Source organism: Gobio gobio (assembly GCF_949357685.1).
Source record: "Gobio gobio genome assembly, chromosome: 6".
In the NCBI taxonomy this organism is placed as follows: Eukaryota; Metazoa; Chordata; class Actinopteri; order Cypriniformes; family Gobionidae; genus Gobio; species Gobio gobio.
The window spans coordinates 58,386,153-58,518,716 of record NC_137102.1 but is presented as its reverse complement, the minus strand read 5'-3'; the positions used below and the strand labels follow the sequence as shown (position 1 = coordinate 58,518,716).

The following is a 132,564-nucleotide window of genomic DNA, read 5'->3' as shown; positions in this document are numbered from 1 at the left end:
CACACACACACACACACACACACACACACACACACACACACACACACACACTCTGTCTCACACACACTCACACATACACACTTGCTCACACACACTCACTCTCATACTCACTCTCTCACACACACACATACACAATATACAATATATAATTAAATTAAATTAACACATTAATAAATACATTAATACATAAATAATATATATATATATATATATATATATATATATATATAGTAAATAATTTGTTAATAAATATAAATTTGTTAATATATATTATATTGATGGTCGGCCTTAATGTGTGTATGAATGTATTGAACGATGGATGAATGTGTGGATGGATGGAACGATGGATGGATATGTGGATGGATGGAACGATGGATGGATATGTGGATGGATGGAACGATGGATGGATGTGTGGATGGATATGTGGATGGAAGGAACGATGGATGGATGTGTGGATGGATATGTGGATGGCTGGAATGATGGATGGAACGATGGATGGATATGTGGATGGATGGAACGATGGATGGATGTGTGGATGGATATGTGGATGGAAGGAACGATGGATGGATGTGTGGATGGATATGTGGATGGCTGGAATGATGGATGGATGTGTGGATGGATATGTGGATGGAAGGAACGATGGATGGATGTGTGGATGGATATGTGGATGGCTGGAATGATGGATGGATGTGTGGATGGATATGTGGATGGAAGGAACGATGGATGGATGTGTGGATGGATATGTGGATGGATGGAACGATGGATGGATGTGTGGATGGATATGTGGATGGAAGGAACGATGGATGGATGTGTGGATGGATATGTGGATGGATGGAACGATGGATGGATGTGTGGATGGATGGATGTGTGGATGGATATGTGGATGGAAGGAACGATGGATGGATGTGTGGATGGATGGAACGATGGATGGATGTGTGGATGGCTGGAATGATGGATGGATGTGTGGATGGATGGAACGATGGATGGATGTGTGGATGGATGGAACGATGGATGGATGTGTGGATGGATGGATGTGTGGATGGATGGAACGATGGATGGATGTGTGGATGGCTGGAACGATGGATGGATGTGTGGATGGCTGGAACTATGGATGGAACGATGGATGGATGTGTGGATGGATGGAACGATGAATGGATGGAACGATGGATGGATGGAACGATGGATGGATGGATGTGTGGATGGAAGGAACTATGGATGGATGTGTGGATGGCTCGAACGATGGATGGATCGATGGATGGATATGTGGATGGATGGAACGATGAATGGATGTGTGGATGAATGGAACGATGGATGGATGTGTGGAATGGATGTGTGGAATGGATGTGTGGATGGATGTGTGGATGGATATGTGGATGGAAGGACCTATAGATGGAACAATGGATGGATGTGTGGATGGCTGGAACGATGGATGGATGTGTGGAATGGATGTGTGGATGGATATGTGGATGGAAGGACCTATAGATGGAACAATGGATGGATGTGTGGATGGCTGGAACAATGGATGGATGTGTGGATGGATGGAACGATGGATGGATGTGTGGATGGCTGGAACAATGGATGGATGTGTGGATGGATGGAACGATGGATGGATGTGTGGATGGCTGGAACAATGGATGGATGTGTGGATGGATGGAACGATGGATGGATGTGTGGATGGATGGAACAATGGATGGATGTGTGGATGGATGGAACGATGGATGGATGTGTGGATGGATGGAACAATGGATTGATGTGTGGATGGATGGAACAATGGATGGATATGTGGATGGCTGGAACGATGGATGAATGTGTGGATGGATGGAACGATGAATGGATGTGTGGATGGATGGATGTGTGGACAGAAGGAACAATGGATGGATGTGTGGATGGCTGGAACGATGGATGAATGTGTGGATGGATGGAACGATGAATGGATGTGTGGATGGATGGATGTGTGGACAGAAGGAACAATGGATGGATGTGTGGATGGCTGGAACGATGGATGGATGTGTGGATGGCTGGAACGATGGATGAATGTGTGGATGGCTGGAACGATGGATGGATGTGTGGATGGATGGAACAATGGATTGATGTGTGGATGGATGGAACAATGGATGGATATGTGGATGGATGGAACAATGGCTGGATATGTGGATGGATGGAACGATGGATGGATGTGTGGATGGCTGGAACGATGGATGGATGTGTGGATGGATGGAACAATGGATTGATGTGTGGATGGATGGAACAATGGATGGATGTGTGGATGGATGGAATGATGGATGGATGTGTGGATGGCTGGATCGATGGATGAATGTGTGGATGGATGGAACGATGAATGGATGTGTGGATGGCTGGAACGATGGATGGATGTGTGGATGGATGTGTGGATGGATGGATGTGTGGATGGCTCGAACGATGGATGGATGTGTGGATGGATGTGTGGATGGATGGATGGAACGATGGATGGATGTGTGGATGGATGGATGTGTGGATGGCTCGAACGATGGATGGATGTGTGGATGGATGTAACGATTGATGGATGTGTGGATGGCTGGAACGATGGATGGATGGATGCGTGGATGGATGGAACGATGGATGGATGGAACGATGGATGGATGTGTGGATGGATGGATGGAACGATGGACGGACGGATGGATGGATGGATGGATGGATGGAACGATGGATGGATGTGTGGATGGATGGATGGATGGATGGATGGAACGATTGACGGATGGATGGATGGATGCATGGATGGATGGATGGATGGATGGATGGATGGATGGATGGAACGATTGACGGATGGATGGATGGATGCATGGATGGATGGATGGATGGATGGATGGATGGATGGATGGAGAGCTTAATGTTAATATTATTGTAAATATGACAAGATGATATTTTGTAGATGGAATGTTATTTTCTGGCTGTATGTGTGCTTGCATTTGCTCTTCAGTTTCCCAGTTGTCATTTCCTTCATAGTTTCTCCCTGACAAACCATTTCTTTGCGATCTTCTGTGCCACAAAAGCCTCTTCAGTGTGTTTGAGTCTCACACTCGAGCCACAACAGTGCAGTTCTGTTGGACACCTTTAGTGCTGTGTGTGTTCTCCTGCAGGGCCACACTAGAGGGATTCCAGCGCTGGGTTTACTCTACAGGGGACAAATGGAGTATTGAGCGCAAGCCGAGCTCTGAATGAACTCATTCTGTTCATCTCTTCCCCATTTACACACACACACACACCACTTCAAGAAAATAACTCTGTTAATGGCTCTAGACCCCTGCGCACACACACAGCTGGTGTGTTTTAACATGTATTGAATGTTTGACATTTTTGAGAAGCCATTGAATTTCTATAAATATTATTTTAGTTTAAACTGAATGGTTGAAAAGCCTCAGAGCTCTCAGACTATTTAAGGCATGTTTACTACTATTTCCTGTGTGTTCATTTCGACAGCAAATTTTGATTTAGTTTTAGTTTTTGACTAAAATGCAGAGGTGGACAAAGTACACAACTCTATTACTTGAGTAAAAGTAAAAGTACTACTGGTCAAATATTACTCCGTTACAAGTGAAAGTTCTAAAAACAGATTTTTACTTAAGTAAAAGTACAGAAGTATTTGTTTTTAAAAGTACTTAATTATCAAAAGTACATTTCCTTTTTTTTATGTTGATGCATTATTTTATTATTGTTGTATAAATGCATATTATGCCATTATGGTGGTTTAAGCCAGTCAGTGATGCTCCATCCGACATGCTAGCATACGACTACCTTAAACTCATTTCAATACTTGTATAAAAGTTACAAAGCTGCTGTCACTTTAAGGCTGAATGCACGGATCCAATACACTGATACACATCCCATGTTCTCCCAACCGTTTACTCTTCTCTTTCTCCCAGACATTTACATTTTTGAACATTTTATGAGACATGCATCATGTGTATGCCAACTAAACTAATCTTCAATATTTTCATAAAACTGAAACAATTTTAAAAAAAAAATATGGCCATGGGTGCACACACTGTGTCGAGGAACCATCTTCTTTCATTTTGCTGTAAACTGGTCAGTATTCAATGTTGGGAAACTTCACATGACCCTACAAGAGTGATTACTGATAGGCTGTCTGAAAAAACAAAAACACTTTTAAACAAGAAAAAAATCATCCACTGACTTTCAAAGCTGCTACAGAAACGACTTTCGTCTTTGAGGACCTTGATAGAAATGTAGTGGAGTAAAAAGTAAGATATTTGTCTTTCAAATGTAGTGAAGTAAAAGTTATAAGTTTCCAGAAAAAATGATACTCAAGGAAAGTTAGGATACTCAAAAAGTGTACTTAAGTACAGTACTCAAGTAAATGTACTTAGTTACTGTCCACCTCTGCTAAAATGCCATTTAGTTTTAGTCATTTTTTAATCACCTGAATTGTTTTTCGTTTTAGTCTAGTTTTAGTCTCCTAAAATCTAATGAGTTTAGTTAAATTGTAATACATTAAGCATTTAAGCATTACATAACCGACTGTCACTTGAACTGACATTTTGACATCATTTTGTTTTTTAAATTAAAAATACACGAAAGAGCTCAATTCACTTTTGTTTGTTTTTTAAAAACATCTATATCGTTTTTATAACTTTGTATTTCTGTTTTAGTCAGTAGGCCATATCAGGTTAAGCTAAAGCTTAATTTTTTTTAAAAATTAATTTCAGTTAACATTTATTTAATTTCAAGTAATGAAGATTTTTTTATGGTTTTAGTGAACTATTATAACCCTGATACTTTATTGAATATGTGTCAAATACTGGTCTTTCCTCCTGACTATGAATTAAATGGGAATTAAATTAAATGCAGTTTATTGTGTGAGCAAAAATGAATATATAATGCGTGACTTTTAATTATAAACAAGCTCGAAATACACCGGGACTCTTATTTTGAAATGTCTGCGCCTTACTATTGCAGTTGCAGGAGCTCAGATGAGGGAGATAAAATATGCGTGGTTACAACCGTCTAAAACATATCACTATATAAACATGGTAAAGTAAACATTGTCATTATTCATTAGCATTAGTTCATAAACAATTGCCTGGCATAAATGTGTGTTATTCATTGAGCGCTGTAAACATAGATATACATAATAAAGGCTAGATGTCTCGTCCGCTGCTGGCCAATGGAGGTCGACGTCCACACCTGGCGGCCATCTTGTCACAGGCAGCTCGCTCACATTGTGTTTTAATGGTGCATGTACTTTTTAAATAACCATAACTTGCTCAATTTTCTACCGATTTTCAAACTGTTTGGTTTGTTATAAACGTCAGAGATGTAGCTATGACACTGCATACTTATGAATATTTTTTTATAATTTGTTCAAGCATCCAGAATTATAGCCACGTTAATAACGTTTGTAAGAAACCAAACCATTTGTAAATGCGTCAAGATTTCAGTGAGATAAGAGTATTTGTGTTTGTTCAGATCACTCACCTTACATCAGGCACCACAGAGCCCTGCCTGTGACAAGATGGCCGCCGGTGATGACGTTAGAGACTCCGCCATGAGACATCTAGCCATTATTAAGTATATCTATGGTTACAACCGTCTAAAACATATCACTATATAAACATGGTAAAGTAAACATTGTCATTATTCATCAGCATTAGTTCATAAACAATTGCCTGGCATAAATGTGTGTTATTCATTGATTGTGAGCTGCTCTGGAGCGCTGTAAACATAGATATACATAATAAAGGCTAGATGTCTCGTCCGCGCTGGCCAATGGAGGTCAACGTCCACACCTGGCGGCCATCTTGTCACAGGCAGCTCGCTCACATTGTGTTTTAATGGTGCATGTACTTTTTAAATAACCATAACTTGCTCAATTTTCTACCGATTTTCAAACTGTTTGGTTTGTTATAAACGTCAGAGATGTAGTTATGACACTACATACTTATTCATAATTTGTTTAAGCATCCAAAATTATAGCCACGTTAATAACGTTTGTAAGAAACCAAACCATTTGTAAATCCGTCAAGATTTCAGCGAGATAAGAGTATTTGTGTTCAGATCACTCGCCTTACATCAGGTATCACAGAGCCCTGCCTGTGACAAGATGGCCGCCGGTGATGACGTTAGAGACTCCGCTGTAAGACATCTAGCCTTTATTATGTATATCTATGGTTACAACTCAAATGTGCGCATCTGTTACACAGGACATCAGTTCTGACTGGATCTCTTCCCTAATCGACCCTCACTAACATTTTCGTCTCGTTTTTATTTGTTGAGGAAAATGACATTAGGTTTTCGTCATAGTTTTTGTCATCCAACACTAGTTTTTATTTAGTTATCGTCTCGTTTTCGTCAGTGAAAAAAGGTCGATGATGAACATTATTCGTCAATGAACACTGGTTTAATGCAAGTTTAATTTGTAAATCACAATCATCTCGAACGCATGAAAACTGTGCATGAGATATGAGCCTTTGCACATGTTTTCTAGAAGCCTTAGAGCCCTTTCTATTTTAGCTCTTTATATTTAGGCCTCGGCGTACAATCACAAGTGCAGGCCGACAGACCATCATGTTTTAATCATACGATGCCACAAATTTGATCACTTTCCTCCCCTCAAAACACAAACACACACTCACACGCATCACAAAAGCCACGCTCATTTCATCTCATCACACACTGTATAATTACACTGAAAACATTTATTTTGGGATATTTGAGTGAGTGGCCTTGGGAGAATCCGTCCCGACACACACCCGGAGTGAAGGAGAGCAGACTCCAGCTGTTTTCTTGGATTGTGCAGCAGACATTAGGACAGATGCATGCTGTATTTTACACACGTGTGCTGATGCAAACACACACTGCAGGCTTATTGTGCTATTTTAAAGGCTCCTAATGTTGTTTTGGATTCTCCTACAACGGGTTTATATTCATCCAAGGTCAAAAACACTTTCATTTTCTCCTTATATACATTACAGCATTAGATCTTTTCTCTCAGTGTCTGAAACGGTTCAATCAAGGATTCAGTCTCTCCAAACCCCGCCTTTCTGAGACCCTGCTCTTCTCTGATTGGTCAGATGGCCCAGTCTGTTGTGATTGGTCTACTCTTGCTCTGATTGGTCAGATGGTCCAGTCTGTTGTGATTGGTCTACTCTTGCTCTGATTGGTCAGATGGCCCAGTCTGCTGTGATTGGTCTACTCTGCTCTGATTGGTCAGACGGCCCAGTCTGCTGTGATTGGTCTACTCTGCTCTGATTGGTCAGATGGTCCAGTCTGTTGTGATTGGTCTACTCTGCTCTGATTGGTCAGATGGTCCAGTCTGTTGTGATTGGTCTACTCTGCTCTGATTGGTCAGATGGCCCAGTCTGTTGTGATTGGTCTACTCTGCTCTGATTGGTCAGATGGTCCAGTCTGTTGTGATTGGTCTACTCTGCTCTGATTGGTCAGATGGCCCAGTCTGCTGTGATTGGTCTACTCTGCTCTGATTGGTCAGATGGCCCAGTCTGCTGTGATTGGTCTACTCTGCTCTGATTGGTCAGATGGCCCAGTCTGCTGTGATTGGTCTACTCTTGCTCTGATTGGTTAGATGGCCCAGTCTGTTGTGATTGGTCGACTCTTGCTCTGATTGGTCAGACGGCCCAGTCTGTTGTGATTGGTCTACTCTTGCTCTGATTGGTCAGATGGCCCAGTCTGTTGTGATTGGTCTACTCTGCTCTGATTGGTCAGATGGCCCAGTCTGTTGTGATTGGTCTACTCATGCTCTGATTGGTCAGATGGCCCAGTCTGCTGTGATTGGTCTACTCTTGCTCTGATTGGTTAGATGGCCCAGTCTGTTGTGATTGGTCGACTCTTGCTCTGATTGGTCAGACGGCCCAGTCTGTTGTGATTGGTCTACTCTTGCTCTGATTGGTCAGATGGCCCAGTCTGCTGTGATTGGTCTACTCTGCTCTGATTGGTCAGATGGCCCAGTCTGTTGTGATTGGTCTACTCATGCTCTGATTGGTCAGATGGCCCAGTCTGCTGTGATTGGTCTACTCTTGCTCTGATTGGTTAGATGGCCCAGTCTGTTGTGATTGGTCGACTCTTGCTCTGATTGGTCAGACGGCCCAGTCTGTTGTGATTGGTCTACTCTTGCTCTGATTGGTCAGATGGCCCAGTCTGTTGTGATTGGTCTACTCTTGCTCTGATTGGTCAGATGGCCCAGTCTGTTGTGATTGGTCTACTCTTACTCTGATTGGTCAGATGGCCCAGTCTGTTGTGATTGGTCGACTCTTGCTCAGATTAGTCAGATGGTCCAGTCTGCTCTGATTGGTCAGATGGCCCAGTCTGTTGTGATTGGTCTACTCTTGCTCTGATTGGTCAGATGGCCCAGTCTGTTGTGATTGGTCTACTCTTACTCTGATTGGTCAGATGGCCCAGTCTGCTCTGTTTGGTCTACTCTGCTCTGATTGGTCAGACGGCCCAGTCTGCTCTGATTGGTCTACTCTGCTCTGATTGGCCCAGTCGGTAGACCTTTAACTTTGCAGACCTTTAAAGCTCAGAAACAGCTATATTACACAATACATGATAGTTAAGTGTGTAAGTGTGAACCCTTCCTTCAAATGCAGTGCATTGGCCAAGCGTTCACCTCTGTGTTTACAAATGTTTGCCGTCTGTGAACAGGACGAGCTAATCCAGCTTCAGCTTTGAGCGAAATCAATCTGTTAGCGTGTGTTTATAGAGATCAATGTCAGTGTGCATTATGAGGCGTTTTGCCAAAAATGAGAGTGAAATTCCTGTTGCTTTTCAATGAGGAGACAGGCCTTGTCATCCAGGGGAAAATTCAGGCCGACGTGTTTGAGAAAGCCAAATAAATAATCCATCAACATCGAGACAATGATCCGTCATCGTTACTAATGCAAACATGAGTGTGTGCATGCATACAGGATAAATGTGCAGAAACTAATCTATTTCTCACACATGCTGGTTTCTGTTTTGATGAAACAGGTCGGTTGTTGGTAGCAGCAGCTTAGCGCTGGCGAGACGCTGGGACTTGCAGCTCTTCTCTTACTCACTCGGAGACTCACGTGTGTCGAGGGCCCGCGGACACACACCGCATGCAGACATTGTTTCAGATACGGGAATGTGTGTGTGTTTACCGAAGGCACAATAAAGCAATTAGCACATGGACGGACGGCACGGTTCACGTGAGAGAGAACAACACGACACATACACATACACACACACACACACACACACACACACACACACACACACACACACACACACACACACACACACACACACACACACACACACACACACACACACACACACACACACACACTTTAAACCTCAGTCTATTCTGTTCTTACATGCCATCTTAAGTCATTCGAGACAGATAAAAGTCACTTCACTCCACCCACTGCGCTGCAAACAAAACAGTTTCACAACAAAACACTAAACGACATTGTTTGAGACAAAGGCTTGCTACTAATCCATTACAAATGTATACACTGTTTTTTTTTTATTGTTTACCATGTATTTTGTACCATGTTAATACCATGTTTTTGACATTTACCATGGCGTTACCATATTTATTAAATAATTTACCATGGTAATGCCATCCATTTTTTTTAATTTAATATACACTCACCTAAAGGATTATTAGGAACACCTTTTAAATTTCTCATTAATGCAATTATCTAATCAACCAATCACATGGCAGATGCTTCAATGCATTTAGGGGTGTGGTCCTGCTCAAGACAATCTCCTGAACTCCAAACTGAATGTCAGAATGGGAAAGAAAGGGGATTTAAGCAATTTTGAGCGTGGTTGTTGGTGCCAGACGGGCCGGTCTGAGTGTTTCACAATCTGCTCAGTTACTGGGATTTTCACGCACAACCATTTCTAGGGTTTACAAAGAATGGTGTGAAAAGGGAAAAACATCCAGTATGCGGCAGTCCTGTGGGAGAAAATGCCTTGTTGATGCTCGAGGTCAGAGGAGAATGGGCCGACTGATTCAAGCTGATAGAAGAGCAACTTTGACTGAAATAACCACTCGTTACAACCGAGGTCTGCAGCAAAGCATTTGTGAAGCCGAAACACACACAACCTTGAGGCGGATGGGCTACAACAGCAGAAGACCCCACCGGGTACCACTCATCTCCACTACAAATAGGAAAAAGAGGCGACAATTTGCACAAGCTCACCAAAATTGGACAGTTGGAGACTGGAATGTTGCCTGGTCTGATGAGTCTCGATTTCTGTTGAGACATTCAGATGGTAGAGTCAGAATTTGGCGTAAACAGAATGAGAACATGGATCCATCATGCCTTGTTGCCACTGTGCAGGCTGGTGGTGGTGGTGTAATGGTGTGGGGGATGTTTTCTTGGCACACTTTAGGCCCCTTAGTGCCAATTGGGCATCGTTTAAATGCCACGGCCTACCTGAGCATTGTTTCTGACCATGTCCATCCCTTTATGAGCACCATGTCCCCATCCTCTGATGGCTACTTCCAGCAGGATAATGCACCGTCACAAAGCTCCAATCATTTCAAATTGGTTTCTTGAACATGACAATGAGTTCACTGAACTAAAATGGCCCCCACAGTCACCAGATCTCAACCCAATAGAGCATCTTTGGGATGTGGTGGAACGGGAGCTTCGTGCCCTGGATGTGCATCCCACAAATCTCCATCAACTGCAAGATGCTCTCCTATCAATATGGGCCAACATTTCTAAAGAATGATTCCAGCACCTTGTTGAATCAATGCCACGTAGAATTAAGGCAGTTCTGAAGGCGAAAGGGGGTCAAACACAGTATTAGTGTGTGTTCCTAATAATCCTTTATGTGAGTGTAGTATTTTGTACATTTTGCTATGGTAATACCATTATTATTATTTTTTTAACACACCATACCATGGGATTTTGGACAATATGCAGTGCTATTTTAGTATTATTTATAAACTTCTATATTATTTATTAATATTTTGAAATCACTTTTATTTTTATATTTTGAGGTTTCATTTTAGGTTAAGTTTTAGTCATTTTTTATGTGCATTTGTCGTTTTTTTATTTTATTATTATGTTATTTTACTTAAACATTTTACTTCAGTCCAGCACAACTTTATATACTGTGGTACATATTTACAAAAGTACATTATTAACATTGCACATTTTCTAGATTTTTAATAATTTACCATGGTATTTTGTATATGGTACCATAGCAATGTCATCACTTTTTTTTGGTCATTTACCATGGTATTGATAATATTGATTATACTATTATACTATTTATTCATATTTTGAATTAACTTATATTTCTATATATTTTAGTTTTCATTTAAATTTCAGCTTTTGTTCATTTAATATATATTAAATATAAATATATTTGCTGCCAAAACAGCCCTGACCCGTCGAGGCATGGACTCCACTAGACCCCTGAAGGTGTGCTGTGGTATCTGGCACCAAGATGTTAGAAGCAGATCCTTTAAGTCCTGTAAGTTGCGAGGTTGGGCCTCAATTGATCGGACTTGTTTGTTCCGCACATCCCACAGATGCTCGATTGGATTGAGATCTGGGGAATTTGGAGGCCAAGTCAACACCTCAAACTCATTGTTGTGCTCCTCAAACCATTCCTGAAGCATTTGTGCTCTGTGGCGGCGCATTATCTGCTGAAAGAGCCACAGCCAGCAGGGAATACCGTTTCCAAAGGCTGAACATGGGCTCAGCAATGCTTAGGTAGGTGGGACGTGTCAAAGGAACATCCACATGGATGGAGGACCCAAGGTTTCCCAGTAGAACATTGCCCAAAGCATCACTGCCTCCACCGCCACGCCTTCTTCCCATAGTGCACCTGGTGCCATGTGTTCCCCAGGTAAGCCACACACACACACACCCGGCCATCCTCGTGATCATCAGACCAGGCCGCCTTCTTCCATTGCTCCGTAGTCCACTTCTGATGCTCACGTGCCACTGTTGGTGCTTTGGGCGGTGGACAGGGGTCAGCATGGGCACTGGTCAGCGGCTGTGCCGCCCCATACACAACAAACTGAGATGCTCTGTGTATTCTGACCCCTTTCTATCAGAACCAGCATTAACTTCTTGAGCAGTTTGAGCTCCAGTAGCTCGTCTGTTTGATCCAGCCTTCGCTCTCCACGTGCATCAATGAGCCTCGGCCGCCCATGACCCTGTGGCCGGTTCTCCACTGGTCCTCCATGACCCTGTGGCCGGTTCTCCACTGGTCCTCCATGACCCTGTGGCCGGTTCTCCACTGGTCCTCCATGACCCTGTGGCCGGTTCTCCACTGGTCCTCCATGACCCTGTGGCTGGTTCTCCACTGGTCCTTCATGACCCTGTGGCCGGTTCTCCACTGGTCCTTCATGACCCTGTGGCCGGTTCTCCACTGGTCCTCCATGACCCTGTGGCCGGTTCTCCACTGGTCCTTCATGACCCTGTGGCCGGTTCTCCACTGGTCCTTCATGACCCTGTGGCCGGTTCTCCACTCGTCCTTCATGACCCTGTGGCCGGTTCTCCACTGGTCCTCCATGACCCTGCGGCCGGTTCTCCACTGGTCCTCCATGACCCTGTGGCCGGTTCTCCACTGGTCCTTCATGACCCTGTGGCCGGTTCTCCACTGGTCCTCCATGACCCTGTGGCCGGTTCTCCACTGGTCCTTCATGACCCTGTGGCCGGTTCTCCACTGGTCCTCCATGACCCTGCGGCCGGTTCTCCACTGGTCCTCCATGACCCTGTGGCCGGTTCTCCACTGGTCCTTCATGACCCTGTGGCCGGTTCTCCACTGGTCCTCCATGACCCTGTGGCCGGTTCTCCACTGGTCCTTCATGACCCTGTGGCCGGTTCTCCACTGGTCCTTCATGACCCTGTGGCCGGTTCTCCACTGGTCCTCCATGACCCTGTGGCCGGTTCTCCACTGGTCCTCCATGACCCTGTGGCCGGTTCTCCACTGGTCCTTCATGACCCTGTGGCCGGTTCTCCACTGGTCCTCCATGACCCTGTGGCCGGTTCTCCACTGGTCCTTCATGACCCTGTGGCCGGTTCTCCACTGGTCCTTCATGACCCTGTGGCCGGTTCTCCACTGGTCCTTCATGACCCTGTGGCCGGTTCTCCACTGGTCCTCCATGACCCTGTGGCCGGTTCTCCACTGGTCCTTCATGACCCTGTGGCCGGTTCTCCACTGGTCCTTCATGACCCTGTGGCTGGTTCTCCACTGGTCCTTCATGACCCTGTGGCCGGTTCTCCACTGGTCCTTCATGACCCTTATGGCCGGTTCTCCACTGGTCCTTCATGACCCTGTGGCCGGTTCTCCACTGGTCCTTCATGACCCTGTGGCTGGTTCTCCACTGGTCCTTCATGACCCTGTGGCCGGTTCTCCACTGGTCCTTCATGACCCTTATGGCCGGTTCTCCACTGGTCCTTCATGACCCTGTGGCCGGTTCTCCACTGGTCCTTCATGACCCTGTGGCCGGTTCTCCACTGGTCCTCCATGACCCTGTGGCCGGTTCTCCACTGGTCCTCCATGACCCTGTGGCCGGTTCTCCACTGGTCCTCCATGACCCTGTGGCCGGTTCTCCACTGGTCCTTCATGACCCTGTGGCCGGTTCTCCACTGGTCCTTCATGACCCTGTGGCCGGTTCTCCACTGGTCCTCCATGACCCTGTGGCCGGTTCTCCACTGGTCCTTCATGACCCTGTGGCCGGTTCTCCACTGGTCCTTCATGACCCTGTGGCCGGTTCTCCACTGGTCCTCCATGACCCTGTGGCCGGTTCTCCACTGGTCCTCCATGACCCTGTGGCCGGTTCTCCACTGGTCCTTCCTCTGAGCACTTTTGATAGAGACTGACCACTGCAGACCGGGAACACCCCACAAGAGCTGCAGTTTTGGAGATGCTCTGACCCGTCACAATCTGGCCCTTGTCAAACTCACTCAAATCCTTACGCTTGCCCATTTTTCCTGCTTCTAACACATCAACTCTGAGGATGAAATGTTCACTTGCTGCCTAATATATCCCACCCACTAACAGGTGCAGTGAGTGGTCATAATGTTATATATTTCAGATTAATTTGATTTAACAAAAACAAATTTGATTAGTTTTAGTATAAACAATCTCTCTGATTGACATGCCGTCTAATAACAGCCTCATTAGTGATCTGTCATGTGATCTGTGATGTGTCTCAGGGATAGTGTCTCTGTGCAGGCAGAACTTCACCTCAGTGTTGATGGTCACCCTCACAAATGTTGAACTAACCAAAATACGTCACAAAGTGCAATGCAGCGGCACCGCAGCTCGAGTTAAGAGTGTGTTTAGTGCGCTCTCGGTGTGCTCTGGCACAGACTCAAGCGTTTATAGAGAATAAAGTAGACCGACTGAAATGAGTAAACATGTAATTAGCTCTTTTGAAAAACAAGACGGACTTGTTGTACAGTCACAGCTGTAAAGCTCAGCATCAGCATCAGTTCTAGTGCAGCACATCTGATGAAGAGCAGAAGTTTATGAGAGAGAGACTGCGGGTCAGGAGCCGGCCGGCCACAGCATGCGTCACTCACTCGTGTGTTTTACATTAGGCCATAAACACTATATCTGTGCCTCTCACACACACACACACACACACACACACACACACACACAGTGGACGGACATTCGGCACATCTGTATCTCTTTATTAAAGGTCCTGTTCTTCGTGATCCCATTTTTCAAACTTTAGTTAGTGTGTAATGTTGCTGTTAGAGCATTTATAATACCTGTAAAATTATAAAGCTCAAAGTTCAATGCCAAGCGAGATATTTTATTTAACAGAAGTTCCCTTTCAAAGCCTACAGCGAACGGCTGGTTAGGACTACATCCTGGTATTTCCTGCTTTACTGACGTCAGTAGAACAGTTTGTCGACTAAACTCCGCCCACAAGAACACGCGAAAAAGGGGGCGTGGTCTTGTTGCTCCCGCGTGGAGAAGAGGAAGTGTTGCGTTCGGTTGCGTTTGTATAGTTTGTTTGTTGCCATGTCGTCGAGACGCTGTTATTTTCATCCCGGAGTCAAGTCCCCTTTGTTTGGCTTTCCCAGGGACGCTGTACTTAGAGATCATTGAGCGCATGCATCCCCGTTATGGTGAGAGGCGCGACCTTTCCGGTAACGTGCGCTCTGCGTGCGCTAAGCTGCTGTCCAATCACAACACGGGAACCGCTGGCACAATCAGAACTCGTTACGTATTTCTGAAGGATGGACTTCATAGAATAAGGAAATCCTCAAGCCGTTTTGAGGACAGTGGAAACAGCAGTATACAGATAAGTAAATTGTGTGAAAAATACTGTGTTTTTTTACACGCGAAACATGAACACATGTTAAATTGCACACTGTAAACACAATCAAAGCTTCAAAAAAACACGAAAAACGGGACCTTTAAAGCCTCAGTGTCTTTGAATCACTGCAAAAATATGATTTTATTACTCTGTATTATTGTCTTATAGTACAACAATGTTTAATTATCTATGATTGGTCTACTCTGCTCTGATTGGTCAGATGGTCCAGTCTGCTGTGATTGGTCTACTCTACTCTGATTGGTCAGATGGTCCAGCTGTTGTGATTGGTCTACTCTACTCTGATTGGTCAGATGGCCCAGTCTGCTGTGATTGGTCTACTCTACTCTGATTGGTCAGATGGTCCAGTCTGCTGTGATTGGTCTACTCTACTCTGATTGGTCAGATGGTCCAGTCTGTTGTGATTGGTCTACTCTTGCTCAGATTGGTCAGATGCTCCAGTCTGCTGTGATTGGTCTACTCTACTCTGATTGGTCAGATGGTCCAGTCTGCTGTGATTGGTCTACTCTACTCTGATTGGTCAGACGGTCCAGTCTGTTGTGATTGGTCTACTCTGCTCTGATTGGTCAGATGGCCCAGTCTGTTGTGATTGGTCTACTCTGCTCTGATTGGCCAGATGGTCCAGTCTGTTGTGATTGGTCTACTCTGCTCTGATTGGTCAGATGGCCCAGTCTGTTGTGATTGGTCTACTCTGCTCTGAATGGTCAGATGGCCCAGTCTGCTGTGATTGGTCTACTCTACTCTGATTGGTCAGATGGTCCAGCTGTTGTGATTGGTCTACTCTACTCTGATTGGTCAGATGGCCCAGTCTGCTGTGATTGGTCTACTCTACTCTGATTGGTCAGATGGTCCAGCTGTTGTGATTGGTCTACTCTACTCTGATTGGTCAGATGGCCCAGTCTGCTGTGATTGGTCTACTCTACTCTGATTGGTCAGATGGTCCAGTCTGCTGTGATTGGTCTACTCTGCTCTGAATGGTCAGATGGCCCAGTCTGTTGTGATTGGTCGACTCTGCTCTGATTGGTCAGATGGCCCAGTCTGTTGTGATTGGTCTACTCTGCTCTGATTGGTCAGATGGCCCAGTCTGTTGTGATTGGTCTACTCTGCTCTGAATGGTCAGATGGCCCAGTCTGTTGTGATTGGTCGACTCTGCTCTGATTGGTCAGATGGCTCAGTCTGCAGTGATTGGTCTACTCTGCTCTGATTGGTCAGATGGCCCAGTCTGCAGTGATTGGTCTACTCTGCTCTGATTGGTCAGATGGTCCAGTCTGCTGTGATTGGTCTACTCTACTCTGATTGGTCAGATAGTTCAGTCTGTTGTGATTGGTCGACTCTGCTCTGATTGGTCAGATGGCCCAGTCTGCAGTGATTGGTCTACTCTACTCTGATTGGTCAGATGGCCCAGTCTGTTGTGATTGGTCGACTCTGCTCTGATTGGTCAGATGGCCCAGTCTGCAGTGATTGGTCTACTCTACTCTGATTGGTCAGATGGCCCAGTCTGTTGTGATTGGTCGACTCTGCTCAGATTGGTCAGATGGTCCAGTCTGCTGTGATTGGTCTACTCTACTCTGATTGGTCAGATGGCTCAGTCTGTTGTGATTGGTCGACTCTGCTCAGATTGGTCAGATGGTCCAGTCTGCTGTGATTGGTCTACTCTACTCTGATTGGTCAGATGGTCCAGTCTGTTGTGATTGGTCTACTCTGCTCTGATTGGTCAGATGGTCCAGTCTGTTGTGATTGGTCTACTCTTGCTCTGATTGGTCAGATGGTCCAGTCTGCTGTGATTGGTCTACTCTTGCTCAGATTGGGCAGATGGTCCAGTCTGCTGTGATTGGTCTACTCTTGCTCAGATTGGTCAGATGGTCCAGTCTGCTGTGATTGGTCTACTCTACTCTGATTGGTCAGATGGTCCAGTCTGCTGTGATTGGTCTACTCTACTCTGATTGGTCAGATGGTCCAGCTGTTGTGATTGGTCTACTCTACTCTGATTGGTCAGATGGTCCAGCTGTTGTGATTGGTCTACTCTACTCTGATTGGTCAGATGGTCCAGTCTGCTGTGATTGGTCTACTCTACTCTGATTGGTCAGATGGTCCAGTCTGTTGTGATTGGTCTACTCTGCTCTGATTGGTCAGATGGCCCAGTCTGCTGTGATTGGTCGACTCTGCTCTGATTGGTCAGATGGTCCAGTCTGTTGTGATTGGTCTACTCTGCTCAGATTGGTCAGATGGCCCAGTCTGTTGTGATTGGTTTTTGGTATTGTCTTGTTTTATAGTACATCATATAAAAATTTTTTAATCAAGTGATGTTAAGTCTTGTTTTCCCTTTGAATTAAAGTAGCGATTTTTTCCTGACCTCATTGGCAGACATTTTGTTTCTTGTTTTAATGCATAATTCAGAAAACAAAACTTAATATCTCAAGTAATTTTGCTTCTGTTTTGCATTTTTTAGTGTCTGAATGTTTAGTGATTTCTGACTGTTTAATCTAAATGAAATCCCTGTGCTTAACCAAAGTTAGCGTAACACACTTTCAATATAATCCGCTCACAAAAGAGCAAAGACGCTCCATTCAGAAAGTGTTCAGTCGTAATCTCTGTTTGTGACATCACAATAGTGTTGTTATCTCTGCGGTCACATGCTCAGATCTGAACACACAATGCGTTGACATAAGCTGTGTAAAGTTTGTGTTTGTGATCTCAGTTTTGCCAAAAATATCCCAGTGATGTCTGTGGATGATGTGTGTGAATTGCTGAAGAGATTCCGATCACACTCTCTGTGCGTTCCCACGGTCAGAACACGTCTTGCGTGTGTGTCTTCTTCAGTGTTGTCAGGTATGTGTCACTAAACAAGCGATGTCTGTCAACACGACTGCTGTCGTACATGTGTGTTTTGTCTTCAGATGAAGGGATTCTGCATTCCTTCAGTCTCTCGGTTCGGATGATCTCTGTCTGTTATCGCAATGACAGGTTTGGATCAATGGAAATCACAAATAATATCTCTTTATTTCAGCTGTTTCTCCTAGACAGCAATGAGATTAAAAATGGCCTAGTCTGCTGTGATTGGTCAGATGGCCCAGTCTGTTGTGATTGGTCTACTCTGCTCTAATTGGTCAGATGGTCCAGTCTGTTGTGATTGGTCTACTCTGCTCTAATTGGTCAGATGGCCCAGTCTGCTGTGATTGGTCTACTCTGCTCTGATTGGTCAGATGGTCCAGTCTGTTGGGATTGGTCTACTCTTGCTCTGATTGGTCAGATGGTCCAGTCTGTTGTGATTGGTCTACTCTGCTCTGATTAGTCAGATGGTCCAGTCTGCTGTGATTGGTCTACTCTGCTCTGATTGGTCAGATGGTCCAGTCTGCTGTGATTGGTCTACTCTGCTCTGATTGGTCAGATGGTCCAGTCTCTTGCCCTCACGGACCGTTTCCTGGACCGTTCCCACCTGGTGGAATGACCTGCCTATCTCAATTCCCGCAGCCGAGTCTGTAGCCATTTTCAAAAAACATCTAAAGACTAGGGCTGTCAAAAGATTAATCGCGATTAATCGCAACCAAAATAAAAGTTTGTGCTTACATAATATATGTGTGTGTACTCTGTTAATTATTATTTATATATAAATACACACACTTTCATGTATATATTTAAGAAATATTTGCATGTATATACTAGTGGTGTCAACAATAATCGATTCAGCGATGCATCGCAATGCGGGGCATGCACGATTCAGCATCGATGCGGCAAAGTGCCATAATCGATTATATCACCGTTTATTTACTAACTAATAAAGTTGTGAAGTTTCAATTACTTCCAGGGTCATAACAACAACAATCAAGATGACTGAGGCGGAGGGAGATGACCGCGATAGACGGGTAATTAAAAACGCACCCAAAGCTTGGAAAGCGGACATCTGGGCACATTTCGGATTTTGACGCCGGCTTCACACCGCACGCGTTACTACTAACGGCAAAAATAGACTCAGCGCCGAAATGATCCCGGCACTGCTGCTTCTGCTCCTGCGATGCGCTGCCGTGCCGCCTCTGCGTGCGATGTGAATGCTCTGATCTGTTAACATGGGCGCCGAAAAAAATATTCGCTGCTTACGCCCTGCTAACGCGCCTGCCACACTAAAATCAAGCACGAGAATTGACGAGTCCCTAGTGTCAACGTTACTGTGTGTGTTGCACTGAATATTTGTATTGCTGGGTGCCTGGGTGGTGGTTGTTGTTACAATAGTGTGATTGTAATTGCGGATTAATATTTGCACAGGAGTTCATGAAGTGCCCTGTCTTAGAGCTTTTTACTGTGTGTAAAAAAAACCCCACTTATGTTCACTGCTGGAAAAAGTTGGCTTAGTTGGTCATTATTGCTCTATATAATTTCAAATGGTTCTAAAGCAGAGAGAAGAGAAACATTTCTCATTCAAAGCACTGAAAGCAGTGATTTATGTTTTCTTTTTCAGGTTTGAAAATGCCATATCCAATACCCTGTACCACTCAATTTTATTTTATTTAATGACATTTATGTCAAAGATACAGGAGAGTGATAATACACACATAGCAGCCAATACAATCTGTTGTTCAATATCTGACTGCTTGTATTGCCTCATGACTGATTAAAAATTTGCCTTGTTGTGTGCAGTGGAATTTTGATGCATCGCAATGCATCGTAGAATCGAATTGAATCGAATCGTTACCTGGTGAATCGTATTGTGAGGGCAGTGCCAATGCACACCCGTAGTATATACTGTATATACATTTATATAATCTATAATATATATAAATATCAATGCTTTATATATAAAAAATAATATTTTTTTTCTTAAATATATACATGCTTGTGTGTGTATTTATATATAAATAATAATTAACAGAGTACACACACATATATTATGTAAACACAAACTTTTATTTTGGATGCGATTAATCGTGATTAATCTTTTGACAGCCCTACTAAAGGCACATCTTTTCCAGCAGCACCTGACCAATCAAGAATAGCACTTATCACTCTATTCATTTTCTGTGTGTCTATTTATAAAAATATATGTGTTCTGTGCTAGATAAACTGAGACGTGTTACAGCACTTGCATATTGTTGCTCTTGACTGTTTTAGTTGCTTCTATTGCTCTCATTTTGTAAGTCGCTTTGGATAAAAGCGTCTGGTAAATTAGAGCTGGGCGGTATACCGGTTCATACCGAATACCGGTATTTATTTTTGTTATGATATGAATTTAGCTGAATCCGATATCGCCCCCTATACCCTCATTCACTATTCCCTCCGTTATCACTTTATTTGAAGGAGTGTGTTTATTCTGTGATCAATGATCAGTCAGACCACATTAAAGAGCGTCAAAACGGCAATTTATCGTTTGAATTTCGTGATCAAATTAACTGAATACTTCATATGTTCGTGTGGGAACTCAGATTGAAGTGTGATCCGCGCTTAAAACAAGCCGACTGCTAACTCTTAAAGATAGTATTCGGAAACTGTACACACGTGCACCGAACCGAAAGCCCTGTACCGAAACGGTTCAGTACAAATACGTGTACCGTTACACCCCTAGAAGATAGGGGTGGCACGGTACATGGAAAAAAACCGAACCGTTCGGTTCGTTTGTCTCAGTTCGGAGTGTGTGCGTCGCTAATCATCGTCGTTAATAATTTAAACATGCCTTTGAAGTCTGGGCAAAAACTTCTTGCAGTGTTGTGTTTTCGTGTACACACTTCATGGTGAAATTTGTTAAAGGGTAACTAAACCCTAAACCAACTTTTTTTAGTTAATGATCTGTAATACTGGGGCTTTATTAATGCTGTTCATTGATTCGAGTAAATGTTTTGACATTTGAGTATAAAGTGTTTTAATTCTATAAAATATGGTGTAAAACCGCCAAAGTGCTGCCCTCTTAAGTTGAACGGTGGCTACTGCAGTTGAATTTTCCGATTGGACGTTGTGGGTCATCCTGGGTAGGGTAGGTGGGTCATCCTGGGTAGGATGGTACCTCCAACGGCTCACTAGCCACGCCCCTGGCACGAGCTCACCACGCCCTCAGAAATGTTTCCCCCAATCACACGATGAGAACGGCTTCACTCCAGTATGAACTGTCATATTACATGAAGTAGAAACATTATGAATGAAACTGACTTGACACTTGCTTTAACATTGTATTGAAGAAAATGCGGTTAAATAATGCAGTTGTCAGTACACGTCAGGCTTTTCTTGCGATATTATTGCCGCCCGTCATGTGTACAAATAATTTTCATACATGAGACGCGCTTTCAAACCCTGACACGCAAGTGGTTGCCGCGGACGCAGATAGATTAGGTCAGTTCTCTTGCGCGGCTGCTTCACTAGCATCGTCTGCATCGGGAGTTAACGCAGTTTGAGCAGCGGCTCGCATTGATGAGGCTCCGGGTCTGTGTCTACAGACAATCCACCCTCCTCCACTTCAGGTGAAGGTAGGAGAATGACCGCTCTGTTGCAAAGCTGGCGTCACTCCAGTCATTCTCCATCTTTGCGACTCGCGAGTCTGACAGCTGTCAATCAACCCGTCACTGCGGGTCTCAGGTGCGCGCCCTCCGCTCAGCCCCGCCCTCGGTTCATCCCCTCTGTCTCCGCTGGGCTCTGCCCACTTTTCCAGCATTTTTCAAAATTTCCCAGTGGGTGGAGTTAAGCTCTGAGCTGGGGTTTAGTTACCCTTTAATCAGGTCAGCTGAATTAAAGCCACAGTACATTGTTCTGATCAAAATTGATATGATTAACATGAAAAATGTTACGCCAATGTGTCGGTCTCGGTGGACAGTTAGGAAACAACTTGATATAACAATTTTTTAATACTGTATCCTAAATTGTGGATGATTAAGCTATATATCATGCTGAAGTTAATTTCTGGAGTGTTAACGATTAAAAACAACAACAACAAGAACCGTACAGAACCTATAGAATGTAAACAGCCGAACACAGGCACAGCAAGACAAAAGAATATCAAAATAAAAGTCCAAGAACACTAAACACAGGGAATCGTGACAGAATTAATTAGACAGTGCCTCATTTGCATATTTAAACAACATTTCAGAAAACTTTCAATACAAAACAACAGTTGACAGTATTTTCTGATTCATAGAGTGACCTCACAGCCGGTGGGAAAGAATCTGGACAGGACTCGGGCAGAAATCATGTTGATGTGATTATTAACGTTACTGTAGTCTGAAGAAGAGCAGGACGAGTGTTGTGGAGCTGAGGAACCGCTGGAGCGATTGATAATAAGATGAACGCAACACACGCCTCACGAGCAGCGGGACTTTTATTATGACACAGTCGCCGGCGCCACTTCCGCTCCTCCAGTCATGAGTGTGAGGTAACCAGTGTTGGGTGTAACTAGTTACTAAGTAATTAGTTACTGTAATTTAATTACTTTCCCCTTGAAAAAGTAAAGTAAGGGATTACTCTTATTTTTTCTGTAACAGTTACGTCTGATGAAATTGAACTAAATAAGTAGAACAATTATATATAATACAATAGTGGAATTAACATCAACATTTAAAGTCTAACTTTAAAATGCATGTTTTTAATCTATCCTTCTCACATTTGTAATACTTTGGTCAGTTAATAAGAATAATTTATGTAGTTTTATATGTGACCCTGGACCACAAAACATAAGGGTCATAAGAAAGATGATACATCATCTGAAAGATGAATAATTGATGTATGGTTTGTTAGGATAGGACAATAGTTGGCTGAGATACAAAAAAAGTGAGAAAATCACCTTTAAAGTTGTCCAGATGAAGTTCTTAGCAGTGCATATTACTACTACTAATAATACAAAATATATATTATGGTAGGAAATTTACACAATATCTTCATGGAACATGATCTTAATATCCTGATGATTTTTGGCATAAATGAAAAAATCGATAATTTTGACCCTATGCATTGTTGGCTATTGCCACCTGTGCGACTTATGATGTTTTGTGGTGCAGGGTCACATATTTATTTGAATTAATGTCTATCCTTAAATCACTAGTCGAGGTTCATATGGGATTTAGAAAGTAATTAGTAAAAAGTAATTTTGGAGAGAGTAATTTGTACAGTAATCTAATTACACTATTGAAGATGTAATTAGTAACTAGTAATTCATTACTTTTTTAGAGTAACTTACCCAACACTGGAGGTAACGCAGCTCTGTTTATCATATTAGACACAACTGCAGTGAGAGGAAAGCGTTTCTGCAGAATAAAAACACAAACCAAGGGGAACGCAGATATGATGTCATCGACAGGCCACGCCCTCACACGTCCCGGTTCCTCGGGTAAAATAGCAATTTCTCACGATTTACAAATAGTTGGATATTCAACTCAACTGAACAATGTATATAACACTGGCCTAGTGGGCTTTTGGATATTTCACTGCAAAAATGTTACATAGTGCACCTTTAAAGGGTTAGTTCACCCAAAAATGAAAATTCTGTCATTAATTACTTACCCTCATGTCGTTGGACACCCGTCAGACGATTTCAAAACACGGCCTCATGAAGCTTCGAAGGGTTATGAATCAGTGAGTCGAATGATGATTCGGATCGCGTGTCAAACCGCCAAACTGCTGAAATTTGGCGATTCAAACTGCTGAATCGACTCACTGATTCATAACGCTTAGAAGCTTCATGAGGCCGTGTTTTGAAATCGTCATCACTATATAAGTCGTTATTTAGGGTTTTTTTGCGCACAAAAACTATTCTCGTCACTCCATAAAGTTATTGTAGAACCTGCACTGTAGTGAGATGGACTTTGTAACGACGTCTTTAGTGTCTTTTAAGGGTCTTGAGAGTGAACCGTACATTGTGTCAATGGAGGCCTTTCAGAGCCATCAGATTTCAACTAAAATATCTTCATTTGTGTTCTGAAGATGAACGGAGGTCTGACGGGTGTCGAACGACATGAGGGTCAGTAATTAATGACATAATTTTCATTTTTGGGTGAACTAACCCTTTAAGGGATGTAGAATATGATATAAGGCATTAATATATGCTTTATAAGTGCTAATAAACAGACAACATCCTAATATGCATGATGATAAGACACTAGTTAATAGTGAGAATTGGACCCTAAACCAAAGTGTTACCTGGATTTTAAACTTGTCTTAGATAATGCCTCATTTGCAAAACCCATTTGGCAATTCTTACTGTGAGTGCTCAACTGGGGAAGTGTGGTAGTGAGATCGATCATTGATATTTTTACATAGCAATTAACCAAGAAAGTGTTTGCATAGAGAGCTGCACAAACCTTAGCGTTGGCATGGAGAATATATCAGAAAAGCAGCTTGTTTTTCGAGGCATTCTTCACATAGTGACTGAAACTGCCGGCCTCAGCGAGTGTTTCTGCACAACCCCTCGGGTCTGCGTCCTGCAGTGGGTTTCTCTCACTATTGTTTAGGACGTCCATCAACGTCTAAATCATGTTAATTGTAGGGAGGGGTGGGTCTGCATACTGTAATTTAAAAGGAATACGTGCTTTATTTAGAGAAAATGGTGGTTAGGGGGCAAATGTACAGTAATGCGGGACTCTCTCCGCTGATTGGCTGCGTTTGTGCGAAGATCCCGACTCTTCCCGCTGGTGCTGACCAGCTCCTGTGATGTGGCTGACCGCGCGGGGTAATGTGGGCCCAGAACCGGCCCTGATGACGGGTTGTGATGTGTTCCCTGACCCAGACCATAACACACAGCTTTTGCCCGCCGGAAGAAAATTACAGCCCTGCAGGAATGTTGCAAGTGTTATTATTTTTCCGTCTTATAAAACGCTGGAAGATGTTTCCGTCGTGCCCGAAAATGAGACGTTTTTTAATCGTCGGGGTTAAACTCGCCCTGCAGAAATGCTTAGCGAATCAGACATGTTAACACAAAGCCATGCCTTTCTTTTCTTTTTCTTTTTTCCGCTGTCTCTGAACAGCTGAAGTCATAATAACAACATGTAAAATATTGTTGCAATTAGCCATCACAACCTTTGTGCATTAGAATAACTTTCACGGATTGAGATCATTCAAATATCCAAGTCGTGACTTAATACAACCGTTACTAACAGCGAGTAATACATTTTATTGATTTATTATACACTTTTATTTATTTTTGTTAATGTTAGGTAATATAAATACAGTTGTTTGTTCATGTCGAGTATTAATGTTAACAAATACAACTTTTGATGAATTCTAATGCTTATAATTATAAATGCTGTAGAAGTGTCCATTTTAAGTTCATATAACTACTGTAGTTAAGTAATGTTAACTAATTAAACCTTATTGAAAAATGTTACTGTAAAATTTAATATAAATAATAATACAAATAATATTATATTATTTTGTCATTCATATATTTATTTATAAAGTAATTTATTCATTAAAAATGTATAATTTATGAATATTAAAATTAAAATGATACTTAAAAATGTTATAATATTTATTTATATTTACAATTTCAAATAAAGTCAAATAAATTGTATTATAAAAATATATATATATTAAATACAATTTATTTTTAAATTCAATAAAGTCAGATAATAAACTTTTTATTATAAATAAAAAACATCTTAAAAATTATGCTATATTAATAATGTTCTATTATTTATTTTATTTATATTTACAATTTATATTATATTAAAATGTAATATAAATAATAATAAAAATAATATTAAATTATTTTGTAATTAATTTATATATCTTTTTATTTTTATTAAATGTATAATTTTTGAATGTATTTAATATTAAATATTACATTAAAATAATACTTAGAAATGTTATCATATTTATTTATATTTTCAATTTCAAATAAAGTAAAATAATATATATATATATATATATATATATATATATATATATATATATATATATATATATATATATATATATATATATATATATATATATATATATATATATATATATATATATATATATATATATAAAATACAATTTATTTTTAAATTCAATAAAGTCAGATAATTAACTTTTTATTTTAAATAGACAACATATATCTTAAAAATTATGCTATATTAATAATGTTCTTTTATTTATATTTACAATTTATATTATAATATTAAAAAGTGAACATAAATAATGATAAAAATAATATTAAATGATTTTGTTATTTTTTTTTTTTTAAATATTGATAAATATATATATTCATTTATTTATTTATAAATAAATGTATAATTTATGAATGTATTTATATTAAAATTAAAATATTAATTTATTTATATTTACAATTTGAAATAAAGTATTATTAAAGAGTATATATATTAAATACAGTTTATTTTTAAACACAACAAAGTCAGAGAATTAACTTATTAACTAATTAATTTATAAAATATTTTTAAAAATAAATTAATTAATTACAAAATAATGTAATACATTTTTTACAAATAACTGTATAATTTATTAATGCATTTATAAATAAGTTTGTTTATTTATTTATAAATACAATTATAATTTATAAATTCAATTATTTCCCACCGGTTGACACATACTGTACCTTACAGCAAGGTTTCATTTGACAAAATAAAATAATTAATATAATAAAAATAATATTTTCAAATGAACAGAGAGCTCATGGTTTGCTAAAAGAAACTCTGACCTACAGAAACAAGAAGTGTTTGATTCGTCTGAAGATCAGGTCATTCTGTAATAGGACAAGTTTAAATCATCTTCATCCTGTGCGAGCCCAAATGTGCCGGATAATTTTGGAGTGGGAAACACAGGTAAATAAAGTAATGGAGGCTCAGGAGCTAAACGCTCTGAGGTCAGCAGAGACTGGAGAGTGTGGTTTGGCTGTGAAAGACTCGCATCTGGGAACTCTCTCTCTCTCTTAGTTTCATTCACTTTATTTCAGTTCAAAAAGACATGACAAGCTGCATGTAGACACACACACACACACACACACACACACACACACGTTTTTGAATGTTGTCTGTCTCTGTGTGCCAGCAGGTGAAGCTTCTGTCTCCTCGGGCCTTTGACACCTCAGACGGGAGCTCCAGGGGTCTTTAGAGCCACAGATAATCATCCGTATCATCTGAGACGCTAACAGGGCCAGCGGGGGTCCAGCAGAGCAGATAACATCACATCTACAGGATCAAAGCAGGTGAAACACAGCCCGAGGGGATGATAATCACACACACACACACACACACACACTGAAGCCCTGGCATCCTAATGAGGAGGTGAAGGTGCTGATATAAAGTCAGATATCCAGGATGAAGTAGATATTTTTATGCATGGAAACCATCATCACAAACACTTCAAAGAGTACCGTGATTTTTCTGTGGTATTTTTTAAAATAATGTTTGGGTTACTGCCGCATATACTGTCATTATGATCAAAGCTCTGCAGTTTTAAAACATAATGCAATGATTGAGATGAACAAACAAACCTTCCTCAAAAGCCTGAGGATCATATTTCATACTCAAGGTTTTTCCATCAATTGTGCATTTTCCTTTAATAATCACAAAGTTCACCATTTGGAATTGTTTTCTTTATTATTTTTTTAATCATTGTCAGAACATTTTACATTATAACATTATAAAAATAAATCTACAAAAGTTTGCGTATCAGTTATGTTGTTAAGTATCATATTTGATATATTTATGGCTTATATAGTGAGAATATGGAGAGAAAAAACAGCTCAGAAGCTCAAAAATATGCAATTTGATGCATTGAGGCATTTATATGGTCAAAAATTAAGATGAAATTCTGATAATAATGTAAATCAATGAGGTCTTTATATCAAACTACTTGCATATGCATATAAATATCAGTCAATATCTGCCAATAATGTCTTAGTAAGATGATATTTAATGCTTAGCTTTATGATCAAAGCCCTGTAGTTTTAAAACATAATACAATACTATGATGATTGAGAGATTAATAAACAAACCTTCCTCAAAAGCCTGAGGATCATATTTCATACTCAAGATTTTTCCACAGTGAATTTTCCTTTAATAATCACAAAGTTCACCATTTGGAATTTTGTTTTTTATCAACCTTGAAATTATTGTCAGATAATTTATGAAAAGGAGCACTTTATTGAACCTTTAGACAAAATATAAAAATAAAAAGTTTGCATATCAGTTTCGTTGTTAAGTATCATGTTTGATATATTTATGGCTCATATAGTGAGAATATGGATAGAAAAAAACAGCTCAGATTTATTCAGAAGCCCAAAAATATGCAATTTGATGCATTTGCTGATATTTATTTGATCAATGGTTGATGAAATTCTGATAATGTTAATCAATGAGGTCTATATATCAGACTTCTTGCATATGCATATACATATCAGTCAATATCTGCCAATAATGTCTTAGTAAGATGATATTTAATGCTTAGCTTTATGATCAAAGCTCTGTAGTTTTAAAATATAATGCAATACTATGATGATTGAGATATGAACAAACAAACCTGAGGATCATATTTCATACTCAAGATTTTTCCATAGTGAATTTCCCTTTAATAATCACAAAGTTCACCATTTGGAATTTTGTTTTTTATCAACCTTGAAATTATTGTCAGATAATTTATGAAAAGGAGCACTTTATTGAACCTTTAGACAAAATATAAAAATAAAAAGTTTGCATATCAGTTTCGTTGTTAAGTATCATATTTGATATATTTATGGCTTATATAGTGAGAATATGGATAGAAAAAAACAGCTCAAATTTATTCAGAAGCATTTGCTGATATTTATATGATCAGAAGTTGATGAAATTCTGATAATGTAAATCAATGATGTCTTTATAACATTATATCAGATTACATGCATACATATAAATATCTGCCAATACTATGATGATTGAGATGAACAAACAAACCTGAGGATCATATTTCATACTCAAGATTTGTCCATAAAAATATGCGTGCTAAGTTGCTTCAGTCCAGCGAGCGCTCATCTTGAAATATTACTGATAATATCAAAGTTATTCTTACGTTTACTTGATAGAAATCAGTGCAGATTTCACAGCAGAAAGACAGAAAGGAGATTGTGTGCGACAGGTTTATCAGCAACGCTTCGTTCATAAGAAACTCGCATATCTAATATGACGCAATAGGCTTTATAGAGTTAAACGCTGTAATCCAGCAGGTGATGTGTGTTTTCACTCTCTGTTGCTCTGCTCTTTATTACTCCATCTGTTTCCTGTACAAGTCCTCTTCCATCTCCTCACCACAAAACTGCAGAGTTCACCGCCTGAGTGATTCATGTAGTCCCACCATAATTGGAGCGGACCACTTTCCAATACTGCCATGTGCCACCGATCCCAGTAAAAATAACCCAGGGAGAGACGGACACCTCTGATGGGCTGGTCTGTGGGCATGTGACCCCTCACTCCTGACATTATAACAGCCAGAGAGAATCCAGTCATCTCGGCATAATTACGCTCAGAGTGGAGTAATTATAGCAGAGCTGGGTTTGGGTAAAGCCGAGGGGTTTGAGATATTCCTCTGGTTGGAGAAAATTCAAGGGTGAAGTGAAAATAGCCAAATCCAGGCCACATCAGGAGAATCGCTTTAAATAGACCTCCACAAAAAAGAGGGTTTATAATGAGCCCCCTTCATCCGCACGTCTATAAATGTGTCTTTTATGAGGGTTAGGGTACTTCAAGAATACGCTGTATTTATGTTGGTTAGTATAAAGAGTACGGGTGTTTCAGCAGTCGGAGAGCATTCCCTCATCTTCATCAGGGACGCAAATGAGAAATGTCCCTGTGATGAGTGTGTGTTCACACTTGGGGCCCTATCTTGCACCCAGCGCAATTGACTTTGTACACCGACGCATGTGTCATTCCTATTTTGCACCCGCGCAAAGCGCGCTTTTCCCTCCACAGAAGCACGTCGCTAAACTAGTGAATGAACTTGCGCTCCCTGGGCGGTTCAGCGCAAAAAAGGAGGCGTGTTCCGGCGCAAACAATCCCTGGTGCTATTTTGCTGTTCCATTAAACAATTGCGCCACTGACCAGAAAAAACCTAGTCTAAAGTCAGTGGCGCGTTGCGCGTTGTTCATTATGCTATTTTAAGGGCGCATGCTTGACCATAATGTATAGCGTGCACAACGCGCATACACTTTGCTCATGTAATCTACACAGATGCAACAGTTATTTTTGCAAATCATAAATTGTTACACTAAAAAAATATTAACACATGAGATGACGGAAATCATTGTGGTGTGCCACGAAGATGTGAAAAAATAGGCATAAATCTAGCTTACAAATGATTCAGGCTAATTGTAATAATTAAGGATAAGACCTGTTTGCCCAATAGTGGCAAGACATATATGTATATAAGGACATCTGACAAATTGGTTTGTCCGTCAAGAACCAGGAAAAAAAATCGACTGAAAGACTGAAAAAAAAAAGACTGTGAAATCACCTTTACCATAATGTACAACATTACAACTTCACTTCTCTGTCTTTCACTGCTCTTACAAGAACATCAGTCTCCTCGGCTGTGAACCGCTCCTGGCGTGCGCCTGGTAAATACGCCATAATAATAGCAATCCATAATGGAACTTGCGCACCTGCTTTTACAGGGAATGTTGGATGACTCTCTGATTGGTTTATTCACGTTACGCCCAAACCACACCTATGAATAATGAAGCTACTTCAGACCAACCCATTTTAGATTTGCGCCGGGCGCAAGAGCCATTTATCCCGCCGGGAAAATAGCAACAGCGCCGAGACCCGCCCACAAAGTTACTTGCGCTTCGCGCTTTGACACTTGCGTTTCAGATCGTTAAAATAGGGCCCTTGCTCTGTTAGCGCGTCTCATTTGAATAAGTGTGAACGCTGCCCTCTGAACCCTGTGTGCACCAAACAAGTGGAAAACGTGGATCTCTTTCCTCTTCCGCAGCTCCACTGATATATGACATGTGACACTAAGACATGTAAACAAACCAAAAACAGGACATGATGTCACAACCCTAAAATGGACAGAAAGCTCAAGCACACTTGTGTTTTCACGTCATAGTCGTGATCAGTGTTTGGGGGAACGCATTACAAGTAACTTGAGTTACGTAATAATATTACTTTTTCCAAGTAACTAGTAAAGTAACGCATTACTTTTCAAATTTACAACAAAATATCTGAGTTACTATTTCACATTAATCTGACTGACAGCTCTCCTGTCCTCATGTGGAGAAAAATAAGTGCAGAGGCGTGTGTGTGAACATGATGGTTATTGTAGTTCAAGACTAAATGTGAGCATTTATTTATCTCACCTGCACAATAAAGATTCAGTTCTCCTCAAAATGAATAAAATCAGTCAAATGCAAAATCAGAGTACTATGCAAACCTCCAATAATTAAATGTTAAATAAAACAACTATTTTTATGCATAATCTACCTTTATATTTAATTTACCAATGTCTTGCTGCTGACCTTTGATGATGAAAATTACTAGATTTTTTGTTTTTATGGGTTAAACTTTTTTCTCCTGCGTCCTATTCCACCATTATCCAGAGCTGCGCCCTCTACTGTTCATGCGTAAATTTGCATTTTTACCTCAGCCTGCGGCTTATTTCAATTTTGGTATGAAGAGGGCTTTACCGTTGCACAAAAATATAATTTTTTTGTTATAAAAAAACCCGAAACAAAAACAAGCCCAGCCCAGGTGAGAAAAAGTAACGCAAAAGTAACGTAACACATTACTTTTCTTAAAAAGTAACTAAGTAACTCAATTAGTTACTTTTTAAGGGAGTAACGCAATATTGTAATGCATGACTTTTCAGAGTAACTTTCCACAACACTGGTCATGATTTGCCCATCACAGTTCGGTACAGGCGTCAGAACCGCGTCTCCTCACAGCAGATCTTGGTTTGTGTGTGTGACGGAGGGATTCCTAACGCTGTTTTGACTCCTTTACACACTTCATAAGCTCTTCACGAGTTCTCAGCTGGTCAAAATACCATCATATGCAGCTATGCACACACAACGATGTAACTGTGTATGTGACAAATAAAACTCTTTGACTCTTTTGGTTGTTTGGTGAGTTCGCAAAATCAGTTGTCTGGCTATCACCAGACAAACTCAATTTAAGATTGAACATTGGTCTGGGGAGTCTGCTCTGTATTTTCTACTGTACACGCGAACATAAACGCGCATAAATTAAATGACTCCGTATGCATTTGGATAATCCTTCAACCAATCAGACCACAAGAGGTGTGATCAACGGGCAACGACCCATCGCTTCTCTATCCGTCATTGTGATAATCCCTCCAATAGCGCGCCAGGTGGATGAGCCAGTCTGTGATTGGTTCCCGCAAAAGTGTAACAGAAGCAGTAGAAATGAATGTACGGGTTTTCAGACTGAGTTGCCGGGCGAAATCAAATCACTGGTTTACCCAGTCTATGAAATCAGACCAATCAGGTGAACATATCCATATGCCTTTAGGTTCTGTGTTAAAATGCCAATGTGAACACTTTTTTTGGTCTGGCCCAAAGTGAACTGAACTACAAGTGTGAACACACCCATAGTTTGTGGCATTTTATCTTAATGCTAAAAGAGAGAATTTCTGAAGAATTATTATGGAACTCTTTATAAAACAGCACAGATGCATCTGTGAAACTCCAAAATCATCTTGTGTCTCGTGGAGGAAATTAAATAATGCAGGGTTGGAAACAACATGGAGGTTTGTAAATTATGATGATCAGTTTAGGTGAACTTTAAATTCACAGGCCATGGGACATTTTTTTTTGCATACACTCTTAAAAATGAAGGTTCTTTATCGATGTGGAAGAACCTTTAACATCTATGAAGCCTTTACATTACACAAAAGGTTCTTTATAGTGGATATCTTATGAAACAATGTCCTGTTTTTGGTTCGTTCACATGTCTTTGGTCCGTGTTGCATTCATATTTCAGTCGAACCGCACCAGAGTTGGTTTGGAAGAGTCTTTTCAGTGGTTTCTTGTTAGGTGCGCACCAGGGTTCAGACGGCAGCGTTGACACTTTCTCAAATGAACCGCAATCAAATAAAAAATACGTTTATTCAAGTGTTCTATTAGTATACTTTATTAAACTAAAAATAAGAAAATAAACTTTTAGTCTATATACTTCTTTGAAATATACTTAAGTACTTGACTTGAGAAGAGTCAAAGTATATTTGGCCTATACTTGCACTCAGATATACTTAAACGTATAATTAAAGCTGCAATATGCTTTTTTGCAGTAAAATATCCAAAAAAACACTAGGCCAGTGTTATATATTTTGTTCAGTTGAGTACTTACAATCTCCCAAATTTTTCCAACTATTTGTAAATCGTGAGATATTGCTATTTTAACCGAGGAACCGGGACGTGTGAGGGCGTGGCCTGTTGATGACATCATATCTGCGTTCCCCTTGGTTTCTGGTTTTATTCTGCAGAAACGCTTTACTCTCACTGCAGTGTGAACAAGTGTCATAGCAGCCGCTGAGAGAACACACAGAGTAACGTCATCCTATCATCAACACACTCAGATGTGTCTAATATGATCATCAGAGCTGCGTTACCTCACACTCATGAGCGGAGGAGAGGAAGTGGCGCCGGCGACTGTGGCATAATAAAAGTCCCGCTGCTCGCAAGGCGTGTGATGCGTTCATCTTCATCATGTTTTTAAAATGAGTCTCTTCTGCTCACCAAAGCCTGCATTTATAAGATCAAAAATACAGTAAAAACAGTAATATTGTAAAATATTATTACAATTTAAACCATCCGTTTCGTATTTTAATATCTTTTAAAATTTAATTTATTCCTGTGATCAAAGCTGAATTTTCAGCATCATTTCTCCAGTCTTCAGTGTCATTAGATATCATTCTAATATGATGATTTGCTGCTCAAAACATATTTAATATTATTATCAATGTTGTGCAGCTTCATAGTTTCTGCTTCAGGATTCAGGAAATTTAGCATTTATTTGAAATAGAATATTTTGGATCACTATAAATGTCTCACTCCTGATCAATTTAATCTGTCCTTAATAAGGATCATTTCTTTTAAAAACTCGTACTGACCCCATCATTTTGAAAGGTGGTGTATATTGTCAGTCGCACTAAAAACAAGCAGCGCTTCGACCTCGCTATTGAGAAATGTAGTTAGACGAATTGTTGATTGGCATAAAATTGGCATTTTAAGGGATTCTTTAAACAAACACTGCATTAAAACATTGATAACAGCTTCATTTTTTTCTGTCAGATGTCCCACACAATCACTCAACACCTCGTCACGTTGTGTTCACAGGACGGTCGAACTGTCCCTGATGTCAAACACACGTTCCTGCTTTCTCCGCACAAACAAAAACGGGCCTATTTCGAGGGCTGGTTAGTTTGCTGCGTCTCCACATGGCCTGTTTGCAATCTGGAAGCCACAGCGGCTTTTTACATGATCACTAATTCACAAACGCGGTCGGGCAGGAATTCATCTGCTGCCTTACTGTTTTGCTGTTGCCATGCACATGTGCTAAAATATCACTGAGGTTCGTGAAAGAGTCGGCAGGAAAATAAATAAATAAGAAGCCCAGGGAAAATCTGCAGAAAGAAGCTATGCAAGGCCGCTCGCCCTTCCCAAACGGGAGGAGGAAAAACCCGAGTGTTTTCAGTAGCAGCATGTGAAAAGCTTGAACCGTCACAGCGAATCAGGGCCGCTGACAAGTGACTGTGAATCGCAGATGCTGAACTGATCACACTTTCCGCTGGAGGAGGTAACGCTGGGGATTTCTGCCTGGCTGTATATTGCCTACATCCTAATGGAAATGAAACCTCATAAGTGACTGAATTAGGGCTGGTTTGCACTGAATGTGGGATCATACACCCGGCACAATGTGACGCTAGTTCATTTTTTAATTGTTTGACAGCACTGAAGCGAAGTGGTGGGTTTGTGTAAGAAAAATATCAATATTTAAAACTTTATAGAGTACAATAACTAGCTTCCGGCGGTCAGCGGTACGCGAGTCGACTTGCGCTAAAAGAGTAATAACCCTTGAACCCTTGACGCATGTGTATTGACGAACACAGAAGTGCAGAGGATAGAGAAAAACAAAACGTAGTGTCTGGGGTTAAAATCGTATTCAGGACAGCACTAAATAATAGTGATGCACGATCATGATTTTACATGGCCTATTCCGATACCGATTATTTTCAAGAAAACTGGTCGATTCCGATTTCCGATTTCCGTTTTTTTTTTTTTTTTTTACACAATAAAATAATGAAAGTATACATGAACAAGATGTTTATTTGGTATTTAACAGGCTAAATTCGATTTTGGCTAATTAAAAGTCCGCAATCTGAAATTAACAGGAAATTGAATTGGAAATTAAAAGGCTGAAAGGTGAAATTAAAGGCAACAACTGCAGATTCTGCAATCCAAATAAAGATGTTACTTAAATCAGCATTTATTTTTAAATTCAGTGTAAAGGAAAAAAGTCTTTACCAGTGAAATTCAATAAAACCAAAGTATATAATTGTTCCAAAATGTTAAATCAAATAATGTTTAGTGCAACGAAAAAAACTAAGATGCTACAGCAGGTGCTTTTTAAATCAAATTAAGTCAATGTAATTTTAAGGTAAAATAAATGGTAACACTTTAGAATAATGGTCATTAGTTAACATTAGTTAATGTATTAACTAACATGAACTAACCATGAGCAGTACATGAGCATTTGTTACTGTATTTGTTCATCTTTGTTAACGTAAGTTAATATAAATACAGCTGTTCATGGTTTGTTCATGTTAGTTCACACTGCATTAACTAACGTTAACAAGATTTTAATAATGCATTAGTAAATGTTGAAATTAACATTAACAAAGATTAATAAACGCTTTATACGTGCAGTTCATTATTAGTTAATGTTAACTAATGTAGTTAACTAATGTTAACTAATGACCCTTATTCTAAAGTGTTACCAAATAAAAATGATCATCCTATAGGCTACAGAACTGATAGTATTTCATTTCTAAAGTTCATGCATGTTCTTCTTTAGGCTACAAAAATAAGTATTTCGGCTTTGTCACACAGGAGAAGCTGAGCTGAACAAACGCTCACTATCTACACTTGTGCAGGCGGAGAGGTAAGCTCGCGCAACTTCAGCTCACGCAACTTCAGCTCGCGCAGGAAAGCGGCTCTTCATTCCCTTCAGCGTATCTCATCTCTTCCCTCAGTTCTCCAGTTTCCGTTTGTAACACACAAGTGACATGTTCGCGAATGATTGCAATATAGGCGTATGTGCACGCGGGCGCACTTCCGGATAAATCGGCAGAAAAATACAAAGAAAACCGGCCGATTGCCGATCGCGCGCTAGAAGCAAAAACCGGTTGCGGTTTTTGGCCGGTCAACCGGTGCATCCCTACTAAATAAACAACGCATTTTGTATGATCTCTATTTTTTTGTAAAAATGATTCGCAGATTCTGCAAGCGGTTCACACACTTTTTCTTGTAACTGTATTTGGCCATTGAAGGATGCCTTAGATTGATCTGAAGCGGTCATCGTGGTGTTTATTATGCATGAACGGCAGCACTGATGTCAGAGCAGGTTTGTTGTCATGATCAGCTGATTTGGCAGGAAGCAAAACAACACGTCGGCTTTACTGTCTATAAATACCCCAGAGATTTTAGCCAGGCTGTAATTCGAGCGCCTTGATCAGACCGGAAGTGGTCCGTAAACCATGACCTGAGGCCACAGGCATTGTGTCAGGTCTGTACATGCCATCCATCAGTCCATCGCCCCCCGTCTGCTGTTGTTTCAGGTCATGTATAGCGGTGAGAACCTGCGTCTGACTGAAACCTCCCCCCGGCCCTCACGGGTCACAGATAAAGCTGGATATCTCAGATGGATTTCATGGTTTCTGTACATTCATGTTGACTGAGGTTGGCTGAGTTTATTGCATAACAACCGTTATGAGAGGTTTTCCACAGCAGAACATGTTGGTGCACGGCTCTGTTTTGAGAAATTATGCATACAGTAACTCAGACAACACTTTATTGTCTGCATATACTGTACCTGCGGCATGAAATGGAAACTAAAACATTGTCCAGTAACATTTTTAAAGAGCACCTATCATGGAATTTCGAAATGTACCTTTCATGTAGTGTGTAACATAGATCTAAGTGAACAAAAACATCCTGCAAAGTTTGAAATATGACAGTACACCGTATTTATAGTTATTTTCTTTCAAAAGTAAGAGTCGACTCTGAGTCATTTTTAAGAATCGTTAGAAGACCGAAGCTTTTTCTCTGACTAGATGACGTCAACTTGTCAAGTTATTTGAATACGATACGCCCACTTATTGCGCTCCAAGACGCCAGTGAAAACTAGAAAACATCATAGCGAAGAGACGCCAGTGAAAACTAGAAAACATCATGGAGACGAGACGCTGTGTTCTGAAGTGCGACTCAAAAGCAAACTTTTTTTCATCTGCCCAAGGATGAGCATTTGAAGACTAAGTGGCTTGAAGACAAACCATACATCGTCGCAATTGAGTGTTTATTAGTCTTCAAATGTCTCTATTTGCATGTTTCACGATCTCAGGAAGCTTTTATTATGGACTTCTATTATGGCACATGGTATCTTCTTCGTCTGTCTGTACCATATATGGACCACATGTGCACAGAGCGCCCTCCGGCTGCCAGTATGAACTGAAAACAACACATAAGAGACTCAATCGCTCATGATTAGGCTACATCTGCGCATTATGAGGAAGTATTGAATAAAAAATACTCCTCTTTTTAGAAATTTGACACAGACATATGAGAATCTATCAATATGTCTCCTCATCTGCACACTTTTGAACTAAAAGCCCTGAGGAATGTTGATTTGTCGCGAGTCTTCGTGAGGAGAATAGAGGAGTTTTTTTATGAATGAGATCAGCTGAGGCTCATATTACAATCAAACGGTACAGACACGGTTTTCATATTCATAACTCCTGACACATATTAACAGATTACTGTCACTATAAGACTTTGAGAATAAAACAGAGGTTAAAAAATGGAAGCTTGACTCTAAGATCTTTTAAATGATGTATAGATTGACATGGTAATTACTTACATCTGACAGTCATTTGAGCTAATTTAAACAAATAAAGCTTGAGGACGAATGCGCCCTCAATCCAGTTAAAATCATTTATGGTGATGGGCGTTCCGTTTCCAAAAATATCTGCACAGACTATACCAATCACAACTGACTGGGTCATCGGACCAATCACGGCAGATTAGCGTCACGTAAAGGCGGGGTTTTGAAAAGTGAATCACTAAAGGAAGCATTTGAGAATGGCTGTCAAAACAGGTAAAAATAAATGCATATTATAAGATTTTAAACTTTTCTGTCATTGCATGCATGCAAAACTGTTGTTGGGGACTTCTAAAACAATATTTGGAACATTTTAAATGCCATAATAGGTGCTCTTTAACAATGGAAATATGCAAGAAACAACCTTTTTTTCTTAGTCAAGTCACCTTCATTTATATAGCGCTTTCACAATAATGATTGTTTCAAAGCAGCTTTAAAGTAGGTGCGTTTACATGGAGCACTATAATCAGTCCAATCCGAATGAAAATGCTCCATATAAACACGTCAATCGGAATAAAAATGGCCAAAACCGATGAAATTGTAATCGGTTTGAGAGGGGTGGGATAAACCTTTTCATGAACCGATCAAATGAAAAATTCCACCATGTAAACCACCTGATCCGATTACTTTGAGTGCACGTCTTTCTGTGACGTGATATACAGCGCGCACCTCCTCAACTGAAGAGCGCGCGCCGCACTCACACCATCATAATGTTGACCAGAGATTAAAGTTAAAAAACGTTTTATTTCGTAACATGTTATGAACATGATGTTGGAATAATGACACAGACATAGCCAGGCTACAGCATCTCATCTTGACAGCGTTTGTCCTGGGCTTCAACTGCGCCTGACAGAAGAATACATTTTTCTGAGGTGTTTCTACACTTTACAACAAATAATGAATAGCTTTTATAAAACTGTATAAGTCCTGGTGGCCGTTGAGAGTTGCCATGGCAACGGGGAACATTCAAGCTGCTGGAGAGGACGTGTCCACATTTTGTTTCTCGTAAGTTAGATATAAAAAAAGTTAATCAACTGCTTCAAATTGGCTAAGTAACATTACCCAGAGTCTACTTTAATTACTTTTGTTAATATTTATACCTTTGTGATTATGGTATCTTTCCTTAATCATCTGAAATATATATGTTTAGTACTAGTATGCGGAGCATGTCTTGAATGCTTCATTCTTGTTTCACCGTATATCCTATGTTTTTATTAATAATTTGTGCATTTTATAGTTAATTTTGTGTTTTTCAAAATAAATTATTTGAATTAATTTTGATTCCGCATTCATCATTCACAGCTGTTGAAATAGTCACTGTATAGGACATAAATTACTTTAAACTACTGCATGTCCGCCAACAGAAAAATAAATAAACATAAAAATTACCAACACAGAACTATTGATCCACGATACTAACATTACAAGTCTGATGCGGCAGACAAACTGTGTGCGCATGTCACAAAATGAATGAAGTGAGCACATGTAAACACCAGATCGGTTTAGATAACGTCTCATGTAAACAGTCCACCGAATCTTTCAATCGGAATGATTTTAATCGGAATGACAAAAAAGTGCGCATGTAAACGTGGCTAGTGATAATAGGAAATGAATGGAAGAGAGATTTTAAAGTACGTTTTTGATTGATTCATTTCCGTTGTAAATAATCATTAGTTATTTACTTTGAGGCCACAAAACACCATTTTCAACTAAAATAGAAAACTCTCAATGCGCTCCGGCCGCTCATCCGCATGGCAACAGTGTTTGGAGGCTTGAGAAAGCAAACTTTGAAATAGTTTTGACACGATATCGTTATCATCTTCGTGTTAACTTAAAAAAAACTAAACTTGAGAATGGTGACGGCATGCATGTAAGCATTACGTGTTTAGTTTGCAAGCGCGTTTGAATACGCATGTGCGCAGGCACGTAGTTTTCCTTTACAAAATGGCCGCCAAATGACAATCTGCGCTGCATAATACAGCGTTTTTAGTCGTTTCTGATCATTTTGATCACGGGTCCGGCTGACTACAGTAAACCTCGGGATAAACAGAGAGACTAACATTAGCGTAGATGCCATTCTTCTTATGATGTAACGAGCACATCAGGTGTTATGGGAAGTGTTCCTGGTTCAGCCTAACAATCATTGTACTTACTTATTTACTTTATAAAGTAAACTTTCGGCCGACTGCCTTCCCTGTTCAATATATGGAAAAATTGTTGAAAGTTCCCCTGCCGATGGAAAGACTAACGCGACCAGGTCTGCTCGTCCTGACGTCACGTACGCATCTTGAGTTTCACTTTCAACATTTAACACTTTTCCACAGAAGGCGGCCGGCCGAAAGTTTTCTTACACAAACGCGTCGATTGGCTTCAGAAGGCCTTTATTAACACCCCAGAGCCGCGTGGAGCAGTTATATGACGGACAGATGCACTTTTTATGGACTTCAAAAACAGAGCAACTATAAATCCAATTCTAAAACTTGGATTAGCCTTTATCATAGAACTCCGATTGTTCTCGTCTGAAAGAAGAATGTCATACACACCTAGGATGACTTGAGGGTGAGTAAATTATGGGCTAATTTTCATTTTCATTTTCATTTTTTTCACCTTTTAAGACAGTATTCTAGGTTTTATTCTAGGTATTTTTTGTCTTGTTTCCCAGTATAAATATAAAAATAAATGCAAAACTGTATAAGTTTTCTCACCTGATTGAAAACATTTCAAAATAATAATTTGAAATAATTCAAAAAATAATTTCAATCTGCATTATTTTAATACATCAAAATGTACAAAATGTAATATTTATATTCACACACATATATATGCTTAAAACAAAACTTGTATATATATATATATATATATCACCTAAAGGATTATAAGGAACACGTGTTCAATTTCTCATTAATGCAATTCTCTAATCAACCAATCACATGGCAGTTGCTTCAATGCATTTAGGGGTGTGGTCCTGCTCAAGACAATCTCCTGAACTCCAAACTGAATGTCGGAATGGGAAAGAAAGGTGATTTAAGCAATTTTGAACGTGGTTGTTGGTGCCAGACGGGCCGGTCTGAGTATTTCACAATCTGCTCAGTTACTGGGATTTTCACGCACAACTATTTCTAGGGTTTACAAAGAATGGTGTGAAAAGGGAATAACATCCAGTATGCGGCAGTCCTGTGGGAGAAAATGCCTTGTTGATGCTAGAGGTCAGAGGAGAATGGGCCGACTGATTCAAGCTGATAGAAGAGCAACTTTGACTGAAAAAACCACTCGTTACAACCGAGGTATGCAGCAAAGCATTTGTGAAGCCACAACACACACAACCTTGAGGCGGATGGGCTACAACAGCAGAAGACCCCACCGGGTACCACTCATCTCCACTACAAATAGGAAAAAGAGGCGACAATTTGCACAAGCTCACCAAAATTGGACAGTTGAAGACTGGAAAAATGTTGCCTGGTCTGATGAGTCTGGATTTCTGTTGAGACATTCAGATGGTAGAGTCAGAATTTGGCGTAAACAGAATGAGAACATGGATCCATCATGCCTTGTTTCCACAGTGCAGGCTGGTGGTGGTGGTGTAATGGTGTGGGGGATGTTTTCTTGGCACACTTTAGGCCCCTTAGTGCCAATTGGGCATCGTTTAAATGCCACGGCCTACCTGAGCATTGTTTCTGACCATGTCCATCCCTTTATGACCACCATGTCCCCATCCTCTGATGGCTACTTCCAGCAGGATAATGCACCGTCACAAAGCTCCAATCATTTCAAATTGGTTTCTTGAACATGACAATGAGTTCACTGGACTAAAATGGCCCCCACAGTCACCAGATCTCAACCCAATAGAGCATCTTTGGGATGTGGTGGAACGGGAGCTTCGTGCCCTGGATGTGCATCCCACAAATCTCCATCAACTGCAAGATGCTCTCCTATCAATATGGGCCAACATTTCTAAAGAATGATTTCAGCACCTTGTTGAATCAATGCCACGTAGAATTAAGGCAGTTCTGAAGGCGAAAGGGGGTCAAACACAGTATTAGTGTGTGTTCCTAATAATCCTTTAGGTGAGTGTATATATATATATATATATATATATAAAATGTAAAATCTGCATTATTAAATTTTTTACATTTTGATGTATAAATAGGCTACTTTCAGCTAATTTTAAATGTGTTTTTATTCCAACCTTTTTATTTTTGTGTGAAATGTGATCTGGACACGTTTTGACAGGTTTTTTGTATATTATGCTAGTAACATAATAAGTGTTATTTTAATATAATCTTTAGGCCTGGTGAATTTTCTTCCTTCATCTGCTAGAATAGATGAGTGGCAGAAAATCATATTTGGACTGTGTGTGCGTTCGCACTACAATATATTTTCAGGCGTATAACTTTCCAGAACACACTTGATGTCGTGCGGAGAGGTGAGTTTAACCGCCGGAAGTCATGTCGTAAGATGTCATGTTATCAACAGATTGATCTGGGGCAATACCTGCTGTCTCAGCCGTCCTCCTCACACACGTCATCTTTACCTCAGAGACCTTGAGCTGCTTTAAATGACTTTATCACCACAGCAACTGTGTTTCCAAACACACACACACACACACACACACACACACACACACACACACACACTGGAGGAGGTAAATATGGCAACACTGGGCCAAACGTCTACTTTACTGCGCACTTTCACACACTCACAGTAAACCTGGTATTTGTCACCATAAACTTGTGAAATGCTGTTTGACCTGCATGTCAAATGATATAGTTCTGAGAAAATTAGTGGAAAAAGCCATGAATATTACACAACACGTTTCATGTGCCAGCTGCAGTAAATATTTGCATGTTACTAGCCTATCACTATTAAATATATTGCCTGGTGGGCAGCACGCCGACTATCAGGCTAATCGCTATGCTATGCTAGTATATAAGCTAACTAATACAGACATAAATGGACATTATAACATAGTTCAAATAGCATGATTTTGTAGGAACCCAGGCGGTAATGCCTGATCAAAAGTACACACAAACGTCATTAATTTGAAACTATATAGCAAATGTACGCTCGTATTTTGACCTCACTTAGCGGAAGTTATGGCGGAGCTCAGAGATGATCCTGTTCGTCTGATAAGAGGTAAAATAATAGCATAAATACTGCTGGGTTTCTTGCAGAAGCTGATGGTTTGGCTAGATAAGACCCTTATTCATCATCTGGTGTCGTTTAAAGCCCTTTGAAGCTGCACTGAAACTGTCGTTTGGACCTTGAACCGTTTGGAGCCCATTGAAGTCCATTATATGGAGAACAATCCTGGACTGTTTTCATCAAAAACCTTAATTTCTTTTTGACTGCAGAAAGAAAGACATGGACATCTTGGATGACATGGGGGTGAGTAAATTATCAGCAAAAGTTGATTTAAAAGTGAACTAATCCTTTAACCCACTGCGGTTATAGTGAAGGAACAGGCTCCATCAGATTTATCACCTGAGCCAGTCATTTACAGCTTTTAGTTTCAGCTCAACAATTAAAGCGTCATTGTGAGAGGGTAAGTTCACCTGCTTGCTTTTGCGTAATAACATTAAAGGATGGTTTCCTTCCGCTCCCTCTTTATTTCTCTGACTCACTGGCTGCTTATCTATTGCAATGGCATCTCAAAGAATTCCTTGATTTTATCAATGCGCCTCCGCGAGAGCACAGCGTGTGTTTGACGTCACGCGAGCGATTATCCGGTCCTCCCCCCGGGCCATGTGTAACCAGGGCTTCCCTCGCTCACACGCCTGTTGCCTGGCAACAGGAGACCGTGCTAAACAAAACACGGGATTCCGTGAGACGCTCCTTTTGTGTGACCCGGTGAAACGCCACGCTGTCTGACACTGTGCAATGACGCTAATCTCTTCCAGTTTCATAATAGTGTGAAATTACAGGATGCCTTTATTACCCCGTGGGTTTATCATATTCAAACCCGCTGACATGCACTCACTGCACTGACCTGTTTTCATTCCATGCACGGCGGAAATGAAATTTAACTGCAGAAAAGTTAAGCAATACTGATGCACCTGTTTTGAAAACCAAGTGCCATAACAAATGTGAATATAATAATAATAATAATGATGGACCCCGAAAGTCTGAGAGCACTAGTGAAAATACTCAATTCTCAGAGAAAAGTTGAATTATAGTGTTTCTCCTTTGATTTAATGATCATGTAAAAAGGAAAAAGTTGCTGCCTTAAATTAAGTTAAATCAACTTTCAATTAAGTCATTTCAACTTAAATTAAATTAAAATGTAATTAAAAAAGACTTTTCAATGCATATTACACTAAAAATGTTTTTTCAAGGGATATTACACTGTAAAAGATTTTTTAAGAGATTTTTCGCACAGTAAAAAAGATTTTTCAAGGGATATTACATCATAAGGCATATTAAAGCACTGAAAAATAATATGCCTATAATATCCCTTGAAAAAACATTTTTACAGTGTAAAGAATCCCTTGAAAAATCATTTTTACAGTGTAATATGCCTTATAGTGTAATATCCCTTGAAAAATTATTTTTACAGTGTAATATCCCAATCAATTATTTTTACAGTGTAAAAAGTTTTACAGTGTAAAAATAATTTACTTTGTAATATGCCAATCATATTTACAGTAGGCATTTTACACAATTACACTGTAAATATAATTTATTGGCATATTACACTGCAAAAAAAAAATTTTCAAGGCATATTACACTGTAAATATGATTTTTCAAGGCATATTACACTGTAGAAAAATATTTTTTTAAGGGATTTTTTGCACTGTAAATCATTTTTCAAGGGATTCTTTACACTGGAAAAGTGATTTTTCAAGGGATATTACACTATAAGGCATTTTACACTCTAAACAAATATTTTTCAAGGGATATTACACTAAAAAATATTTTTTCAAGGGATTCTTTACACTGGAAAAATTATTTTTCAAGGGATATTACACTATAAGGCATTTTACACTGGAAAAGGGATTTTTACAGTGTAATATCCCTTGAAAAATCATTTTTAGAGTGTAAAAAATCCCTTGAATTTTTTTACAGTGTAATTTCCCTTGAAAAATAATTTTACAGTGTAATATCCTTTGAAAAAATTTTTTTACAGTGTAATATCCCTTGAAAAATCATATTTTACAGTGTAATATCCCTTTAAAAATAATTTTTTACAGTGTAATATCCCTTGAAAAATCTTTTTTTACAGTGTAATATCCCTTGAAAAAAAAATCTTTTTACAGTGTAATATCCCTTGAAAAATCATATTTTACAGTGTAATATCCCTTTAAAAATAATTTTTTACAGTGTAATATCCCTTGAAAAATCTTTTTTTACAGTGTAATATCCCTTGAAAAATCTTTTTTTACAGTGTAATATCCCTTGAAAAAAAAATCTTTTTACAGTGTAATATCCCTTGAATTTTTTTTACAGTGTAATTTCCCTTGAAATTTTTTTTTTACAGTGTAATATCCCTTGAAAAATCTTTTTTTACAGTGCAATATCCCTTGAAAAAAATCTTTTTTTACCGTGTAATATGCCAATCAATCACTTTTACAGTATAGTAACCTTTGAAAAAACTTTTTTTACAGTGTAAAATCCCTTGAATAAATGTTTTATTCAGTGTAATATCCCTTGAAAAAACATTAATATAGTGTAATATGCCAATCAATCATTTTTTCAGTGTAAAATCCCATGAAAAAAGTTTACAGTGTAATATTCCTTGAAAATATTTTTTACAGTGTAATATGCCAATCAATCATTTTTACAGAGTAATAAGTCACTTGAAAAATAATTTACAGTGTAATATGCCAATCATATTTACAGTAGGCATATTACACTAAAAAAAAATTCAAGGCAATTACACAGTAAAAAAATATTTTTGCATAGTAAAATGTTTTTTTCCCATGGGATATTATACTGTAAATATGATTGATTGGCATATTACACTGTAAAAATATTGTTCATTACACTGTAAAAAATATTGTAGGGCATTTTCCTGTAAAATGTTTTGAGTTCCCAGAAAATTGCTATATTATTATTATAAAAAATGATTTTTCAAAGTTGTACAAAAGCAAAGATTATTTGAGCTCTTTCATTCTTTATCTGCAAATTTCACGTTTAATTCTGTAACTTGGCATGTAATAATGTGTGAAATGTACAAGCAGTGTCTGAGTGAAGCTAGTTCTCCTCCAGTGTAGAGTTACTCGATCTCTCTCGTTTCTTCTCCAGATCCCACTGAATGAGCCAAACATCTGGAAGAGTTCCGGTCAGTGCCTCAATCCCCACGGAGACAGCAGGGATCCAGTGGTTTTCCGTGTGCGTGCGCTGAGAGAACCGGCTCTGAGGAATGTGATGGTATGAATGGAGCCTGTAAACGTGTGCAAGGATTTCCTCACCTGCAGAACGAACACAAAAGATCCTGTCCTTTTCTACTCCCACACAAACCTGATGAGCCAGAGGAAGCGCTCCTCAACTGTAACCATGACAAACGCATAATACTATAAAGTACATTTCAACCAACAATCAGGATTAGTCAAACACATTAAATAAGATTATGCAATATTTTCTATTAAAGCTTATCCAACTTCAATTGTATGCAAAATACAGTTTGAGGATGGTAAAATGTTGAAATAAGTCTCATATTCACCAGGGCTCCATTTATTTGATCAAAAATACAGTAAAAATTGTGAAATATTATTACAGTTTAAAATATCTGATTTCTATGTGAATATTGAGTAAAATATAATTTATTTCTGTGATCAAAGCTGCATTTTCAGCATCATTACTCCAGTCTGATCCTTCAGAAATCATTTAAAATGATGATTTGATGCTCAAGAAACATTTATGATTATTAATGTTGAAAACAGTTGTGCTGCTGCATATTGAAATAGTGCATATGGAAATCTTTAATAACATTAAAAATGCGTAAATCTTGAAAAATGGCTTTTTGAGTGTATGGATAGTAAAGGCAAACTTTAAAAAGCAATTTTTCAAGGAATATTACACAAAAAATTTAGCTTTTTTTTTTAAAGATTTAGTTTAATTAATAGTAAAAGTCCATCAAATTGAAAAATCAGTGCAAAAATGAAACAACCCTTAATCAATTATTCAATTAAAACACATAAGGCTTTGAGTGTATGGATAGTAAAGACATATTACACTGTAAAATTATTATTAAACACATTATTAATGTCTCGTTACTTCTGATCATGCATCTTTGCCGAATAAAAGTATGAATTATATTTAAAAAAACTGACCGTGATCAGAATTTCATCATGCTTTTATATTACATTTAACAAGCAATTTCAAAAACGTGATTCTCCACTTTTCCGGACTGACCGAAACTTGATTTTGAGACTTTTTATGACACTATATTTTCCGCCTCCACAGTTGGGAACGTTTTGCAGAACAATAAAACTAAGCCCTGTGCCAGCAGACATTAATGTTAAATGTGGGCGTAATGATCAAACTATCCTCATATAATCTTTCAAAGCTTTTGCTGCTCCATCTTGTACAACACAACTAATACTGAGGGCATCATGGAAAAACCCCACTATTTTAAATAATTCGCATTAGACATGTTGTTTATGCAGGTGGAGTCATGTACATGGAGCATTAGAACAGGGCAATGGCGTTTAATAAAAGGGCAAGTACAGTCACAGGCTTACCTTCCTCTGGCCACAGACTTCTGATTGATTTGAGAGGGAAATGCTGCTTATAACTGCTGGTCTTGGATCAGTTTTCTCTGTAATAATGTCATATTTGTGAAACAGATTTGGCAAATGTTCCAGTGTGTATCTGTGTTTGCATACAGGAGAGCGTCAAAGGTTGAGCACTGTAGCCATTCAAACAGAAGTTTTGTTCCGTTATGCTTCTTGTTGTCATCTGTTTTATTCAGAATGTGGTGGTTTGGCCAGTGTGGTATTTGTCCCGCCCCTCCTCCACTGTGATTGGACGGCTAGGTTAGACGTGACAGTGATGAGCGCTGCGTTTTACTCAAAGTTGAACATTCTTCAACTCTCGCCGACCGGTAAAAAAAAAAACGGTTAACGTGAAATAGTCGCTCAGTGGCGCGTTACGCTCATTCCGTTCTAAAAACGCGACGCTCCCATTGAAAACGATTGGAAAGGTACGCCAGCCGTGTGAAAAAAACACTTTGGTGGACACACGGCCTGTTGATCTGTTGATTTCTTGAACGCAACGGCCAATCAGAGGAGTTTAAGTTACTCAAAGAACTGATGCATTAGAGAATTTCATTCACCAAAACATCCCATGAAACAAGTGACAGGAAACTATGTATGTGTGGGTAGATGGATGGATGTGTAGATGGATGGATGTGTAGATGGATGGATGTGTAGATGGATGGATGTGTAGATGGATGGATGGATGGATGTGTGGATGGATGGATGGATGTGTGGATGGATGGATGTGTAGATGGATGGATGTTTAGATGTGTAGATGGATGGATGTGTAGATGGATGGATGTGTAGATGGGATGGATGGATATGTAGATGGATGTATGTGTAGATGGGATGGATGTGAAGATGGATGGGATGGATGGATGTGTAGATGGATGGATGTGTAGATGGATGGATGGGATGGATGTGTGGAGATGGATGGATGTGTAGATGGATGGATGTGTAGATGGATGGATGGATGGATGTGTGGATGGATGGATGTGTGGATGGATGGATGGATGTGTGGATGGATGGATGTGTAGATGGATGGATGTTTAGATGTGTAGATGGATGGATGTGTAGATGGGATGGATGGATATGTAGATGGATGTATGTGTAGATGGGATGGATGTGAAGATGGATGGGATGGATGGATGTGTAGATGGATGGATGTGTAGATGGATGGATGGGATGGATGTGTGGAGATGGATGGATGTGAAGATGGATGGGTTGGATGTGTGAAGATGGATGGATGGGATGGATGGATGTGTAGATGGATGTTTAGATGGGTAGATGTGTAAATGGGTGGATGTGTAGATGGATGGATGTTTTGATGGATGGATGGATGTTTAGATGGATGGATGTTTAGAGGGGTGGATGTTTAGATGTGTAGATGGATGAATGTTTAGATCAATGGATGAATGTTTAGATGGGTGGATGTGTAGATGGATGGATGTTTAGAAGTGTAGATGGATGGATGTTTAGATCGATGGATGGATGTTTAGATGGATGAATGTTTAGATGGGTGGATGTGTAGATGGATGAATGGATGTTTAGATGGATGGATGGATGTGTAGATGGATGGATGGATGTTTAGATGGATAGATGTTTAGATGGGTGGATGTGTAGATGGATGGATGTTTAGATGTGTAGATGGATGGATGTTTAGATGGATGTGTAGATGGATGGATGTGTAGATGGGATGGATGGATGGATGTGTAGATGGATCTTTAGATGGATGGCTAGATGGATGGATGGATGTGTAGATGGATGTTTAGATGGATGGCTAGATGGATGGATGGATGTGTAGATGGATGGATGGATGTTTAGATGGATAGATGTTTAGATGGGTGGATGTGTAGATGGATGGATGGATGTTTAGATGGATGGATGTTTAGATGGATGGATGGATGTGTAGATGGATGGATGGATGTTTAGATGGATAGATGTTTAGATGGGTGGATGTGTAGATGGATGGATGTTTATATGTGTAGATGGATGGATGTGTAGATGGTATGGATGGATGTGTAGATGGGATGGATGTTTAGATGGATGGCTAGATGGATGGAATGGATGTGTAGATGGATGGATGGATGTGTAGATGGGATGGATGGGATGTGTAGATGGATGGATGTGAAGATTGATGTTTAGATGGATGGATGTTTAGATGGATGGATGTGTAGATGGATGGATGTTTAGATGGATGGATGGATGGATGTTTAGATGGATGGATGGGATGGATGTGTAGATAGATGTTTAGATGGATGGATGTGTAGATGGGATGGATGGGATGTGTAGATAGATGGATGTGTAGATGGATGTTTAGATGGATGGATGGATGTGTAGATTGATGTTTAGATGGATGGATGTGTAGATGGATGGATGGATGTTTAGATGGATGGATGTGTAGATGGATGGATGGGATGTGTAGATGGATGGATGTGTAGATGGGATGGATGGGATGTGTAGATGGATGTTTAGATGGATGGATGTTTAGATGGATGGATGGATGGATGTGTAGATGGATGTTTAGATGGATGGATGTGTAGATGGATGTGTAGATGGATGGATGTGTAGATGGGATGGATGGGATGTGTAGATGGATGGATGTGTAGATGGGATGTGTAGATGGATGGATGGGATGTGTAGATGGATGGATGTGTAGATGGGATGGATGGGATGTGTAGATGGATGGATGTTTAGATGGATGGATGGATGTGTAGATGGATGTTTAGATGGATGGATGTGTAGATGGATGTTTAGATGGATGGATGTGTAGATGGATGTTTAGATGGACGGATGTGTAGATGGATGGATGTTTAGATGGATTGATGTGTAGATGGATGGATGGGATGGATGTGTAGATGGATGTTTGGATGTTTAGATGGATGGATGTGTGGATGGATGTGTAGATGGATGGATGTTTAGATGGATTGATGTGTAGATGGATGGATGGATGGATGTGTAGATGGATGTTTAGATGGATGGATGGATGTTTAGATGGATGGATGTGTAGATGGATGTTTAGATGTATGGATGTGTAGATGGATGGATGGGATGGATGTGTAGATGGATGTTTGGATGTTTAGATGGATGGATGTGTGGATGGATGTGTAGATGGATGGATGTTTAGATGGATTGATGTGTAGATGGATGGATGGATGTGTAGATGGACGGATGTGTAGATGGATGGATGTTTAGATGGATTGATGTGTAGATGGATGGATGTGTAGATGGATGTTTGGATGTTTAGATGGATGGATGTGTGGATGGATGTGTAGATGGATGGATGTTTAGATGGATTGATGTGTAGATGGATGGATGGATGTGTAGATGGATGTTTAGATGGATGGATGGATGTGTAGATGGATGGATGTGTAGATGGATGTTTAGATGGATGGATGTGTAGATGGACGGATGTTTAGATGGATGGATGTTTAGATGGATGGATGTATGGATGTGTAGATGGATGGATGTGTAGATGGATGGATGTGTAGATGGATGGATGGATGGATGGATGTGTAGATGGATGTTTAGATGGATGGATGGATGGATGTGTAGATGGATGTTTAGATGGATGGATGGATGTTTAGATGGATGGATGTGTAGATGGATGTGTAAATGGATGGATGTGTAGATGGATGGATGTGTAGATGGATGGATGTGTAGATGGGATGGATGGATGTGTAGATGGATGATGTGTAGATGGATGTTTAGATGGATTGATGTGTAGATGGATGGATGGGATGGATGTTTAGATGGATGGATGGATGTTTAGATGGATGGATGTGTAGATGGATGGATGGATGTGTAGATGGATGTTTAGATGGATGGATGTGTAGATGGATGGATGTGTAGATGGATGTTTAGATGGATGGATGTTTAGATGGATGGATGTGTAGATGGACGGATGTTTAGATGGATGAATGTGTAGATGGATGGATGTGTAGATGGATGGATGTGTAGATGGATGTTTAGATGGATGGATGTGTAGATGGACGGATGTTTAGATGGATGGATGTTTAGATGGATGGATGTGTAGATGGACGGATGTTTAGATGGATGGATGGATGGATGTGTAGATGGATGGATGTATGGACGGATGTTTAGATGGATGTATGTGTAGATGGACGGATGTTTAGATGGATGTTTAGATGGATGGATGGATGGATGTGTAGATGGATGTTTAGATGGATGGATGGATGTTTAGATGGATGGATGTGTAGATGGATGTGTAAATGGATGGATGTGTAGATGGATGGATGTGTAGATGGATGGATGTGTAGATGGGATGGATGGATGTGTAGATGGATGATGTGTAGATGGATGTTTAGATGGATTGATGTGTAGATGGATGGATGGGATGGATGTTTAGATGGATGGATGGATGTTTAGATGGATGGATGTGTAGATGGATGGATGGATGTGTAGATGGATGTTTAGATGGATGGATGTGTAGATGGATGGATGTGTAGATGGATGTTTAGATGGATGGATGTTTAGATGGATGGATGTGTAGATGGACGGATGTTTAGATGGATGAATGTGTAGATGGATGGATGTGTAGATGGATGGATGTGTAGATGGATGTTTAGATGGATGGATGTGTAGATGGACGGATGTTTAGATGGATGGATGTTTAGATGGATGGATGTGTAGATGGACGGATGTTTAGATGGATGGATGGATGGATGTGTAGATGGATGGATGTATGGACGGATGTTTAGATGGATGTATGTGTAGATGGACGGATGTTTAGATGGATGTTTAGATGGATGTATGAATGGATGGATGTTTAGATGGATGGATGTATGGATTGATGTTTAGATGGATGGATGTATCATCATAAAACAATTTTGTGACCAAAAAACATGAAAATAATTATTTGTTTTTATCCTATTATTTACTATATTAATTTGCTCGGTCAGTGTTGCTGTGTTTTGGTTCTTTTGCTGTTGTCGGTTGTAAAGACCTTTGAAATAACTGAAATCATTTGGCGGAGGGATATGGAACTGTAATGTGGTCAAAACCTGCCTGGAACTACTTTATCATGGAACTACTTGCACACCTTAGAACGTTCGTCAACCAATCAGATTCAAGCGCTCAACAACCCCATAGAATAAGTAAACATTAAAGCATGTATTATCAGTTTGGATCAACTTGGTCTGGATAGTCCATAACATTGTGCATTTAATACACGTTTGAGTGTTAAAGACAGTGTATAAGAAGGCATTTCAAACAGCAGTAAGTATGAGACCGAACAGAAGAGGTATTTTCTAAACAGGTACTTTATGAAGCTTGACGTGTACAGAGAGGTGAATAATTTAAAATGAGATACAGGAACATTTCGAGAGGAATGCAATTGTCACATTTCAGCTACACTACATGCAGTCCCATAGTAAACATGGAAACCTTCACATTCAATCCTTTAAAAGGCAAATGAAATGAACTGGACAAATCATCAAAATCAGAAAACAACGATGCTTCTGTTTTCAAAATGGCACAGTGGTTGACCTTAGACTTCAGTTGTGTTGAATTAGTTTTAATCGAGTGTAATTCTGTAGTTTAGTAAACTCCAACGAGGTACTGTGAACCAATAATACTGAATTATGAGCACATGAATACTACTAGAAATAATAACAACAAAAGACATAACGTCAAAAAATACTGGCAAAACAATAACTGAGGAGATCAACAACTGCTACGGGATTACCTCATAAAAACGGTTCAGTTTGGACAATAATATTCTATTGGGTTGACCTTTTTGGACTTGAACACTTCTGTGATGTGCAATATACTATCTCTGTGTATGGCAAGCCATTTTGACCTTTATTCATTCCCGGGATATGAATTCTTGATATCAACAATTCAATTTTCACTAGTTAAAATGCTCATTTACAATCCCTAAAAATCAGGAATTACATTTCCACTAGTAAAAGTGTCAATTCTTGATATCACCAATGACATCACTTGCGGAAATATGAATTCTTGATATCGACAATCAAATTTACCATAGGCTGCCATTCAAATTCAATTGTTAATATCACAAATTGATTTCTTACTGGTTGAAATTCCAATTTCACATATCAGAAATATAATTCTTACTGGTAAAAATCTTTTTTAATATCAATAATTACGTAGTTACTAGTGAAAATATAAATTCCTGATATCAAGAATCAATATCTGTAAATGTATTTCAACATGTTGAATTTGTTATTTCTGATTTCTGAAAGTGTATTTCTGACATCAGTATAATTTTAGATATCAAAAATGGCTTTTTTACTAGTAGCATTTCAAATGTTGATATCCAGAACATGCATTTGCACTAGTAAATAATTATTGATATCAAAATTATGATTTTTCCTAGTAAGAATTGTATTTCTGATGTGTGTAATTGGAATTTCAACCAGTAAGAAATCAATTCTTGATAAACAACTGAATTTGAATGGCAGCCTATGGTGAAATTTAACTAAAATACAATTACAGATATCAAGAATTATTAGTTGAAATTTAGTTCTTCATATCAAGAATTTGTATTTCTGCGAGTGATGTCATTACTGATATCAAAAATGGCCATTTTTCTAGTAGAAATAAAATCCCTAATAGTAAGAATTAGCATTTTAACAAGTCATTAACTAGTATATGCCATTAAATATCAAGTTAAAATTCCAATTTCATGTATCAAAAAAAATAAAATCATAATTTTTGACACCAATAAATGTGACTGTTACAGCAAGAAAGCCATTTTCAGACATCAGAAATAACATGTAACATCTTGAAATGTATTTACACATCAAGAATTAACATTTTAACTAGTGAATAATTTTCTAGTTTCTATTTGCACTAGTTAAAATGTAATTATTGATATCAAAATGATGATTTTTCCTAGTAAGAATTGTATTTCTGATGTGTATAATTAATCAATCATTGATATCAACTATTGAATTTGAATGGCAGACTATGGTGAGATTTAACTAGTGAAAACTGAATTGTTGATGTCAAGGAAATTCACCTGTAAATGACTAAAGGTCGAAACGGCTTGCCATACTCTTGACCTTACGACGGCTGTCGAAATCAACTGATAAATAACCGTAAACATGACGGTATGGAAACACCGTCTTCTGAAATGTAACACGTTCCTCCTTTGAGATGTGATGTGAAACCATTGGTTAATAAGGACTGCGCTGCGTTTTCATGAGACGTAAAGGAACATGATTCACGTTAACAGTCAAACGCAAACATCTGCAGTTTGTGAATTCATAAAGCACGAGGAAAGACCCTGAAAATGACGTCAATACAGGCATTTATGCATTTTTGGTGAATCTCATTACACTCATATTTCAACACAAAATCTAAAGAATCAATGGGAATTTGAGGGGAATGTGATTGATAATTACGTAACAATACTAACAAAATGACACGTAAAGATTCATATGATTCAAACGTTATGGAGCGCTTGGTAAGATTCATTCTCCTGCCTTTTCTAATGTTCAGGGTCTTTGTCAAATTTGGACGAAATCTAAGTAACGCTGTATGAAAGATTCAACTCCAATCTATAGATCTAGCCAAAAACATGACCTGTATTTCTTTGAAATCAGACAAAGCGCTACTGCAGACGAGTGTGGAGCAGAGAGAGAGAGAGAGAGAGAGAGAGAGAGAGAGAGAGAGAGACATCCTTTGACCCATGATGCTCTGGACCAATTCTTCACGTTTACTGAGTCCGCAGCTGATAGTCTGCAAAGAAAGGAGGAAATGAGCGGAGCTTAATTAAATGCCCAGAACGACAGGAAACAGGAAAAAAATGAAAACACGGTTAAACAGCTGAACTTTCTCTCTCCACCCATCAAAACACAATCAAAAACTAAATCAATCCGTAAGATTGAGACAGAAGTTCACAAAATGAACAAATTATGATTATAACACTTGCTGGATGCTGATTGGTCGACAGTCGTGATCAAGTACACAGAGGAAGACAACTAAATCTAGATTGCATGATTATAGAAAGTTAAGCAACCATTTTGCAATATGAACCCTCCACATTTTGCCATTTCTCCAGCCAGAGCATCAACTCAAAGAGTCTCTGATTTAAACTCCAGCAGGACACATGCGGGCATTAGAGGTCACACTTCAAAATATCCACTTTAATAAATCCATTCAATCATTTGTTTGTGACTTTTTAAAAGCAAGTAAACATTTCAGTATATAACTGACAATTATTAAACCCATTCTTGTGTTCATTAAACATTAACTAACTATATCTGAACTATTATTTTTGGATTTTTTAGTACCTGCAATGATTGTTGGGTTAAAATGATGGTTCCTTCAATTGGATATATATGTACAGCTGAGTCTCCATATGCATCAGTTATTTTTTTAGTAAAAGTTATATTTGACTATCATAATTTATGTATGATATGAAATATGTATATATTCATAATTTTATATGAATTATATTGTATCGTATTGTATTATATGATATGCAATGATATTACACACACTCGCTCACGCACACGCTCACTCACACACACACACTCGCGCTCAAACACACACACGCTCGCACTCACACACTCATACACACACACACACACGCGCGCTCACTCGCAGACACACTCACACTCACGCTCACACTCGCGCTCACACACACGCTCACACACACATGCTCACACACACGCTCACGATCACACTTACGCTCACAGAGAGAGAACTGGTCAAAAGTTTGGAAACATAACCGTTTTAATGTTTTTAAAATGAGTCTCTTATAATCACAAAGGCTGCATTTATTTGAGCAAAAATACAGAAAAAATTTAATATTGTGAGATATACATTATTAATTAACATAATGGTTTCCTATTTTAATATGCTTGAAAATATTATTTATTCCAGTTATCAAACCTGAATTTATCATCATTATTCCAGCCTTCAGTGTCACATGATCCTTCAGAAATCATTCTGATATGATGATTTATCAATAGGTGCGTTTACATGGAGCACTGTAATCGGTTTAAAAGTCCAATCCGAATGAAAAAGCTCCATATAAACACGTCAATCGGAATAAAAATGCCCAAACCAAATGAAATTGTAATGGGTTTGAGAGGGGTGAGATAAACCTTTTCATGAACCGATCAAACATCTCCTCTCCAGCCTTTGTCCGAGGCTTCAACTGCGCCTGACAGAAGAATTTATTTTTCTGAGGTGATTCTTACACTTAACAACAAATAATAAATTGCTTTTATAAAACTGTATAAGTCCTGGTGGCCGTTGAGAGTTGCCATGGCAACGGGGAACATTCAAGCTGCTGGAGAGGACGTGTCGACATTTCCCTCTGTTTCTCGTAATTTATATAAAAAAGTTCAACAACTGCTTCAAATTGGTTAAGTAACATTACCCAGAGTCTACTTTAATTACTTTTGTTAATATTTATAGCCTACCTCTGTGATTATGGTATCTTTCCTTAATCATCTGAAATATTTATGCGTTTAGTATGTATCTAGCCTACTAGTAATGATGCGGAGCACGTCTTCAATGCTTTTTTTTATTAATAATTCGGGTCCATTTTATTGTTCATTTTGTGTTTTTCAGATTAAATTAATTGAATTCATTTTGAGTCCGCATTCATCATTCACAGCTGTTGAAATAGCCATTGTATAGGATATAAATTAGGTTAAACTACTGCATGTCCGCCCACAGAAAAATGTATAAATATAAAAATGACCAACACAGAATTATTGATCCATGAACTTCGCAGTTATTATAATTGGCAACATTACGACTCTATGCGACAGACAAACTGTGTGCTCATGTCACAAAATGATTCCGATTGAAAGCATCAGCACATTTAAACACCAGATCGGTTTAGATAACGTCTCATGTAAACAGTCCACCGAATCTTTCAATCGGAATGATTTTAATCGGGATGACAAAAAAGTGCGCATATAAACGTGGCTAGTGTTGGAAACATTTATTCTGCTTAATATGTTTTTATTAAAAATGTGATACTTTTTTCAGAATTCTTTGGTGAATAAAAAGGTTAAAAATAGAATAGCAATTATTAAAAATAAAAATATTTACTTTACCATTACTTTTTAATACATTTTTGCTGAATAAAAGTATTAATTTCTTTAAAAATAAATAAAATATTTGTTTGTTTTTACTGACCTTAAAGTATATTGTTTCAAAAGATTTATATTGATGAATAAAAAGTTAAAAAGAGCAGCATTTTATACAATAATTAATCCTGAAAAAGTATCACAGGTTCCAAAAAAATATTAAGCAGCACAACCGTTTCAAACATTGATAAATCATCAAATCAGAATAATTTCATCATCATGTGACACTGAAGACTGGAGTAATGATGCTGAAAATACAGCTTTGATCACAGAAATAAATTATATTTTAAAGTATATTGAAGTAGAAATCCCATATTTTAAATTGTAATAATATTTTACAATATGATGCAGTAAATGCAGCCTTGTTGAGCATAAGAAACTTCTTTCAAAAACATAAAAAATAGTAATGCTTCCAAACTTGTGACCGGTACTGTATATACACAAATCACATCATATATCACTTTACTATACCACAAAAAATGAAAACATTAACTTTGACTAATTAAAAAAAAGGCTCAGCTTTTGGTTGTAACGAATTCAAAGAAAGTCCAACACTGTGCACTACAAACTGTACGAGCGTTTCTAATTTTATCTGTGTTTCACCATCTCTACACGCGTCTGTCCTGAACATCCTCTTTCCGCAGAACAATTTCACCTCCGCATTCAACACTAATCTCCCATCATTCTGTGCCGCATTGCTTAATTGTTGCCAAATACCTGCAATTCTGAGAAAAACAAAGACAAAAGTAGAGAAAGAGAGAAGCGAGTGTCTTACCTCCGTTCTGGGTGATGTATCGAACCCAAGGGAGGGCCTGATAGCCGCTCTTCTCGATGATCTTCAGGTAACGCACCTGTCGAAACACAGACCTTTGAGTGGGAATTCATTACAATACAACAATATGGAAATACCAACCCATTTGAGGGAAGCGAAACAACAGCGTTAAAGCCATTGGTTCGGTGTAAATGATGTGCAACATTAAAGGGTTAGTTCACCCAAAAATGAAAATTCTGTCATTAATTACTTACCCTCATGTCGTTCGACACCCGTCAGACCTCCGTTCATCTTCAGAACAGAAATGAAGATATTTTAGTTGAAATCCGAGGGCTCTGAAAGGCCTCCATTGGCTCAATGCACGGTTCACTCTCAAGACCCTTAAAAGGCACTAAAGACGTCGTTACAAAGTCCATCTCACTACAGTGGTTCTACAATAACTTTATGAATCGGCGAGAATAGTTTTTGTGCGCAAAAAAACCCTAAATAACGACTTACATAGTGATGACGATTTCAAAACACGGCCTCATGAAGCTTCGAAGCGCTATGAATCAGTGAGTCGATTCAGCAGTTTGGATCGCCAAAGTCACGTGATTTCTGCAGTTTGGCGGTTTGACACGCGATCCGAATCATGATTCGACTCACTGATTCATAACGCTTCGAAGCTTCATGAGGCCGTGTTTTGAAATCGTCATCACTATACAAGTCGTTATTTAGGGGTTTTTTGCGCACAAAAACTATTATTAGATTCATAAAGTTATTGTAGAACCACTGTAGTGAGATGGACTTTGTAACGACGTCTTTAGTGTCTTTTAAGGGTCTTGAGAGTGTAAAGTGCCATTGAGCCAATGGAGGCCTTTCAGAGCCATCAGATTTACACTAAAATATCTTCATTTGTGTTCTGAAGATGAACGGAGGTCTGACGGGTGTCGAACGACATGAGGGTCAGTAATTAATGACAGAATTTTCATTTTTGGGTGAACTAACCCTTTAAAAGAGCAAGACAGAACAAATATATAGTATTTTAGTATGCAATATGATGCTAATTTATTTGAGATTATTGCATTGGGTTTCTATAATTGCCTTGATTGCATGCAATATGGTGCAAAAAAATGGAATATCTCGGCCTTGTGGCGTCTAATTTTGCATTAGCTTCAGGTCAGGCCAACGCGGGCATCGCACGGGCAGCACAGCCTGGGAAAGTGGCAGAGTGTAACGCCACGGGCGGAAGCGCATGAAGAAGTGAGATTGGGGAAACGGCACCTTTCAGTGCCTGGCGCTATTGAGTCACTCGTTGCATCCTTACGATGGGGCCTTGCATCACTGCTCAACAACACAAGCTTTTGCACAACCGTTCCAAACATGCTGAAAGAGCACAATCACGTTTTGTAAGAGATGACAGATAGCCCTGATACTAAGAATTAGAAGTGAAAAGTGTCATATTTTCCCATGATAAAACACGATTTAGCAGGTTTATTGTGCTGAGACAAGTAATTTAAAGTCTTGCGCTTGTTATGGCCTTCTGGGTGGTTTATTACAGCCTCACGTACCTCTTGACCTTACTGTGTATTTTGCTTCTACGTTAAACAACATACAAACTGTATATATTAGGCAGCAAGTGAACATTTTCTCAAAGTTGATGTGTTAGAAGCAGGAAAAATGGGCAAGCGTAAGGATTTGAGTGAGTTTGTCAAGGGCCAGATGATGATGGGTCAGAGCATCTCCAAAACTGCAGCTCTTGTGGGGTGTTCCCGGTCTGCAGTGGTCAGTCTCTATCAAAAGTGCTCCAAGGAAGGACCAGTGGAGAACCGGCCACAGGGTCATGGAGGACCAGTGGAGAACCGGCCACAGGGTCATGAAGGACCAGTGGAGAACCGGCCACAGGGTCATGGAGGACCAGTGGAGAACCGGCCACAGGGTCATGAAGGACCAGTGGAGAACCGGCCACAGGGTCATGGAGGACCAGTGGAGAACCGGCCACAGGGTCATGAAGAACCAGTGGAGAACCGGCCACAGGGTCATGAAGGACCAGTGGAGAACCGGCCACAGGGTCATGGAGGACCAGTGGAGAACCGGCCACAGGGTCATGGAGGACCAGTGGAGAACCGGCCACAGGGTCATGGAGGACCAGTGGAGAACCGGCCACAGGGTCATGAAGGACCAGTGGAGAACCGGCCACAGGGTCATGGAGGACCAGTGGAGAACCGGCCACAGGGTCATGAAGGACCAGTGGAGAACCGGCCACAGGGTCATGGAGGACCAGTGGAGAACCGGCCACAGGGTCATGAAGGACCAGTGGAGAACCGGCCACAGGGTCATGAAGGACCAGTGGAGAACCGGCCACAGGGTCATGAAGAACCAGTGGAGAACCGGCCACAGGGTCATGAAGGACCAGTGGAGAACCGGCCACAGGGTCATGGAGGACCAGTGGAGAACCGGCCACAGGGTCATGGAGGACCAGTGGAGAACCGGCCACAGGGTCATGAAGGACCAGTGGAGAACCGGCCACAGGGTCATGGAGGACCAGTGGAGAACCGGCCACAGGGTCATGGAGGACCAGTGGAGAACCGGCCACAGGGTCATGAAGGACCAGTGGAGAACCGGCCACAGGGTCATGAAGGACCAGTGGAGAACCGGCCACAGGGTCATGGAGGACCAGTGGAGAACCGGCCACAGGGTCATGAAGGACCAGTGGAGAACCGGCCACAGGGTCATGGAGGACCAGTGGAGAACCGGCCACAGGGTCATGAAGGACCAGTGGAGAACCGGCCACAGGGTCATGGAGGACCAGTGGAGAACCGGCCACAGGGTCATGAAGAACCAGTGGAGAACCGGCCACAGGGTCATGAAGGACCAGTGGAGAACCGGCCACAGGGTCATGGAGGACCAGTGGAGAACCGGCCACAGGGTCATGAAGGACCAGTGGAGAACCGGCCACAGGGTCATGGAGGACCAGTGGAGAACCGGCCACAGGGTCATGAAGGACCAGTGGAGAACCGGCCACAGGGTCATGAAGGACCAGTGGAGAACCGGCCACAGGGTCATGAAGAACCAGTGGAGAACCGGCCACAGGGTCATGAAGGACCAGTGGAGAACCGGCCACAGGGTCATGGAGGACCAGTGGAGAACCGGCCACAGGGTCATGGAGGACCAGTGGAGAACCGGCCACAGGGTCATGAAGGACCAGTGGAGAACCGGCCACAGGGTCATGGAGGACCAGTGGAGAACCGGCCACAGGGTCATGGAGGACCAGTGGAGAACCGGCCACAGGGTCATGAAGGACCAGTGGAGAACCGGCCACAGGGTCATGAAGGACCAGTGGAGAACCGGCCACAGGGTCATGGAGGACCAGTGGAGAACCGGCCACAGGGTCATGAAGGACCAGTGGAGAACCGGCCACAGGGTCATGGAGGACCAGTGGAGAACCGGCCACAGGGTCATGAAGGACCAGTGGAGAACCGGCCACAGGGTCATGGAGGACCAGTGGAGAACCGGTCACAGGGTCATGGAGGACCAGTGGAGAACCGGCCACAGGGTCATGAAGGACCAGTGGAGAACCGGCCACAGGGTCATGGAGGACCAGTGGAGAACCGGCCACAGGGTCATGAAGGACCAGTGGAGAACCGGCCACAGGGTCATGAAGGACCAGTGGAGAACCGGCCACAGGGTCATGGAGGACCAGTGGAGAACCGGCCACAGGGTCATGAAGGACCAGTGGAGAACCGGCCACAGGGTCATGAAGGACCAGTGGAGAACCGGCCACAGGGTCATGGAGGACCAGTGGAGAACCGGCCACAGGGTCATTGATGCACGTGTGGAGCGAAGGCTGGATCAAACAGACGAGCTACTGGAGCTCAAACTGCTCAAGAAGTTAATGCTGGTTCTGATAGAAAGGTGTCAGAATACACTGGACCACGGAGCAATGGAAGGCCAAACTGTCCACTGCACACATCTTTACAGTGCAAAGTTGGCTACAGATGGGTTAAGAGAGAAAGAAAGAACAAAAATATTGTATTTTAGTATGCAATATGATGATAAATCTCTCACTTTTTCTAGTTTATTGCATTGGGTTTTGAAAATTGCCGCACACATCAATTACTTGCAGCATTTTGAACCAACAGGTTGAGTGAAAGATTCAATGACTCATTCATAAACAACTGCCTCATTCTAGAATGAATCGTTTGAATGAATGATTCAATGACTCACTCATTAGGACGATCCCCTGTCGCCACCTGGTTTAGAGTCACGATTAGAAGCAACATTTCTTTGCATTTAAAAAAAATATTTTAAACAATTTCATAACATTATGTAATGCAGTTGTAACTTTTCAATCATTTAATTTGACTGGTATACGTCCTATACTATCTTGATATTCTAATAAAAAAAATTTAATCAAATGTAAGAATTTAAAATTAGGGAGGGTGGGGGATGTGCTTTATAAATGGTTTAAAAAGGGCCCTCGGGTTAAATATCACAAATAAGCAGATTTAAATGTCAAAGATGATTGAACACTGATGAAAATGTTCATGTTCAGAATAAATTATATTTACACCACAAACAATCCAATCCAATAGTAAAAAAAATTGGGGATGGATGAATGGGTTGGATGGATGGACTTGGGGATGGATGGATTGGGGATGGATGGATGGATGGATGGATGTATTGGATTGGGGATGGATGGATGTATTGGATTGGGGATGGATGGATTTGGGATGGATGGATTGGGGATGGATGGATGGATTGGATTGGGGATGGATAGATTAGGGATGGATGGATTGGATTGGGGATGGATGGATGGATTGGGGAGGGATGGATTGGATGGATGGATGTATTGGATTGGGGATGGATGGATGTATTGGATTGGGGATGGATGGATTTGGGATGGATGGATTGGGGATGGATGGATGGATTGGATTGGGGATGGATAGATTAGGGATGGATGGATTGGATTGGGGATGGATGGATTGGGGATGGATGGATTGGAGATGGATGGATGGATTGGAGATGGATGGATGGATTGGGGATGGATGGATGGATTGGAGATGGATGGATGGATTGGGGATGGATGGATGGATTGGGGATGGATGGATGGATTGGAGATGGATGGATGGATTGGGGATGGATGGATGGATTGGGGATGGATGGATGGATTGGGGAGGGATGGATGTATTGGATTGGGGATGGATGGATTTGGGATGGATGGATTGGGGATGGATGGATGGATTGGATTGGGGATGGATAGATTAGGGATGGATGGATTGGATTGGGGATGGATGGATTGGGGATGGATGGATTGGAGATGGATGGATGGATTGGAGATGGATGGATGGATTGGGGATGGATGGATGGATTGGAGATGGATGGATGGATTGGGGATGGATGGATGGATTGGGGATGGATGGATGGATTGGGGAGGGATGGATGGATGGATTGGGGATGGATGGATTTGGGATGGATGGATTGGGGATGGATGGATGGATTGGATTGGGGATGGATAGATTAGGGATGGATGGATTGGATTGGGGATGGATGGATTGGAGATGGATGGATGGATTGGAGATGGATGGATGGATTGGGGATGGATGGATGGATTGGAGATGGATGGATGGATTGGGGATGGATGGATGGATTGGGGATGGATGGATGGATTGGGGATGGATGGATGTATTGGATTGGGGATGGATGGATTTGGGATGGATGGATTGGGGATGGATGGATGGATTGGATTGGGGATGGATAGATTAGGGATGGATGGATTGGATTGGGGATGGATGGATTGGGGATGGATGGATTGGAGATGGATGGATGGATTGGAGATGGATGGATGGATTGGGGATGGATGGATGGATTGGAGATGGATGGATGGATTGGGGATGGATGGATGGATTGGGGATGGATGGATGGATTGGGGAGGGATGGATGGATGGATTGGGGAGGGATGGATGGATGGATTGGGGATGGATGGATGGATTGGGGATGGATGGATGGATTGGGGATGGATGGATGGATGGATGGATTGGGGAGGGATGGATTTGGGATGGATGGATTGGAGATGGATGGATGGATTGGATTGGGGATGGATAGATTAGGGATGGATGGATTGGATTGGGGATGGATGGATTGGAGATGGATGGATGGATTGGAGATGGATGGATGGATTGGGGATGGATGGATGGATTGGAGATGGATGGATGGATTGGGGATGGATGGATGGATTGGGGATGGATGGATGGATTGGGGATGGATGGATGTATTGGATTGGGGATGGATGGATTTGGGATGGATGGATTGGGGATGGATGGATGGATTGGATTGGGGATGGATAGATTAGGGATGGATGGATTGGATTGGGGATGGATGGATTGGGGATGGATGGATTGGAGATGGATGGATGGATTGGAGATGGATGGATGGATTGGGGATGGATGGATGGATTGGGGATGGATGGATGGATTGGGGATGGATGGATGGATTGGGGAGGGATGGATGGATGGATTGGGGAGGGATGGATGGATGGATTGGGGATGGATGGATGGATTGGGGATGGATGGATGGATTGGGGATGGATGGATGGATGGATGGATTGGGGAGGGATGGATGGATGGATTGGGGAGGGATGGATTGGGGATGGATGGATGGGGGATGGATGGATTGGAGATGGATGGATGGATTGGGGATGGATGGATGGATGGATTGGGGAGGGATGGATGGATTGGAGATGGATGGATGGATTGGGGATGGATGGATGGATGGATGGATTGGGGACGGATGGATGGATGGATTGGGGAGGGATGGATGGATGGATTGGGGAGGGATGGATTGGATGGATGGATGGATGGATGGGGGACGGATGGATGGATTGGGGAGGGATGGATGGAGGATGGATGGATTGGATGGAAGGATTGAGGATGGATGGATTGGGGAGGAATGGATGGATGGGATGGATGGATTAGATACATTAGAATGAAAGGATGGACGGATGGATAGATAGATAGATAGATAGATAGATAGATAGATAGATAGATAGATAGATAGATAGATAGATAGACCACAGACTGAACACAATGAAGCATTGCTTGGTCATTGGTTGATCTAAATTGGTATTATCTAATTAAATTTAACAGCGGATTGGATGACTGTAATCCATTACACACCTTTCTATCAAAGTGATCTGACATTATCAAGATGAGTTTGTTCTGACACAGTTTAACTCTGAGTAACTCATATTTAATGACCATTTTCTAAACTATAGCGAATAAACTGTGATAATGTGAGAAAATGCTGAAGGTGTCTGAATAAATTTAGGTTAGACTGTGTATATATATATGAACTCCAAAATGGAGTCAATGAGTTACTATCTGTGTGACAGAACAATGAAAAACGAGGGTGGAAGGGGCGGTAGGAGTGTTTTTTTGGAAGCTATCTTTATTTTTGCAATTCCATTTGATGTCGCTAGTCACCTTTAAACGTCTCCCGAGATCAGGGTGGACATTTAAGAGAGATGAAATTACAGTAGTCCTGTCCAAGCGCGTCCCTCTGTGTTTGTTGATTTTGCAGGGTTTTTAATCTGCCGAGCGTTTGTTCTAATCATGGACTCTATTCTCTCCGAAAACCTCCCCGTCTAAACGGTCAGAAATAGCCCTGCGGACGCAAAATAGACTTCTGCAGAATGAGAGATGTATTCTAGGTATCAATGCAGATTTTTAAAAAGAACTCGGTCCAGTTAAAGCTTGAGGACAACCCTGCCGTCCGCCTGCGCGAGCACGTTTCGGGAGGTATTTTGGGAACACCGTGTCCTGGCGTCCGTGGGCCGGTGATGTGCCACTCTTGGGTGCAGCTCACACAAACTTACCAGGCCACCATCAGCGCCCAGCCTGGCGGGCACAGCGAGACGGCCAGACTGTAAAGGTCTAAAAGCAGCGCCATCTGAGCTACTGTGCGACGCTTGTTTTGTGTAAATGTAGCGATTCGGTCTTGTCGGGCTGCGTTTATGTCATGCTTTGGTGTCTTTGGCTCGGTCAGCAGTTCACCAACACAAATGTATATTTGTAGCCGTCACTGAGGACGCTGGACGTGTGGGTAGTGCTGAGATTTGCGTGGTCACCGGTCTCTCATTAGCATGAACTATCTGGCCTGTGGAGTGAACTCACAGACGGCTAGTCAGACTTCAACGGCCACAGACACACACACGCCAAAACCTCGACCTGTTGCTGACTCAGCTCTTTGCATGCATCATTCCTTCACTATGTAAACAAGAAAACAGAATGTAAATGAGGGATGTTGCTGAAGGACAGCGGTTCAGGGACGATAATGTGATCATTACAATCATTTTAAATTGGGCTGTCAAAAGATTAATCGCGATTAATCGCATCCAAAATAAAAGTTTGTGTTTACATAATATATGTGTGTGTACTCTGTTAATTATTATTATATATAAATACACACACATTACATTCATGTATATATTTAAGAAATATTTGCATGTATCTACATTTATATAATCTATAATATATATAAATATAAATGTTTTATATATAAAAATAATATTTTGTTCTTTAAAATATACATGCTTGTGTGTGTATTTATATATAAATAATAATTAACAGAGTACACACACATATATTATGTAAACACAAACTTTTATTTTGGATGCGATTAATCGCGATTAATCTTTTGACAGCCCTAATTTTAAATTAAAACACTGTTTACAACAACATAAAATAATAAACTAAATGCAATGTAATGTCAAAAATTGAGATTTTTCAATACTGAAATAACAGAAACCTCCAATACTCATTTTCTGCAGAACAGACACACTCATGATCTCTCCGACAGCGAGTGACACACACACACACACACCCGCCTCCACTCACTCACTCGTTCGCTTCATTTGCTCCGGATGAATATTGTTGCTGTTACAGGGCTTGAATTTCGCCGTGGGATTGCGTATATTGCACATCATTTTACTCATTCCCGCAGATTTTCTGATCACGCCCACATAAAGCCGCCTCTCAGCACTGAATTGAGCTCTTTTTCGCTGCTTATTGCGCTTAAACAGTCAAAAACACACAAAATGTCAAAATGCAGATCTTGGCGAGTATTCATGTAAACTAAATTAATAAAATGTTATTTTCATTTTATTCACTTAGGAATATTTTAACTTCATTTCTGTCTAAAGCACTTTGAATTGAATTGCCACTGTGTATGAAATGTGCTATACAAATAAACTTGCCTTGCCTAAACACAGTCCGTTCTGTATTAAGTGAATGTAAACAGTTGAGAAAGAAAACGCATGTGTAACAGTATAATGGATCCGTGCATCAGCTCTTAAAGTGACAGCAGCCTAATAAACCTGCTACCAAATCATGAGATAATATAAAAAATATCTATATGGCATTTTTACCCCATGGTATCGATGTCAAAATTGTGGCCAGTCAAAATGCGAGTAACTTTATTTACATATTTATGCAATTTAACACCATGTCCTAACTATATGTGACGCGATAAGATTCCAGCGAAAGGCAATTTGTCTGTCCACACCAGACACGACAACAAGATGCATCAAATCAATCAAAAACCACAGCCAATCATTCTAACATGAGGATTTATTATCAATTTTAGATAAATGTTTTGGAACCTGTGATACGTTATTGTTACAAAAGATTTCTATTTTAAATAAACGCTAATAAATCATCATATTAGAATGATTTATGAAGGATCATCTGTGATTCATCACTTTATTTTAGGCCTTTATAGCACTTTTCTGGATGCCGCCAGTAGAAACACGAGAAGAAATGTTTGCAAATGACCTGAGAAGATGTTGCGAGCCAGAATCGAACATGTCATATTGGGCCACAGCTCTGACATGAGCTCAGAGCCACAACACAGAGAGTTAAAGATTGTTTGCGTTTTAGAAATATTTGAGAAAATTACATGTCTACAAAGTCTGTGCCCTCAGAGCTGATGGTAATAGAGAAACGCTCATTTACTGTCACACCTAATAACAGTGTGTAAACGCTTATCAAACCAAAAGCAACTTTAATTGCAGAAGCCCAGCACTTGGAGGATCAGAAAACTGCCAGTGTTTGGGCTTTCACACGAGGTTCATCAGAACGTAAATATAGCCGTGCTGGGAAACCGATTCCCGTTTTCATATAAAACCCATGCATGCTAAAAATAGCACTTGTTCAGCGCATGCAAGGTCTATTTGTGACTAGGACAGACTAGTGGTAATAGTCCAAAGGCCACGCTCAGACTGTCCAGTGCATCGAGACAGACTGCAGATCTGTAGATGCGGTCGGCCAGTCTTAGACAAACGGCCCGAGGCATGTCGCGCAACCAAACCCGCAGCCTGGATCCACGAGCGTGGGACTGCCGCACAATCAGCTGGCGGCCCTAATGGCAGGGGACTCGACGCCTGGCGCTCAGGCCAGGAGACAGGCTGGTGTACGGAGGCCGGGACGGGCGGGAGGACGCGGAGACGGGAGAGGTTATCAAAGCCTTCCTGAGGTTTTCCGACCAGGTCAGAGCCGAGACTGCCTCTCTCACGGGAACCCGGCAGTCAACAAGTTCAGAGCCCAGTTGACTTTTTTCGTGATGCTCCTCTAATTGACGCCCAATGGGGATCAGATGTGGCCGATTTGTGATGGTCTTGATTTATGGAAGAACTAGCATGCATTTTTCCTCTCCGAAGCTGCAATCGTTTGCTCTTTTGAGGAGGAGGACAGATGGGGCAGATGAATGAACAATAAATAAATGTATTTGGTGTGTTTACATACGGCCTTTTTTTATTTTTATTTATTTATTTAACCAGGAGATAGTCCCATTGAGATGTAAATATCTTCTAGGGAGTCCTGGCCAAAATGGCAGCACAGAGTAATCACAGCAAAATAAAATAAATACAAAAGACACACAAAAATACAACAAGTTCTGTCCAGCACTCATACAATTACAGTTCTTAATAATTGCTAAAAAAAAAAAAAATTAAGTAAAACGTAAACATGATTTTTTCAAATAAACCTCCAAAAGTTTTCTAAAAATATTTAAAGATTGAAGCACTTCTAGCATCAAAATACTCTGTATTTCATTCCATAGTCTAGGAGCATAAGAGAAAAAGGCTGTTTTTGAGGAGGAAGACATATGGGGGAGATGAATGAACAATAAATAAATGTATAGAGATAAAGCAGCTATATCCATCTCATATATATATATATATATTGCTGCATCAACACTATAATGTAATATTACACCGATAGTGAAACTTTTTTTAACTTGCATGCTCATCAAATAGTAGATACTCAACTTCATAATACACTAGAATGCAATGTTTTTTGTAATTTGCATATTATAGTCAATCTTATATGCCATTTTAGTGGTTTTAAAATGCACATTTTGAATTAAATGACAAAAAAATACAATACAAAACTGTAAAAATTAGGGCTGGGTATTGACAAAAGTTTCACAATTCAATTCTATTCAGTCAATTATTTTGGATGTATATCAGGCACAATACAAGGCAAATTTTCTCAAGGAAAACCAATCTCTGAACTAATGCTGTAAACTATGGGAATTAACGGATTTGTATACAAACACTTTTTTTAATAATAAAGTTATATGAAATATAAACATTTAAATGGTGGCTGTCATAAAACCTTGCCAGATTTACTCAAACATGCTTTAAATATTGAAGAACATTAAACATTTTAATGTATATGTAATATGGTGCATATATTTATCAAAATGATCCTCTCTAGAGTTCATTTTTCTAGCTGACTAACGAGTTTATGGACACTGGATATGCTTTTTCTGAGGTAAATGTGACGTTACATGACATTGTTTACAAGCCGTTTTACTGACGTCTTTCCGCGGTTGAAACACTGATTGAGTGATTCCATGTGACGATACGGATTTCGGTAAGTTGTACAGTATCTTTAACACACTTTCAGATGTTCATTCATGTTTATTTGCCGCTGTAACTGGTATTAAAGCGGAAGAGATTATCTGTTCATGTGCCGCATGCGCCAGAGCGATCTCACGACAGCGCCAAAAGGGTATTTATGTTTTTGAATTTCGTAATAAATTGACATAATTTGAAATCTGAGACTGTTTCATATCAATAGTAACTAAGCACAAAGATTATTGTGATTTATTGGACGGGAGGGGAGGTGCGCTACAATGCTCCGTTCATTCATCAACTGAAAATACGAAGACTAATCGATTCTTGGGAGTTAAGAATCGATAATGAGAATCGATTAAAATCGATTATTTTTTACCCAGCCCTAGTAAAAATTAACACTGATCAAATGGTGCTCAGAAAAGTTAACAATAAATACAAATAAACAAACAAATATTGACGTCCAAAAGTTTGGGATCAGTTTTTAATCAGGATCGTTTTTTTATTTTTTATTATTATTATTATTATTATAATACAGTACTGGCCTAATGATATTTTTTAATTATTACTAAATAAAAATAACTAAAAAACAAAGAAATATTACAATTATTAGTACACTAATATCCCACTGTAAAATAAAAAATTGTATTTAAGAAAAAATAATATAATAATATTATTTATATAAAATAATAAATGTTATTTAAATAATATAAAAAGTTTTTAATGTTTTTTAAAATAAGTCTCTTCTGCCCACTAAGGGTACATTTAATTAAAAATACAAAAAAACAATAATATTGTGAAATATTATTACAATTTAAAATAGCTGTTTTCTATGCTGTTTTTATATAGTAAAATATAATTTATTCCTGTGATCAAAGCTGCATTTTCAGCATCATTACTCCAGTCTTCAGTGTCACATGATCCTTCAGAAATCATTCTAATATGAAGATTTGATGATCAAGAGACATTTATGATTATTATCAATGTTGAGGATTTTTTTTCCAGGATTCTTTGATGAATAGAAACGTCAAAATAACAGCATTTATCTGATATATAAAGCTTTTAGTGATATTAAAATGCACTTTTTTTTTTACCAAGTATTGACAATGTAAAGCGCAAAACAAAAAGTCAAACGCCACAAATAAAGAAAAAATACAAAACTGTAAAAATGAACACCGATCAATCGGTTTTGCTTCAAGATTCAGATTTCACAGTGGACAAAGTCAGACCAAAACGGTTTAGAAAAACTCTCCTGAAAAAACAGAGACATGTATTATATATTATACTATAAGTGTTATCAAAAGACTTGTGAAGCGCCTCAAATTGAAGCCCACTGGGGATCAGATGTGGCTGATTCGTGCTGGTCTTGATATATGGAGGATTTAACATGCATTTTACGTCCCCAAAGCTGTAATTGTTTGGTTTTTTTAGCCGAGGAAGACGTTCGGGGGAGATCAAAACCCCCCCGTGGGACAGATGGGAAGCAGATGAAAAGCGGCAGCGCTAAATGAAAACGACACAAAAATGAGAGAGAGGAAATCTCACACAAGTTCAGCGCTTAATTAGATCTGACTTTCCCCTCATCAGTTTTGCCCAAACATCCTCACTCTTGGGGGAAATTGAGTTTCAGACGGTTTGCTTGATATCCGCGTGGGCTGACGAACACAACTCGCCATTATATGGAGGAAATCTACCATTCCCGACCTCTCAAACGCTTAAAATTAGAGGTAATTTTATTGGAGTTGCTCTCCGTGGATATCACAGGTCGCTCAGAGTTCAGTCAAAACTGCCGTCAGACTCTTTTGATTCTCTGTAATTTGCCTGATTCATCTGATGCCTGTTATTTAAGTGTGCGGTTTGTGGATTTTATTGTCGATTGTTCGTCTGGTTTGTGGGTTATAGACAAAAACTGCTGAGTATCAAACAATATATGTGACACTGGCTATTAGAAAACATTTTAAATGAACAAATCCTCTGCATTTTTGAATTGTGTATTTGCTTTTTCGCTTTATTTTTACAGAACCGAGATGATGCAAAACTATTTTTGGAGGCAATGGAGAATGTTTTTCCCTTTCCCTGATCTAAGAGAACAAACAAGAGTGTGTTACTGTTCACACACACACACACACACACACACACACACACACACACACACACACACACACACGCTCAATGCCATTATATAAGAGATGAAGCATCTGCAATGGGGGAAAGTAACCGCAGCAGCGTTTGAGCTCCAGACATGAATGATTCCTCACATCGTGTGTGTTGTGCTGGTGCTTTAGGGGTCAGATGCATAAATCTCACCTGCAGCACAATTTGGGGGAAATGTTTTGAATACAATATATCAATATTGATATAATAATAATAATAATAAGAGGAAGAAGAAGGATTACTATTTATTATTACACAATAATATCATTATTATTAAAAATTATCATCATTATTATTAATTACTAAAAATGAAATATATAAAAATAAAAGGATTAGAAAAAACTAAAAAATATAATAAGATTTATAATTATTATTATTATACAGTACTGCTCTAATAATAACAACATTTATTACTAAATGAAAATATAAAAATGACAAAAAGTTACTATTAGTGCACTAATGTTAAAAAATAAAAATAAAAAAAAACAAAAAATATATGATAAGATTTATTATTATTATTATTATAATACAGTACTGTTCTAATAATAACAATTAACATTATTAAATAAAAATTTAAATTTTTTAAATATTACAATTATTATTACACAATAATATCATTATTATTAATTACTAAAAATAAAATAAAAAATAAAAGGATTCTAAAAACTAAAAATATATAATAAGAGGAAGATGTATTATTATTATACAGTACTGCTCTAAGAACAACAATTATTACTAAATTAAAATATAAAAATGACAAAAAAGTTACTATTAGTGCACTAATGTTAAAATATAAAATAATTCAAAAAAAAAATATATAAGATGTATTATTATTATTATACAGTACTGCTCTAATAATAACAATTAACATTATTAATTAAAACTGTTAAAAATTTAAAATATTACAATTATTATTACACTAATGTTCCACTGTAAAATAAAAAGTATTTAAGAAATATAATAATATTATTAATATAAATAATAAATGTTATATTTATAATTTATTTTCCCTAATTAAGAAATCTAAATGCAAAGTCTAATTTGTGGCAAGACATTAATGTTGGTGAAAATGTTTAATGTTTATTAATGTTTTTTATCTAATAATGAGGACATTTAAAATCATATTTTCAACATTTTATCTCATAATTATGACTTAGCATGTCGTATTTTCAACTTTCTATCTCACTATTATGACTTTTAAAATCATATTTTTTACTTTTTATCTAATAATGAGGACATTTAAAATCATATTTTCAACATTTTATCTCATAATTATGACTTAGCATGTCGTATTTTCAACTTTTTATCTCACTATTATGACTTTTAAAATCATATTTTTTACTTTTTATCTAATAATGAGGACATTTAAAATCATATTTTCAACATTTTATCTCATAATTATGACTTAGCATGTCGTATTTTCAACTTTTTATCTCACTATTATAACTTTTAAAATCATATTTTTTACTTTTTATCTAATAATGAGGACATTTAAAATCATATTTTCAACATTTTATCTCATAATTATGACTTAGCATGTCGTATTTTCAACTTTTTATCTCACTATTATGACTTTTAAAATCATATTTTTTACTTTTTATCTAATAATGAGGACATTTAAAATCATATTTTCAACATTTTATCTCATAATTATGACTTAGCATGTCGTATTTTCAACTTTTTATCTCACTATTATGACTTTTAAAATCATATTTTTTACTTTTTATCTAATAATGAGGACATTTAAAATCATATTTTCAACATTTTATCTCATAATTATGACTTAGCATGTCGTATTTTCAACTTTTTATCTCACTATTATGACTTAAAATCATATTTTTTACTTTTTACCTAATAATGAGGACATTTAAAATCATATTCAACATTTTATCTCATAATTATGACTTAGCATGTCGTATTTTCAACTTTTTATCTCACTATTATGACTTAAAATCATATTTTTTACTTTTTATCTAATAATGAGGACATTTAAAATCATATTCAACATTTTATCTCATAATTATGACTTAGCATGTCGTATTTTCAACTTATCTCACTATTATGACTTTTAAAATCATATTTTTTACTTTTTATCTAATAATGAGGACATTTAAAATCATATTTCCAACATTTTATCTCATAATTATGACTTAGCATGTCGTATTTTCAACTTTTTATCTCACTATTATGACTTTTAAAATCATATTTTTTACTTTTTATCTAATAATGAGGACATTTAAAATCATATTTTCAACATTTTATCTCATAATTATGACTTAGCATGTCGTATTTTCAACTTTTTATCTCACTATTATGACTTTTAAAATCATATTTTTTACTTTTTATCTAATAATGAGGACATTTAAAATCATATTTTCAACATTTTATCTCATAATTATGACTTAGCATGTCGTATTTTCAACTTTTTATCTCACTATTATGACTTAAAATCATATTTTTTACTTTTTATCTAATAATGAGGACATTTAAAATCATATTTTCAACATTTTATCTCATAATTATGACTTAGCATGTCGTATTTTCAACTTTTTATCTCACTATTATGACTTAAAATCATATTTTTTACTTTTTATCTAATAATGAGGACATTTAAAATCATATTTTCAAAATTTTATCTCTTAATTATGACTTTATGATAACTGAAATGAGCTGATCAGTATAAAGTTGAATATTTAGTGTCCCCAACTGAGCAACCCAGAGCCAAAAGCGACAGAGGCGATGGTGGCAAGGAACCAAAACTCCATCAGGAGACATAATGGAGGAAAAAACACCTTGGGAGAAACCAGGCTCAGTCAGGATACCAGTTCTCCTCCGGCCAATGAACAAACAGTGTATGATTATGATTCTGGCAACATTACAGATCAGAAGTCATGTTAGATCAGAATATTGGAAGGATCAGAGTCATCCCGCCGGACATTAAAATCTGCTAATCAAAAACAGGGCAGCAGCATCAGTTTGAGAAACACCTTCAGTTCAGTTTGTTTCTGTTTGCACGTCTCACACACTCCTCCAGCTCAACTCTCCAGACGTCTTCTTCTCTGTCCGCCTTGATAAACTGCTGAGGCCTTGAGAAACACACGACTGACCATAACAAATAAACACACCGCCTGCTAAAACACAAGATTCAGCAGCAGCTGCAGGAGCTGCGGTTCTGTTCTGTCTGTCCTGGCTTTGAGCGGCCGCCAGCGTCTGGATCAGGCCACAACACACACACACACACACACACACTGCACGCAACTTCATCTTGTTGCATTAGAACAAACAGTTGAAAACCCGTAATCCCATACGAGACGCATGATAAAGATTCTTAAAGGGACATTCACCCACACATCTGTCATCTTTCACCCTCATGCTGTACTTCTGTGCACACAAAGGAAGGTTTTTTTGAAGAATGTTTCTGATTTTGTCCATACAATGAAACAAAAACAACATTGGACCCCATTGGCTTTCACTGCATGGACAAAAAAAACACCAAGACATTTTCAAAATATCTTATGTTCAGCAGAAGAAAGTAAGTCACACAGGTTTGAGAAAAACTAGTGCTGTTAAAACAATTAATCGCATCCAAAATAAAAGTGTCTGTTTACATAATATATGTGTGTGTACACTCTAAAAAATACTGGGTTAAAAACAACCCAAGTTGGGTTGAAAATGGACAAACCCAGCACTTGGATTGTTTTAAAGCAGCGATTGGGTTGTTTTAACCCATAGACTGGGATGTTATAACCCAGCGATTGGGTTGTTTTAACCCATAGACTGGGATGTTATAACCCAGCGATTGGGTTGTTTTAACCCAGAGACAGGGTTGTTTTAACACAGACACTGGGTTGTTTAAACCATAGACTGGGATGTTTTAACCCAGCGATTGGGTTATTTTAACCCAGCTATTGGGTTGTTTTAAACCAGAGACAGGGTTGTTTTAACCCAGCGGTTGGGTTGTTTTAAGCAAACATTTAACCCAACCGCTGGGCTAAAACAACCCAATTGGTGGGCTTGTCCCTTTTCAACCCAACTTGGGTTGTATAATTATTATGTTAATATAAATACAATATAAAATACAATTTAATATGCTCTCGTTCATAGAGATTTTTAGATGGATGGGTCGGGTAGAATCTGCGATCTCTGACCCAGCAACCTAAAGAAAAATGTGTTACATATATATATATATATATATATATATATATTAGTGCTGTCAAACGATTAAAATATTTAATCGCGATTAATCGCATTAATGCCATAGTTAACTCAAAATTAATCGCATATTTTTATTTATTCTAAATGGCCCTTGATTTCTTTTTGTCCCATTATTTTTTCTTATTTTAATGCTCTTATCAACATAGAAAAGTGGATCGGCTTGCTTTGTTCAAATGTTTGTTTTATTGAAAACAACATTGGCATACTGTAGTGTTCGATTTCACACCAACATTCTCACTTGAAGCAGTCATTCACACTTGGAGCAAATAATCGCTCACACAATGTAGCACTGTCCATCAATAAAAGGGTGAAAAAAATACTTTGTTGCACAAACAGCCCCTTCAACAGCCCTTTCTAAGGGATCAAAACAGGGTGATACAAAATAAAATTACAAAGTGCACATGCAAGGTAAACTAGGACTCCGCCTATAGTGCAGTTAAACCAGGGGTCGCCAACTAGTGAACTCCGGTCCGAATCCGGACCGCGAGATGCGTCCATCCGGACCGCGAAGCCTTTTGACATAATGAAACAGTTAACGTTGCAATGTTCACTGTTACTACGTTCACTTCAGACCCAGACGCGCGGTCAAGCATGCAGTGAAGAAGAGACTGATGGTGCGCTCACACCGGACGCGAATGACGCGACATGCACGCCGCTTAATTCGCGCCGCAGAATGTCTATTTGCGTCTTTGCATTGACTTAAATCACTCGCGCAAAACGCTTCATTCGCGTCCGGTGTGTAGGCTACGCACCATCAGAGCAGAAAGCAGCGCTCAAGACAAGCACTTTTAGTTGAAGACCCCTGAGTTAAACCATGGCTTAATACGTTTCTCATTTCGGCATCTCACGCTTGCCATCCACGTCTACTCTTTTAATGGCCCAAACAAGTGTGGGCAGCCGCAGCGTGCCTGATGTTTTGTTTCCGGTCTAGCTACACCCGGAGTGGTGTTGTAGTTTTTCTAACGTTACTAGTTGCTGCAACAGCATGTGAAAAAACTACAAAGTTTGTTAGACCAAAAAGAACGTTAATCTCGCGATAAAAAAATTAACGCCGTTAAAATAGGTTTGCGTTAACGGCGTTAATAACGCGTTTAACTGACAGCACTAATATATATATATATATATATATATATATATACATAATAATAATAATACACAGTACACACACACCTACATTATGTAAACACAATCTTTATAAGCACTAAAAAAAACATGACTGAGTGAATGACAGAATTATATTTATAACTAGAATGTACATTTCCTGAAGAAAATGTGAGTGGTGCTTGCCGTGGCAAAAAAATCCTCTCGGATGCTATGTTGTGTGTACTGGATTGTCACCCGAAACAAAAGAGGCCACCCCCAAGTCTGTACGATGTTGTGGAGCTGAGATATGTCCTATTCATGTGTTTGTACGGTTGCTAGGGTACTCTATATGGTTGCTATGGAGTGGCTATACAATTTATGGGGTGACATTTAAAGACTATTTGCCAGTCTGAGTCAAAAGACCCAACCCCCATGCCTCTACGATGTTCTGATGCAGAGATATAGGTCCTTGTAAACGGTTGCTAGGGTACTCTGTTTGGTTGCTATGGAGGGGCTTGGCAGCATCCAATGATGATACTGCTTGTCTGCATGAATGATATAAACCAACCCCCATGTCTCTATGATGTTCTGAGGCAGAGATATAGGTCTTGGTAAACGGTTGCTAGGGTACTCTGTTTGGTTGCTATGGAGGGGTTTGGCAGCATCCAATGATGATACTGCTTGTCTGTATGAATGATATAAACCAACCCCCATGCCTGGGTGGTTGCTAGGGTGTTCCTAGGCGGTTGCTAGGGTGTTCTGGGTGGTTGCTAGGGCGTTGCTAGGCGGTTGCTATTGTGATCTGGGTGATTGCTAGGTGGTTGCTAAGGTATTCTTGTTGGTTGCTAGGGCGTTGCTAGGTGGTTGCTAAGGTGTTCTGGGTGGTTGTTAGGGTGTTGCTAGGCAGTTGCTAAGGTATTCGGAGTGGTTGCTAGGGTGTTGCTAGGTGGTTGCTAAGGTATTCTGGGTGGTTGCTAGGGCGTTGCTAGGCGGTTGCTAAGGTATTTTGGGTGGTTGCTAGGCGTTTGCAAGGGTTTTCTGGGTGGTTGCTAGGGCGTTGCTAGGCGGTTGCTAAGGTATTCAGAGTCGTTGCTAGGGTGTTGCTAGGTGGTTGCTATGGTATTCTGGGTGGTTGCTATGGTGTTGCTAGGCGGTTGCTAAGGTATTCTGGGTGGTTGCTAGGGCGTTGCTAGGCGGTTGCTAAGGTGTTCTGGGCGGTTGCTAGGCGGTTGCTAAGGTATTCTGGGTGGTTGCTAGGGTGTTGCTAGGCGGTTGCTAAGGTATTTTGGTTGGTTGCTAGGCGGTTACTAGGGTGTTCTGGGTGGTTGCTAGGGCGTTGCTAGGCGGTTGCTAAGGTACTCGGAGTGGTTGCTAGGGTGTTGCTAGGTGGTTGCTATGGTATTCTGGGTGGTTGCTATGGTGTTGCTAGGCGGTTGCTAAGGTATTCTGGGTGGTTGCTAGGGCGTTGCTAGGCGGTTGCTAAGGTATTTTGGGTGGTTGCTAGGCGGTTGCTAGGGTGTTCTAGGTGGTTGCTAGGGCGTTGCTAGGCGGTTGCTAAGGTACTCGGAGTGGTTGCTAGGGTGTTGCTAGGTGGTTGCTATGGTATTCTGGGTGGTTGCTATGGTGTTGCTAGGCGGTTGCTAAGGTATTCTGGGTGGTTGCTAGGGCGTTGCTAGGCGGTTGCTAAGGTGTTCTGGGCGGTTGCTAGGTGGTTGCTAAGGTATTTGGGGTGGTTGCTAGGGCGTTGCTAGGCGGTTGCTAAGGTGTTCTGGGCGGTTGCTAAGCATTGCTAAGGTATTGTGGGTGGTTGCTATGTTGTTGTTAGGCAGTTGTCAATTGTCACAAATGATTACTATGGAGTTTTTATAGAGTTGTTAGCATGTTCTCAGCCTGATTTAGCTGTTAGCTAATCATTATTAGCATGTAGCTATTCACTGCTAGCATGTGTAGCATGTTGAAAGTCCAGTTTGCTAGCATGAGCCAAAAGACCCAACCCCCATGTCTCTATGATGTTCTGATGCAGAGATATAGGTCTTGGTAAACGGTTGCTAGGGTACTCTGTTTGGTTGCTATGGAGTGGCTTGGCAGCAGCCAATGATGATACTGCTTGTCAGTATGAATGATATAAACCAACCCCCATGTCTCTATGATGTTCTGAGGCAGAGATATAGGTTTTGTTAAACGGTTGCTAGGTTACTCTGTTTGGTTGCTATGGAGAGGCTTGGCAGCATCCAATGACATTACTCTAAAGGCTGCTTGTCAGTATGAACGATATAAACCAACCCCCATGCCTCTATAATGTTCTGAGGCAGAGATATAGGTCTTGGTAAACGGTTGCTAGGCTGCTTGATAATGGTTGCTAGGGCGTGGCTAGGAAGTGTTGATGGTGATTTATGATTGGCTGTTGATGCCCCGAGTCAAACAAACCCACCCTCGTGTTTCTATGACACTTCTATCCAAAGATATCCCTTTGATCTCTTTCAATGGAAGTCTATGGGATCAGTTGCTAGGGAGCTCTAAATGGTTGCTAGCGGGTGGCTTCATAGGTTGACAATCATCCTGAGATAGTGATTGGCTGTCTGAGTAAATTGAGCCCACCCCCTTGTCTCTGAGACACTGTGTGCCAGAGCTATGGTCAATACAAAATCCCTATGCAATTTCCCATAGTAAGAGATACACGAGCTTAACGGGACGTCCCTCCCCATAGACAATGAATGGGGTAAAATTTTGGGCAGCTCCTGCACCCCAGGGGTACAACTTATACCCCATTGCGATGTGTCATCTTACTGGGCCTGTCAGCCTCTTCAAATGTGGTAAGTCACGAGTTTCTACGAAATCCTCGCTCGGAGCTACGAGGGGTCAAAATTCGTCGCAATGTTAAGTCAATGGGATTTTTCGGCTACTTTTTCGCCCCTGGGGCGAACATCGCACCCCCGACCTCTTAGAAAAGATATAGCACACCATTCCCGTATAGGCCGGTCGATTTGACGCCTCATTCATGGGTCTGTGACAAAATTTGTGGGAGGAGTAGCGCGCCGAAAAAGTGTCCAGAATAAAGAATAAGAATAACTAGAATGTACATTTCCTGAAGAAAATGTGAGTGGTGCTTGCCGTGGCAAAAAAATCCTCTCGGATGCTATGTTGTGTGTACTGGATTCTCACCCGAAACAAAAGAGGCCACCCCCAAGTCTATACGATGTTGTGGAGCTAAGATATGTCCTATTCATGTGTTTGTACGGTTGCTAGGGTACTCTATATGGTTGCTATGGAGTGGCTATACAATTTATGGGGTGACATTTAAAGACTATTTGCCAGTCTGAGTCAAAAGACCCAACCCCCATGCCTCTACGATGTTCTGATGCAGAGATATAGGTCCTTGTAAACGGTTGCTAGGGTACTCTGTTTGGTTGCTATGGAGGGGCTTGGCAGCATCCAATGATGATACTGCTTGTCTGTATGACTGATATAAACCAACCCCCATGTCTCTAGGATGTTCTGAGGCAGAGATATAGGTCTTGGTAAACGGTTGCTAGGGTACTCTGTTTGGTTGCTATGGAGGGGTTTGGCAGCATCCAATAATGATACTGCTTGTCTGTATGAATGATATAAACCAACCCCCATGCCTCTATGATGTTCTGAAGCAGAGATATAGGTCTTGATATACGGTTGCTAGGGTACTCTGTTTGGTTGCTAGGGGGGCTTGGCAGCATCCAATGATGATACTGCTTGTCTGTATGAATGATATAAACCAACCCCCATGTCTCTACGATGTTCCGAAGCAGAGATATAGGTCTTGGTATACGGTTGCTAGGGTACTCTGTTTGGTTGCTAGGGGGCTTGGCAGCATCCAATGATGATACTGCTTGTCTGTATGAATGATATAAACCAACCCCCATGTCTCTATGATGTTCTGAGGCAGAGATATAGGTCTTGGTATATGGTTGCTAGGGTACTCTGTTTGGTTGCTAAGGGGGCTTGGCAGCATCCAATGATGATACTGCTTGTCTGTATGAATGATATAAACCAACCCCCATGTCTCTATGATGTTCTGAAGCAGAGATATAGGTCTTGGTATATGGTTGCTAGGGTACTCTGTTTGGTTGCTAAGGGGGCTTGGCAGCATCCAATGATGATACTGCTTGTCTGTATGAATGATATAAACCAACCCCCATGCCTCTATGATGTTCTGAAGCAGAGATATAGGTCTTGGTATACGGTTGCTAGGGTACTCTGTTTGGTTGCTAGGGGGGCTTGGCAGCATCCAATGATGATACTGCTTGTCTCTATGAATGATATAAACCAACCCCCATGTCTCTACGATGTTCCGAAGCGGAGATATAGGTCTTGGTATACGGTTGCTAGGGTACTCTGTTTGGTTGCTAGGGGGGCTTGGCAGCATCCAATGATGATACTGCTTGTCTGTATGAATGATATAAACCAACCCCCATGCCTCTATGATGTTCTGAAGCAGAGATACAGGTCTTGGTATACGGTTGCTAGGGTACTCTGTTTGGTTGCTAGGGGGGCTTGGCAGCATCCAATGATGATACTGCTTGTCAGTATGAATGATATAAACCAACCCCCATGTCTCTACGATGTTCCGAAGCGGAGATATAGGTCTTGGTATACGGTTGCTAGGGTACTCTGTTTGGTTGCTAGGGGGGCTTGGCAGCATCCAATGATGATACTGCTTGTCTGTATGAATGATATAAACCAACCCCCATGTCTTTACGATGTTCTGATGCAGAGATATAGGTCTTGGTAAACGGTTGCTAGGGTGCTTTGTTTGGTTGCTATGGAGTGGCTTGGCATCATCCAATGACAATAATCCAAAGGCTGCTTGTCAGTATGAATGATATAAACAAACCCCCATGTTTCTATGATGTTCTGAGGCAGAGATATAGGTCTTGGTAAACGGTTGCTAGGCTGCTTGATAATGGTTGCTAGGGCGTGGCTAGGAAGTGTTGACGGTGATTTGTGATTGGCTGTTGATGCCCCGAGTCAAACAAACCCACCCTCGTGTTTCTGTGACACTTCTATCCAAAGATATCCCTTTGATCTCTTTCAATGGAAGTCTATGGGATCAGTTGCTAGGGAGCTGTAAATGGTTGCTAGGGCGTGGCTTCATAGGTTGACAATCATCCTGAGATAGTGATTGGCTGTCTGAGTAAATTGAGCCCACCCCCTTGTCTCTGAGACACTGTGAGCCAGAGCTGTGGTCAATACAAAATCCCTATGCAATTTCCTATAGTAAGAGAAACGCATGAGTTTTATGGGACGTCCCTCCCCATTATAAGTCAATGGGGAAATTTGAGGAAATTTGGGGAGCTCTAGCGCCCCAGGGGTACAACTTATACCCCATTGCGATGTGTCATCTTACAGGGCCTGTCAGCCTCTTCAAATGTGGTGACACACGAGTTTCTACGAAATCCTCGCTCAGAGTTATGACTCGTTAAAATTTTTCGCAATGTTAAGTCTATGGGATTTTTTTCGCTACTTTTTCGCCCCTGGGGCGAACATCGTACCCCCGACCCCTTAGAAAAGATATAGCACACCATTCCCGAATAAGCCGCACGTTTTGACACCTCATTCATGGGTCTGTGACAAAAACTGTGGGAGGAGTAGTGCGTCAAAATGTTGTGTGGAAAAATAATAATAATTATAACTAGAATGTACATTTCCTGAAGAAAATGTGAGTGGTGCTTGCCGTGGCAAAATTCGCCACCCGGATAATGCAAAAAAGCCAAGCAACATGTCTGTAGGATGTTCTGGGGCTGAGATATAGGTCTTGGTAAACGGTTGCTAGGGTACTCTGTTTGGTTGCTATGGAGTGGCATGGCAGCATCCAATGATGATACTGCTTGTCATAATGAATGATATAAACCTACCCCCATATCTGTATGATGTTCTGAGGCAGAGATATAGGTCTTGGTAAACGGTTGCTAAGGTACTCTTTTTGGTTGCTATGGAGTGGCATGGCAGCATCCAATGATGATACTGCTTGTCAGTATGAATGATATAAACCAACCCCCATGTCTGTATGATGTTCTGAGGCAGAGATATAGGTCTTGGTAAACGGTTGCTAAGGTACTCTGTTTGGTTGCTATGGAGTGGCTTGGCAGCATCCAATGACAATACTCCAAAGGCTGCTTGTCAGTATGAATGATATAAACCAACCACCATGTCTTTACGATGTTGTGATGCAGAGATATAGGTCTTGTTATATGGTTGCTAGGGTACTCTGTTTGGTTGCTATGGAGTGGCTTGGCAGCATCCAATGATGATACTGCTTGTCAGTATGAATGATATAAACCAATCCCCATGTCTCTATGATGTTCTGAGGTAGAGATATAGGTCTTGGTAAACGGTTGCTAAGGTATTCTGGGTGGTTGCTAGGGTGTTGCTAGGCGGTTGCTAAGGTGTTCTGGGTGGTTGCTAGGACGTTTCTAGGCGGTTGCTAAGGTGTTCTGGGTGGTTGCTAGGGTGTTGCTAGGCGGTTGCTAAGGTATTCTGGGTGGTTGCTAGGCGGTTGCTATGGTGTCCTGGGTGGTTGCTAGGGCGTTGCTAGGCGGTTGCTATGTTATTCTGGGTGGTTGCTAGGCGGTTGCTAGGGTGTTCTGGGTGGTTGCTAGGGCGTTGCTAGGCGGTTGCTATGTTATTCTGGGTGGTTGCTAGGCGGTTGCTAGGGTGTTCTGGGTGGTTGCTAGGGCGTTGCTAGGCGGTTGCTAAGGTATTCGGAGTGGTTGCTAGGGTGTTGCTAGGTGGTTGCTAAGGTATTCTGGGTGGTTGCTAGGCGGTTGCTAGGGTGTTCTGGGTGGTTGCTAGGATGTTGCTAGGCGGTTGCTAAGGTGTTCTGGGTGGTTGCTAGGCGGTTGCTAGGGTGTTCTGGGTGGTTGCTAGGACGTTGCTAGGCGGTTGCTAAGGTGTTCTGGGTAGTTGCTAGGCGGTTGCTAAGGTATTCTGGGTGGTTGCTAGGGCGTTGCTAGGCGGTTGCTAAGGTATTCTGGGTGGTTGCTAGGCGGTTGCTAGGGTGTTCTGGGTGGTTGCTAGGGCGTTGCTAGGCGGTTGCTAAGGTATTCGGAGTGGTTGCTAGGGTGTTGCTAGGTGGTTGCTAAGGTATTCTGGGTGGTTGCTATGGTGTTGCTAGGCGGTTGCTAAGGTATTCTGGGTGGTTGCTAGGGCGTTGCTAGGCGGTTGCTAAGATGTTCTGGGCGGTTGCTAGGCGGTTGCTAAGGTATTCTGGGTGGTTGCTAGGGCGTTGCTAGGCGGTTGCTAAGGTGTTCTTGGCGGTTGCTAGGCATTGCTAAGGTATTTTGGGTGGTTGCTATGTTGTTGTTAGGCAGTTGTCAATTGTCACAAATGGTTACTATGGAGTTTTTATAGAGTTGTTATCATTTTCTCAGCCTAATTTAGCTGTTAGCTAGTCATTATTAGCATGTAGCTATTCACTGCTAGCATGTCTAGCATGTTGAAAGTCCAGTTTGCTAGCATGAGCCAAAAAACCCAACCCCCATGTCTCTATGATGTTCTGATGCAGAGATATAGGTCTTGGTAAACGGTTGCTAGGGTACTCTGTTTGGTTGCTATGGAGGGGCTTGGCAGCATCCAATGATGATACTGCTTGTCAGTATGAATGATATAAACCAACCCCCATGTCTCTACGATGTTCTGATGCAGAGATATAGGTCTTGGTAAACGGTTGCTAGGGAACTCTGGTTGGTTGCTATGGAATGTTTTGGCAACATTCAATGATGATACTGCTTGTCAGTATGAATGATATAAACCAACCCCCATGTCTCTACGATGTTCTGATGCAGAGATATAGGTCTTGTTATACGGTTGCTAGGGTACTCTGTTTGGTTGCTATGGAGTGGCTTGGCAGCATCCAATGATGATACTCCAAAGGCTGCTTGTCAGTATGAATGATATAAACCAACCCCCATGCCTCTGTGATGTTCTGAGGCAGAGATATAGGTCTTGGTACACGGTTGCTAGGCTGCTTGATAATGGTTGCTAGGGCGTGGCTAGGAAGTGTTGAAGGTGATTTGTGATTGGCTGTTGATGCCCCGAGTTAAACAAACCCACCCTTGTGTTTCTATGACACTTCTATCCAAAGATATCCCTTTGATGTTTTTAAATGGAAGTCTATGGGATCAGTTGCTAGGGAGCTCTAAATGGTTGCTAGGGCGTGGCTTGATAGGGTCACAGTGATCCTGAGATAGTGATTGGCTGTCAGAGTAAATTGAGCCCACCCCCTTGTCTCTGAGACACTGTGAGCCAGAGCTGTGGTCAATACAAAATCCCTATGCAATTTCCCATAGAAAGAGAAACGCATGAGTTTAATGGGACGTCCCTCCCCATTATAAGTCAATGGAGAAATTTGAGGAAATTTGGGGAGCTCTAGCGCCCCAGGGGTAGAACTCACACCCCATTGCGATGTGTCATCTTATAGGGCCTGTCAGCCTCTTCAAATGTGGTGACACACGAGTTTCTACGAAATCCTCTCTCAGAGTTATGACTCGTTAAAATTTTTCCCAATGTTAAGTCTATGTGATTTTTTTCGCTACTTTTTCGCCCCTGGGGCGAACATCGTACCCCCGATCCCTTAGAAAAGATATAGCACACCATTCCCGATTAAGCCGCACGTTTTGACGCCTCATTCATGGGTGTGTGACAAACGGTGCGGGAGGAGTAGCGCGTCAAAATGTTGTGTGGAAAAAGAATAATAATAAACCGATCCTGGGTTACATAGTATATATACGCCTTGCTAAACAAGCTCCACGAATATTAATAAGTATGGAGAATAACAATATTGATGCCTTGCTTCGCAAGGCCCACTAATAAGTATGTTTGAGAGTGATGGTGATGCCTTGCTTCGCAAGGCATCACTAAAACCGTTCTGGGGCAAGATAGTAATAGTGATGCCTTGCTACGCAAGCACCACTAATAAACCGATCGAAATATATTTATGGCTTGCTACGCAAGCCCCAATAATAATTTTAAGTATGGAGAATAACAATATTGATGCATTGCTTGGCAAGCAACACTAATATGTATGTTTGAGAGTGATGGTGATGCCTTGCTTCGCAAGGCATCACTAAAACCGTTTTCGGGCTAGATAGTAATAGTGATGCCTTGCTACGCAAGCACCACTAATAAGCCGTTCCTGGGTTACACAGTATATATACGCCTTGCTAAACAAGCTCCACGAATATTAATTAGTATGGAGAATAACAATATTGATGCCTTGCTTCGCAAGGCCCACTAATAAGTATGTTTGAGAGTGATGGTGATGCCTTGCTTCGCAAGGCATCACTAAAACCGTTCTGGGGCAAGATAGTAATAGTGATGCCTTGCTACGCAAGCACCACTAATTATATATTATTTTTGGGGTGAACAATTTAGGATTTTATGAATTTTAAAGAATATAAATATATCAAATATTCTGCTTTCATCGACCAATATAATTAGAGAACACTAGTGATATTTTAGTGTTATATAATATAGTAATATATTTTGATTAATATTTGAATTCTCTTTTATTTTTATATTTTAATATTAAAATCAAGTCTTAATACATTTGTTAAGTGCTTTTCATTTTTGTTGTCTAGCTTTAATTTTTAGTAACAAACTTTTATGTAACTTGTATTGTATGAATAGTTTTCAGTCACATGACTGTCGGGTGGGGCAAAACCGCCATAGAACTGCAGTACAAATCTGTCAAATTTCCATCTTAAGACAAAAATATGTGGACAAGATGCATGTTTAGGGCACTTAAGATCCATATTCAGCACCTGCTCCTGTATTTCAGTCACTGAAAACAGCAGGACGTTTTTTAAAAAGCTTAAAGTGAAAAACACTATAGGGTGAGCTGCACCAATATGGATTCAATTAAGCAAAGTTTAACGCTAATCAAGGATTTGTTGATATGGGTTTTATTTTAAATCGAGTTGTTGCACCACTTTATTTTAAACACAGATTAATTACGCAGTAAAACAGTTATAGAGCGGATCAAGCAGCAGACGGAGAGTGAACTGACGACTAAACAATCCTTGTGCAACCCACCCTTAAAGTGGCGTAATGTACTAAAACAGTGATATTAAAATATTAAATTCAGTTTACACCTTTTTGATGATGCATACTATTAAACAGGCGAGCAGATGAGTCCAGAATATGAACGCAACGTGTTTTCTTTATAATGGTTTTCAATGGGAAAACACCTAACTAGAAACCTTGTGTTGTATTAATATTGTGTTCTTCTGCTTTCCTGTACATAGTATGCATCATCAATAAGGTGTATATTGACTTTGGTATTTTAATATCACGTCTTACTGCATTAATACTGACTACAAACCTGGTAAAAATGACTGGCAGGCAATGGAGGAAAGTTTTGTTTTGCCCTCCAGGTGGGCGTTCCTATAAGCGTGTGAAGACACGTGAATAACATTTATTTTATTTCAGTGAGATGCAACATCGAACTAAAGTTTTTAATCTAATATTTCTATATTTTATTACAGCTTTATTTAAATTGACGAAAATGGTTTAAGTTCATAACAACAGTGGGGTCAGAAGCTATATTTACGGTTTCATGAATGAAACGATGCAGTGTGGGACAGATGCACATCCAGTTCACACAACACGTTTACCAGAGCCTTCTGTGTGTGTGTGTGTGTGTGTGTGTGTGTGTGTGTGTGTGTGTGTGTGTGTGTGTGTGTGTGTGTGTGTGTGTGTGTGTGTGTGTGTGTGTGTGTGTGTGTGTGTGTGTGTGTGTGTGTGTGTGTGTGTGTGTGTGTGTGTGTGTACAGGAATGTGTGTTGAAAAGACAATGTTGCGTCAGCTGAATGATCAAAGATAAAACAGTTGGTCGAACCCTAATTTACACTCCCAAGAAATTAAATAAGACACATGACAAAGGTCTGACAAAGAGATTTTGTTCACCAAAAACTCATTAACGCACCTTCATGTCATTCATCTTCAAAACACAAAAGAAGATATTTTTAATGAACCCTTTCATCCCTCTAGTTAAATGCCAAACATGTTTGACCATATTTAAGTGCTCTTGATCAATGTTTACGTGTGAATAAAAGTAACATAAACCTGTTCATCATAAGAAAACTGGGATTGAGCCGGTCGGTTCATATGGGTTTCTTTTACAATCTCTTTGTGTACTTTCTGAAGCATCAGAGTTTTGGCTGAATGGACTGAAATCTCTCAGGTTTCTCCATTTGTTTGTCAAAAAGGAACAATGACATGAGGGAAAGTAATTGATTACAGAGTTTTCATTTTTAGGTGAACTACCACTTTGGTTGCCATATTTGAACCCATTCAACCACAGATTTGCAAAAACTATTGCTCAACACAGCATACTATTTGGTGAAATGAACATACTCCGTGAGTTGATCATAGAATACTAATGAAGGGGATTTAAATGAGGGGTGTGTGAGATTTGGTAATCAAACATATATTAATGTATTACGATTGTCACTGTCAGTGCATAAATCCTTCAAAATACAGATTTATAGCGCCATCTATCAGTGTCAAAGGAAAAAAGCAGCACACACACATTTCATCTGCCACAGCCTGAGAGCAACAGGTGTTCAGCATCTGGAAAAACACCAATTCACCAAATACACAGTCAGGAGCGCCACCTTATGTCAAAAACAGGAAGCGTACTATGATGACGACAGAACTGAGACAGCTCTTACATACTCATCAGAAACTGAGGCAATTTTTGAATGATTCTGAATCCATATGGAACATAATTCCCAAGTATATTTTCTCCAAAGTTGGCGGTCTCCCATTTCTGTTAGTATGTAATTATAATATCTCTAAATTGCCCATCAAACTCTCAAATTTCCATAAGCAGGTTCTTTTGGCTTGGCACTTAATTTACAAACATAATTTTAGTCCCCACAGGTATTTTATTTGGAATAACCATGACATCCGATATAAAAATAAAACACTTTTTTTTTCTGATCGGTTTAATAATAATATTGTTTTGGTTTCTCAACTTGTAAACTCTAATGGTCATCTATTTTCTTATTCTGAATTTCTAACTAAATATTGTATTCCTGTTACCCCTCGAGATTTTGCCATAGTGATGGATGCCATCCCCAGTGGAGCGATTGCTCTGTTAAAAAATTCTGTTGATTCTTTACCTTATTTTACATTGTGGGCACATCCCTGTGAGACAGTGATAGGGAAGATTTGCTTTTTGTCTAGTCCCTCTCTCAGGAATAAAAAAATTAGACAACTTTTTCAGAGCGATATTATTACGGTCCCTTCCATAATATCTTATAGGAGTAATTGCTTCAATGATATTCTTTGGAAGAAAGTGTGGTCTTTACCCAATAAATATTTAATCACTAATAAGGTTAAAGAGGAATCCTTTAAGTTGTTACATCGATTTTATCCTGTCAATCTTTATATCCAAAAAATGTTTCCTGAGATGGATCCCCTTTGCTCCTTTTGTGGAGTGGAAGATGAGTCTGTCCCTCAACCTCTTTTGGGATTGTATTCATGTAGCTACTTTTTGGAAGAAATTGTTTGTTTGTACGTGTCTCTCTCTTAGACAATTTTTCTTTGGAGTTTAAGGATGTCCTATTTGGATTTTATAACCCTGACATGAATCTTAACCCTTTACCTGTCACCCCCCTTTTTGAGCATTTCGTGAAAATGCACTACCCAAACTTAAATGGTTGTAATTCATGAACCTTTTGGACTAAAGACTTATGGTTGGTCTCTTTTAAAAGAAGACACTTGGCAGATTATTGCTGAAGTGGAAAGAAATTATAGAATTAAATTATATAAAAGTTATTGAAATGTAAGTTTATTGTTATAAAAAAATTATAAAATAAATATTATTTATTTTATTAAAAAATATATAAATTAATATAGGTTTCAGCCTAAAAAAGACAGAAAGTCAAAGCCAAAATTCTAACCAAGTTGTGGTCAAAATTTTAGGTCAAAAACTCAAAAAATGAGTTTTCTGTAAGACTTTTAGCTGCATAACCTCCAGAAATCCACTAGGGGTTAGACACACCATATTGGTGATTCCTAACGATTGATCTGGCAGATATTCTCTATATATAATATTATTTTCTGAATATTTTTGGCTAAATACTAGAATCAATGTTTATGTTATGAACTTTTAGCATGAAAATCAAAGTTTGAATGATTAAAAGTGTGGTTGTTGACTTTTTGTTACAAAGGTGAAAACTCCTGTAATGATACAGATTTTTTGATGCACACTCTTGTCACTCTTGTCATATATTAATCCATTACTCTTCCAAAATATATATTTTCTGTAAAATCATCAACAAATATGTATTCTTGAGCCTTAGACCTTTCCAATGATATATAGTTTGTCATGACTAGATTAGGATTTAATAGTAATATATTGAAGTAAATGTAGAATGTCTGTATACGGGCAAGTGACAGTTAAGACTATTATTTTTTGATTAATCTACTTATTTTTCTAGCCAAGTTTTTTATACACAAGTGCAAATTTTTGTCTGTTAAACCTTTTTTTTTTTACTATTTTTTGTAAAGATCTGAAATGTTATTTAGATACCATCTTTTCTTCCAGCAATGTCAAAGCTTTAAAGTCCTCTATGCTATGTACAAAATATAATATTTATGCCTTCTTATAATTGGGAAAAAACTAAAAAAGAGGCATCATTTTTTTTTTTCTTCCGTTTTTTTCTTTTCTCTGTCTAGCTCTCTTGATCCTAATTTATTTTAAATTGTATGTCACCCCTGGCTCAATATCTGTTTTGTATTTTTTATTTTGTTACTTTTTACAACCTCTGTCTAATGTTTATACTTTTTTTGTTATTGTTGTTAAATTCTTTTTTGAATTGTGACTATTTGCTCTTATATCTGTTCAATAAAAAAAAAAATTTTAAAGACGCGTGCTCGCGAGCACTCTTCACAAAGCGCCGCGTGAGCATTTGAAATGGAAAAAATATATATATATATATTTTCCTCATCAGAAACAGATTTAGGGCCCTATCTTGCACCCAGCGCAATTGACTTTGTACACCGACGCATGTGTCATTCTTATTTTGCACCCGCGCAAAGCGCGCTTTTCCCTCCACAGAAGCACGTCGCTAAACTAGTGAATGAACTTGCGCTGCCTGGGCGGTTCAGCGCAAAAAAGGAGGCGTGTTCCGGCGCAAACAATCCCTGGTGCTATTTTGCTGTTCCATTAAACAATTGCGCCACTGACCAGAAAAAACCTAGTCTAAAGTCAGTGGCGCGTTGCGCGTTGTTCATTATGCTATTTTAAGGGCGCATGCTTTACCATAATGTATAGCGTGCACAACGCGCATACACTTTGCTCATGTAATCTACACAGATGCAACAGTTATTTTTGCAAATCATAAATTGTTACACTAAAAAAATATTAACACATGAGATGACGGAAATCATTGTGGTGTGCCACGAAGATGTGAAAAAATAGGCATAAATCTAGCTTACAAATGATTCAGGCTAATTGTAATAATTAAGGATAAGACCTGTTTGCCCAATAGTGGCAAGACATATATGTATATAAGGACATCTGACAAATTGGTTTGTCCGTCAAGAACCAGGAAAAAAAATCGACTGAAAAACTGAAAAAACTGAAAGACTGAAAAAAAAAAAAAGACTGTGAAATCACCTTTACCATAATGTACAACATTACAACTTCACTTCTCTGTCTTTCACTGCTCTTACAAGCACATCAGTCTCCTCGGCTGTGAACCGCTCCTGGCGTGCGCCTGGTAAATACGCCATAATAATAGCAATCCATAATGGAACTTGCGCACCTGCTTTTAAAGGGAATGTTGGATGACGCTCGGATTGGTTTATTCACGTTACGCCCAAACCACACCTATGAATAATGAAGCTACTTCAGACCAACCCATTTTAGATTTGCGCCGGGCGCAAGAGCCATTTATCCCGCCGGGAAAATAGCAACAGCGCCGAGACCCGCCCACAAAGTTACTTGCGCTTCGCGCTTTGACACTTGCGTTTCAGATCGTTAAAATAGGGCCCTTAATGTGTTTGTTAAAGACAGAGATAGAGTAATGCATGTGAAGTATGCCATGTAAACATTACGTTTGGAAGTAACAAGAAAGTAAAGTGTTTTTGAATTTACACTATAATACCAGAGCTACTTTTTAAAGGGATAGTAACCCTTTAAAATGAAAATGTTGTCATTTACTCACCCTCAAGGTTGTTCCAAACCTGTATGAGTTTCTTTTTTCCACTGAACACAAAAGATATTTTGAAGAATGTTGGTAAGCAAACAGTTGACGTGCACCCATTGACTTTCTTAGTATTTTTTTCCTACTATGTAATTCAATGGGTGCCGCCAACATTTACCAACATTCTTTAAAATTAGGGATGCTCCGATCAGGATTTTTGCATTCGATACCGATTTCTTGTCATGGTGATCGGCCGATGCCGATTCCAATCCTTCATGGATTTGTAAGCTCTCTGATCACTGTTAACCTTTTTTCAGATTAAAAAAAAATACTATAGATGTTGCCTTTATTATATTTTTGTTACATTTGGTATGGTACAGTATGGTAATTATGTAACGTAATGTAACTATTGTTTTAACCGGGTACTAAATAATCACAAAAATGATTCCTTATAGACCCTTTTTCAGTTAGTAAACATTGAGACTTTTTTTGTGGGCGGAGCTTAGCTGGAGGCAGAACGATTCCCCTGATCGCTTCACTAACGCTAGCTAGCAAGTTTTTTTAAGGTGAGCTTGTTTAGAAACAATGACTGGAGTAATTCTATCTGAATATGTAAGGTCACTCTCTGTCTAGGACTGTGACTGTTTACTGTGACACTAAATTTTTCAACTAAACATCGAAATACATCTAAATAATAAACTAAATTAACCATTTAAACTAAATTACTGATCAAATTATTGATCTAAAGCCCACACTGTCACTGTATGATACTTGAAATTTTTCCAGAATGGCTATACAGCTGAATAAAATTATGCTGCATTATTTTCCTGTTTAACACTGTAAAGCTGCTTTGAAACAATCTACATTGTTAAAAGCGCTATATAAATAAAGTTGACTTGACTTGACTTGACTGTTATTTTAAAAAGTTAACCTTAACGGACGGATCCAGATTGACCGACCCGTACACGCTCACTCAATGGATGGACGATCTGACAGCATTACCTCCGGTTGAGTGGCCTGGCATCCAGGGCTGGCCCGCGGCATAGGCGGAATAGGCAAATGCTTATATTTACCTTAAACTTTAAGCAAGTAGCTGTTCTGGGTACTCAGTGTGATTTTATAAAAAATTATGTCAGTTTTTTTATAAACACATACCGCTTTTTTTAATAGCTTAATGTTTTCAGGGGATATAGGGCATTTTTTAAAATGTATTTGCCGAAATTAGTAATGTTATTTATATACAGGTTTATTTAAAATAGCAAATTTTTTTGTAAAATTCACATTAAATATTAAAATTTCTCAGTTTAGGCTACTTCATGGTGAAAACATGAATGCGCATGGTTTAGATCGTTAGATGCCTATAACTATGTGCTAAATGGACACGTACAAGACTTAAGGCCTTTGCACACTGAGTCCGAAATTTTCGCATGCGTTTTTTCGTATTCGTGATCCGAAAAATTCGTCACGCACAGAGACCTTGCACACCGAGTCCGATGCGTATTAATGAATGCGATACGGAAAAAAAACGCAAAACAACACAAAATGCCGTCTTCAAGTAGTGAGGATGATTTTTTTTGTCCTCTCTCTTAAAAAATGAAAAAGAGGAAATATTGGGTCCATCCACTTCTGCGATTGCATAGAGAGGAAGGAGAGTTCCTCTTATCAAGGAGCGTTGCGGGATTATCCAGACCGATTCAAAGTTTACTTTAGAATGTCAGTGGCTCCGTTTGATGCTTTGCTAGCGATACTGGAGCCACATATTAAAAAGAAGACCACAAATTTCCGTGAATCAATTTATCCTGAACAGAGACTGACAGCCTATGTCTAAAGGTATGGAACCACACGTGCGCACACACACACACACACACGGTTTACAGGGACTTGGTGTGCTATAATTATAGCTGTGATATAATAATATTTGTAGTATTTTTGATACAATAAAATTTGTATATATAATTGTATGTATCTGAGGAGCACTGGTGATACATTCACCAGCATTGCCAGCAGTTTCAGGTTGGGCATCAGCACTGTAGATGGAAAAAACGGATACGAAAAACGCAGAAAATCGAACCTGTTCCGATTTTTTTGTTGACGGACGAAAGTTTCGGAGGCAGTGTGCAAGCGTAATTGACATAACGTGAGGTCGAATGTATTTTTTGAAGTGCGAAAATTTCGCATGCGAATTTCGGACTCAGTGTGCAAAGGCCTTTAAAACACACATATTTAACAGATGAGTTTTTTGTCGTACCATCCGAAGTTCTGCCTAGCCAGTGCCTGGTACACACACTCACTCCAGTCCGCTCGTTTTGTTACGTTTTAACCACAGCTGTTATCGTTTTTTTGTCTGGCAGTAGCAGCAGGTATGCGGTAAAATTTCAATTTGGAGCCTGTATTCCGTCGATTCTGGCATCCAAAAACACAACAAGATGACATAAAAAGGAGTGATGAGATAGTTAGCAGACTATCATCACTCAATGGCTGGTTGTCTAAGTGGTGTCTGCAAAATAACATAGGGTTCATAGACAATTGGAAAAGTTTTTGGGGCAGACCTGACCTGTTGAAGAAGGATGGCATCCATCCCTCTTGGAGTGGTGCCGCTCTTCTCTCTAGTAATCTGGCACATAGTCTTAGAGCTAAACCTTGACTCACTAGGGCCCAGGTCAGGAAGCAGACAAACAAACTGGCTAAACCGACCGTCTGCTAGCTGTCTCACGTTACCGGAGTCAGATAAATCCCAGCACATAGAGACTCTTTCACCTAGATATTATCATATAGAGACTGTGTCTGTTCCCCGAATTAGTAAATACAAAAAAACATCAAAACCATTCAACAGTAAAAATTTAATTGACGTCCAACAAATAAACAAAATATATAATACAGATGAACAATTGATAAAGCTTGGGTTGCTGAATATTAGATCCCTTTCCCCAAAAGCGCTTATTGTTAATGATATTATTACAGATAATAATCTAGATGTGCTCTGTTTGACAGAAACCTGGCTAAAACCTGACGACTACATTACCTTAAATGAGTCCACCCCCCAAGATTATTGTTATAAACATGAGCCGCGTCTGAAAGGTAAAGGGGGAGGGGTTGCTGTAATTTATAATAATATCTTCAGTATTACTCAGAAGTCTAGTTTCAAATATAATTCCTTCGAAGTTTTGGTGCTTTATGTAACGCTATGTAGTGTACATGATAAAACCCGTTCAACATTTGTGTTAGCTACTGTATACAGGCCACCTGGGCATAATACAGACTTTATCAAAGAATTTGCTGATTTTCTATCAGAGTTAGTACTGGCCGTAGATAAAGTACTAATTGTTGGTGATTTTAATATCCATGTTGACAACGGAAAAGACGTATTGGGATTAGCATTTAAAGACACACTAAACTCTATTGGAGTTAGGCAACACGTGTCAGGAGCCACTCATCGCCATAATCATACTTTAGACCTAATATTGTCACATGGAATAAATGTTGATACCGTTGAAATTCTGCAGCAGAGCGATGACATCTCAGATCATTACTTAGTATCATGTATACTTAATTTAGCTAAGGTTGCAAAGCCGCCTCCTCGCTTTAAAAATGGCAGGACAATCACTGCCGCTACTAAAGATTGCTTTTTAAATAATCTCCCTCATCAGTATCATCTGCTCAGCAACCCAGATAGTATAGAAGAACTCGATGTTGCAACAGAAACTATTGACCCTCTCTTTTGCAGTACTTTAGACACAGTTGCTCCTCTGCGCTTAAAGAAGATTAAAGAAAATAGTCCAACGCCGTGGTACAACGAGCACACCCGGGCCCTTAAAACAGCAGCCAGAAAAATGGAGCGCAGCTGGAAGAAAACAAAATTAGAGGTATTTCGTAATTCGTGGAAAGAGCACATGATCACATACAGAAAGGCTGTAAAAACTGCTAGATCTGCTTATTTCTCAACTCTCTTGGAAGAAAACAAACACAACCCAAGGTATTTATTCGATACAGTGGCTAAATTAACCAAAAATAAAGCTTCAACTTCTGATGATTGTAAACAGCACAGCAGCAATGACTTTATGAACTTCTTCACATGTAAGATTGATAATATTAGGAAAAAAATTTTTAACCATGCAGCCGTCTAATACAGCATCACATCAGACAGAGCATTGTAGTGTCACTGAGGAAAAATTACACTCATTCACTGCTATAGGAGAAGAAGAATTGGCTAAACTCGTTAAATCATCAAAATCGACAACATGTATGCTCGACCCTATACCAACTAGGCTATTAAAAGAGATGCTACCAGAGGTCATAGATCCTCTTCTTAATATCATTAATTCATCTTTGTCATTAGGATATGTACCGAAAACTTTTAAGTTGGCAATTATTAAACCACTTATTAAAAAACCGCAACTTGATTCTACAGATTTAGTCAATTATAGACCAATCTCAAATCTACCCTTTCTGTCAAAAATACTTGAAAAGGCAGTGTCTTCACAATTATGTTCCTTTTTAGAAAGAAATGGTATCTGTGAGGATTTCCAGTCAGGATTTAGACCGTATCATAGCACTGAGACTGCTCTCGTCAGAGTTACAAATGATTTGCTCTTATCATCCGATCGTGGCTGTATCTCTCTATTAGTGTTACTCGATCTTAGCGCTGCATTTGATACTATCGACCACAACATTCTTTTGAATAGACTCGAAAATTATGTAGGTATTAGTGGAATTGCATTATCATGGTTTAAATCATACCTATGCGACCGTTATCAGTTTGTAGTAGTAAATGAAGATATGTCACACCGATCGCAAGTTCAGTATGGAGTACCGCAAGGCTCAGTGCTAGGACCGCTACTCTTCACCCTGTACATGCTACCACTAGGAGATATCATTAGGAAGCATGGCGTTAGTTTTCATTGTTATGCTGACGATACTCAGCTCTATATTTCTTCACGCCCTAAAGAAACTTACCAATTCACAAGATTAACGGAATGCATAGCTGATATAAAACATTGGATGACTGGTAATTTCCTGCAACTCAATTCAGAAAAAACTGAATTTTTAATTATTGGACAAAAAAGCTCCACAAGTAGTAACCTAGAATACTGTCTAACACTTGATGGCTGTTCTGTCAAGTCCTCGTCGTCAGTGAGGAACCTGGGTGTGCTCTTTGATACCAATCTTTCGTTTGAAAGCCACGTTTCTAGCATCTGTAAAACTGCTTTCTACCATCTTAAAAATATATCTAAATTACGGCACATGCTCTCAATGCAAAATGCTGAACAGTTAGTTCATGCGTTCATGACCTCAAGGTTAGATTATTGTAATGCTCTACTGGGTGGTTGCCCTGCTCGCTTAATAAATAAACTCCAGCTGGTCCAAAACGCAGCAGCTCGAGTTCTTACTAGAACCAGGAAGTATGACCATATTAGCCCAGTTCTGTCAACACTGCACTGGCTGCCTATTAAACATCGCATACATTTTAAAATCTTACTTATTACTTACAAAGCACTAAATGGTTTAGCTCCCCAATACTTGAGCGAGCTCTTAACATATTATACTCCATCACGTCTACTGCGGTCTCAAAATTCTGGCCAGTTGATCATACCGAGAATATCCAAATCAACTGCAGGCGGTCGATCGTTTTCCTATTTAGCACCTAAACTCTGGAACAGTCTTCCTAACATTGTTCGGGAAGCAGACACACTCTGTCAGTTTAAATCTAGACTAAAAACACATCTCTTTACTGTGGCATACACATAAAACACTTTTTCAATGAAATGATTGTTAGGCTGCATTAACTAGGTCAGCCGGAACCGGGAACACTTCCCATAACACCTGATGTACTCGTTACATCATCAGAAGAATGGCATCTACGCTAATGTTAGTCTCTCTGTTTTATCCCGAGGTTTACTGCAGTCAGCTGGATCCGGGCCGTATCCAGATCAGATGGTGGACCTGCGCCCAGAGAAGACCAACACAGGACCCCGAAGTGTCTGGGAGACCGTGATTAGACTCCCCCTGAAACTGCCTCATCGACACGGCATCTCAATAAACCCGTCTCCTGCGTGTTGCCTCCGATCATTCGAATATTGCACTTTAATAATTATTTAATCAACATCATCCTCAATAAACCCGTCTCCAGCATGTTGCCCCCGGTCCCTCGAATATTCTGATCTATTATGACCTCCGAGCTGTAAAACTGCCAGAATAATAATAATAATACGCTGTTTGTTAATTGGCCAGAGGAGAACTGGCACCCCGACTGAGCCTGGTTTCTCCCAAGGTTTATTTTTCTCCATTAGGTCACCTAATGGGGTTTTGGTTTCCTTGCCACTGTTGCCTCTGGCTTGGCGTGCTCAGTTGGGGACACTAAATTTTTCAACTAAACATCGAAATACATCTAAATAATAAACTAAATTAACCATTTAAACTAAATTACTGATCAAATTATTGATCTAAAGCCCACACTGTCACTGTATGATACTTGAAATTTTTCCAGAATGGCTATACAGCTGAATAAAATTATGCTGCATTATTTTCCTGTTTAACACTGTAAAGCTGCTTTGAAACAATCTACATTGTTAAAAGCGCTATATAAATAAAGTTGACTTGACTTGACTTAAAATATGATTATCGGCCGATACCGATCTCCGGCCAATCGATTGAAGCATCCCTATTTAAAAGATCATCTTTTGTGTTCAGCAGAAGAAAGAAACTCATCTGTGAGCTTGCAGGTCATTTACTATGTATGAAAAAAGCCACAGTTTCTTACCCGACTGCAGCAACTTCCATTTTTATTAGATATTTTGCGGCAATTTCCCAGGAATTATTTTGTTCTCTTGAACACATGGGATGGAAACGGTGCTTAAAGGCCTGTACACACCGGGACGATTTTCGCACGCGTTTATCGCCGACGTTTAACGCCTCGGGACTAAACAATGGGCGCCAATGTGAGTGTTCACACCGACGCGCAAAACGGCAGGTGTAAAAGCGTCATTTTTTAAAAAACGCCTCGGGTTCGTTTTTTTATTTTGACGCGGCGCGTAAAAAACTGTCCGACCAATGAGATCGGCGCTTTTGTTCACGTGCCTGGAGCTGCTGAAGTGACAGTAAAACACGACTTGGTGGCGCTCAAGCACAAAACGGTCTTGCCGAGCACACATTGATACGACGAAGAAGTAGTAAGTAGACAAAGAAGAAGATGAACTGCTAATGCTGCTTGCCAGTTAGCAAAAAGTGTGTGAATGGTTTTGTCCATATACATAATATGTCTATGGTTTTGGCAAGCACGTAAATACTGTCTCTCTTCTCCTTCTGTGTGACAAGCGAGTGTCAGAGGCTTAAAGTGCCGCAGCACCATCTTGTGTACCGGGAGCGCATCGACTGAATGTGCACGTTCACTCAGCGCAGCGCCAGTGAAAATCGCTTGGGTGTGAACACTCAAGACGCGCCGAAAAACGGCACGAAAAACGCTGGCGATAAGCGCGCGCGATATTCGTCCCGGTGTGTACAGGCCTTTAGGGTGTGTTCACACTTGGCATGTTTGGTTGGATTAAAACGAACCCTGGTGCGATTGCTCTGTTAGTGCGGTTCATTTGAATAAGGGTTCGTTTTTACACTGGCAGTTTAGTTCAAAAACAGGGCACGTTTTGCTTGAAAAATTGCTAATGTGAAAGCTGTCATGCGTACCTGGGAGTGCGCCGAGGTACCGAACCCGAGACTACCTGGAGGAGGTGGACTGCGCTCGGTGGCTCTCGAACTGTGCCGTGATTCGCGTGAATGAGAAATCAACGGACTCAGGTGTGCACTTCATCAGGAAGAAAAGTAACCTGCGCATGCATTTTAACTGATTACGGTGCATTTAGTTCAATAAAACACATGTAGGGATGATAGTGTTGATGGTTTACCTTGGATACGAGTGAGCCTGCAGTGTATTTGCGCATAGCGAGTGCAATCAGGGCGGCAAATGAATGGCAATCCTCAAAAGCGTCTGTTTGAAAGCAGCAGAAATCCACCTTATGCAGCGCACATACAGTAAACCCAAGTGTCGTTTACTCAGCTGCGCATAATAGCACCAAATTAATATAAAACACGATATATTGGCACGCGTTCTGTGTTTTCTATCATGTGCTGTGCACGTTTGTGATGGCGTAAGATGATTCGGGGTTCGATAGAATCAAGTTGAGTGTAGACATGTGCCGGTAAACGGTAATACGATATACCGCAATAATGAACATGCACAATATTGATATCGTGGGCACTTCAAAATACCGTGAATAATTATTTATTACGAATTATTCAGATTTTTAGAATGAATTTTAAGAATACTTTACCCATCAACCGTTTAAAATGAAAAACACGTCAAAGAGGAACTCGCACTGATGTAAATAGACCAAGAGGAACGTGCAATGATGTAAATAGACTGTGCATGAGCCGAGCACATGGCGGAATGAGGAGACTCGCTGAAGTGCACATTCATTCTTCGACAGCAGAGGGCGCTGACGGAACAGCAGAAATGCAGCCGTTTCCCCAGTAATCACATAACCTAATACATAATACTTAAAGACTAAAGGCTATTCATTTTCAAACTTGTATTTTATATTTTAATCTGGACTAAATGACATGCCCTAGATATTGTTTGAATATGTTCTGACTGTTGTTCAATCACACACTTTACAATAAGGCTCCAGTATTTAACATTAGTTCCTTCATTAACAAACTGACAATGAAAAATACTTCTAGAGCATGTATTAATCTTAGTTAAATGTACATTTCAGCATACCTATTGTTCTTTATAATTCTTTTGCACTTTAATCTGTTTTAAATATTTGTTTACTTTATACATTTTTGTGTATTGCTTTATTGTATTTAAATGTTTGGTTCTTTTGTTATAAGAAAGTGATTTAACCTGTTATAGTATGACAACACTTTTTTTGCAACTTATTTCAATATCGTGATAATACCATATACCGTGATAAAAGCTTCAGCAATTAATCGCAACATGAAAATTTGATACCGGCACATGCCTAGTTGAGTGTGAAACCAGAAACCTTGCGGGGGGAACAATCACGCTCAGACTCAGATCGATGAGTCTCGCTCCGCTTCCAAACCAACTCTGGTGCGGTTCGACTGAAATATGAACGCAATACGGACCAAAGACATATAAACGAACCAAAAACAGGACATGATGTTACAAGATGCAACCCTAAACAGGACAGAATACTCAAGTACACTTGTGTTTTCTCGTCATAGTCATGATTTGCCCATCACAGTTCGGTACAGGCAGCAGAACAGCGTCTCCTCATAGCAGATCTTGGTTTGTGTGTGTGACGGAGGGATTCCTGACGCTGTTTTGACTCCTTTACACACTTCATAAGCTCTTCACGAGTTCTCAGCTGGTCAAAATACCATCATATGTAGCTACGCACACACAACGAGCGCATTTAGCCGCACACAGCATTGTTTTGGATGTTTGGTAAGTTCCGTCACAAAATATACACCATAAAAGCCGGCCAATCAGGTTGTGAACGTATCCCTATGCCTTTAGGTTCGGTGTTAAAATGTCAATGTGGATGCTAAGCGGACTAGGACTAAATGTTTGTTTTCAGTCCAGACGAAACGACCCAAACTACAAGTGTGAACATATACCTAAGTTAAAGAGTTAGTTCACCCAAAAATGAAAATTAGCCCATGATTTACTCACCCTCAAGTCATCCTAGGTGTATATTCTTCTTTCAGCTCTTCCAAGCTTTATAATGGCAGATGGTATGCGAGTCGACTTGTGCTAAAAGAGTAGCCCTTGACGCATGCGTATTGACAAATGCAGAAGCACAAAGGATAGAGCAAAAAAAAAATGTAGGGAAAGCTAGTTATTTTAGTCTATAAAGTCTAAAATATGGATATTTTTCTTACACAAACGCGCCACTTCGCTTCAGAAGGCCTTTATTAACCCCCCAGAGCCGTATGGAGCAGTTATATGATGGATAGATGCACTTTTATGGACTTCAAAAACAACCCAACAATTCACTGCCATTATAAAGCTCTGAAGAGCCAGGACATTTTTAATATAACTCTGATTGTATTTGTCTGAAAGAAGAATGTCATATACACCTAGGATGACTTGAGGGTGAGTAAATCATGGTTTTGGGGTGAACTAACCCTTTAATTCGCAACTTTGCATGTAAACATAGCTAATGTGATGGTTAGTTACCTGTATTCCAGAAGTGGTGAAATAGGGGATCTCAAACTTCACACTGATCGGGGGTTTTCCCTCCTTGTCTTCCGCCTCCACACTGGGCAGCCCGAAATGAGCCCTCATCAGGTACTCCTTCCCTCCCTAAGACAGAGACACACTCATGAGTTTCTGCTGATAATATCACTTTCACTCTTTAGCAAGTAGTAGTTATCATTAATGTATAATAGCACGACAGACTGCATGCATTTTCTTACAGGGAAAGACTTGATGGACCAAACGATCTCGCTGTTTTCGGGCACCCACTTCACGCTGCCCACTGTGGTCTTAAACTTGGGCGAGTCTGCATCGGTTGGGACTGGAATATGAATCTCCACATTGTTGGCAGTCGAGCGTCGCTTAAACTGAGATTTGGCCTTATAGTGAAACAGACAAAACATGAGGGTCAATTCAGAAACCACAGCATAAAATCAACCGGAGTTCACACAGATGGATGAGCTCTCACTTTTATCATGTACTCGATTCTGCTGTGCGAATGCTTCTCAATTACAGATTCGATCCAGATCAGCGGCTTCACCTGTTCATATGGAAAAATCAAACCAAGCATCAAAAAAACAAAACCTTTACTCTTATAAAATGTAACCATTGCATTAAAATAAATATGAATTTACTTAAAGCAAGACATTCGTGGTGAACAGATTAAAGAGGTTCTGCATAACAACTTTCCTGAAACGTTATGTTGAAATATGCAAATTGTGCATTATCTATTTAAAATATGCACTAATTTGCTCTGAACATTGGAAAAAGCCAGATTCAAAATGCGTTTCATTTTGTACATTTTAGATTTAAAGCTTTTTACAGAGGGGATTTTTATCACTTTAAAAGATATGCATTGTAATTGCAATCTACAGATGCCAAAAAGATGAAGTGCAATAAAATAAGGCAGCGGCTATTTGCAATAAGTGAAAATAACATTTTCTTAGCGATGGATGATATTTACACTAAGTGAAAATAGTGATGTATTCTATTTACACCATATAAAAGTAGCAGTTCTTTGCAATATGTGTAAATAGTAATTAATTACATGCGATTTATACTTTATTTTGACAGATGCATACTATTTGCATCTCAGTATTGATGTAATAATAACAGTGTAAAGATTTTATTTATTAAAATTATTAAATGGATGCCGCCTTAATGGGATAGTAAAAACACAGACCCCTCACCCTACCCAATAAATGCTTTTATTATTATTATTATTATTATTATTAAACAATTCGTTAGGCACTTTATTTCCACATTTAGAACATTTTCTTCATTTTTATTGAAAGTAAATGCCTTTCCGATGCGATATGTGATGGGAAAAGGGAGAAGAGCGAGCTCTGCAAAAGGCGGATTCGAACCCGGGTCGGTCGCGTCAAAACCAAGATCCTTAAGCTTTATGCTTTACTGATTTTTGAAATACACACATAAAAAAAAAATTCTTGTTTGCCCCAAACAGGCATTGTTAGGCGGAGCGAATGTGAATAGCACTTGCCAACAAGACACGCTATTTGCACTTGGCGTAAATACACACTCCGATAATATGAACACTTGGACATTTTCATTCCATTAATCTGAAACAACACACTATACAGAAGCAAAACAGCCCAAAACTGCTAATTAATTTGATGAGTATGAATGAGTTTAGACTCTCACGTGCGTGTTGAGGCGGTAGGACATCAGCTCAAACTCTCCGTCCGGAGGGATGAAGGAGATGGTGCGATCGTTCTCAAATCGAGACAAACGCACACACTGATGAAACTTCACATCCTCCAACTCCACTGACTTACTCTTGCCACCTGAAGAAGAGAGGTATGATTGAACACATGACTAAAACACACAAACCAGCTGTAAAACTCACAGTAAAGCTCTGTATCTGAAGCTTGGTGTTGGGGTCATGTGACACTGAAGACTGGAGTAATGATGCTTTTCATCACAGAAATAAATAATCTTTTAAAAGTATATTAAAATAGAAAACTATTATTTTAAATTGTATGAATATTTTAAAAGTTGTACTTTTGATCAAATAAATAAATGCAGGCTTGATGAACATAAGAGATATGTAATATTTCCAAACTTTTGACCGGTACTGTATATAAATGCCTACATTAATAAATGTAGTGATGCACCGATCATGATTTTACATGGGCGATTCCGACACAGATTTTTTTCAAGAAAACTGTCCGATTCCGATTTCCGATTTTTTATTTATTTATTTTTTTACACAATAAAAGAACGAAAGTATACATGAACAAGATGTTTATTTGGTATTTAACAGGCTAAATTGGCTTTTGACTAATGAAAACAAGTCCGCAATCTGAAATTAACGAGAAATTGAATTGGAAATTAAAAGGCTGAAAGGTGAAATTAAAGGCAACAACTGCATATTCTGCAATCCAAATAAAGATGTTACTTAAATCAGCATTTGTTTTTCAATTCAGTGTAAAGAAAAAAAGTCTTTACCAGTGAAATTAAATAAAACCAAAGTATATAATTGTTCCAAAATGTTCCATCAAATAATGTTTAGTGCAACGAAAAAAACTAAGATGCTACAGCAGGTGCTTTTTAAATCAAATTAAGTCAATGTAATTTTAAGGTAAAATAAAAATGATCATCCTATAGGCTACAGAACTGATAGAATTTCATTTCTAAAGTGCATGTATGTTCTTCTTTAGGCTACAAAAATAAGTATTTCGGCTTTTTCACAAGTTAGTCTGTTTCGTTCTCATCCGATCCAACACGTGAGAAGCTGAGCTGAACAAACGCTCACTATCTACACTTGTGCAGGCGGAAGGTAAGCTCGCGCAACTTCAGCTCGCGCAGGAAAGCGGCTCTTCATTCCCTTCAGCGTATCTCATCTCTTCCCTCAGTTCTCCAGTTTCCGTTTGTAACAGACAAGTGACATGTTCGCGAATGATTGCAATATAGGCGTATGTGCACGCGGGCGCACTTCCGGATAAATCGGCAGAAAAATACAAAGAAAACCGGCCGATTGCCGATCGCGCGCTAGAAGCAAAAACCGTCCGGTTCCGGTTTTTGGCCGGTCAACCGGTGCATCCCTAAATAAATGCTAAGCAAATACAACTGAATAATATAAATTAATGTTACATTTTATTGCATTACACTAGCATATACACATGGGATAAAAGCCACACAATTCCTGATTTCATTAGCATACATATAAGGGACTCACGGCCAGTGTTCTCGAACAGAACCTTGTCATTCAGACCCAAACGCAGCTCCGGCATTCCCGAGAGGAAAACTCTCATCTTAATGGAGCCGACGATCTCACTGCGAAGGACGTTACCATTCGCACTGACCTGGAGAAAGAACAGCACCCGTGAGTCAACTGTGTCAAACACTTCAGGCCCATGAGCAACTGTTGAGATGTCATTTCAAAGAAAATCTTTTTTTTTTTAAGAGTTTGAAACGGCTTGCCAAAGCAAACTTTCCAGAAAAGTTCTCTCTGGCTGGTAAAGAGCTTGTACTTCTGCCTACGTCTATAGCATGACCTTTCCGACGTGATTATGTAACAGGGTTTCTGCAGGTTTCACCAAGTCAAATTTAAGACTTTTTGAGACCTTTTTAAGACCATTATGAATGAAATGTAAGACCTATAAAGGAAATGCAGTCAAAAATTTACTTGCAAAGTAAATTAATTTATTCAAATTGAACAAATCGATAAACATGCACCTCCTCATAGCTCAATCCCACCAGGATTTTGCCACTTTTTGTGGGGGGGTGATTTTTTACTGATTTTGTGGTGGTAATTTGCAGAATTTATCATTTGCATTTTTTTTCATAATTAAGACACCACATTTACCATATTATGTTTTATGTTAAATGCACAATAGCTAAACATGACAATAATAAAAAACGAAATACATAAATCTTGTTTATTTTGGTTTAAAAATAATGCAGGATCTCAAAAAAATGCATGTTAATTTTCCATTATATTTAGTAATCGCAGAAACACGAAAAACTGGAGGACTATTAGCTGAAGAATAAAATCCGTTTTATGCGTCTGTGGTACAATCTGAAAGAGACTCCAATAACACGAAAGCTGATTGGCTGCAATATAAGCTGCATGTTGGTCTCATTTGTAGTCGTATTACAGCGAATTATATTTTGGACTATTTGAAGTGCTGCAGGATTTCAATGAGCATTAGAGGTAACGTTACATGGACGTAGGAAAATTAAGACCTGTTTAAAATTATTTAAGACCTAGAACAGAATACTTCAGGGAATTTAAGACTTTTTAAGGCCTAAAATTTTGATTTTGAAATTCTAGACTTTTTAAGACCCCGCTGAAACCCTGTGTAATCACTGGCGTGCCGCAGAGCAGCGCAAGATGAGCAATTTAGGTTACATTTTTTTTTTTTTTAATAATGACCGGTCGTTTCGCTAGATAAGACCCTATTCCTCGTCTGGGATCATGCAGAGCCTCTGAAGCCCTTCCTTTGAAACTGCATTGATTTGGACCTTCAACATTTCGGTTGCCACTGAAGTCTATGATGGGGAAAAAAATCCTGGTTTGTTTTCCTCAATAAACGTAATTTCTTTTCGACTTGAGAAAGAAAGACTCGAACACCTTGGATGAGATGGGGGTGAGTAAATTATCAGGAAATTTTCATTTTGAAGTGAACGAATCCTTTAAGCTCTTGACCTGGAACTCTTTCAACGTGTTATTTTGATCCAGCTAAAAAGTGTTAAACCTTTTATAAAAACCGCTAGCCTAGAAATCTAGACGCACCCTAGCGGCAGCAAATCTAATTTGCAGCCAGGGTAGCCTAGCAACTCTCCGTTGGCGTGCGAGCTGGAAAAACCAAACTCTAGTCAGGCCAATCACATCGTGTATAGAGTCGGTGGGCAGGCTTAAAGGGTTAGTTCACCCAAAAATGAAAATTCTGTCATTAATTACTTCCCCTCATGTCGTTCGACACCCGTCAGACCTCCGTTCATCTTCAGAACACAAATGAAGATATTTTAGTTGAAATCCGATGGCTCAGAAAGGCCTCCATTGGCACAATGGCACTTTACACTCTCAAGACCCATAAAAGGTACTAAAGACGTCATTACAAAGTCCATCTCACTACAGTGGTTCTACAATAACTTTATGAAGCGACGAGAATAAAAAACCTAAATAACGACTTATATAGTGATGATGATTTCAAAACAAGGCATCATGAAGCTTCGAAGCGTTATGAATCAGTGAGTCGAATCATGATTCGGATCGCGTGTCAAACCACCAAACTGCTGAAATCACGTGACTTTGGCGATCCAAACCCCTGAATCGACTCACTGATTTATAACGCTTCGAAGCTTCATGATGCCGTGTTTTGAAATCGTCATCACTATACAAGTCGTTATTTAGGGGGTTTTTTTGCGCACAAAAACTATTCTCGTCGCTTCATAAAGTTATTGTAGAGCCACTGTAGTGAGATGGACTTTGTAACGACGTCTTTAGTACCTTTTATGGGTCTTGAGAGTGTAAAGTGCCATTGAGCCAATGGAGGCTTTTCAGAGCCATCAGATTTCAACTAAAATATCTTCATTTGTGTCTGAAGATGAACGGAGGTCTTACGGATGTCCAACGACTTGAGGGTAAGCAATTAATGACACAATTTTCATTTTTGGGTGAACTAACCCTTTAACATAATGACGGCAGAGTTGTGGCAGTTCTACGTGCTACTCGTAAACAAAGAAGCTGGCAAACAGCAGCCTTTGGCCTTGACTCTGGAAGACTTGGAGTTAAGCTTTTCTTTGAGAAAAGAACAAAGAACGGCACTGAAGTCAGTCTTAAAGGGTTAGTTCACCCAAAAATGAAAATTCTGTCATTAATTACTCACCCTCATGTCGTTCGACACCCGTAAGACCTCCGTTCATCTTCAGAACACAAATGAAGATATTTTAGTGTAAAGCTGATGCTGAGAAAGGCTTCAGATAGGCCTCCATTGGCATTCAGTACATTTACACTCACAAGACCCATAAAAGGCACTTAAAACGTCGTTACAAAGTCCATCTCACCACAGTGGCTCTACAATAATTTTACGAAGCGACGACAATAGTTTTTGTGCACAAAAAAAATCTAAATAATGCCTTTATCCAACTTCCGGCGTTCGGACACATGACCCAGAAGCGATTTGTTTACAAGCAGAGGAAGACGCGCGTGTCTAAGCTGTTGAATTCTACATTGATCGTGCTTTAGGTCTCGGCGTAGTTCTCAGAATGGGGCTTAAGTGTGCATTTCATGGATTCCCGAACCCCGGCGCTACGTCATATTCTCGCGCATGCGTCGTGGAGACACACACGGAAGACAAGAACAAGCTGGATAAAGGTGTTATTTTGATTTTTTTTGTGCACAAAAACTATTGTCGTCGCTTCGTAAAATTATTGTAGAGTCACTGTGGTGAGATGGACTTTGTAACGACGTTTTAAGTGCCTTTTATGGGTCTTGTGAGTGTAAATGTACTGAATGCCACATTTGTGTCTGAAGATGAACGGAGGTCTGACGGGTGTCGAACGACATGAGGGTGAGGAATTAATGACAATTTTCATTTTTGGGTGAACTAACCCTTTAAGAAAGGAAGATGAGTTTGGAAAGTTAAATCTATCAACTATCTCCGCTTCACCTTCTTCGCTGCTCTGGTTGGTTGTAACGCTATCCAATCGCGTGCAGAGGGAATTTGAAAGACAACCGTTTATCCCGCCCCTCGGATTGAGCCCTGCCAATGGTGAGTTCCCAGACCCAACATCTTGATGTGGCTCTGGCTTGTCAGGCTAAAATACCGCAGGTTCATAATTTTACGCGACTGAAGCACAATGACATGGATGTTACTGCGTCCTGCGTCCTGTTTGTTATGATAGATTCCTGTGTTTATTCTGAGCATGTCTAGAGACATCTAAGAAACGAGGTGTTTCTAAAAACATACCAGGAGGTTGACAGACTCGATGACGTCCAGGAAAACCTCGTTCTTCCTGTACTTGATGCCCTCGGACCTCCAGGAGACGGCGTTGGTTACAGTCGCAGGGGGCCGCGGAGCTCCTGTGTCCAACTTGTGACCTTCCTGCGTGATGTATCTGTGTTTCGACACACACAATGACAAGGGCAAAATAAACATACAGCTGGAAAAAAGTCTGCAAAAATATATGACTGAGTGACATCTGCTGGATCAGAGAAAGGCCTGGAATTATTTCTGTACTGAGACACATATTTCGCTTGAAATACGCCCCCTAATGCGTGTTCAGATTGTACAGTTCATGTAGTGTTAAATACAGCTGTTTGTGAATATACATGTAAAACGATGACCAATCAGAGCAGAGTAGACCAATCACAACAGACTGGGCATTTGACCAATCAGAACAAAGTAGGGTCTCAGAAAGACAGGGTTTAGATTGAATTCTTGATCCTTTTGATGCATGTAAACCTATTGTATGAGACTCCAAAGAACCTTTAAATAGCAAAATAGAGGCACTTTAATGATTAAAAAAGTCGTCCCATTGAATGTCTGTCATTTGGCTTGAGGGCGAGTAGATGGTGAGACAGAACTATTAGTTGAGTTGATATTCCTTTAACGGTTCATAAAAGAAAATCAAACACAAACTCACTCCTGAAGGATCTTGCTGTCAGTAGTTTGAGGGTATCCAAAGTCCATGAGCTCATCCAGCAGCTCGTAGATAATGACAAAGTTATCCCTGATACTCTCCTCCTCCAGCTCCTTAAAGTACTCGGAGAAAACCTGAAAAACAAACAGCAAGTGATGATGAAATAAAACAATATATTATGAAGCTGATTATGAGATTATTATCAGTGTCGGATGGCTGATTAACAGAGGTGTTAGCGCCCCCTTGTGTTGATGCCACTGGCCCTCATAATGATGGTCCAATAAGCCTTAAATCACTTTAAGCCTAAAAGAGAAATGTACACATAAAACGTACCTGAACAATTTTGTAGAGGAAGGAGAAAACCAGGGAGACGCAAGCATTCTTTTTGGATGTTGCAACAACTGTTTGTCAGCAGGTTAAGAGACAAAACATGATTAATAGACAATTAAACAATAGAGTTATTCATTATTTTTATAACGGTTACATTGTGGCTCATCCAGTGATCCAGATTTAAAAGCTGGAACTATCCGTGTCATAACTATAAATTAAATAACTACAAAAAGCCACAATATGTCATTTTTTGCCACTCGTCTAATAAAACACATAATATATTAAAGCGTCTTTGGTGTTTCCATGGTTTCTACAAAATAAAACGGAAATCGAGGGCGGGTATGACGTCACTAATAGGCGACACAAGGTCCGTGTCTTGTTTAAAATCGCTTATGATTTAAGTCAAAAGTGTAATGTTGTATGAAATTGAATGAAATCAAAATTGACCGTATTTATTATATCTCAATATTTACCCCTCAAAAAATGTGATTATGATTTTTGTCATAATCAAACTGCCCTATTAAAAGGTACAATATGTAAGTTTTTTTTATTAAAATATCCCAAAAACACTAGAACAGTGTTATTATATTTTGTTTACTTGTGTACTTACATTATCCCAAATGTTTCCAAATAAATAAATAAAATAATGTTTTTATGAATTAAATTAATTAGACATGCTTTTTGATTATTAAAATGTAATTAAACCGTTAAAATGTAACCCAGAAAACTTAAAATAGAATTTGGTAAAAATAAATGGAATTTGAGAAGAAAAAAAAAACATTTATAAAAAACAAACATTTTTGTTAAACTTCTAATAAATTGTCAAATTGTACACTGTAAAAAAATCCAACTTATGTTTTGTATGTCAAATTCAGCTTTTAAAGTTTATTCAACTATTTAACATGAAAAAAGTTGAGATAACTAATTGACCCTAAGTTAAGAAAACTCAATTTTTCTGCAGCTGGTTGCCTTAAACTTTTAAGTTTTCACAACTTTTTTTTTTTTTTTTTTACAGTGTGTTAGTTTCATGATTTCCATTAATTAGACATGCTTTTTGATTATTAAAATGAAATTAAACCATTAAAATGTAAACCAGAAAACTTAAAACAGAATTTGGTAAAAAAACAAAAAAATCATTTATAAAAAACACATTTTTGTTAAACTTTTAATAAATTGTTGTCAAATTGTATAAGTTTCATGATTTCCATTAATTAGACATGCTTTTTGATTATTAAAATGTAATTAAACCATTAAAACGTAAACCAGAAAACTTAAAACAGAATTTGGTAAAAAAAAAAAAAAAAATCATTTATAAAAAACACATTTTTGTTAAACTTTTAATAAATTGTTGTCAAATTGTATAAGTTTCATGATTTCCATTAATTAGACATGCTTTTTGATTATTAAAATGAAATTAAACCATTAAAATGTAAACCAGAAAACTTAAAACAGAATTTGGTAAAAAAAAAAAAAAAAAAAATCATTTATAAAAAACACATTTTTGTTAAACTTTTAATAAATTGTTGTCAAATTGTATAAGTTTCATGATTTCCATTAATTAGACATGCTTTTTGATTATTAAAATGTAATTAAACCATTAAAATGTAACCCAGAAAACTTAAAACAGAATTTGATCAAAAAGAATATGGAATTTGAGAAGAAAAAAAAACATTTCATAGGCCCCAAAACATAATTTTTGTTAAACTTTTAATAAATTGTTGTCAAATTGTATATGTTTTATGATTTCAATTAATTAGACATGCTTTTTGATTATTAAAATGTAATTAACCCGTTAAAATGTAACCCAGAAAACTTAAAATAGAATTTGGTAAAAATAAATGGAATTTGAGAAGGAAAAAAAAAACATTTATAAAAAACAATTTTTTTTGTTAAACTTCTAATAAATTGTCAAATTGTACACTGTAAAAAAATCCAACTTATGTTTTGTATGTCAAATTCAGCTTTTAAAGTTTATTCAACTATTTAACATGAAAAAAGTTGAGATAACTAATTGACCCTAAGTTAAGAAAACTCAATTTTTCTGCAGCTGGTTGCCTTAAACTTTTAAGTTTTCACAACTTTTTTTTTTTTTTTTTTACAGTGTGTTAGTTTCATGATTTCCATTAATTAGACATGCTTTTTGATTATTAAAATGAAATTAAACCATTAAAATGTAAACCAGAAAACTTAAAACAGAATTTGGTAAAAAAACAAAAAAATCATTTATAAAAAACACATTTTTGTTAAACTTTTAATAAATTGTTCTCAAATTGTATAAGTTTCATGATTTCCATTAATTAGACATGCTTTTTGATTATTAAAATGTAATTAAACCATTAAAACGTAAACCAGAAAACTTAAAACAGAATTTGGTAAAAAAAAAAAAAAAAATCATTTATAAAAAACACATTTTTGTTAAACTTTTAATAAATTGTTGTCAAATTGTATAAGTTTCATGATTTCCATTAATTAGACATGCTTTTTGATTATTAAAATGAAATTAAACCATTAAAATGTAAACCAGAAAACTTAAAACAGAATTTGGTAAAAAAAAAAAAAAAAAAAATCATTTATAAAAAACACATTTTTGTTAAACTTTTAATAAATTGTTGTCAAATTGTATAAGTTTCATGATTTCCATTAATTAGACATGCTTTTTGATTATTAAAATGTAATTAAACCATTAAAATGTAACCCAGAAAACTTAAAACAGAATTTGATCAAAAAGAATATGGAATTTGAGAAGAAAAAAAAACATTTCATAGGCCCCAAAACATAATTTTTGTTAAACTTTTAATAAATTGTTGTCAAATTGTATATGTTTTATGATTTCAATTAATTAGACATGCTTTTTGATTATTAAAATGTAATTAACCCGTTAAAATGTAACCCAGAAAACTTAAAATAGAATTTGGTAAAAATAAATGGAATTTGAGAAGGAAAAAAAAAACATTTATAAAAAACAATTTTTTTTGTTAAACTTCTAATAAATTGTCAAATTGTACACTGTAAAAAAATCCAACTTATGTTTCGTATGTCAAATTCAGCTTTTAAAGTTTATTCAACTATTTAACATGAAAAAAGTTGAGATAACTAATTGACCCTAAGTTAAGAAAACTCAATTTTTCTGCAGCTGGTTGCCTTAAACTTTTAAGTTTTCACAACTTTTTTTTTTTTTTTTTTTACAGTGTGTTAGTTTCATGATTTCCATTAATTAGACATGCTTTTTGATTATTAAAATGAAATTAAACCATTAAAATGTAAACCTGAAAACTTAAAACAGAATTTGGTAAAAAAAAAAAAAAAAAATCATTTATAAAAAACACATTTTTGTTAAACTTTTAATAAATTGTTGTCAAATTGTATAAGTTTCATGATTTCCATTAATTAGACATGCTTTTTGATTATTAAAATGAAATTAAACCATTAAAATGTAAACCTGAAAACTTAAAACAGAATGTGGTAAAAAAAAAAAAAAAAATCATTTATAAAAAACACATTTTTGTTAAACTTTTAATAAATTGTTGTCAAATTGTATAAGTTTCATGATTTCCATTAATTAGACATGCTTTTTGATTATTAAAATGTAATTAAACCATTAAAATGTAACCCAGAAAACTTAAAACAGAATTTGGTCAAAAAGAATATGGAATTTGAGAAGAAAAAAAAAACATTTCATAGGCCCCAAAACATAATTTTTGTTAAACTTTTAATAAATTGTTGTCAAATTGTATATGTTTTATGATTTCAATTAATTAGACATGCTTTTTGATTATTAAAATGTAATTAACCCGTTAAAATGTAACCCAGAAAACTTAAAACAGAATTTGGTAAAAATAAATGGAATTTGAAAAAAGAAAAAACATAAATTTGTTGTTAAACTTCTAATGAATTGTTGTCAAATTGTATAAGTTTCATGATTTCAATTAATTAGACTATGCTTACATGGAAAATACAGAATCTACGGGGGAAAAAAACTGAATTTGGGGGGAAAAAAACAGATTTATAGGGTCCTAAACACTCGACTCCATGCAATGATAACGCAGTGCAATAGCAGGTGTGCAGTGTGGAAGGATACGGTACAGGTTGTTGTGTTTAATCCACATGAAGCGAACTCCACCATGAGCCAGGATGGGCGACAGCGTGCCCTCCTCCTCCTTATCCATCAGCAGGGTCATAAAATGCTCAATCTCCGACATGTCCACATCACCGCGGTAATTACGGCAGATCAGGACCTGAACACACACACACACACACACACACACACACACACGGCTCTTCAAATTCACTGACTGCCATCGCGAGTCAATCCGTGTTTCATTCGTTTTTTTATTTAATATTGAAATGAGAAAACAGCTAGTTTTTCGTTTTTTCAGAAAAACGAGACTTCGGCTTGATTTTTTGTTTTTCGTTCAGAGGTAGAAAAATGAATAAACAGTTTGAATATTCGATTTCAATCCGTGTATCATTCGTTCAGTCGATTTTTTATTTAATATTGAAAGTAGAAACATGATAAAACAGCTTTTTTTTAAGAAAAACGAAAAACGAGATTTCGACATCTCGGGACCGGAGTTGCGCAGTCGAGAGCAGGAAGTAGAACTAAAACTAAACTTATTTAAAAAACAAACACTTGAAATGAAATCATTGTGATAAAAACTGCCTAAAATGACAGAAACCATCTTTAGGAAACAATTACTGGAAGTGTAATTTAATTGTTTAGTGTGTCTCGCGTCCATTCTAATACATGGAGAGGTGGGGTTTAAAGGTCCTGTTCAACGTGATCCCATTTTTCAAACTTTAGTTAGTGTGTAATGTTTCTGTTAGAGCATAAATAATACCTGTAAAATTATAAAGCTCAAAGTTCAATGCCAAGCGAGATATTTTATTTGACAGAAGTTCCCTTTCAAAGCCTACAGCGAACGGCTGGTTAGGACTACATCCTGGTATTTCCTGCTTTACTGACGTCGGTAGAGCAGTTTGTTGACTAAGCTCCGCCCACAAGAATACGCAAAAAAGGGGGCGTGGTCTTGTTGCTCCCGCGTGGAGAACAGTGTTAATTTTGACAGCATATTTTGATTTAGTTTTAGTCATAGTCTTTTGACTAAATGCCATTTAGTTTTAGTCATATTTTAGTCACCTGAATTGTTTTTAGTTTTAGTCTAGTTTTAGTCGACTAAATATCATAAGCTTTTAGTCGACTAAATCTACAGTAGAGTTAGTCTCCTAAAATCTAATGAGTTTAGTTAAATTGTAATACATTAAGCATTTATTACAGTATTACATAACCAACTGTCACTTGAACTGACATTTTGACATAATTTTGTTTTTAACATTAAAAATTCACAAAAGAGAGCTCAATTCACTTTTTTGTTTGTTTTTAAAAACATCTATATAGTTTGTATCTAAAACAGAAAAATTTTGTATTTCTGTTTTAGTTAGTAGCCTATATCATGTTAAGCTAAAGATTCAAATAACTTTTTTTATTTATTTTTTTTAATTTCAGTTAACATTTATTTAATTTTAAGTAGCAAAGATTTTTTTTATGGTTTTAGTGAACTATTATAACCCTGATACTTTATTGAATATGTGTTAAATACTGGTCTTTCCTCCTGACTATGAATTAAATGGGAATGAAATTAAATACAGTTTATTGTGTAAGCAAAAATGAATATATAATGCGTGACTTTTAATTATAAACCAGCTGGAAATACACCGGGACTCTTATTTTGAAATGTCTGAGCCTCTATTGTAGTTGTAGGAGCTCATTCAAGTTCAGATGAGGGCGATAAAATATGCTACAACCGTCTAAAACACATTACTATATAAACATCGTAAAGTAAACATTGTCATTATTCATCAGCATTAGTTCATAAACAATTGCCTGGCATAAATGTGTGTTATTCATTGATTGTGAGCCGCTCTGGAGCGCTGGATTGGGGATGCTTGCGTGAGCCTGTAGAACGTGCAACAGCGCCGTGTTCTCCAGCGGTTAGATCAGCACGTCCAAATCAAATGTGCGCGGACATCAGTTCTGACTGGATCTCTTCCCTAATCGTCCCTCCCTAACATTTTCGTCTCGTTTTTATTTGTTGACGAAAATGAGAGTTGATTTTCGTTATAGTTTTAGTCATCTAACACTATTTTTTATTTAGTTATCGTCTCGTTTTCGTCAGGGAAAAAAGGTTGTTAACGAAAATTATGACGAAAATTATTCGTCAACGAAATTAACACTGGTGGAGAAGAGGAAGTGTTGCGTTTGAAGAGTGTGTTTGTCGCCATGTCGTCGAGACGCTGTTATTTTCATCCCAGAGTCAAATCACCTTTGTGGCTCAAATTGATACGGTATTATAGACATGTTTGCAATAACATTGAACGTATGCATCTCCCCGTTATGGTAAGAGGCGTGACCTTTCCGGGCAACGTGTGCTAAGCTGCTGTCCAATCACAACACGGGAACCGCTGGCACAATCAGAACTCGTTACGTATTTCTGAAGGAGGGACTTCATAGAATAAGGAAATCCTCAAGCCGTTTTAGGCAGAGATGTATAAAGTACTAGAGACACATACTTGAGTAAAAGTACAAGTTCCTTATCAAAAAAGTGACTTGAGTAGAAGTTGAATTGCTCTTTAAGCACCACACTTAAGTAGAAGTACTAAAGTATTCAACATTTTTTGTACTTAAGTATTGCAAGTAGTTTATTTTAAAATGTACTACTCAAGTACTGAAAGTAAAAGTACAAGTATTGTGTTATGTAGTTATTAAAGAAAGTAGTCAAAAGTTTGAACATCACATTGTTTTTATTATTTCAAATGATTAAGCTAAAGGACAATCACAATGTTGGTAGGTAATTTTTCTACATATTGTCATATAAATAACCTGAAAATACTGTAGTTCATTAAGATTAAATCTTACTATAACCACTCTTGCAAAAAAAATGGGGTAAGCACACTTATATTCTCATTTCAAGAGGTGTTCTGAATAAATTATTTGTATTAGACTAATAACTAACATGAACTAACCATGATCAATACATTTGTTACTGTATTTATTAATCTTTGTTAATCTTAGTTAATAAAACTACAGCTGTTCATTGTTTGTTTATGTTACTTCACAGAGCACATTAACTATGTAAACAAATAGAGAGCAATTTGAGCGCAAGACGCTCGTGTTGTTTTAAAGACAGTGAATGCGCGCTCGCGGGGCTCTCTCTCTCGCGCGCTCTCTCTCTCTCTCGCGCTCTGTCTCTCTCGCGCTCTGTCTCTCTCTCGCACGCTCTCTCTCTCTCGCGCTCTGTCTCTCTCTCGCACGCTCTCTCTCTCTCGCGCTCTCTCTCTCTCGCGCTCTCTCTCTCTCGCGCTCTCTCTCTCTCGCGCTCTGTCTCTCTCTCGCACGCTCTCTCTCTCTCGCACTCTCGCGCGCGCTCTCTCTCTCTCTCATGCGCGGTAATGTGGGTTTGGAATGGAATGATTCGTAACATTTTTATAATTGTAACGAGTAACGATGCAGCACATAAAAAAAATATCGGAGTAAATGTATTAAACTCATCGAAAATATGTACTGAAGTAAAAGTGGAAGTAGGAGAAAAAAATAATACTCTAGTAAAGTACAGATACTGCCTTTTAGTACTTAAGTACAGTAGTGAAGTAGTTCTACTTCGTTACTATACATCTCTGGTTTTAGGACAGTGGAAACAGCAGTATACAGATAAGTAAATTGTGTGAAAAATACTGTGTTTTTTTACACGCGAAACATGAACACGTTATATTGCACACTGTAAACAATCAAAGCTTCAAAAAAAACAGGAAAAACGGGACCTTTAAACGTCGGACTCGCATAACTGTCATGTTTGTAGTTTTTTAACACTTTTTATCCGCATTTGTAATTCTAATCAAATCCTTGTCCATCTCGCAATGGGTTGTGGGCAATATATCAGCCGTTAGAGTGCGCATCAATCTGCTTTTCGGATTCTGACCAGCACTCTTTTCAACATACTACAATTTGGGACATACTAATTCTTTTTTCGAATACTATTTAGTACGGATAGTATGCGAATTGGGACGCAGTGCTTGTCTAGTTTAGGAAAATGGTATCGGATCGTACATGTGATCAAGTACTTGCCTATACCGATGCCAGAATTGCGGGTGGATGAGAGATGAATCATTGGGTTTGTTTGATAAAGGCATTTTGCGAGCCTTCTCCAGACACTTTCAAAACAATCCCCACTTGAACTGAGGGGAGCTGAAGCTCATTAAATATGCAAATCTTATCCAATCCTAGCTGTGGGCGTTTACTTCCAAGTCTTCAGTGCGGCACGCCCATCAAAACCGAGCGTTTTTCAGAGAGCCTCAAAACCAATGCAGAAAATAGCCTATTACTTATTCATTATGATGTTTCTGAATGTGAAAACCATGCGAACGTCAGACAACAGTATAAAAAAAACAAGTTCATGACCCCTTTAAACAATCAGACAACTTAGTTACACATGCAAAAGTTTGTATAACAACATACTTGCCATTTAAACATTCAGATTATACTGTCAAATGGCGGCAATGAACAAAGCAAGTCTGTTATTTAGGTTATATACAATTATAATGAGAAAATCATAATTGTGTGCTTGGGACGTGACTTTTAATGGTGAGACTTTTGTTTTTGTAATCAGGCTCTCAAAAATTATATAATAATTTGGATTTATATACCAATATTTCGGTTATCGGCTTTCAAATATAGAGAATTATCAGTATCAGCCAAAGATTTCATATCAGTGCATTGCATCCCTAGTGTAGTCACATGTTAAATTTACTCCACTTTTCATGTAAAGACAGACAGATGTTTAGTGACTGATGTTTATGTCACTAAAAAGTACCAAAAAGTGCCATCATTGTTTTGTTTTTTAGCACATGTACCATTACATCACATGATCATTGTACTGTGGTAATACTATAGTATTTTGGGTAATACTATAGTATTATTTGATGCACTTTGTAATTACCACGGAAAATATATCATAGTACCAGCACAAAAGTGCATTTATCAGCAAGACAAACACAAACAACTGAAAATAAACTGCATTTATAAAGCATATGTCAAGCAAACGTTAACTCGCAATGCTTTACAAAAGTGACAGATTAATTATATCCTATTAAACAAACTAAAGCACGAGGATGGAGACAAATAAACTAAAGAATAAGGAGACAAATATCAGCTTTTTATTAATTAGTGACTGATAATAATTGACTTTTGACTGAGTCACTGTATCAAAAAATATCAGTTAATAAGGAGCTGTTTATTTAATTTTAAGTCTTTTAATCTCAGTTTCATTAAATAATACATGACTGTTAAAAGCCCTCGCAGCTTTCAGAACAGGGGAACAAGTTTAATGATTTTAATTGATAATAATTCAGTTTAAATCCCCTCAGGTTCATGTTTGATGTGTATTAGCTTTAGCCTCCAGTGCTAGCGAACCGTTATCTTACCTTCCCCTTCAGATCTAACACATAAACAGCGCTGGCCGACATGTTTGCACCTTCCTCGACCGCTTTTATCGTTGAACTACAGAAGTCCGCTCACTTCTGGGACATTTGTTGGTTTAATAAAGAGCTGTCATCGGGTTTTAGAAGCTCAAAGAAGCTCAAACATCATTAAATTGCGGATGGGATAGATCTTAAGGAACCGGGCGGCGCTGCTGTGATGATGCGAGTGTGTGACTGTAGCGCCACCTGCCGCACTGGATGAACGAGAGAACTACAGCCGTCGACGCCTGGCTGAACCGGATGAGTCTTTCCACTAGGTGTCGTTCGAGGCTAACGCACTAGGCCAAAGTTTATTTTATTTTATTTTATTTTATTTTATTTTATTTTATTTTATTTTATTTTATTTTATTTTATTTTATTTATTTTATTTTATTTTATTTTATTTTATTTTATTTTATTTTATTTTATTTATTTTATTTTATTTTATTTTATTTTATTTTATTTTATTTTATTTTATTTTATTTTATTTTATTTATTTTATTTTATTTTATTTTATTTTATTTTATTTTATTATTTTATTTTATTTTATTTTATTTTATTTTATTTTATTTATTTTATTTTATTATTTTATTTTATTTTATTTTATTTTATTTTATTTTATTTTATTTTATTTTATTTTATTTTATTATTTTATTTTATTTTATTGTATTTTATTTTATTTTATTTTATTTTATTTTATTTTTTTATTTTATTTTATTTTTTTATTTAATGTCATTTTTTATTTATTTATTTATTTATTTTTTAATAATTGTATTTATTTTTATTTAAAAAAAAATTATTTTAATAATTTTTTTTATTATTTTCTTTTCTTTTATTATTATTATTATTATTCTTTTATTATTTTTTTATTCTTTTATTTATTTATTTATTTGTATCTTTTTATATATTTTTTTCATAATTTTTTTTAAATTCTTTTATTATATTTGTTCCACCCCTTGTGTCTGAAGATGCTTTAGTTTTTTGTCCTGAATATGCTATTGTTTCTTTTATACACATACACATCTTTATTTATTTATTTATTCATTTATTATTTAACTAATTTATTTATTTATTCATTCATTCATTTATTTGTTTGTTTTTTGTTTGTTTATTTACTTGTTTATTTATTCCCACCCCTTAAGTGTCTGAAAATGTTGTTTATTGCACTCAATATTGTATTGTTTCTTTACCACACATAAACCCATCTGAGCAATTTGTGTATATTTTCATATGCATATTATTGTTCCCTAGTTGAGTTTGTAAATTGTTATATAAAATAATAATAACAAAATTCATATGTCTTAGACTGTTATACTGTTATAGTTTTTATTAATATATTGAATTAGCATTTTTTATTATTATTATTTATTATCATAACATTTTAATCGTTTTTATTTTATTTATTAAATTTTTTTAATTAATATTTGAATAATGTTATTATTAAGGTTTAATTTATTTTTATTTTAGTTCAGCTTCAGTGTTTATTTTTTTCCAGTTATTGTATGCTAATTTTAGTTCTTCAACTTATTTCAGTTAGTTCTAAGGCGTTTTTTCAACTTTTCATTACATTTTTTTATCTAATATTTATATTTAATTTCAGCTTTGCCCCATATAAACAAGAACATGTGCACGATATGCTCTGGAATTTAGGGCATACGTGTGTCCATATGTTCTGCATGCCATTGTTCAGTGTTTTTGTTCTGACGTCAGGCGTTTATTTATGAGGCACAGGCACATTTCAACCTTCAGATGCAGATGACATTACTGTGTATAAGGGTTAAGAGGAGCATGTCCCACAAGAGAGACATAAAACTGTGAAATTGCTCCTCAAAAAAAGTGACAATGCACATGGACTGCCAATGAAAGTCAAGAATGGTGAAATGTTTGCTTTGAGAAACCCAGCAATGTTCTTCAGATTCTGTTGCAATGCTTTTCTATGAAGCAACATTAACTGGTTAACCTCACATTTAAATCACTCCTTTTTATCCTCAATTTAGATTCTCAGATGTTAAATATAGGCTAATATTAATACATTCTAATATTAAAAAAAATATATATATTTTAAGAACTGCTCACTTAAAGTCCCCATGAAATCAAAATGGAAGTTTTTTGTCTTTTAGTGTGAATATGTTCGCCTTACTGTTATCTATAAGCTATAGTGTGCTCCAAAACAATGACAAGATTCACGTTTAGAAGATGAAGAGTTCAAAACTTATTCTCTCACTTCCACTAATAAGGATAAATGATACTAGACACACACACACACACACACACACACACACATTTGTTTTGCTATCTAAGTAAGGACATACCACAGGCGTAATGGTTTTTATACTGTATAAACTGTACATTTGTAACGGAGGCCACTCTAAAAAAAAAGGCTCGTAATCATAGGGGAACCTTTTTTAGTGCTATATAGCACCAATTTTGGTGCTTCAGTGGTTCTTCAGCGGTTCTTCAGAGGTGCTATATAGCACCTTAGTCAAAGAACCGGTGAAGAACCTCTGAAGAACCGCTGAAGAACCTATACGATAGAACCTTTTTTTTTTTAGAGTGTAGCTAGTAGTCGCTGTGCAAGTAAACCTCACTCCTCTGATCTCTAGAGACGCTCTAGCGACTGATGCTAGGGGTTGCAGCCTTTAGCCTCCTTGTCAGACCCTCATGCCGGAGGACCCGGGTTCGAGTCCCGCTTGGAGCGGGGCGGTTCGAACAGGAGGGGTTACACTTTCTATCCCCCTACACTACCCCTAAACCTACCCATCACAGGAAACATTCTGCATGTTACATTTTTACATTTTTAATAAAACATTGTTTAGTATGTTTTTAAAGCTATTTTAAATATGAGGACATATGAAATGTCCTCCTATTTCATGTTTACGTCGTAATACCAGTGTAAGATCGTAGACCAGAACGTAGATCGAATGCTTGGTCTTTTTTTTAAACTGTATTTAAAGGGGCTGCAAAGCAAACACTCATGTTGATCGGCGTTTGTGCAGACTGACCACAGGTAGGGTATAAGTGTATAATATAACCTCATGAAATCATTTAAATGTGAAAGTTTCAAAAAAAGCAGATAGATGGACAATTACTTAACTTAACTTAACAATTATAGTTACATGTTTGCTAATGAAATTAACCAATTAAAAACCATTTGTGTGGTGTATGAATAATGTTGCGCGTCTTCTTATCAAACCCGCCGCACCAGCAGTGATCAACCTCTCCTCTATTTTGCTTGGGAACTGATGTTGTCGGAACCAAACAGAGGTGGACAAAGTACACAACTCCATTACTCGAGTGAAAGTAAAAGTACTACTGGTCAAATATTACTCCGTTACAAGTGAAAGTTGTTAAAAACTATTTTTACTTAAGTAAAAGTATAGAAGTACTTGCTTTTAAAAGTACTTAAGTATCAAAAGTAAATTTCCTTTTTTATGTCAATGCATTATTTTATTATTGTTGCATTGTTGTATAAATGCACGCTATGCCATGGTGGTTTAAGCCAGTCTGTGATGCTCCATACGACCACCTTGAGCTAATTTAAATACTTAAAAGTTACAAAGCTTTTTACAAAGCTGCTGTCACTTTAAGGCAGAATGCACAAATCCTACACACTGATACACATCCGATATTCCCCCAACTGTTACGTTCACTTAAGACATAATCAACTTTGTTTATGTGAATACTTTCCAAAATGAAAATTGACATTTTGTGTGTATTGGTCTGTTTAAGTGCGAAAAAACCCCAAAAGAAAGCTCTATTCAGTGCTCGTGCTCTGGCATCTCAGAGGCACAAAAAAACAGACTTCAGATTCTTCCATATGTCTATGCTTCTCTTTCTCCCAGACATTTACATTTTGCTTAAAGAAGAAAAAAAATCATCCACTGACTTGCAAAGCTGCTACAGAAACGACTTTTGACTTTGAGGACCTTGATAGAAATGTAGTGGAGTAAAAAGTACGATATTTGTCTTTCAAATGTGAAATTAAAGTAAAAGTTTCCCTAAAAAATAATACTTCAGTAAAGTACAGATACTCAAAAAGTGTACTTAAGTACAGTACTCAAGTAAATGTACTTCGTTACTGTCCACCTCTGGAACCAAAGTTTCCAGGACCGCGTTCTCTAGAGTCATCTCAAGCGGAGCACTTCTACATTCCCATTGGTTGCCACCGAACCGCGTCATAGCTCATTACCATAAAGTTGACCTGATTTCAACTCTCCTCGACGCCCAAATCGTCCAAGACGTGCCGCGCCGCTCTCGCCGGAGCTCGCCGCCGGGCTTCCATTGAAAATGAATGACTTCCGGCCACTTTGACGCTCTCGGTGTGAACACACAGTTAGCCTTTAGCCTCATTGCACACTATAGGCCTCTATCATACACCCTTCACAATGTGACGCCAGATGTGACGCCAGTGTTTTTCGCTATAGTTTCAGCCTGACACAGTTCTCATTTTCACATCCAGCTCCACGTTGTTTAAATAGCAAACGCACTGGCGCTTCTGTTCACCCATGGGCGTCTGGTCTGAACACCAGGTGTGTTCAGGAGCATTGTTGGTGGGTTAATATTTTGAGGAACTGAAAACGACGGTGCCATTGATCAACAAAAACCTGCTCTGAAGCAGTGTTGGGGGTAACGCATTACAAGTAACTTGAGTTACGTAATAATATTACTTTTTCAAGTAACTAGTAAAGTAACGCATTACTTTTCAAATTTACAACAAAATATCTGAGTTACTTTTTCAAAAAAGTAACGCAAGTTACTTTTTCACATTTATTTGACTGACAGCTCTCCTGTCCTCATGTTGTGAAAAATAAGTGGAAAGGCGTTGTGTGTAAACATGATGGTTATTGTAGTTCTAGACTAACTCGCACAATAAAGATTCTGTTCTCCTCAAAATGAATAAAATCAGTCAAATGCAAAATCAGAGTACTCAAACCTAAATGTTAAATAGAACAAATATTTTTATGCATTTAATCTACCTTTATTGACCAATGTCGTGCTGCTGACTTTTGATGATTCAGTTAAGCCATGAGCAAAAATTACTAGATTTTTTGTTTTTATTGGTAAAACGTTTTTCTCCTGCGTCCTATTCTTCCATTATCCAGAATGGCAGCACATTTATACCTCAGCCTGAGGCCTATTATTTCAATTTTGATATGAAGACGTCTTTACAATAGCACAAAAAAGGACTTTTTTTGCTATTAAAAAACAAAACTAAAAAGCAAGCCCAGCCCAGGTGAGAAAAAGTAACGCAAAAGTAACGTAACGCATTACTTTTCTTAAAAAGTAACTAAGTAACTCAATTAGTTACTTTTTAAGGGAGTAACGCAATATTGTAATGCATTACTTTTCAAAGTAACTTTCCCCAACACTGCTCTGAAGTCAATAGCACAGTATTTTTTGTGTCATTTAAAGGGTGTGTTAGTAATATGTGCCTATAGGCGGTGCACAACGCACGTACACTCTGCTTATTACACACACAGGGAAGCGCAGCAGCACACACACATTTTTAAATATTAAAAATAAAAGGATTCTTCTCTGGAGAAGCGTTCAGTCTTTCCGCATGTAAATAGTGAATCCGTCATGGTGCGAGCACAACTGGCTTTTAAAGGGAAAGGGAGATGAGATTCTGATTGGTTTATTACTCGTTATGCCCAAAACACACACACAGACTCATTAAGAGAAAGGGACAAGCCTTTTGGACCGTTTTTTCCCGTCGTTAAACTATCAAAAGTGAATTCGGAAATGCCCTAAGTGCAGTGTTGGGGGTAAAGCATTACAAGTAACTTGAGTTACGTAATAATATTACTTTTTCCAAGTTACTAGTAAAGTAACGCATTACTTTTCAAATTTACAACAAAATATCTGAGTTACTTTTTCACATTAATCTGACTGACAGCTCTCCTGTCCTCATGTGGAGAAAAATAAGTGCAGAGGCGTGTGTGTGAACATGATGGTTATTGTAGTTCAAGACTAAATTTGAGCATTTATTAATCTCACTTGCACAATAAAGATTCTGTTCTCCTCAAAATGAATAAAATCAGTAAAATGCAAAATCAGAGTACTATGCAAACCTCCAGTAATGAAATATAAAATAAAACAACTATTTTTATGCATTTAATCTACCTTTATATTTAATTTACCAATGTCTTGCTGCTGACCTTTGATGATGAAAATTACTAGATATTTTGTTTTTATGGGTTAAACTTTTTTCTCCTGCGTCCTATCCTCCCATTATTCAGAGCTGCGCCCTCTACTGTTCATGCGGGAATTCGCATTTTTACCTATTATTTAAATTTTGGTATGAAGAGGTCTTTACCGTTGCACAAAAATATAACTTTTTTGTTATAAACAAAAACAAGCCCAACCCAGGTGAGAAAAAGTAACGCAAAAGTAACATAACGTAACTCAATTAGTTACTTTTTAAGAGAGTAACGCAATATTGTAATGCATTACTTTTCAAAGTAACTTTCCCCAACACTGCCTAAGTGCACCTAAAATAGGGCCCTTAGTTTATACACTCTAAAAAATGCTGGGTTAAAAACAATCCAAGTTGGGTTGAAAATGGACTAACCCAGCAATTGGGTTGTTTTAACCCAGCGATTGGGTTGTTGTAAGCAAACATTTAACCCAACCGCTGGGTTAAAACGACCCATTCACTGGGTTAAAACAACCCAATCGCTGTGTTAAAACAACCCAATTGCTGGGTTAGTCCATTTTCAACCCAACTTCAGCCGAACTTTTATATATTCCAATATTCCATACAAATTTCGATTTCATGGTAACTTTAAAGGAGTAGTTCCCTTTAAAAGGAAAATTAGTCATCCTAGGTGTACTATTTGACTTTATTCTTTCAGATGAATACAATCAGCGTTATATTAATAAATATCCTGATGCTTCCAAGCTTTATAATGGCAGTGATGGGGTCCATTGAGATTGAAGCACATCCATCAATCATAAACATTATATAATTTATATAATAAAGTAAAATATCGAGTAACTGGCGCAACGTATGACGTTGGTCGTAGGCATTTTTACACTTTCTTCATAAGTTAAATACGGAAGGCAGTCCGCCGGAAGCTAGATATTTAACTTTATAACATGTTAAATATGGATATTTTTCTCACAAAACCCCATCGCTTCACTTCAGAAGGCCTTTATTAAACCCCGGAGCCGTGTGGAATACGTTTATAATGGATGGATGGGCTTTTTTGAGCTTCAAACTCAATGGACCCCATCACTGCCATTATAAAGCTTGTAAGCGTCAGGATATTTATTAAAGGTGCACTATGTCACTGTTCCGTCCGCTAGAGCCTGCAAAAATAATTTATAGTACCGTTTCCATGGTGACGCAACGTCCAATTTCAAAACTTGATGAATTCTGAGTTTGTAAGCTAATTATACCAGATTTATGATAAAATATGTGATATTAAAAAAAAAGGTAATAACTATAGCGGGATGGTGGCAGTTAAGGGGTTAATGAAACCATCCTCTAGTAGGAAGTGACATCATTTTAGTGGGAAATCAACAACACAAACATCATCAGTAGGTAGTCAATAAATCTAATGAATGGGTGAGGGTGAGTAAATCATGGGCTAATTTTAATTTTAAAGTAACCTTTAAGAACATGTCAATAATTTAAAGAACCTTCTTTCTTCATAAATGCCAATAAGGACCCTTTGTTTTTAAGAGTGTACTGTGGGTCACACCAACACCCCTTCATCTGACCAATCACCAACAGGACGGACAGAGACACAAGACATCCATCAGAGGACAGAGCATTGTTCAAAGCCTCTCTTTGTCTCTTCTTTCTAACCTCTTCACTTGTTTCCAGACTCATGCTGTGAGTTATTGCTGTTCTGTCCTGGTTTCGTCAGCCCCATGAACTCTGAGCGTCTACTAAGAACAGACATGCAAATCATTCTTCAAATGTCTGATCATAAAAACGGCGTTTATAAATAGCAAACAGCTGGTTTATGTGAGAAATCAGAGGTTACTCTGGGTTTTGTGCTTTAAAGCTACACTGTGTAACGTTTATTCTTAGCTAAAAACACTTAGTTCTTTCAAAAATATATGTGCTCATTAATGTATATTTACTTCTTTCGAGTAATAAAGTATTCTCGTAAGTTTATAATATGCCATTGAAAATACATACGGGTAAGGGGTTTGAATGCCGGTCGCCATGTTGCTCCTCCATCTTGAAAGTACATTAGCCAAAGAGGGACATACCTGTGAATTCAAGCTTCGCCTTTCGCGTTTTAACACTCGATGGCACCGTGTCGAATCTGGACGAGGTCGAACTGAAAGTTAATCTTGGACTAAATCGGCCACCGTAGGAGTTAAAACGAAATCGGAATTGAGAGGAACAGAAACTAATATTCACTGGATGGTCATATACCTTTTCACCGCTAGATGGCGGAAAATATCACACAGTGTAGCTTTAAATGATCTGTCCTGCCACAAAACACAATTGGGCATTTTTTCTAGTTCTTGGCTTAGGATGCAATAAAATATTATTGCAAATTTTGTTGATTTTATCTGCATTTTTTATATAATCAGAACAAATATTGATTGGAAAAAGAATTATACATAATTTCATGTTAATATACGGAGCACAAAACCAGTCATGCGTCTCACGGGTATATTTGTGGCAATAGCCAACAATACATTGTATGGGTCAAAATTATCCATATTTCTATTATGCCAAAAATCACTCGGATATGAAGTAAAGATCATGTTCCATGAAGATATCTTGTAAATTTCCTACTGTAAATATATCAAACATGTATTATTAGTAGTAATATGCATTGCTAAGGACTTCATTTAGACAACTTTAATAACTTTAATAAAAAAAATAGATTTTTTAAATAGTCATATATCTGCCAAATACTACACTCTAAAAAATGCTGGGTTGAAAATGGACTAACCCAGCAATTGGGTTGTTTTAACCCAGCGATTGGGTTAAATGTTTGCCTAAAACAAAGTCAATTTTCAACCCAACTTGGGTTATTTTTAACCCAGCATTTTTTTGAGTGTATTCTGTCCTAACAAACCAAACATCAAAGCTTATTTATTCAGTAAATTCATTCGGATATGAAGTAAAGATCATGTTCCATGAAGATATCTTGTAAATTTCCTACTGTAAATATATCAAACATGTATTATTAGTAGTAATATGCATTGCTAAGGACTTCATTTGGACAACTTTAATAACTTTCATAAAAAAAATTAAGATTCTAATAGTCATATCTCGGCCAAATATTGTCCTGCCCTAACAAACCATACATCAATGGGAAGCTTATTTATTCAGTAAATAACAAAAATTTACCCTTATGACTGTTTTGGGGTCCAGGGTCACATATAATGCTACACATTCTATAATAGATGGAGAGAACACGAGAAGTTTCCCCCTGAACTGAATGGGATGTAAAGAAGAAAGCAGCTATTTATGATTTTACTGTGATTGACAGGTCTAGATGAACAGGCAGTTTCACCCAATATATATGCATCTGTGTATTGCATTGAAAAGATGGCAGGAGTTCATTAATTGTGAGTGCGAGGTTGATTTTATGGTGACTAGCATTGAAGCAGGTTTGGGAAAAGAGCCTGTGATGATTTATGAGCCGTGCTGCATCTTCCAAACACTCTTTGCACTATAATTAGACGCAAAATATCCCCTTGCGTCAGTGCGAACCTTCTTGCACGTTTAGTGAAAGTGTGGCAGTCAAAATCAGATGACATGTGCTCAAGTTGCAACTAGTTAACCCTGTAAAGCCTGACATGTGAAATAATAGTCAAAAAAAACGTTTTCTTCTTCTAATGGAACGGTTATGACAACACATGTTAACAAGTTAAGCAATTTTCAACTTGTTTTATAAATTATACAAGATTCAACTCATTTTTTTTAAGTCAGTTTAATGTATTTTATGTTGAAATTACTTAAACATCCAAGCTGATTGTTCATAAAAATGTACTATACAGTGTATATGCGTATTTTGTTGAGTATGATATTTGAAACATCAGGCTTTTATGGCTCATGTGGTATAATACTGTGTAGATATTAAGGGGAAAAAACATTAAGAGGCTACCCATACACCCACCCCCGACACACACACATACACACATGCACTCTCTCACACACACGCACGTACACATACACACACACACACACACACACACACTCACACACTATAAAAAACATAAAAACACACTGTACCGTACATACTGTACATTCTATCCCCCTACACTGCCCCTGCCCCTAAACCTGCCCATCACACACACACACACACACACACTGCCCCTGCCCCTAAACCTGCCCATCACACACACACACACACACACACTGCCCCTGCCCCTAAACCTGCCCATCACACACACACACACACACACACACACACACACACTGCCCCTGCCCCTAAACCTGCCCATCACAGGAGACATTCAGCATTTTTACATTTTCAAAAAAACATAATTTAGTATGTTTATTACTCCATTTACATTGTGGGGACCGCTGGCTGGTCATTCCATGGGCGTAATGGTTTTTATACCGTAAAAACTGTATTTTCTATCCCCTTACACTGCCCCTGCCCCTAAACCTACCCATCACACACACACACACACACACACACACACACACACACACACACACACACACACACACACACACACACACACACACTGCCCCTACCCCTAAACCTACCCATCACACACACACACACACACACACACTGCCCCTGCCCCTAAACCTACCCATCACACACACACACATACACACACACACACACACACACACACACACACACACACACACACACACACACACTGCCCCTACCCCTAAACCTACCCATCACACACACACACACACACACACACACACACACACACACACACACACACACACACACACACACACACACACACACACACACACACACACACACACACACACACACACACACACACACACACACACACACACACTCACTCACACACACTCACACACAGCCCCTGCCCCTAAACCTACCCATTACACACACACACACACACACACACACACACACTGCCCCTACCCCTAAACCTACCCATCACACACACACACACACACACACACACACACACACACACACACACACACACACACACACACACACACACACACTGCCCCTGCCCCTAAACCTACCCATCACACACACACACACACACACACACACACACACACAGACACACACACACTGCCCCTGCCCCTAAACCTACCCATCACACACACACACACACACACACACTGCCCCTACCCCTAAACCTACCCATCACACACACACACACACACACACTGCCCCTGCCCCTGCCCCTAAACCTACCCATCACACACACACACACACACACACACACACACACACACACACACACACACATGTTTGTTTTTGTGAAATGTGAGGACATTCC

The 132,564-nt window shown here is 38.7% G+C and overlaps 1 protein-coding gene across 3 annotated transcripts; it reads right to left on the bottom strand.

Moving 5' to 3' along the window:
• Positions 1 to 53,191: 53,191 nt before the first annotated feature.
• Positions 53,192 to 121,339, bottom strand: ap1m1 (adaptor related protein complex 1 subunit mu 1). Of its 3 annotated transcripts, none has more exons than XR_013816762.1 (13): positions 121,090 to 121,339; positions 115,694 to 115,850; positions 111,619 to 111,686; positions 111,289 to 111,419; positions 110,613 to 110,760; positions 106,874 to 107,000; positions 105,337 to 105,479; positions 104,144 to 104,215; positions 103,896 to 104,054; positions 103,657 to 103,782; positions 58,929 to 59,004; positions 55,108 to 55,781; positions 53,226 to 54,064 (listed from the first exon to the last, which is right to left on the bottom strand). XR_013816762.1 is itself a non-coding variant. In XM_079820018.1 (12 exons), exons 1-12 carry the CDS (start codon positions 121,129 to 121,131, stop codon positions 55,759 to 55,761), a joined length of 1,272 nt encoding a protein of 423 aa, XP_079676144.1. In that variant the 5' UTR covers positions 121,132 to 121,339; the 3' UTR covers positions 53,192 to 55,758. The 3 variants fall into 3 exon arrangements, 1 of the variants encoding a protein (XP_079676144.1); XR_013816763.1 differs by having other exon boundaries at positions 53,324 to 53,874; positions 55,103 to 55,781; XM_079820018.1 differs by having other exon boundaries at positions 53,192 to 55,781.
• Positions 121,340 to 132,564: the final 11,225 nt, after the last annotated feature.

Coding starts and splice junctions, on each gene's coding strand:
- ap1m1 (XM_079820018.1), bottom strand. CDS start 121,131: ATGTCGGCCAGCGCTGTTTATGTGTTAGATCTGAAGGGGAAG. Junction 111,420..111,618: donor TCCTCTACAAAATTGTTCAG/GTACGTTTTATG, acceptor TTTGTTTTTCAG/GTTTTCTCCGAGTACTTTAA. Junction 104,055..104,143: donor GAATCGAGTACATGATAAAA/GTGAGAGCTCAT, acceptor TTTCACTATAAG/GCCAAATCTCAGTTTAAGCG.